We start from the raw sequence: 128,387 nt of genomic DNA, 5'->3' as shown, positions 1-128,387 counted from the left end.
CCAAAAATAAACCGTGCACCTAGAGTCAGACATACACCTCCGGCTCCAACCTGCTCCAACCCTGGACTATGTGGCGAATCAAAAATGACTTGGAAAAATCCTCTCAACCTAAAGACCAAAGCAAAAATTTGAGCACATCAAACCTTCGATACACTATGGATGCCAACAACCCCTTAGAATGCAAACCAGGTAAAAAGAAAAATGTGGACGCCACTCTACCCTAACCATCACCAAAACTGGACTCACCTTGGGACATCTGAAACCACTCATGCCAATGTTTCACCTTCAATCTTCCCCAGGTAGATGGGGACACAGAATCCAGAACCAGTGGCATCAAATGCTTGAAACAAGGCTCCATAAGTGCTCAGAACACATCCGCCTCTGGGGTAACCTCCAGAAAAAGCTGCCACTGGAAATGAGAGAGCATAAGCAATAATAATCTTCTCTTCTAAAACATGAATCGTGTGACGCCAAATTTTGGATTCCAAACGCCGAAGAACCAAAAATCGCAACAAAGACAAAACTGGTAGCGAACCGGAAGAAGACTTCTTTATGACCTGAACAACAACCACTACTTTTGTTTCTGTCCATGAAGTCCTAGCCACTGAACTCTTTGTCAGGTTCCTCAAACTATTCCCTAAAAAAATGTTGCAGTGTGGCCGGGTGCATGATCATACTGAAAGTGGCCATTGCCATGAAGTAGTGTACGTGACATGCAACAATCTCTAAGTAAGTAGTGCATGTGGAAGTAACATTCGCATGAATGCCAGGACCCAAGGTTTCCCAGCAGAACATTGCACAGAGCATAACACTGCCTCCACTGGCCTGCCTTCTTCCCATAGTGTATCCTGCTGCCATCTCTTCCCCAGATAAACTACACACATGTACCCTACCATCCACCTGATCTAAAAGAAAATGTGATTCAGCAAACCAGGAAACCTTCTACCATTGTCCCATGGTCCATTTCTGACACTCACGTCTTCATTGGAGGTGCTTTCAGTGGTGGACAGGGGTCTTCATTGGCACTCTGACCAGTCTGTGTCTACGCACCAAACGGCCATGCACTGTGTGTTCTGACATCTTTCTATCTTCACCAGCAAGGATTTTGAGCAATGTGAACTACAGTAGCCATTATCTGTGATCGGACCAGGCAGGTTACCGGTTGCTCCCTATGGGCCTTGGGTGCCCATGACCCTGACTCCGGTTCTGACTCCGGTTTATACATACACCACTTTTGGTAGGTTCTAACCAATGCATACTGGGAACACCCCACAAGACTTGCTGTTTAGGAGATGCTCTGATCTTGTCATCTTGTGATCACTATTTGGCAATTGTCGATCTTTTCGCTTGCCCATTTTTCCTGCTTCCAATGCATGAAATTCAAGAACTGATTGTTCACTTGCTGCCTAATATATATAATCCCTTGACAGGTGCCATTGTAACGATATAATTCACCTGTCAGGGAATGTTGTAGCTGATCAGTGTATAGCCAAACAAATTACTTGCACGATGGATGAGCTTGTTCGCGTGATTCGGAGTTCCATCCTTGGTGCAAAAAAAAAAAGAGATGATTGATGGGTAGGAGACAGCCATTAAATGTTGATTTTATTCACAGATTAAGAGAAAAGTGACCAATAAAGGGAAACAAAGTAGGAGCAGTAAAAAATATAAATCTATAATTAAATATTATTCATAAATACAGAAATATAACATGCAAATATAATTATATTTTTTTTAATTGCTGCTCCTCTTTTCCACTGTAGGTTACTCACTTGAGATGTAAACAATTCGTATATAATATAAATATTTATAATGTGTTTATATTTTGCAGTAGACTGATTGGCCCATTTTCACTCCATTTTGATTCATCTGAATATTTTGCATGGACGATATTAGGACAAGCCCAACCACAACATGGACGCCTAACTGGACAATCCGGAATAAATGTTATTTTCAGACAAAGTGATTCGGCTGAATCAAAGTTTTTCCACCATGCGGAAATCTAGATTTAACTAGTCCGATCGTAAGCAAAGATTATTTACCCTTCAGATAATGGAATTTATTAATGCAGAGAAGAAATGTGGAATTCATATGGTATGCTGTTATCATTGTTACTAATTGAAAACCACATTTTGATTTGTCCCAGAACAGCAGTCAGCATTCTTGGACACAGTACATAACACTAAACAGGACTATTTGATCCCGAGTACAGAAATTGGCAGACACAATAAACACAAGTTATAAATACACTGTTTGGATTAAAGATCCATTAAAAATATCTCAAAACATAACCACATGCAAAATGTTTATAGATAGTAGTGCAAGAAAGGTCAATTGGACATTGATAATAATCATTTATATCTATCTTCTAAATCTACTCTCTGATAATGGATGCAATACTTGTTATCTCCTAAACTGGGATTTGTAGAGGACTAACAAGTGAACTGAAGATTTAAGGCCACAATACCCAATTTGGAACAAAAATCTCGAGCTCTGCTATTTAGCCAGCTCAACTATTTTAAACATGTTTTTTTTTTCTTTTTACTACCACATACTAGCGGGAGAGCGTAGGTAGCAACAGCTTTATTTTGATACTAGGCATCCATATATCCCCTGCTCATTATAGGGTAATGAATGACTTGTGAACCCCTTTGGATGCAGTAATATTCGGACCAGGGGTCATTGTGTCTGCTTTTGGCCTATTTCAAAGCATGGGCATGGAGCTGGTACTCCTTTAGCCCCTATGTTAATGTGTCTCTAGCCATGTTACTGCTAGACTCGTGTACAAGCGAAAAATTTGGTCTATGTGAATAAATTAGTACTCACTTTTTTTTTTTTTTTTTTTTAATGCCCAAATCAAATGTCTATTGAGTGGTTAAATTCATCCAAATTTCATCCCATATCTTTGGTTAATTTTTGGATTCGGATATATTAAGTTATTTGTTCTCGTGCTTTTATTTTTCTGGTTTTCCTGCAGGTTAAGCAGACAAAGCAGCACCATAACCACCACTGGTCTGTAATGGTGCCAAGAAGGATTACCATTTTGCATCCTCATTTTACAGAAGGAGTCAAACTACAATGATTATATAGTGACCTCTTTGTTGCCTGCGTTCTGTTAGTTGCCATTCCCCACCTCCACTACCTCAACCAGACTGCTGCATACTCCTACTCGTACTCCTACGTAGTGCTTAGGATGCTCAGGACCTTTCCACTCTCCTGAGTTTAAACCCTGCAGTGTAGGGCTAACTCATTAGCTGAAAGTTCTGCAGTTCTGGAATTAGATATGAGAACTTCCAGCTCTCCACCGAGGAGGTGGGGAGCAACGTCAGACGGGCTCCAGGTTAGAACAAGAATTCAAACCACTGTAAAATGGCTTGACTCTTATTGAGGGGCTATCAGGGAGGGTATTTTTGCCACTACGCAGCTATTGTTTGCACCGGGAGCCAGTGACACCATGGAACTCATTCCTAGCACTACCGAAATTACAGTGGGCTCAGTCAGGCTGTAGTGGTTATGGTGCTGTGAGTATTATTTAAATTCCACGTTACATGTTATATGTACTGTAAGGTTGCATTACTTGTCGTAATGGACATGTGTGACTGAATGAAGAAAATAAAAATACACTAATACATGCACCATAACAGTTGACGTTCTAGTGCCAGGAGCAGTGCACTCCCTGACGAACCCCCAACGTAAGCAGTAGAACAGCAGTAGGTAAGCTGTTTGCTAATTGCTTGAAAAGCAACGTACCTGGGGTATGCTGGGCACCAGTCAATATCTCTGTAAGAGATGTAAGCTCTCTCTCTCAATTAATTGAGCAAATCCTGGAGGTGCAAGGCTTATATCATTAGCTGTAAATTATCATCTGTTGCTGTCACCCAATGAGCTAGCCCTGCAGAGAAGGTTTTGGCTCTGGAAAGCTAATGGAAGTTCCATGCAGAAGTGCTCAGTCTATTTACTTACCAGGGTCTCTGAGGGCACTGCTCACTTCTTCTGTTGTGTAGTGTACCACTACTACTGCACACATAGAGAAAGTGACTTGTGCCCTTCTGGTCCCTGCCAAACCATTACCAAATGATTTAATAGCTACTTACATTTGTGGGGTGCAAGAACAATCCTGGAACCATAACCACAACAGTGCCCTGTAATGGTTATGATGACCAGAGTTTTAAAAATAAAAAGTCAGTTAAATGAACCAACTAAAAATAGATAAACTTTATTGCGCAGCAGCAGTGTCTGCCTGTTGTAGTCCAGTGGTTGGCCAGGTCACAGGTCGGTCTATGTCATCTTACTCCAGTTCTGGTTGTAGTACTTTTTCATTTCCATCAGTCTTCATTAGGGATGTGCATGGGCAAAACAATTGGTCCAGTTCGGAGATTGCACATGTCTACTTTATATATCCTATATAATAATTAGCTAAGGATGTTTGTCCGATGCAGTCATGCGCAGTAGAAACTGTGCGAGACTGCATGGGACAAACATCCCATGCCAGGTGGCAAGGGAGCAAAGTACTTACTGTGCTCTTGCAACACAGCTCCCTCGCACATCCTTCAGGGTTCGCTGGCAGCAAAAGGAATTAGCTTATTGGTCAAGATTCCGGTCATCATTCACCTAATTTCCCCTCCCTCTCTCTTGTTTTGCCCCTTTTCAGAAATCTAAATCACTTCGGAGCTTCGGCACTTCCAACTACCGAACTTCGGTACTTCGGACTTTCGTAAGCATCCGAATGTCCCAATGGCATGAAATTCGTACGAATGTACATTCAGAGCTAAACGAATCGCACATGTCTAGTCTTCCTCTTCCTGCGTTTGGATAGGTCAGTGAGTGTGTATCTTTGGACTGTATGTCTCACTGGTGGTAATGGTAGTAGTTGTGGTATGTTAACTTGAATTTTATTTGTTGTGAGGAAATGTGTGTGTGTGTGTGTGTGTTGTGTATGTGTGTGAGAAATATGAATTTAAAATATTATCTTTGATGTTGTTCTATCTTAATAATCGATAACTGCTGATTTGTTGAAGAAAAAAAAAGAAAGATATTAAAATAGAAAAGAAAGTGGAAAAGGAGAGTCAATGGCAATTGAAGACCCACTCACCTGTTTCAGCCCCTGGGCAATGCCTCCTGGAGTGAAGGCTTCCCAGCTGCAGCAGCAGAGACAACAAAAATAGCAGGAGCAGTCAGGCAAGGAGAGCATCATGCTGCTGCAGAGAATGATTGAGTGGGCAATTGGTAACCATTTGTTTCACCAACAGGACACACAACCTCAGTCCTTGTTGGCAGTAGACATGCAGAGTGCACAAGCTGTGCCTTTAGCAAGTTACCTGGAAGGTAGCAGGCATTGCCACAACACCAGACTCGTCACTCGCCCTGAATGTAAGGCCCCTTAGCCCAAAATATTTTTGCCTGCACACTGCTGTATGATCACTGCTCAACTTTATCATGTGTATGAATGCCTGTGTCAGACTGTGACTGTGTGTCTGTCTTTGTGTTTGAGCCTTTCTGTGACTATATGTTTGTCCATGTCTATCTGTCTGTGCCAGTCAGTCTGTTTGTCTCTCTGTGCCTGTGTATGCCTGTCTGCGTTTGTGTGTCTAACTGTGTATGTTTTGTCTGCCTGCTCCTATGTGTGTGTGTGTCTGTAAGTAACTGTGAGGGTTACTTACAGACACACACACATGTTAAGGAGTGGAGTTTGGTGGGAGTGGGGCTTTTGTCCAAATTGGGCTTTGGGCTCAAACCCCTGGTATTCTTTTGGCCCTGTACATTGAGGCAAGGAGAAGGGTCAAAGTGACATAGAGAGAGTGAGCAATTTGCAATAGCCACCCTCTCTCTACTTTCAGCTGAAAATTTACTTTTACACCATCCACCAGCAGCAGAGTACAGTAGAGGAGTGCTGCCAGTGATTGACGTGAGCTCTGAGGATTAGTTCATTGCCTGTTACTGAAAACATACACTCACGTAGGACACTAGTTGGCAAACATGACAGGAGCTCCTGGGCAACCAGTGAGAGGGCAGGCCACACACTCTTCTTGTCATGCCAGTAGGTAAGAAGGTCAGCATTAAAGGGTAAAGGAGCTTCAGATTGGTAAACTCTGCCCAAAACACAGTTCCACCACTTAGCTGTGTTGTGGAGCTACTGCTGTCGCTGGTGCTGGGAGTTACAAACATCTCAGTCTCCTGCTGCCCTTCTACCTTAGCCAGCATTCCCATCTTCTACTGCTAGCCACACACCCTTTGAATCAGCTTGTCTCTCCAAGCTGGCAGGCTGTTCGACATGAGTGTCAGTTTCCCTTAATCTTAGGAAGTTGGCATCAGTTTGGGAAATTTATCAACTCGTTTGACCAGTGATGCCACAGCAGTATGTAGAGAGCCATCCAGAACAACCCTGTGGTTCTCAAGAATGGTAAATATCTTGCTGACCAACAGCCTAAGCCAGCTCCTCTTTGAAAACTACAACACAGTAACGATAGAGAAACGTGACTATGAAAAGTAAAGCGTGATATTGGGGAGCTTAACAGCTGCTTAAAAGGCTCCCATCCTAAGCACCCCCGAACAGCAATCAGCTGGCCAATAAGTTACATGATCTTATCGGCATGCCGTTTAGACATGGCTCTGGAGTGAAATCAACAAAAATTCTCCAGGGTGGGCCGGACATGTAATTGGAATGCTGCTGCCGACTGTCCAACCTGCCTGGGTTGTTTGCTGACACTCTCTCTAGACTCTTTAACACCCCTCTCTCTCCTGCCTAATGGTGGTACTATTGCTGGTTGTAGCTGGTGGTATTAGTAATAGTAGTAGTAGCTCTTTTGCATGCAGTACTACTCTCTGCCGTTTCCCTCAATAAACCAGCCATTTGATGTCTGCGGAAGGGACGATTCATCCCGAAACTGGTGAGTTTACCCAACACTCTCCCACTTCTTACTTCCTTTCCGCACAGTTTGCACTTTGCCAAGCGCCCATCTCCAACACTTTCAAAGTGGTCCCAAATGTTGCTTTGATGCTTCTCCCGTTCTACCTGCTGCTGGCAATGCTGCGTGTGGATTAACTCTAGCAACTCTAACTTACTAAAACACTTGGATTGCTGCTGCTAGCTCGTAGTATTAGTGGTGGTGCTGCTAATTTGTACTTTTACACTGGTGGTTTTAGTAACTGTGCCAGTGCTAGAAGTAGTGGACCTGGCTGTTGTTTTGGTAGCAAACAAAGTTCTAGCAGACTTCACAGAAATAGGTTGTTCACTACACGTTGCTGGTGGGGATTTCTCCATGACATGTCCAGACTCTCCTCTACTATCTCCTCCTTACTCTTAGGAGTAAGTAGAGCTGCAGTGCCACTGCCAGCAGAACTAGTAGTGGAGGTTGTACACTTCAGAGGGGATTTAGAAAACAGTCTCTGGAACCTAACTCCCAGTTCCAACCCAGCTGGTACACTTTGCACCAAACTTTCTCCGTTCTGCACCCTCCATTTTCCTTTCTTCCCAAGAATCAAGAGAGGAGATTATCAAAAAATCTGCAGCTAGAATGTGCTTCTTCTGACTTACTGGGCTACTATGGCTCTTTGTACTAGTTGTAGCTCTGAGGCTACCCTTAGAAGACCCTGCAATTTTCCCACAAGTCTAGTTTCTGCTGTTTTATATTATGTCCTTTACAAGATGGTAGATTAACTAAGTGTCTCTCCTAGAAACACAATGACCGAGTAATGTTTTAAAGGAACAATTCCAATAAGGAACACATAACATCTACACACTGATAACAGATACCATGTTGTATGCTCTGATGATACATACCATATTTCTACACACTGATAATCAATACCACGTTTCTATGCTCGGTTGATAGATACTGTGTGATACTGTGTTTCTGTGATCTGATAACAGATAACATCTTGCTACACTCCGAAAATAGATAACATGTTTATACTCTCTGATAATAAATACAGCATTTCTATGTTCCAATAACAGATACCATGTTTCTACACTCTGATAATATATACTATGATCCTACACGCTAACAATAGATATGATAACATTTTGCTCCAGTAACAGTCAGACAACATGTTTCTACACTGTGATAACAGATACCGTGTCTCTGTACTCTGAGAATATATACCATGTTTCTATGCTCCGATAACAGATACCATGTTTCTACACTGTGATAACAGATACCGTGTTTCTGTACTCTGAGAATATATACCATGTTTCTATGTTCCAATAACAGATACCATGTTTCTACACTGTGATAACAGATACCGTGTTTCTGTACTCTGAGAATATATACCATGTTTCTATGTTCCAATAACAGATACCATGTTTCTACACTGTGATAACAGATACCGTGTGTTTGTACTCTGAGAATATATAACATGTTTCTATGCTCCGATAATAGATACAATAATGTTTTGCTCCAATAATAGACTGCTTGTTTCTGTACTCTGAGAGAGAAAGAGTAGTGAATTCTGGAGCAAAATATAAAATAGGTTACATAATTGGTGATAACATTCCATGGAGTGATTTCTCCATATGCAGAAATTTGTATCAGAATTATTTGTATAGATAACATCTACAGATGTTTAGTGCAATAATTGGTGTTAGTTACATACATTATTAGGAATGTAAAATACTATATTCTTTTTGCAAAATATAATAATTAACAGTGAAACGCAAGATACCAAACCCTTGACTTCCACGTCCATAGGTAGTCTCTTACTCTGTCCTCCAATAATTGACAGAAAACTGACAAATTAACAACTGTTTTTAGGCCAAAATATTCAAGTTGGAAACATTCAATAAGAAAAAAAATTTCTCCAATTCTTCAAAGCTATTTTGGTTTGGATTTTAAAATGAATTTAGAATTCCTGACAATCTGCACATTTCAAAAACACTGCAGGTTTATTCAATGTGTGAATTGCTGGGAACTCAATGTGAACATCACATTTTAGGCAAGTATAGCCAAGCAAACAAAACATCTGAGTTGCATATTTTTAGCCCAGTTCTGATATCCTGGCCCAATATTTAAAATGATCTTGTCATTTCAGCACTATGTATGATAAAGAAAAACAGAAAAAGAAAGTTAAATCCAAAACCGAAATAACATTTACCTTGATCTAAACAGGATGAAGTACGAACCCCTTCTCGGCCTTCGCACACATAAAAATTAAACTAAATTAAAATAATCAAATGCTTATTACAATAAGGAAGTGAATTGCATACTAACTATTCTCTGATCTATGATTGACACAGAAGCATAAAAAATATTTGAAAACAGAGTTTACGTTCATTTAAAAAAATAAATAAATAATTATTTATTTATGGCTTTCACTTACACACAAAAACCAAAGCCACAATATAACAGTTTACAGTTACCGTCATGTAGAAGGGAATACATCATTAGGTGTATAAGACAAACAGTTCAAAAAAATTACTTTAGAGATGGCTTCACAAGTTGGTGTATTTCACCAATAATATAGACATGTCACGTTGAAGTAATATCTAAACAGTTACACAATATTAGTACATTACAGAAGTAGGCTTGCTTCCCATTTATCTGACATTCCAGGGTGATCAAAATGATGCCATGTCTATTCACCGACGTATAGCAAATAGGCACCAAGTTAATGACCAGTGTGAATCGTACTAAGATATAAACTAGTTAAAAAAAAAAAAAAATGCAGAATAGTGGGAGTAACACAAGGAAGGCCCCACTTGGATTTTCTTTAATTTTTAACTCCTTTATGAGTGAAGACTCGCAGAAGTGCTTCATAGAGTCTGCCTCTAACTCTCTAGTGCTGTAAATAAAAAACAGTAATACAATTTATCAATCGACACAATTAATACAAGTTATACTATATATTATTCTCTTATTTAAGATACACCTACATTATCTGAACATTAATTATAGAGATTATAAGCAGTTATATAATAAAGATATAAATATAGTTATGAAATATAATATAAATATAATATTATTGTTTTAATTATTAAAAATATTTGTAGTTCTGAAATGTCTCACCCAGTTTTCCAGCGCCCTCTTCTGGCAGAACATGCTCTGTGCAGGTCTGGCATTTGTAACCTGATGCCTTTCCAAGACATCAAACACTATTCCACCCCCCCCTTCTCTCCCTACTTCATTGACTGCAAACTGCCAGGACCCAGCCTCCAGAGTGAGATCAGAGTAGCCTTGCTCTCTCAAAAAAAAAAAAACAAGAAAAAAAAAAAAACAGGGGAAAGTAAAAACTATCTCTAACAGCTCAAAGGCAAAGGGAGATTAAAAATAAAGTGAAGGAGGAGAAGCAAAGCAAAATCCCAGTGACCATCATGGCATTCCCAGCAGCTCTGCAGATATGCACTATATTTCTCTATTCTTGTGCTCAGATTGCGGCTGGGCAGCAACAAACAGACAGCTTGTACATGTGGATTGATGCTCATCAAGCCAGAGTTTTAATAGGTATTTTCAGATTTTATCCTGTTTTTATTTAGAGGGACTTTGCTGGGAAAACCAGGTTTCTGATGTTGCAAAATTCAAACCTTTTTTTTATTATTATTATTATTAATAATATTATTATTTTTTTCACTTGCATTTTTATTTGAATGATTTTGCTGGAGTGGAATTTAACAGAAAAGAAAGAATTCCTCTCCCTGCCCCTTATCCCAAGCACGTGTCTGTGTTTTCATCTGTGTAACATTTTACTTGCTAGGTTTTGAAGAGGATATTTTGATTGTGTCCGAAGGGAAAATGGCTCCATTTACTCATGATTTCAGAAAAGCCCAACAGAGGATGCCAGCAATACCTGTAAATATACATTCTATGAATTTTACTTGGAAAGCAACTGGGCAGGTATGTACTAACAGACACCCTCAGCGATGTGTGAGAGTTACACAACAATACATCATATTGTCATTAGTGATTATGTTACTTTCAAGTTGTCCTTTCAGATACAGAAAAATAATTTTTTGGGGGGAGGGGGCATCATCAGCTAAATGGTGAATTTTCATTAGTTGACACCTGTTTTGCAACTTTCAGGCAAAAGTAGCTGATTTTGGAAAATATATCTCCCTAGTAAATTAAGTATTTTTTCCCCCAGTGATGCTGTTTTGGCTATTGGCTGTCACTTCATTACAAAACATTATTTAGTGGGTTAACCCCTTGGTCCATAATGCCATTTAGGAATTTTTTTTTTTTTTTTTACCCTTAGTTGTTATTTAGATATCTTAAAGACCTAAGTGATTTATGGCATGTTAATTAAAAGAGATCGAAAAAAAAAATTGCGAGAAGCATTAACTTTTGTATAGTTAGTTATTAGAAGTTGCAAGTATATAATTTGTATTTGCTGCTCCTTGGAAAATTCTTGGGGGGGGGGGGGGGAAAGCACTTAATATTACCGTTTTTTTCTTTTTAAAAAAAATAAATAAATTACTATTATGTATATAGCGCCAACATATTGTGCAGCGCTGTATAATAGGACCAACCATTCTAACAAAACATATTTGACATACAGGAACAGAAGGTGAAGAGGGCCCTGCCAAAATGAGCCTGCACGGCTGTGTTTTTAGTTAATGTTTAATGTATATATTACAAATATATAGCTGTGATTGGATAAAATTGTGTTTTTCACTTGTTATTTATGTTTACCACTGTTTTCTATTATATCATAAAACGTTGAAATACAGTAACCCCTTAATGAGAGATGACGTGAATAGAGCTGTCATTAAAAAGAGGGGTGTTTGCTTAACTCCATGACGAAGCTAAACAATCTGAATGCAATTATATTAAATGTGGACAAACATTTCATATAACACCTTTGTAGTAGATGAATTATTTTTGGATTCTCAGATAAAATGCCCAGATTTCTTCTTTTACACTACTACCTATTTTTACTGTATATAATCCCTCGACAAGTGGTAAAAGTGGTTAAATGTGATATACATTTTTGCCATAACCAACAGATTATGTCAGTTGTGCCAGAAAGTAGACAGCTTTTAAAAATCTAAGCTGGGTAAATTTAGGTCGCAGACAGACAGATGCCTAATTGCAATAACTTTAAATATATCACAGCGCTGATGATTTTCAGACATGTTAAGAGGTATTCAGAATCTATTTTTATGAAATATTTTTATCTGGAACCTTAGGTGCTTTGGAGAATTTTTCCAATTCAGCCTAAAATTAAAAATTCACTGTAACTTGGATGGGTGGAGAATCTACAAGGGAATTGCAAATTTAGGCTGAAATAGCCGTATTATAAAAATTGTTATAATTTTTTTTCTGTGCTGCTATTTAAGGCTAAAATGAGCATTTCTCTCTATGCTATCTCCGGCTTATTGACTAAATGAAAGAGATGTGTTCAGATTAGCTCCTACACCCTCCTAAAAAAAAAAAATGTCTGCAAAATGTGATGTGAATGTCGGTTAAAATACTCTCTTGCAAACATGAGAAGTTGGAACAGCTGCATGAATATGGATCAATGGCATATTCATCAAACATAATTACTGTAGCCTCTTTTTTTTTTCTACGTTTTTTTTTTTATTAATACTATCGCGTTAATTGCCTGATGTGAGCACTCTGGATTCTTTCCTAACAGAATCGAGATTATCTTTTGAAGTCAGGTTAACTGTATTTTTCCAGAATTGATCCCCAGGGATTTGCAGTAATACCTTCACAGTGGAGCGTGTCACCAAACAGAGGAAATGCCTTGTATTCTGACCTCTGTAACAGAATTTCCAAAGTGGAATGTCAGTATGTTTACGTACTGTGGGCATGGAATCGTTTTTTTTTTTTTTTTGTGTGTTTTTTTTTTCTTTCTTAGGGGTTCACATATCAAAAGTGCGGCTTCCAGCCTTTAATATTGAGATCCTGTACTGCTGTGGTATTTTGCATCCTGGTGTTGTAGACATGCCACCAGGGATCAAAGCTTAATACTGCTGAGATCCCTCTTCATTTACTAGAGCGAGCATGTGCCTGCCATCTGTTGTTTCTGATTGCAAACAGCGGTAAAAGTCTCCAACGTAGGCCAAAAAAGGCTTTAGCACTCAGAGAAGATGAGATGCGAGGCACCTTGTAAGCTACATCTGGTTTCCATAGTAGTTAAGAAAGCACAAATGTAAAATAGGCAGACTCTCTTGACCATATTAGTGCGTAAACTACCATTTATGTCAGGCAGACGAGAGAATAATCCACCGAGATTAGGTGTGGGATTACTGCGATGGTACCGATCTTTATCATCAATGTATAAGAGAATGCGGAATGGTCGATCCAAGTGTAACTAGGCAACCGTTCATCACTTACATTGTATCCGTATAATCACCCAGAATGCAAAGCAATCTATAGAATGCCACAAAGTTGACTTTGATAGATTATTTGTTTGAAATTCAAAGCATTGTATTTAAACAATATATGTTAATTACAGTGTTGAGCGTGCTCTGCTATGTGAATATATGCTTTCTTATTTATTATTAAAACCCACCAAATATTAATAGTGCTAATTATTAATATTATTATTATTTTTTAGCATTTTTATAACGCCAACTTATTCTGCTGCGGTTTACAATATTATAAAAGGGGGAAATTTAACATTAAATGAGCTAATAAGAAAAAGTTACAGGAAAATAGGTTGAGAAACCTGCTCAAACAAGCTTATAGTCTAGAGTTAAATTATATATACATTTAATTTGTATAGCATCTTTACCTAAAAGTGGACATGAAAAACTATTGTATGGCTGCATGAAACAGCCGGCCAGCAGTTATGAACGTGGAACACAGAGACAGGCTAAGCCCCTAATACAAGCCCGGCACTTACCAGGAGCCTGACCACTAAACTCACGCTGGCACCTGCAGAAGCACCGGAGGAGGTAGAGGATTCACACGGACGAGAACTCACCCTCACCCCTGCTCTCGGAACGCCTCACTACACTTTTGAACAATCCGCGATGGAGCACCTGCGAAAGCTATCCACCGTGAGGGGCTGAACTGGATGGCTCATGCAGACCCGGGTACTGCTGAGCGCCGGACGGATCCTCCACACTGTTTGCCCGCCAGCCAAAGATGTGAGTGCCCTGGCCTTTGGGTCTGAGGGGTCCCCTGAGGGCCTTGTCCCTGGTGTCGTGAGCCCTGTGGGGCGGGCTTGCACGGTCCCTCTGGCGGACCGGTGGCCGTGGGGGATGTGCACCAGCCCCAAGTATGTGGCCGGCACCGGGAGAGACATGTGGGCGCACACTTCGCAGGGACTTAAGTGAGGCCGGGGAGGTGCAGGGGGCGAACAGCCCGCGGACTCTAGGTGGGGGAGTCCAGTGGAAGATTCTGCTCCTGAGTGCCCACAGCGCCATGAGAGGCCCAACAGGCGGGCTGGGCACGGCCTGGAGAGGACAGATGGGGGCTCGGCACCCCGAGGGAGGTAATGCAGCTGAACCATGGGTGGCCCTTCTCGGACGGCTATTAAGAATTGCTTGCTTACATCTGATTGTCATGGACTGCCGGGTCTGACTGGGGTGGATAGGGGGGGGGGGGAGACCTGTTCAATAGCTGTATTACCATTCTCTTACTTTCTTCCTTTTATTATTTTACCTCAGGGTGTATTATTATGCCCGGCCGCGCGTGCACGGCACAAGGCCCATTTTGACCACTGGGATACATTCTCACTGGTGCTTAATTGGGGACTTCACGTAGGCCCTTTCTTCCCCTTTTTTATGTCTCTCCTGGTCAGGCGGGAATAATTTTGTTTTATAACATGACGTGACCGATACTATGCTTTGCACTGTTTTATATTATTACTGTTTAGCCAAATATGCTTAACTATGCTTTGAACCAGTATACAGGTAGTGATGGACTGCACTGCCCAAATAAACACAGGAAACCTGTGCCATTAATGGCTACTATAGTTTATATAATGCTTCAATATTAAACTGACGGTTATACAGACTTAGGTTAAATGTTTGGACGTTGGCCTAGACTAGGTAGGCTAGATATGCTAGATAGGCACCTTATGCAGAAATAGGCTTTCTTTTTATATGCCTAAATGTACTGTCTTATCATTAGAAACAATTATAGCCTCGCACCATAATTAAACTTTGACCTAAAGTGACAGAGTGCGACGGAACTTATAACTTCATCACAACTAGAACCACCTGACACAAATGGCATCAAATCAGTGTAATGTCTTGACACTGTTGTGATATTCAGACTTAAATTAATATAACGTTTTGACTAAACTGTGTGCTGTAGGCTTATGTTATTTTCTGTTATGTAGTTAAATAATACGCTATACCATGAAACTGTAAAGCTACATATTATCCTTGATGCACATATTTGCCTTCACTGATGTATGTAAAAATTACGCAAATAAACCTTGAATGAAAAAAAAAAAGAAAAACTATTGTATTCTTACAGGAATAAGTTAATATTTTTCAAAGTATACAGTTTTTACAGTTATTTTATATACCAGTAGTGTTATTGCTTCTTCTACTTGTTTATGTTATTTTGGCGGTGTATGTCGCTTTAATTTTTTTATAATTAAAAGCAGAACTGCCAAGACAAGTACATAGGTATGGCACGGGATGAAACATTTGTCACATGTGTTTATTGGCAGGTTATAAACAGGTATTCAGACCACCTTATCTCATACCATCTCTTTCACGTTGCCAAAATAATCCTCTATAGACAGAAAGAGAAAGCAAATGTTGAGGTAGACCCAATATTGTGACCCCATATTTTGCAACTTTGCTCTTTGGCAAAAAAAAAGAGAAACAAGAGCTTTTGGCGAAGCGAATGATACGTTAATGAGCATCAAACAGGCTGTCTGTATAAAACTGCCCGCTTCAGTGAACCCGAATGAGCAAGTGCTTCTTTCTGCATGGTTTGATGTTTTATTTTTTTTGTTAAAACTAATTTAATGGGGACAATTAATGTTAAAATAACTTTAACTCAACTATAGCGCACATTTTGGGTTTTCAGACTGTGTCTTTTTTCCCTTCTATTGCTGCACTAGATACAGTTTAATTCACTTTTTGGTGGGGTTATTTAATAAACGTGGAATCAGGGCTGCCATCAGAAATGTTGGGGCCTCTGGCACAGCCCAAGTTCTGTGCCCCTGTGCCCCACACCCGAGTCCGTGCACAGGGCCTTTCCCCGAGTCTATCCAGAAGGATGAAGTGTGTGTGTACTGAATGTGGTGTGTGTATAGTGGATGTAGTATGTGTAAAATGGATGAGGTGTGTGTGTGTCATGGATGCAGAGTGTATAGTGGATGCAGATTGGGTGTTTATTTAATGTATGTAGTGTTTGTTTGTATTAGATGCAGAGTGTATGCTTGTGTAGTGGATCTAGCGTGTGTCTATAGTGAATGCAGAGTGTGTGTTTGTGTAGTGGATGCAGTGTTTGTAGTAAATGCAGAGTGTGTGTATAGTAAATGCTTAGTGTATCTTTGTGTAGTGGATGTAGTGTGTGTATAGTGAATACAGAATGTCTCTTTGTGTAGTGGATTTAGTGTGTGTATAGTGAATGCAGTGTGTGTTTGTGTAAGGATGTAGTGTGTGTTTAGTGAATGCAGAGTGTGTGTTTGTGGATGTAGTGTGTCTACACTGAATGCAGAGTGTGTGTGTGTAAAGATGTAGTGTGTGCTTAGTGAATGCAGAGTGTGTGTGTGTAAAGATGAAGTGTGTGTGTTTAGTGAATGCAGAGTGTGTTTATGTAAGGATGTAGTGTGAGTATAGTGACTGTAGAGTGTGTGTTTGTGCAAGAATGTAGTGTGTGGTTAGTGAATGCAAAGTGTATATTTGTGTAAGGAAGTAGTATGTGTGTATAGTGATGGCAGATTATGTGTTTGAGTAATGCATGTAGTGTGTATATAGTGATGGCAGATTGTGTATTTGTGTAAGGATGAAGTGTGTGTAGTGAATTCAGAGTGTGTGTGTTTGCATTTGCTACGCACACTACATCCTTACACAAACACACACTCGGCAGTCACTACACACACTACATCCTTACACAGAGTGTGTTTGTGTAAGGATGTTGTCTGGTTTCCTGACTGCAGAATGTGCGTGTGTAAGGATGTAGGGTGTGTTTAGTTAATGCAGAGTGTCTGTGAGTGTAAGGATGTAGCGTGTTTAGTTAATGCAGCGTGTGTGTGTGTAAGGATGTAGTGTGTGTGTTTAGTTAATGAAAAGTGTGTGTGTAAAATGTAGTGGGTGTTCATACTGTGGATGGGGTGAGCATTTTTTCCCATTAATTGTAATACATTTAATTTAATTCCCCCCTCCCTGCATCTTACCTGTGGCCAGGGAGGTCACATTCCCTGGTGGTCTGGTGGCATGCTGCGGGCCCCCGGCTACCTGTACACCGCAGGGGGGGCCAGCACAATCCATCCTCACTTCTCAGCAGCTCTACTCTAAGTCTTGCGAGCCACGCAGAGCACTGCCATGGTAACCCGTGGCAACGCACTGACGACTGCGGCGCTCTCGAGACTAAGTCTGTGTAGACTGCGAGACTCAGTCTCGGGAGCGCCATGGTCGTCAGAGTGTTGCCACGGGTTACCATGGCAACGCTCCGTGCGGCTTGCAAGACTTAGAGCAGAGGAGCTGGGAAGTGAGGATGGACTGTGCTGGGCCCCCTGCGGTGTACAGGTAGCCAGGGGCCCAAAAATGCACATATATATAGCGATCTTTGCTAGGTCAAAGTAGCACCAATCAGGGTGTTTCTTCATGTGTTAAGCAACCTTATACTTTTTTATTGTGATTTGTCTTATTTTTCACTGTGCCTGTTTTTTTTTTTATTATTATTTATTTTGGATGTGCATAAAGAATACATACATGCTAGTAATGCCACGACCGCATATACCAGCAGTTCATAGTTAACAGTAGTATGGCATAGAATAAGACTGCACAGTTTTTATAATAACGAGGCTCACACAAAACAAATATCCTATCAGTGTCAGAACAGATGAAGGCATGATACAGACTGTTTGCACAAAGATTTATAACTAAAATCTGTGAGAGTTAATTGACATGCTGCTTAGAAATAGCTTAAATTAGGTACCACTGGGCTCCCCAAGCTGAAAGGTATAAGAATAATATATATAATAAAAAATTAAAATAATATATAACGAGTTAACCAATGGCCTTAGTGTCAAAATATAAACTGCTGTGTAGAAGCTGCGTTTCTGCATGTTTAGCCAATGCCGCAGTTAGGTCTTTCCAGAGAGTCCATCTCCATGCTGGGTTTGTCTCCTTCCCCTGCTCCCTGGGGGTAGCTCCAACGTCGCTGGAGTATCTGTCGGCCCATTGCAGGGCAGTATGTTTTCTTGCTAATTTGAGCCAAGATGGGGGCCAGAAACCGAATTCCAGAGATCCTCTTTCGCCATACGGCAGGATCGGTGGCCCATGGGCACTGTGCCTTTTTTTATAGAAATTTTTCAATAAGGAGAAATACATTTAATTTTGCCTTTATTCATAACTTAAGCTTATCCCATAACCCTATGCTGGACAGGTCTTTATGAGATAGGATCATAACACACTGGCCAGAATGACGGGCTCCTGATTGGTGGAACCACTTCCTGGTTCGATAATGCTTTTGCCTCTCTGTGCAGTGCAGCTGCAGGAACTTTGAAGATAAATATGTTTTTTATTTTGTCATTTTGTTTTGGTATAATTTATTGTGTAAAAATAATTGTTTTTTTTCTTTCTTATCCCTTTAAATTATTATATATTCGCAGGAATTTTGCATGTGTCTCTGCCTAGTATTTTCAAACTTTCCCATAACTTTATTCTCATTTGGGTAACCTTTTCACATGGTTCGCATTGGGTACATTTCGAAATGTTGCACACACATGAAACAATAAATCCTGGTTGTGAATCCTAGGAATGAAATAAATCTGTGTTAATCTCAGATCGCATTTGTCTTGCAGTTATTTTAGGAGATATTATTTATGGTTTCGTTTCGACAATGGCTAACTCGGGCACTTGGTTGACTAAGCATCATGGGAAATATCTTCAATGGCGAGCTAAACATCTCGGATCTCGCTTATAACAGTGCACCGTGAAGCTCTTACAAACTCTGTTACCTCCAACTTACCTTTCACCTATTGTTTTCCTCTTTCAGAATCTGTTCTTTTTTTAATTTCTGATTTATTTATCTTTAAAACATAAGACAAAATAGGGACTACTTTGCCTTGGGTATTTTTCCTCCATTTGGCAATCTTGACAAGGGTGGAGTTTAAGGCGAGCTTCACCCTTTGTTAGCTTGACAGAGAATGTGAAGCTTGCCTATAGCTCCACACTTTCGTCACAATTGTCAATTGTAGGAAAAATACATAAGACAAAGTAGTCCTTACAAGTAAACGATAGGAGAAAGGTAAGTTTGAGGTGACAGAGCCACTTTAACTAGTTTACAATCAATTTTGCGTATGTGCAGGCAACAAAAGTATGACCTCATACCTCAGTCCTGTTTATTTTTACCCAATATGAAATTTTATAAAACATTTACAATTTGTTTTATGTTGATTGGATGTCATGCTTATTCTGGGAACGTAACAGATTGCACATTATGTTGGAAACAAACTCCAAAATGCCATGAACATCGCTTTATAAATCTGTTTTGAGGCAGTGAGTAGAGGGAACAATTAGTGCTGAAATGTTAAACGAAATAGTAACTGGCAAGCAAAGAAATTGGATGAAAAAAGGAAACATATGCTGAAATGGATAAACAGAGAGGAATGAAAGTATTTTTTAAAGGGACACTATATGCACCAAGACTACTTCATCTCGTTGAAGTGGTGTAGGTGCAGTGTCCCAGTCTCCTTAACCCTGTAATGTAAAACATTGCACTGTTTACATTGCAGTGTTAAGACAGCCTCTAGTGTCTGTGTACCAGACAGCCACTAGAGGCACTTACTGCAATTTCATGGAGTTTACAGAGGATGTCCTCAACCTTTGCATGAGCACATCCATAATCTTCGATCTCCCATAGGAAAGCATTGATTGTGCGTGTGGTGCTTGCTGCGCACGCACATTAGGTCAGAGGACGATGGGAGAGGTGGCGTTGGATCCAGTGCCGAGGGACTTCGGTGCTGCAATAAAGTGAGTGTTTTAAAGGGTTCTTAACCCTTAAATTACCACCGGGGAAGGGAGCCACAAGGGGCGGGGGTGGAAAGGGCAGAGGGACACAGCTTTCTATTCCTATCACTTAAGTGTTCCTTTAGGTTTTGCCAAACGTAAAGGAACACTATACACCGGATACTGTAAATAAAGAACGTATTACTTACCTCTACTCCAGTGTCAAAACAGGCTCCTTGCTGCAGCTTGATTCACTCACTAGTGAAAATCTCCCTGGCCAACCCAGTGCTTCACAGAGAAGCATTCTGCCGCTGTGCGCATGTACAGGATTCGTCAGCAATGCTTCTCAGCAAAATCCATTTTGAGCAAACCCTCAAAGTGTGTGAGGATGAGAACCCAACCGGCCGTGTAACGTATATCCTAGAGGGTGCAATCTAGGACCTTTATAAAGGTGCTGCTCTGTTTTTTTTGGTTTTTTTTTAAACCCTAAAGCAATTCAGCAAGCGGAAGTGTTTTAGGGATTTCAAAGTGTCCCTTTAAATTAATTATTTTTAATAATGTTGTATATAAAAAGTATTGATTAAAGCAATGAAAATGTAATTCTGTTTCTTTATAGGTTAATGGTACCATCTTAAATATGCAGCGCTGTTTTGGGGAAAAAAATGTAATGGATGGCATTATGAAACTGTAAAATAAGCCTCGGCAGGTTACAAAGTTAGTAATGGAAATTGTAGATTTTTAAAATTTGTATTATGAACACTTAAAAAAAAATAAAAAATGTTTTTTTGTACTCCATTACAGAGTGTTTTAGAGTTATGATACCAGAGAAAGGTTCGCATTGTTGCATTGAACACGGTCTACTCTGAAGCAGGGTTTTATAGCAGAATGCCTCTCATGCATTGGCTGAGAGTGTCAGCTGACCGGTATCAGCCAAGGAAATAGTTGGAATTCTCTTCAAGTTGTGTTTTTGTGTTGTCTTTTGGTTCAGCAGCAGCATCACAAATATGTTAAACCTGGAATATGATTTCGTTTTTTTCAATCCATAGTACAATGCTATTCTTAATATTACTATTGCTGTATATAACATGTACATCGAGCAGCCACACCCTTTAACTACAAGAGGTTTGAGCAATGCATTTGCTCACAACGTTGGCACAAAGACTTACCGTATACGTTATCTACGTGCAATCCAAGCTATTAATATTTACTAATCACAGCTGCATTTTTACATTGAGAGGAGTCCAAATTTAAATGCAACATTCTTGCGATATTTTGTCATTATATAATCAGACGTGTTCTTTTGAATTTATTTAAGGTATACTCTTAGCACTATAACCACTGCCGTTCATTTTAGTGTCTAGGGTACAAAGAGACAGTGTTTGCCGTATCCCCAGTTGATGTCAAACCATTTCCAAAATGATGTGGCAAACACACCTATCTTTTAGAAATAAAGAGATTGCATGTAACGATATGCAGATGTCAATCAGATGTAAAATCTATGATATGTCTGCATATATGTGGAAAATGTCATCGTCTTGTATAGCAATATGTTTTGATGAATGGGTGGAAAGTGCAGTTTTGCCATTAGATCTGAATCTAGAAAATGAAATACCGATCTTGGTAGCTGTTCATGTGAAATGCATTATGGAATCAGGGTGAAAACAGATGTAAGAAACTTGACAAAAAATGTTTTATATGAACCGTTTAAAGGTGCTGTTTCACTAGCTCACTCTTAATAGACAGCATTTCAGCTACTTAAAGCATTTCCGTTCCTGGGATGATTGAACTAGGTGTTTGGGCATGCTGTATGTTCTTACACGTACTAATGTAAGCGGTACTAAGCAGTATTAGATTGTCGAGTAGTTTATTTTATGCATTCTAGTGAACAAAACTACAGGAACTATTTATTTCAGAGAAAATAAAAGAGATTTCTGTGAATGGATCACACCTGGAAACCAGCGTGACACCGCGTGTGTCTTGAAGTGTGTCCACAATTCCAGAAAAGTTATGGTGTACCTTGAGGGATGTCTCAGGGCTTAAAAGAACACTATAATCACCAGAACAACTACAGCTTATTGAATTTGTTCTGGTGAGTAGAATCATTACCTTCAGGCTTTTTGCTGTAAACACTGTCTTTTCAGAGAAAATGCAGTGTTTACATTACAGCCTAGGGATAACTTCACTGGCCACTCATCAGATGGCTGCTTGACTGCTGATCCAGAAAAACCCCACCTCCCGTTGCCCTCCGTAAATAATAACACCACACAATAGTTATGGGTAAGGGCAACGGCCACAGCTTTATTAATTTTTTACACAGACCAGCTTTCCATCCAACTGCCAGCTGTTGAGAGACTTCTCCCAACAGGCAGATACCACTTCTTTGTCCATGAGTTCATATCAGCCTGCGTACCGCCATCAGCCCTCGGCAGGCTGCGACTCCCCAAGTTGACTCATCAATTTCTTTCAATTTCCAATGCGCTGGCCAGGAACACCGCCACCGCGATGTCGACCCTGTCCAGTCCCTCCTGTCGGCATTGCGCCCCCCGCAGCCAGCGCCTAGTCCACTCCAGACTGAAGTCCCAAATTAAAAATATCAAGCCCAATACTAGTTAGACAAAAAAAGGTATAGGATCAGCGCTGAGTGATCTAGAGGGAAATAAACAAGTTGAGAGCTGCAACCTATGGGTATGAGGTTCCCTCCAACGTCCTCCAACGTTTTGGCTATTTTTATATTTAATTTTATTGTACTAATAAAGGAATATTGGCTTAATAAAGGGTATACCCCATAATTATTCTAAACATTTTAGAGATATCATCTTGTGGAATGCATGTCCAATTTTTTCATCTTTAGTGGAGCAACCATTTCACTTTAGTCTTTTTCCTTTCTTACCATTTATTTGCCATATACCTTTTATTCTATTTCATTTTATATTTCTAATTTATTTATTTATTTTTTAACCTGGTCATACGTCACTTTGGAGCTGACAATCATCCAAAGAATCCTAGGTGGGGATTATACCACCCACGCCATCATATTGAGCAGTATATCCTGCTCATTCAAATGTGAGTACGCCCTATACTTCTCAGACTTACTTTTATTAATACAGTGAGCACTATATTTGGTTCCTATTTTTCTTTCATATCGAGGAATTATCTACACCTATATCCCGACAGTGGGGGGCCAACGCCACTGAATGCTAATCACACTTGAGCAAGTACATGCTCTTGAATAGGTGAGTGAAATACCTCCCTAACATACACTTTATTCTATCTACTCAAATACAGTTTGCACTATTGGAGTCTTTCTGTTTTTTTCATTCACATGTCCGCCATTGAGTCAAGATTTCCTAAGCTATAGAAGATCCAGCCTCTCATTGACTACACTATCAAGTCTCTATTAGCCTATTGGAATCCACAAGAAGTTTACTATATATTGGGACTATTGTGCACATATTAATTTTTATTCTCTGTTTGTCTTTTTATCATATGTGAGTAAAATATATATTTTTATCTATTTATTGTAATATTTCCTGTACAGCGCGACCTATTATTGTGTTTTTGCCAATACTAGTTAGGTGGACACCATCTCTCCGCATCAAATTCCTGTTATCCCCTTCCAGTTCCATGTGGCGAACCACTATGCCCCCGAGACTTCGAACAAACCTGGCAACCGTCATGTTCAATTTTCGCAGAGCCCGCTCAATCCCGCGGGCGTGCGGCAATGCCCGCTAAACAGGGGCGCGGAACCATTTCGGACCAAATAAGCGTGATGTCTCGGAAGAGCGCCATGCATCTGGCCAAATCCTGTTTTAGCATGTAGAGGAGATCCACCGTCCTGACCCGAACCAAATCATTGCCTCCCGCGTGAACCACTAACGTAACAGGCCCAGAAACAAACCTCTGTAACTGAACACATTCTGTGAAAAACTGGAGAGACCACGAACACCTCGCCACCGAACCCTGGCCACTTCAAAGGGAAAGCCTAAGTTCCTCCCGTAGGACCTTTCCTCAGCTCTGCGTGCTGCCCAATAAATATAGGAGTGACCCAGAATCCAGACAAAACGAGGGGAACCTACAAGAAAGAAAATTACAAAAGATGCGGCCGCATATATAACTTGAAGCGACCCGACTCCCACCTGCCCAACCGCTTAATCGAGGCCTCCGAGAATCCTAACATGCCTGCTTAAGTAGCGGAAGGAGTGGGCCGAGTATCCTGAAACATCCACACCGACGGCCAATAAAGCCGCCCTAAGCCTACCTGAGAACTGATACCGAGTTAACAGGGACCCATCAGCATGTACCAATAAGGAGCCCACCCGGCCCGGACGAACTGCTAAGTACGATTCCAACAATCACACTGGGCAGAAGGGGCCACTGGCGGCACCAATTCGCACCCAGGCACTTCGACCAGCACGGTCGGTTTTCGACCGACGAACCCGCAGATCCAGGGCCGAGGTCGACAGATGCACGTCCGACAACAACATAGGAGATAACGACCGTAAGTTAGGAGCCACCAGCTCCCCCACTCTGAATGCTCCAAAAAAAACATAAGTAAAAGGCTACCCGAAAAAGTAACACCTCAAAGTCAGAAGCACATACCTTCAGAAGGTCCTTCAACAAAAGCTCCAGCAGGTCCGCTGAGATCGGCCTCTGACGATCCTTACCCTTTCACAGTCTCCAACCCTTCAATACTCGCTGAATAATGAATTCTTTGGAAAGATCCCTCCAACCCAGAAACCGAAAGAAAAAGGACAAGGCAGACATAGCACGCAACGCCACCGCACTGGACTTTCCTTGAGACTCCAAAGAGGCTAGGAGAAGCAGAGTGGCCTCAAACTGGCCCTCCTCCGATAAAACCCCTTTAGTCCTGTCAGCCAAGGACAGCCAGCTAGACCATACCCCCTGATAGGCCCGCCATGACCCCTGGGATAGCGAATCCGACAACAATTGTCTCAGGCCTCCAAAGCCAGGTCCCATAAAGATGGAGGACAGGACCGACCCACTCGGTCTGCACCGGGCGCCGCCTTTCGAAAACGGTCCCACTGCAACCGAGAGAGAGTCAGCCACCACATTCAATACCCCAGGAACATGACACGCCTTAGCCCATACATTGAAGCGTAAGCTTAACAGAACTAAGCGCCGGAGCAAGGCCAACACCGGAGGGGTGATAGCGTGAACCACGCTCATGTTGTCAGTTTGAAAAACGACAACATGACTTCGCAAATCTCCACCCCAAAGTTCCAAGGACACCACAATCGGAAAGAGCTCCAAAAAGGTGAGGTTACGCATGATATCCCTACCTTTCCAGCCCACAGGCCATGACTCTGCACACCACTGACCACGAAAGAAAGCTCCAAATCACACGGAGCCGGACGCATCCGTAAAGATGGAGCAGCCTCCGGGAGCCAACAGGAGTGGCCATTGTAGGTGCCCAGAAAGGAACTCCAGACGCGTAAATCCTCCCGCATGCGTTTTTTTACCCTGATGAAATGATGCGGTTCCTGAATACCAACCGTGGCCAACGACAGTCGACGACAGAATGCCCGACCCATGGGCAGAACCTGACACGCAAAGGTCAGGTGACCCAAAAGGACCTGCATCTGCCGCAATTGAACCTTCCTAGCTCCTTTGACCCGGTCCACTAATTCCAGAAGAACCGTGAGCTTATCCTCCAGCAACCGAAAAATCATATTAACGGTATCGATTTCGATACCGAGAAACGATAGTCACCGGGCCCACTGTCTTATTCTCGGCGACCGGAACCCCAAACTCCTTAGCTATAGCCCGAAAGGAAGCCAGCAAGTCCACACATACTTGGGAGCCCGCAGGGCCCACAGACAGGAAGTCATCCAAGTAGTGCGTAACTGAGTTCCAACCTGATTGCTGAACAGTAACCCATTCGAGAAAGGATGAAAACATTTCGAAGTAGGAGCAAGAAATCGCGCACCCCATGGGCAGGCACATGTCGTAATAATAACTACCACGAAAGACTCAATGTCTGACTTGGCTAGCAGGGAACCTGCTGCAGCTGCCCGAACCAGTTCCAAAGCCCTGTCAAAGGATGCGTATCGAACTCGACACACCTCCTTTCTGATGTCATCGTTCACAGATCCTCCAGCCGGGTAGGATAGGTGATGAATCAATCGGAAGGAGCCGGGCTCTTTTTTGGGGACTAAACCCAGCGGCGACACGCGGAGATTGTGAAAAGAAGGGAAGACAAAGGGGCCGGCCATCCGCCCCAGTTTAATCTCCCTATTCAAAATGTCCTGTAACCCAGTGTTTCCCAACCCAGTCCTCAAGGCACACCTACCAGTCTCGGATTTAAGGATTACCCAGTTTTGTCTAAGGTGTTTTTAGAAAAAAAAGAAAAAACACCTTAGACAAAACTGGGTAATCCTTAAATCCTGGACCGGTAGGTGTGCCTTGATGACTGGGTTGGGAAACACTGCTGTAACCTATCCTCCATCTCGTGGACTGATTTCAAGTTTTCCGCAGAACAAAAGGACTCAGACAAGACAAAAGGAATCCAAAATCCCTTCAAGAAGCACCGCAGGATACCGGGATACGCGGGATACCGGTCGAGCCACGGCCGCATCATTGTGACACTCACTGGAGTCCTCGCTTCTAGGTACGTCATCCCTACCTGCTCCCTTCCCCGCAGCCTCTCTCCCCTTTTTAAAGCAGCGCATAGCGGGGTGTGCTCCTCCACAATGAGAGCATTCATGTCTGAAACGACAGGAACTGAACCATTTACACTGGCTTTCATTGAACAGCCAGCAGACTCCTCTCTTGTGGCCTGCCGGCGCGCTACTGTGCACACCGGCAGGCCCAGGAAAGGGAGATGGCGATGGCCTACACGGCGTCATCAGAAGTAGCCATAAGCTACCATCCTGCATGCTGAAATCCATATCCGGGCATGCTGCCATTTTTTGCCTAAATTGTTGGTCGTAGCGAAACCAACATTGACCCCCATAAATCTTATAAGCCCCCCAGATTAAATCCAGATACCCAAATAGAGAGCTAGCCTTCTCTGGAAAACGACGGACTAGAATACTTGAATAAATATTAAACCCCTGAAGCCAGTTACCGAACGTGCAAGGAATCTGCTTAGACTTGTCGGCCTCCTGCATATCCCCCCTACGGGGCCTGTCAACAGATTTCCTGTCAGGGGGAACCAATGACAAGAAGTCAACGTACTCACCATTACATATCCTGTCCTGCGTCTCCGCAGGAATATGGACCGCCAGGGGGGATATGATAGACCCAGGCAGACACGGTCTAAACCCCCCTTGAACCCCCCTAGATACCTGCGCACTATTGCTCTGGGCCTGCGACCCCTCAGACAACTTTCCTAATACTGCATGCAGTAAGCTCAAAACCTCCCTAGAGCTACCCAGATCCCCAGGCAACTCACCCCAGACGCTCGCGCAAGTCAACTCACCCCTGGAGAGTGCTAAGGCGGCTCCTGCACTGTAGGTATGACAGCTTCTTCCTCTTCCTCTGTCCAAGAGTCTGAATCTGACTCTCCCCGAGCAGCACTGATTCTCCTTGCACTTCTGCTGTCTGCCAGCCGAGTTGAGGATCTTCTAGCATCTCTCCCTGGGCGTCTGGTACTCCTGCCTGTTTCTGGTGCTGTTTATTCGTCGTATGATCTGTAGAATGTGCAGTTACAACAGGTAAAAGAACGATTCTTCCAAACAGGTAGGAGAGATATCACAAGTCACATATAGATGTACAGCATAGAATACACTGGAACAGGAAAGGGGGAGGGGAGAATCTGAAGCGTCATGCAAACTATGGAGTGGCCCAAGAGACAAACTTAAGATGAACATTAAAGAAACAGTACATTATAATAAAACAATATCATGTAACATGACAGATGCCATAATGAAATATAGAACTACTGATGACCTAACACTAGATCTAAATTACTAGGCCCTATACTCTTGTAAAATTAGTACGTTCTCACTCCTCACTTTACTGAGAAACTGATATGGCCCCTCCTCTGCACTGCTTTATATTTAATTTTGCAACAAAGTATCCAATATAGCCACCCCCCCTTACTGCTGGCCTGCAGTCATGCCCTCCCTTCCTTTTCAGTCCAGGGAGATACTAAAGCTGCTTCCTATCTCAGTCTTTCCTAGTGTGCAACACAACATATCAGTATCTCCTCCCTCTGCATGCAGACACTGAACTTTCCTCATAGAGATTCATTGATTCAATTCATCTCTATGAGGAGATACTGATTGGCCAGGGCTGTGTTTGACTTGTGCTGGCTCTGCCCCTGATCTGCCTCTTTCACAGTCTCAGCCAATCCTATTGGGATGCATTGATATTGGCTGAGAACAACAATTACACTTGCAGTGTTATGGGTGATGGGAGTTGGCACCCAGACCACTCCAATGGGCAGAAGTGGTCTGGGTGCCTGGAGTGTCCCTTTAAGGAAATTACAGGCTGTTTTAAGCATATCAGCTGTTAGTTTGTAAAATCCTGCAGCAATATATCTGTTTCTACCCCTATTTCTAGATAGGAGGTTATTTTTGAGCATCTACCGTATGTAACCGTATGTGATTATAGTTATCCAGTATTGCGTGTAGATAAAACAGTGCAGCTAACGGCTAAATTGGACTGGGACGTCTGTATGCTAGCTACAGCCATGCAAACAGAGAGGGCAATACCAGAGCTAATGACTACATTTCATGGGAAGCCTGCTCTATTCTAATTTGTCAAGGACCAAGGATAAACCAATACCAGAGCAAGAGTACACCGCTCAGTATAGTTTATACCTGTGTATAACACCTGTCCAGAACGGGATTGTAAATACACTTGGCACAAGATTCATGTCATTGATTTATCAGCACCTGTGCTTTTAGCACAAAACTTTATAGAATGGAATGTTAATGTTTACCTCTTTGCTGTTTAATTGTATATAATAACCAGATACAGATTCATTCAGTGCATTTTTTTTATATTTACTGAGACCTAGAAGGCCCCTTTTCCTGTTGCCCTTGCCTAGAAATTCTGAAAGACCACAGAGTAATTAAGACAAGTGACGTCCAGACTTTTCTTGTTATTATAAGAGGTGATTCCCTTTTTCCTGTATTTGGGCTCATTATTATCCGAGATTTATTGTACCAAGACTCTATTCTACTCTATTCTGTATCGTATGGTTTACCCTGGTTATCCAATTTATCGAATGCAGTGGGGTTTCTGAAAACCGCCTCTGGAGTATGCTAACTTGTTTAGTCAGATATAGTGGAGAGGACCCATGAACTAATCCACTGACTACTTTTTGGGGATTTCACATTTTTGAGAAATTAACTTTTAACATTCATGCAGCTCAGTAATGTCTATTGTACATTTAAGCTGAATTATCTGGCTTTACATATATCGTTATATTTTGAACATTACCCATTGGTGCTGCCTCGGTTTGATCAGGAAATTAGGGAGGAGGACAGTTTATTAAATTGGGGGGAGGAAGTGGGGCAGCGTATTAGAGTGGTGGCAGGGGGGCAGTGTGCTAAATTGGGGTGAGGGCAGTGTAATATTTCCCAGGAATGAGGGGGGCAGTGTATTAGAGTGGTGGCAGGGGGCTGTGTGTTAAATTGGTTGGAGGGCAGTGTATTAAACTGGGGAAGGAGGGGGCAGTGTATTAAATTGTTAGAGGAAGGGCAGTGTATTACATTAGAGTGGAGAAAGGAGGGGCAGTGTATTAGATCGGGTGGAGGGGGCAGTGTCTTAGAGTGGAGGGAGAGGGGGTGATGCATTGGATTTGCTGGCAGTGTATTAGAATGGCAGGAGGGGGCAGTGTATTGAATTTGGGGGCAATGTCTTGGATTTGGTGCAGTAATTTAGATGGAGGCAGTGTAGTAGAATGGGGGAGAGGGTAGTGTGTTAGATTGGGTCTGCATGGAGGCGCTGAATGCTCCCCATGGAGATGCTGTTTGGCTGAGCAGATTTTTACCAGACATGCACAATAGCCTCCCAATGGTTTCCTATGGGAAAGCATTGGATTGGCTGAGATCATCCAGTTTGATAATTTCAGCCAAAGTGAAGAACACACTCATAGAACTTCAAAATAAACGAGATAACGTAATTTGGTTTTTACAGCCGTGCAAAAGCAATCATTCACCATTTTATTCTCATGACCAAACATTTCTTAATATGTCAAGGTAGTTGGACTGAAATATTGGTTATATGCAAATCCTTAAAATAACTTTTCTCTTTTGTTTAATTTGAAGCCCTGCGAGCGTGAGGACGTCCAGTGTCAGTTAGAGAGCTTTATTATACTGTACTTTTCAAAATAAGTCTACATTTCTAAGAAAACCAAAGCTTTTGTTTTTTTCCGGCCCACTTAAACTTAAAGGAACACTATAGGGTCAGGAACACAAACATGTATTCCTGAGCCTATAGTGTTAAAACCACCATCTAGCCCCCCTGGGCCCCTCATGCCTTCATAAATATAGCAATCAATCTTACTTGTATTCAAATATATACAAAGAAACAAATAGAATAAAGGCGCTAGTAATAAAAAGTCTAAAAACAGTAATATGCCAGAAATTATTACATACAAAAAGCTGCACCAAAAAAGTGAAAAGCTCCAGAAACCACTTACACAGTATACAACTACAAATAAGGTGCACTGTGTCTTTAAGACATACATTTCAAAAAGTGCCACAAGTGCTAAATATGATAAAGTGCAAAATAATATAAGGTGCACTCTGTGTATAGTGAAACAGTCACAACAAATATTTCATACATACATCTGAGGGTCTTCTCCAAATAACAAACCATACATGTAAGGGAGAAACACAAGAAAAAACAATAATAGTGTAAATCCGTTGCAAGTGTGCTCTCACAAAGGTATAGCAGATTGAAGCCTGCTCTAACTGTAACAGCCTCTTCAAGATATTCCCTTCTTGGGTAATAACTGCGCAGACGACAAAGATCCTCTTCAGATCTGATGAAGCCGGAAGTACGGCGAAACGCGTCATCACGCATGAACGCGTTGATCACGCATGACGCACGCTTTGGTGACCCATCGAAACCCGGAACTGTATGCTCGCGGATTTAGATCGGCAGTATTGGAATATTGGAGGCACACGAAGGGACTGGTCGACACCCCTAAGTGGTAAGGAGTCTTCCGAATTGGGACAAACGGGAATAAGGAAGAAGGGTTACCTGTACTTGTGTTGGATTGTGCAATAAATTTGTGAAGAGGATCTTTGTCGTCCCCGCAGTTATTACCCAAGAAGGGAATATTTTGAAGAGGCTGTTACAGTTAGAGCAGGCTTCAATCTGCTCTACCTTTGTGAGTGCACCTCCCCCTTTTTTAATTTTGATATTGTTTTTAAACAGATTTACACTATTATTGTTTTTTCTTGTGTTTCTCCCTTACATGTATGGTTTGTTATTTGGAGAAGACCCTCAGATGTATGTATGAAATATTTGTTGTGACTTTTTCACTATACACAGAGTGCACCTTATATTATTTTGCACTTTATCATATTTAGCACTTGTGGCACTTTTTGAAATTTATGTCTTAAAGACACAGCACACCTTATTTGTAGTTGTTTACTTGCATTCAAGCCTGAAGCTATAGCTCTGCATGCTGTTTGCCTCAGAAAAACAAGTTGTCTACTGACATCATCAGAAGTGGTAGCCTGATCCAATCACAATGCTTCTCTATAGGATTGGCTGATCAAGCACAGCCCTGGCCAATCAGCATCTCCTCATTGAGATGAATTGAATCAATGAATCTCTATGAGGAAAGTTCAGTGTCTGCATGCAGAGGGAGGAGATACTGAATGTTTGGATGCATTTTAGGCAGCCATGACCCAGGAAGGATCTCTAACAGCCATCTGAGGAGTGGCCAGTGGAGTTATCACTAGGCTGTAATGTAAACACTGCATTTTCTCTGAAAATACAGTGTTTACAGCAAAAAGCCTGAAGGTAATGATTCTACTCACCAGAACAAATTCAATAAGCTGTAGTTGTTCTGGTGACTATAGTGTCCCTTTAACCCCTTAAGGACCAAACTTCTGGAATAAAAGGGAATCATGACATGTCACACATGTCAAGTGTCCTTAAGGGGTTAAACCTTGTTTATTTGGCCTGTGTTAGCCTTTGAGTTTGACATGCTTGAGTTACACAGACTGCCTGGCAGTACAATATTTATATTAATACTGTGCTTTCTGCTTTGAGCAAAGGAGCTAACCCATTGGTTAAAACTGCCATGGTTTTAATCAGGAAAAAAAGTCATATACAGTAAGTGTGGAAACAATTTTATTTTTTCTTAGAATTCTTGCTCAGTGACATCCCTCTGGGGAAACAAATGAACTAGTATGTACCCAGGTCAAGGAGATTGAACTATACCAAACATAATATAATTATTTGCATTACTTTGTACCACATTTCGATTTTTTTAGAACGTACTCCATGATAGTATGTACTCTAAAACAGTGCTCCCCAACCTTTTTATCGCCGCGGACCGGTAAACGTTTGATAATTTTTCCGTGGCCCGCTTGTTTTGATTTAATAAGACAAAAAAAACCCAAACAGTCACATATATTAAAAAAAAACACGCAGACACATACATAGTCAGAAAATCACAAACACAGTCACATAAAGACATAGACTCAAAATTGTGTGTATGTGTGTGTGAGCGGTGCAGTGTGTATGTGAGGGTGGCAGTGTGTGTGAGAGTTGCAGTGTGTGTGTGGGGGGCAGTGTTTGTGGGGCAGTGTGTGTTGTGTGTGTATGGGGGAAATGTTTGTGGGGCAGTGTGTGCAGTGTGTGTATGGGGGCAATGTTTGTGGGGCAGTGTGTGTATGGGGGCAGTGTTTGTGGGGCAGTGTGTGTAGTGTGTGTATGGGGCAGTGTGTGTAGTGTGTGTATGGGGTAGTGTGTGTATGGGGTAGTGTGTGTATGGGGCAGTGTGTGTATGGGGCAGTGTGTGTATGGGGTAGTGTGTGTATGGGGCAGTGTGTGTATGGGGCAGTGTGTGTATGGGGCAGTGTGTGTATGGGGCAGTGTGTGTATGGGGCAATGTGTGTAGTGTGTTTATGGGGCAGTGTTTGTGGGGCAGTGTGTGCAGTCTGTGTATGGGGCAGTGTTTGTAGTGTGTGTATGGGGCAATGTGTGTAGTGTGTGTGTGGGGGCAGTGTGTGTAGTGTGTTTATGGGGCAGTGTGTGTATGGGGGGTAAGGAGGCTTTTTAAAAATTTATTTAATTAAAATTAAGATATTCATGTCCCCCCTCCCTTCTTACCTTTACTGGGAGGAGGGGGGGACATTTCTTAGTCCCTGGTGGTCCGGTGGGGATTCCCTGGTGGTCCGGTGGTGGTGAGGTGAACTCTAGCCCAGTTACAGGGCTAGAGTTCACTCTCGCGAGATTTGGAGCGTTGCCGTGGTTACCGCGGCAACGCTCCAAATCTCGCGAGAGGAGGACCCGGAGGAGCTGCAGGTAAGAGCTCCCGGGTCCTCTCTCACTCCCCTGCCGGCTGTCAGCACAGTGCCTGCAGACCGGGGAGGGAGATCTCTGATCTCCCCTCCGGTCCGCAGGCACATTGCAGGGCTGGCACTTGGGCAATGCCAGCCCTGCATTAGCCGGCAGGCTCGCACACCCCACACCCCTGGGCGGCCCGGTACCGTTTGATCCACGGACCGGTACCGGTCCGCGGCCCGGGGGTTGGGGAACACTGCTCTAAAAGGTTTTTTTGTGTTCATTCAAATTGTTGCATTGGGCATTACAATTTTGTTTTAATCATAGCGGATTTTGAGCAATTCTGTAACTCAGTCGTAGTTACAGCTTAAGTATTTTAGCTTAAATTAAACATTTCGTTTTAACTTTTTGATTCAGAGTTCAGTAAATAAAGCCCTCAATGTTTTAGTTTGTGCATTAGTTTGTAGAACGCTCGAGGCCTTGCACCGTTTACACTTAGAACATTATCTGTTTGCATAGTACAACAGCTTGTATTGCAAGCCTAGGCTTAAACAGGTTAAATGAGGCGTAAACAGCCAATAAAGGCTTAATTACCAAGGCATTTTAATTCTCTTCCATTTTAACTCTCCTGCCCTATTGATTATGCTTTCCTTAGAACATAATCAGACATTTGGTCTTTAGTGTGCTCTGGGTGTTTTATCCAAGACTTCAAAGCCATTCTGTAAGCTTAATAGCTTGAATCTTGTCCAAAATCAGTCTGCATCAGTTAGCCATGTACCTTACCTTTCATGGCTCAGATTAACCCCATTAGTGACTGAGAAGCTTTTTCTATTTACTCAGTAACTATCACTGGGAAATAAGAAAATAAATCATTTTCGGTTCAAGAGAAGTTCTGACACAAGCAAAACACATGTGAGCTAAATGGAAGACTAGACTTTAAAAATGTGCTGTTCAATATGTTATTCTGTCTCCTTCAAAATCTTCTAACAACACTGTGTCATATGGAATAAAAAGTAAATACAATCTGAACATTTTCCCAGTACTGAACCTCAGGTGATTCAGGGGCGGACTGAGAACCCTCAGGGCCCTATGGCAAAATAAATCAAGGGTCCCCTTACAGGTCCCAGCCATGTCCCGCCTCAAGCCCCACCCTTGTCCCGCCTCCATGCCCCACCTTCAGCCACACCCTACACAATCTTTAGGCACAAGGAACAAAAGTGCAATAAGTTATAAACAAGTGCAATATAATTTATGAATGCAGAAACCGAACACAGAGACACACACAGAGACAAACAGACAGACACAGAAAGACACACAGTTTCTTATAAACTCATAAATTAACATTTAAAGTTTTTCTTTATGTCCACCCAGCCTCCATACCTTTGGGAGAACTGAGTGGATCTTTCCCTGTGGTCCAGTGGGGCTGCTGTCTAATCTTCCTGCAGTTCCTCTGAGCTCCCTTGCACAATCGCTGTAGTGATGCCGGACCCGGGATTATGTCATATTCCAGCTCCTGGCATCACTAAACAGTGCGAGGAAGCATTGAGGAACTGCAGGAGGATTACTGCTCCCTAGCGCGTTGCCTCCCACACGACCCCAGGCAGGCTGGCTACAGTCGGCAGGCTGTGGGCTTGCTGGCTGGCTGTGGGCTTGCTGGCTATGGCCGGCAGGCTGTGGGCTTGCTGGGTGCGGGCTTGCTGGGTGCGGCTTGCTGGCTGGCAGGCTGTGGGCTTGCTGGCTGCGGATTGCTGGCTAGCAGGCTGTGGGCTGAATGGCTGGCAGGCTGTGGGCAGAATGGCTAGCAGGCTGTGGGCTGGATGACTGGTGGCCTGTGGCTAGATGGCTGGCGGCCTGTGGCTGGTTGGTTGTAGGCCTGTGGGCTGTTGCTGGCTGTAGGCCTGTGGGCTGTGGCTAGCTGTAGGCCTGTGGGCTGTGGCTAGGTGTAGGCCTGTGGGTTGTGGCTGGCTGTAGGCCTGTGGCTGGCTGTAGGCCTGTAGGTTGTGGATTGCTGTAAGCCTGTGGCTGGCTCTAGGCCTGTGGGCTGTGGCTGGCTGTATCTGTGGCTGGCTGTAGGCATGTGGGCTGTGGCTGGCGGCGTACGGGCTGTGGCTGGCTGGTGGCTGGCGGCCTGTGGGCTGTGGCTGGCGGCCTGTGGGCTGTGGCTGGCTGCAGGCCTGTGGGCTGGGGCTGGCTGCAGGCCTGTGGGCTGGGGCTGGCTGCAGGCCTGTGGGCTGGGGCTGGCTGCAGGCCTGTGGGCTGGGGCTGGCTGCAGGCCTGTGGGCTGTGGCTGGCTACTGGACTGTGGGCTGTGGCTGGCTGGCTACTGGCCTGTTGCTGGCTGGCCACTTTCCTCTGGGCTGTGGCTACTGGCCTGTAGGTTCTGGCTACTGGCCTGTGGGCTCTGGCTACTGGCCTGTGGGCTGTGGCTGGTTACTGTCCTGTGGGCTGTGGCTGGCTACTGGACTGTGGGCTGTGGCTGGCTACTGGACTGTGTGTTGTGGCTGGCTGGCAGTGGCTACTGACCTGTGGGCTGTGGCTGGCTGGCAGTGGCTACTGACCTGTGAGCTGTGGCTGGCTGGCTGCTGGCTGTAGGCTTGGCTGGAGCGCTGGCTCTAAAGATGGCCGACAAATGTGTGGCCCAGAATTTTGGGCTTTGTAGGCAGTGTGCAGAATCCTTCTGCACACTGTTTGCCTTAGAATGAAATCCGGCCGGCCCGTGCATGAGGCACATGTCGACATCATCACGTTGACATCACGACGTGTACAGGACGCCATGGAAACCCAGGGCCGGGCCCCTCCACCTATGCTGAGGTAAGTAGCGCCGGCCGCCGGGCCCGGATAGCCGGGGGAAATTAACTTACTCTGCATTTTGTTATATGCACGTACAGTGCACTGGTCTGGTGCGGCAGGCCCCCGTCCGGGCCCTCGGACCATGTCTGAAGTGCCCAACCGGTCAGTCCGCCCCTGGTGTGATTAACCAGTGAGCATAAAGTGTTATAATTGTACAGAATTTAGAAGTGATCCAGAAAAAGGATACGAGAGACACTCAGAGAAACAGATAAAAGTTGAAAAGCTTGACCTCTCTCTCATGACCACTAAGAGATACCACTGCCATAGATCTTGTTTTGACTAAGGGGCATCCAAAAGTTTTAGATCAGTTTTAGGGAAGACCCATGCCATTAGCATATCAGATGGACTTCACCCATAAAGTCAGTCTAGAATGCCAAGCAGGTGCCCTAACAATTGTTTCAGTGTCTCATAAGTTTTGTCAGGTAGGTAGGTTGATATCCATCTAGGAACACCTTCAGAGTACCGCATCCAGACTAGCCTTTATACTAAGAATATGCGAAGCAGACAAATAAGAAACCGGTTGTAGGGTACGCAACAACGCTCAGTGCAATGCTATAGGCACCCAGACCACTTCATCTCATTGAAGTGGTCTGGGTGCAGTGTCCCTGTTCCCTTAACACTGCAGCTCAAAACATTTCAGTTTTAGGGAAACTGCAATGTTTTCATTGCAGGGCTAGGACTGCCTCTAGTGGAAGACTCCCAGACAGCTACTAGAGGTGCTCCCTAGCCTTTCACAAAATTTTACTCTGTGAAACGACATTGGATGTCCTCAAGCTTTACATGAGGACGTCCAGTGTCTTATAAATCCCGATAAGAATGCATTCATCCAATGCTTTCCTATGGTGAAGGCTTAATGCGAACAGTGCTTGCTGCTCATGAGCATTAGGTTCCTCCTCTCAATGATGTCAGTGGAGGTGGAGCCAGTGCTGAGGGACCTCGGCACTAGAATCAGGTAAGTGTAAAAACATTTTTTTATCCCTTTGATAGTGGTGAGGGGGGAGGTGGCCATGGGGACACTAATAGTGTTAGAAATACAGCTTTGTAGCTTTGTAGTCCTAACACTATAATGTTCATTTAAAGATAACTTCGATCAGACAAGTTACCTTAATTTCTTGAGAAAACTTGTTTTCTCCGTATTTTGTTTTTAAGATCTATCAATATTCTAAAAATGTAATGCATACTGTTGGGTAAACTGTATCCTGATCATCCCTTTGAAAGTTATTCATCTAAAAAAGTATTTTTTGTCAATACGTGGACTATTTTAATTACATTTATCTGTGAAAAATAAAATTGGACCTTCATTTTTTTAATGTAAGCTGTTCTTACAAAAATTAATTCAGTGTCTGTGACCTTAAACTGTAATAGCGAATCATAAAAGTGCAATATTTAGAATTAAACTAAAACTTAAAAAAAAATTAAATAGACTGCAGTTATTTAAAATATTTACAATTATATTCTACCAGTGGTGCCTAATTGGTAAGTGTAAGCTAGTATGCAGACAGTATAAGATTGGAAAGAGATTTCAATCACTTAAAACTAAAAGAACACAAATCCATTTTAATATTTAGCTGGAATTAACATATTAATTTCACATTAATGTAAGCACAAAATGTTTTGTAATCTTTACGTTTTAAAGCCTAGCCACACCTTCCCTGGCTGTCAATCACCGAGCCTTTCTCCACACTTCCTGAAAAGATAAAGCAATGAAGACCCTTTCTTACATTTAGCTCAGCTCCAGTATATCCTTTAGGATTTGCAAAGGGCTTAGGGGCCCCTACAGCCTCCTGTGTGAAATTAAACAGGGGACTCACAAGAAGACTAAAGATAAGCCTGCAGACTTGAAATGATTTAGAACACAACATTATTCTAAATATTTGTTTTCAAATGATTTGTAAAATATCCTGTATTTAATAATTTATGGAATTTACAAATATATATATATTTAAATTTATGTGTTTTGTATAGATTCTAGGTGTGTTTGCAGTATATGTTATTTGAGTAAGTGTTCATAATATGTTATATAATGCTCTCTGAGTCCTCAATGCTTCCCGTGAAAAATATTTGATTGGACAGAGCCTAGCACAAACAAATTTTGTACGGGGCAAAAAGAGACAAATCAGTCCAACTAAAAGGGCAAGATTTTACATAGTTAGAAAGGGAATTCACATATTTTTAACTGCATTGTTCTAATGCCATAAATGTATTTTGTATCCCAGATATTATTTTTAATGGAACACCCAAAGCACCGGCACCACTAAATCCTGCTAGAATGTCAAACTCTGTTAATATGTTTTGAAAACCTACCTGGATTCCACCACCAGGCAGCCATTCTTCTTCAGCAAGGGTCTATAAAGAAAATCAAGACGTGCTAATTTTCTCAGAGCAATCGGCTGATGTTTTAATGCCATGAGCACGGTCATACATGGCCCTGCTTTGCACTATAGAAGTAATTCACCGCAGGACAACAAAGGATGCAGCCGTGGGCAGCCAAATTAGTTAAAATGAAATGCTTCCATATCTTTTCATGGGACGGCACTAAAACATTCGGGATCGGTTTTCTTTCAATATTTCATATTTATTTACCAACTTGGTTATTTTATTACTTAAAAGTTGACTCTAGATGCACGAAATAAAAATAATAGCCCAAAGCTACAGAGATGATATTTTTTTTTTTTTTACTTTTCGCAGGGCTAAAAAGGGCTGGGAAGTATTTGAGATTATTCTGTAATTGCTGTCACTAATATTGCTCTGAATGAGAGTTCTGTGCAAATTTTATTAACCTGTTATCATGGAAAGACATGGATGAAATTATTTTTCACAAATAAAGCTATTCACATCATATGTTAGTTTAGATTTGCACATGTACATATAACATACAAGAACAGCCTGGGGAGGGGGAAATAGAAGCCAACTAGATAGGCGTTAGGCTTATACCTTGAAAAATACCAAACTGCGTGAAACATGCCTACAGTGACCCTTTAATGTACCTTGCATTGTAGTATTTGTTGGCAGTGTATAAAAAAAGAATTATAATGCACATGAATTAGTACATGTCATATATAAGAGGGACCTAAACTTAGAGTAGGATTATTATATACAAGGTGTCTACAGTTTTTTTTTTTTATATATATATTAATGTATTTTCTTATATTTTATATGATTATCTACCAGAATCACAATTTTGGTTAAGTTGATCTTCATTGGACACATATATACAAAAAATAGACTGTTAATGCACAACCTTCTATTAACATAAAGTGTATGTGTCTTAGCTGAATAATAATTAAAAAGGTTGTATTTTTTGTCTAATATATACATGTTCACAATACATCCACAATAATGCTACATTTCCTGAATGACAACTGGAAATGAGCCGATGAGGTCTGAAAATAGACCGGGTAGACCCAGCATGAGACGGGCGATGTTCGGAATCCTTGTACTATACATGTCTGGTTGTACTGTTTTAATAGATTGTGCCCTTTTTCATCTCACCAATGCTGTTTGTTACAGGCAGAATATTTCTACGAGTTTCTTTCTCTGCGGTCCCTGGATAAAGGAATCATGGCAGATCCTACCGTAAACATTCCATTACTAGGAACTGTACCACACAAAACCTCAGGTTGGTCCTAGTATATTGTTTGTGTTTATAGTTCAGAATGTCTATATATATATATATATAACAATGTTTACTGAGGGAGAAACAATAATCAGCTCTTATCACCAGCAACCAACTTTGTGCCTTATGCCTTACAACTAGAGATGTCCCAAACGGTTCGCTGGCGAATAGTTCCTGGCGAACATAGCTTGTTCGCGTTCACCACGGATGGCGAACATATGCGATGTTCGGTCCGCCCCCTATTCGTCATCATTGAGTAAACTTTTACCCTGTACCTCACAGTCAGCAGACACATTCCAGCCAATCAGCAGCAGACCCTCCCTCCCAGACCCTCCCACCTCCTAGACAGCATACAATTTAGATTAATTCTGAAGCTGCATTATTTTTTTATTTAATTTTTTTGTATTATTATTTTTTTTTTTTAGACAGAAGTGTGTTATATTTGAGCATGCTAGGCTGAACGTGCGTATATCATGGCTAGTTGCACTGAGGGTATGAGTATATAGCAGCAGGCCCGTCGCTACAGGACAGGCAAACCAAGCAACTGCTTGGGGCCCCGAGCTGGCCCGGGGCCCCAAGCAGAGCTGGTGCTTCCTATAAGGCTGCAGCCGCCTGAGCGCTCTATAGAGAGCCTCAGGCAGCTGCAGCACTCCTCGTCATCACCTCCCCTTCCCTGTAGCATGGCCGAGCTCCTCTTCCTCCTCACTGTCAGTCACTCCTCACTGTCACTGAGTGCTCACTTCCTTTCAGACCGGCCAGGAACAGGAAACTGAATCTCCTGTACCGCGTGGTACCTGGCCGGACTGACAGGAGGAAGAGGAGCTCGGCCACAGCCAGAGAAGGGGAGGTGAGAAGAGCATAAGGAGGGGGGGAGGAGCCCACATAATAAGAGGGCCCGGTCGGGCGCTGTGGCCCTTTAACAGCACGACTGGGCCCCCTTGTTTTACTGCAGCAGGCTGGGAGGAAGTGACTGCCGTGAGTCACTTCCTCCCAGATAGAATGAAGCCGCATGGGATGGAGGAGGAGGAGGCCGTCAGGAGGGAGATGGAGTGCAGGAGCCTCACACTCCCAACTTCCTCAGCCTGCCACTGGACCCCAGGGAACCCATAAGGTAGGCTGGAGGGTTAGAACACAGATTTTTACCCATCCTGGTTGTATATCTGAAAGTTATAAAGTGTACATGCTAAGTAGTTTGGAGGGTGTGAAGACTTGGGCTACAAAAATCACATTGCAATGTATTGAGATTGTTTTTTGTTTTATTCATACAGTGATCTGCTTTTCTGTGTGTTTGTTAAATACAGTGCATTACATATGCATGTGATGATGGCTTTACATATGGCTTTAATGACCAATTGTTATACATATTTATAGATCGTTTACAAATGCCTGCAATATCAGGTTAATTATTGTGCCTGAATCCATTTTAAATCCAGAGGGGAATTGCTTTCATGCATGCCAATGTCCATTTTATGTTTGCATAAGGTTTTATAGATGCTCCAATAGCTTCATGTTGTAATTATTTTGCATTGCCTTCCAATGACATTATGTATTTTTATGTTATGGGTGAAATTACTGTCATTAAAACCTCCAGCTATATTTCAGCACTGCCCTGTGCCCCATTATATATATTCCTCATTTTACACAGCTGGACTGTCTGTCAGGGTTTCTGTGTGAGTATGTCACTATTTCTGTGTGTATGTCTGTCAGTGTGTCAGTATGTCTGTCAGTGTGTCTGTGTGTGAGTATGTCTGTCAAGGTGTCTGTGTGTGTGTCACTATTTCTGTCTGTCTGTGTGTGAGTATGTCTGTCAGGGTGTCAGTATGTCTGTCAAGTTGTCTGTGTGCGTGTGACAGGGTGTCTGTATGTGTGTCTTAGTATGTATGTCTGTGTGTATCAGTATATCTGTGTGTGTCTTAGTATGTGTGTTGTGTGTGTCAGTATGTGTGTCTTAGTATGTGTGTCAGTATGTCTGTCAGGGTGTTTGTGTGTGTCACTATGTCTGTGTGTCAGTATGTCTGTGTACGTGTCAGTATGTCTGTCAGGGCGTGTGTGTGTGTCTGTCTGTACGTGTCAGTATGTCTGTCTGTGCATATCAGTTTGTCTGTCAGTGTACGTGTCAGTTTGTCTGTCAGTATATCAGTGTGTCAATATGTCTGTCAGTGTGTAAAAATTTTAACTTTGCATGTGTGTCACTATGTATGTGTGTGTCTGTGTGTGTCTTAGTATGTCTGTGTTTGTCTTAGTATGTCTGTGTATGTGTGTGAGTATGTCTGTCAGGGGGTCTGTGTGTGTGTGTGTGTCACTATTTCTGTGTGTGTATCAGTATGCCTGTCTGTCAGTGTGTGTCACTATGTCAGTGTGTCAGTATGTCTGCCAGTGTGTATCTCTGTTGTCAGTATGTATATCTATGTGTGTATATCTCTGTATCTGTATTTAGTATATCTATGTTTCTCTATGTGCTCTGTGTGTATCTGTATATGTGTCAGGTTGTGTATCTGCGTATCTGTATGTGTGTCAGTTTGTGTACCTGCGTGTGTATATCTGTGTGTGCATCTGTATATAGTCAGTGTTTTTATCTGTGTATCTGCATGTGTGTCAGTATATGCATCAGTGTGTCTGAGTATCCATATGTGCCAGTGTTTGTATATATGTCTCTGTATGTGTGTCAGGTTGTGTATCTGTGTGTCTGTATGTGCTAGTGTGTGTATCTGTGTCAGTCTGTATCTGAATGTGTGTTAGTGTTAGTGTGAGTGTCAGTGTTTATATCTGTGTGTCTGCATGTGTTTCAGTGTGTGTGTGTGTGTGTATGTGTATCACAGTGTGTGTGTGTGGCAGTGTATGTGTACATGTGCATACATCTCATCATTCAAATCGCCAACACTACACTCAAGTACACCCCTGCATTCCAACTTCAACACTACATACAAACACAGTCCTGCATTGAAACGTCAACAATACATACAAACACATCTTTGTGTTAAACACCAAAAATATATATAAAAAACACATTAAAAAGCAAAAACAAAAAAAAACTACACATAGATGCATGCATGCATTCAAACACCAACAACACCTACAAACACACCCCTACATTTACACAAACATACTCCATACAAAAACATGCTTCCATTCAAACACATAAACACATCTCAGTGCTAAATACAACTCTGCAAGCATGGGAAAATGGTTCCGCTACTGCGTTGGGAAGTGGAGAGCGTGATTGCATGTCAGGGAGTTGGGGTCAGGGGGGCCCCATCAAATGCTTGCCCAGGGCCCAATCAATATTAAAGACGGCCCTGGGGGGGGAGGGGGTAAAAAGACCATAGGGAGGGGGAGGGGGGAGTAAAAAAACATAGGGAGGGGAGTGAGAAGGACACAGGGAGGGGGAGGAGGGGAGTAAGAAGAACATAGGGAGGGGGAGTAGTAAGAAGAACATGGGGGTGAAGAGTAAGAAAAATACAGGGAGAGGGGGGTGAGGAGATGAGGAAAACACAGGGAAGGGGGAGGTGCGGAGATGAGGAGAACACAGGGAGGGGGTGAGGAGAAGCAGAGATGAGGAGAACGCAGGGAAGGGGGGTGTGGAGAATACGGGGGGAGGGTGAGGAGAGACTGGCAGGGGAGGGTGGGGGGGAGAGGAAAAACCACTAAGGGGCAGGGCAGAGCTCTAAGCAGTATTTGCACTGTAAACCTTTTTTATTTATATAAAGTGTGGGTGAACTTAAACTGTATGGCTATGCTGTGGTTCCTGTAGGCTTTGCGTGCGTGTGGGGGGTGGGGAGTTGGGGGTGGGGGGGCCTCCATGTCCATTTTGCTTGGGGCCCCCAAATTCCTTCAAACGGCCCTGTATAGCAGTACATTGTTGTGAAAGATGGCTGTCATGTATAGGGTGTAGCTTGCACGTTATCAACTGTGTATTTATATCAGCAGCTCCACCACTAGTTATAAATCAAGTGTGAGTCGCCCCATGAGATGAGACTAGTGAATAACATAATACATGAACGGTTAAGGTAAAGGCATGTAAGGAACTACGACAATGAACTCTTTAGGAGGTGAAATAATGACATGTTTAAACGCTTGCTACGTTACGATTAGTTAATGTGCAGAGAGCAGTTCATGTGATCAAAGGCATGGTGTGGAGGATCGGCTATAGTGGGACATGCTTGGCAGGCTGCTGTTTACTGCTTGTGCTCATCTGATCCCTTCTGGGTGCCAGGTGCAGACCCTGGGAGTCCCTGATACCTGGAACAACAAAGGCAAGTCTCTGGCTGAGTGCCGGGTTCGCGGCTTGAGGTGGATGTAAGCTTGTTTTGTCGGGTGGTCGGATCTGTCCCGGTGGTGCTTCATGTCCGGTGCGGGATTGTGGTGGCTTAAGGTGGAGGCGAGTGCTTGACGCGGGGCAGGCTCTGCATTTCTGTTTGTGCCTCCGGTCCCATCTTCGACGCCTTTTACGTTGGTGCATTTTAATGGGGACTGCTTCGCTTAGCTGTGGTGGAGCTTGTTGGGGCTGTGATGGAGCTTGTTGGGGCTTCCTGCTTGTTATTTGCTTCCAAAATTGATTAAAGAGTCTGTCCAGCTTAGACTCAATATCCTGCCATGCTTTGCTGGTACCTGGAGGACACGCGGCTGCCGCCATATTGGGAGAGTCGCAGATGAGTATGTCAGCCTGGGCGCGTTGTGCTCTGTGCGTCCATTAGCTCCAGACAGCCTCTCAGGGGTGGACCGTGATAACCCCCACCGGTCCGAGGGGGGGGTAACAGAGCTCCTGCCGGGAAGTAGCTGCTCCTGGGCATCCCAGGATCGGGAGATCGGCCTCCTCTCCCGCCCGGTGAGCACCAGGCCACACTTGCCACGCAGAGGTAAGTAAGACTCTGTCGAGTTGCTGACCGCTATTAAGCATGTCGGGTCGGTCAGGTAGGAGCAACATTGCTAGGTCATCCCCTTCTGGGGTGAAATTCGCTTGTTGATAGCTGCTTAAAGTGAGATATTGAGGGAGCTCACACGAAGTGCGTCTTTCCTCCATGACAGCTAGGCCCCGCCCACCGGAAGCTGCATTCTAGTGAGAGGAGGGACAGTGTAACTGCTGCTGATTTAATAGAGAAATCGATAGCTAGGCTAGTGTATTCAGTGTCCACTACAGTCCTGAAGGACTCATCTGATCTCTGCTGTAAGGACAGCACCCCAAAAAGCCCTTTTTAGGGCTAGAACATTTTTTTTTCTGTGTAATCTAATTGCAGTTGCCTGCCTGTCAGCGTGTGTGTCAGGCTCACAGCGTATACTGTGCCCACTTGCCCAGTGCCACCACTCATATCTGGTGTCACAATAGCTTGCATTTAAAAAAAAACAAAAAAAAACTTTTTGACTGTAATATAATAGCAGACAGTTTCCTTCACACATGTGCGTTTCAGGGCCTGCCAGGGCACAGTGTCACACAAGTGCAACTCATATCTGGTGTAACAGTGTACATTAAAAAAAAAACAACTAGGGGGGGCGGGGCCTAACCGCCGACGGGATCAGACGCGTTGTGTCTGAGCTCCCGCTCCAAGACCCAAAAATCGGAGCAAATTGGAGGATGCTGCGACCGGCAAAACCCACCAACGTCCACACAGACCCCCAGTTACTGGGGAGAGCGGGGACACCGCATGGGAACCAGTCCGGCACCGTTAGTAACCTGGCTGGGCTCGAAGCTCGCTGGGGCTTGAGCCGGGAGGGACGGCCGCTCTCTCGGGTCTCCTGGCCGGCGGCTAGCACCCCCCTCCCCCAGACCGGGGGGGTCATCCCGGTCCGTGGAGGCACTAACCAGTGCACCAACCTGGGCCAATCAACCACCCTGGCGGGGAACATCACCCGGGCGCCAGTCCACAAGATGGCCGCCGCTATGTGCGCGGGCCGCCAGTGAGAACGAGCTGACGCCTGCTCGAAAATGAGGAATCCAACGCAGCTAATGAGAAGAGCACCCACTATTATCCCAGCAGCACATTACAAGGCAATAAAAAGTGTATGGACACTGGAGATGGGAGCATCTAATGTACCTGAATATTGTCACGCTGCCCCCGACCACAGAGAACACTGAAGAGACGCTGCAGAGACTCCCGCCGGAGCAACACGTGGAACATGAAGATGACTGCAACCTTGAATACCAGCGGCAAGCATAAAACACTGTCTAAATATAAGAGACTGCCAACATAAAGGGGGCACTTAGTAACTCAATCATTGTTACCAGCTACCAGTCAGGAATATGGGGATCTGCACTTAACAAGCTAATACTGTTGTGTCTTTATCTCAGGAGGGGGGGAGGCATACATAGTTAATCTGGGTCCAGGGAAGCGCTTGTAACTAACTGCCTAACTACTGAAGCACCACATATGGCAAGGCGCAATGTTGATGTATGGGCTGCATCTCATATTAATAGAGTTACCTGCTAAACCTAGCCTGATGCAATTAACGTTGACAGAACCTTATTACTTCGCCTCTGTTCAGTTTTTCTATGCCGGAGCCTGGTCCTAGCCTGTATTTAAATAATAAGCAACTGAATAATCGTTCTATCCTAGCCTGCAATAACAACCAGTACAGGGTATTTATGCCAATCACACTGTCATTGACACTTCCTCAGCACTGCTCTGCTAATCCTGTTATATCGCTTTAGCCAATCCTTTACCCTATTTCACTCTATTCTGCTGTACTCTATGTTACTTTACTTGTCATTTAAAAACAAAAATATGGCAGTCTTTCTTAGGAGTGTATTACAAACCATCTTGTAATCATCAACTTGTGTTACCCCAAAATACCTCCTCTTTCTATTCTGGACCCCATAACGCATATGCCATAATAAAAGAAAGAATTAAAAAAAAAAAAAAAACTAGAAATTTGACTGTGAAATAATAGCAGTCAGTTTCCTTCACACGTGTGCGTTACAGGGCCTGCCAGGGCACAGTGTCACACCAGTGCAACTCATATCTGGTGTAACAGTAGTGTACATTTAAAAAAAAAAAGAATACAGGGGGCTTGTTGTCACCTTTCGGGGACCCTTGGTGTTGTACGTGGCTGGGTGGAGGAAGAGACCTTCAATGACATCAGGACAAGGAACGGGACATGGCTAGCTTGGTATCCAACCTTGTGCAAATGGGGAGTTTGCGGTTGTGCAAATGGACTGTTTGCGGTTGTTTGCGGTGCGTTAAACGGGGAGTTTGGTCTGTCACTGTGAAGCGGGCGTAACCCTTACACTACCTGATCGATACAACATCATACCTGATGTTTTAAAGCAGGTTATTCCAAACAATTTAGGAATGTTAGGTGATTTTTGCCCTTTATGGATTAAAACCAGACTCTGCATCAACTGTGTAATTTTCCATGTGAGTTTTGCCATGGATCCCCCTCCGGCATGCCACAGTCCAGGTGTTAGTCCCCTTGAAACAACTTTTCCATTACTATTATGGCCAGAAAGAGTCCCTGTGGGTTTTAAAATTCGCCTGCCCATCAGGGGCGGACTGAGAGCCTTTGGGGCCCCCGGGCAAAATTAGATCCCAGGCCCTTTGAATGCACAAATATATGTGCATTAAATAAATGTTAAAGGATCACTATAGTGTCAGGAAAACCGCTTTGTTTTCCTGACACTATAGTGCCCTAAGGGTGCTCCCACCCTCAGGGTCCCCCTCCCGTTGCGCTGAAGGGGTTAAAACCCCTTCAGCAGCTTACCTTTAACCAGCACCGGGCCCCCTCGGCGCTGGTGACCTCTCCTCCCCCGCCGACGTCAGCTCATGAGTGGAGCGAAATGCGCATGCGCGGCAAGTGCGCTTTCAAACAGTCCATAGGAAAGCATTTCTCAATGCTTTCCTATAGACGTTCTGCACGTCAGGATGACACCCACTAGAGGTTTGATTAACCCTGCTAAGTAAACATAGCAGTTTCTCTGAAACTGCTATGTTTACATCTGAAGGGTTAAAACCTGAGGGACCTGGCACCCAGACCACTTCATTGAGCTGAAGTGGTCTGGGTGACTATAGTGTCCCTTTAAATACAACTCTCATATAATACAGCATTCCTTTGGATGTGTATATTGTGAAGACCTGTGTATTAATGCATGTTTGTATTTGAGTCTGTGCGAATGCACTTGTGCATGTCTGGATGTAGTGTCAGTGTGAATGCATATGTGACAGGTGACAGAGTGTGTGAGGGAGAGGGTGACAGGTGGCAGAGTGAGGGGGTACCTGGAGGCAGAGTCAGGGAGGGAGGGGGTGACTAGTGACAGAGTGAGGGAGGGGGTGACTGTCCCCCTTACTCTGTCACTAGTCACCACCTCCCTCCCTCACTCTGTCACCAGTCATCCCCTCACTCACTCTGTCACTAGAGTGAGGGGGTGACTACTGACAGAGTGAGGGAGGGGGTGACTAGTGACAGAGTAAGGAAGGGAAGGGGTGACTAGTGACAGTGACAGAGTGAGTGAGGGGGTGACTAGAGGGGGTGACTAGTGACAGAGTGAGTGAGGGGGTGACTAGTGACAGAGTAATGGAGGGAAGGGTTGACTAGTGACAGAGGGAGGGAGAGGGTGACTGTCACTAGTCACACCCTCCCTCTGTCCCTAGTCACCCCCTCCCTCCCTCACTCTGTCACTAGTCACCCCTCCCTCACTCTGTCACTAGTCACCCCCTCCCTCCCTCTGTCACTAGTCACCCCCTCCCTCCCTCTGTCACTAGTCACCCTATGCCTCCCTCACTCTGTCACTAGTCATCTCCTCCCTCTATCACTAGTCACACCCTCCCCCTCCCTCACTGTCACTAGAGTGAGGGGGTGACTAGTGACAGAGTGAGGGAGGGGGTGACTAGTGACAGAGTGAGGGAGGGAGGGGGTGACACAGTGACAGAGGGAGAGGTGACTAGTGACAGAGGGAGGGTGGGGGTGACACAGTGACAGAGGGAGGGGTGACTAGTGACAGAGGGAGGGATGGGGTGACTAGTGACGGAGGGAGGGGGTGACTAAGGACAGAGTGAGGGAGGGAAGGGGTGACTAATGACAGAGAGAGGGGGTGACTAGTGACAGAGGGAGGGGTGACTAATGACAGAGGGAGGGGGTGACACAATGACAGAGGGAGGGAAGGGGTGACAGAGGGTGGGGTGACTAGTGACAGAGGGAGGGTGGGGGTGACACAGTGACACAGGGAGGGAGTGATTAGTGACACAGTGACGGAGGGAGTGAGTGATTAGTGACACAGTGACGGAGGGAGTGGTGACTTGTGGCAGTGAGGGAGGGGGTGACACAGTGACAGAGAGAGGGGGTGACTAGTGACAGAGGGAGGGGTGACAGTGACAGGGGAGGGGTGACAGTGACAGGGGGAGGGGTGACAGTGACAGAGCAGGGGTGACAGTGACAGAGGGGGGGTGACAGTGACAGAGGGGGGGTGACAGTGACAGAGGGGGGGTGACAGTGACAGAGGGGGGGTGACAGTGACAGAGGGGGGGTGACAGTGACAGAGGGAGGGGTGACAGTGACAGAGGGGGGGTAACCAGTGACAGGGGTGTGACCAGTGACAGAGGGAGGGGTGACTAGTGACAGAGGGGGGTGACAGTGACAGGGGGGGTGACAGTGACAGAGGGGGGTGACTAGTGACAGAGGGAGGGGTGACAGTGACAGGAGGGTGACAGTGACAGAGCGGGGGTGACAGTGACAGAGGGGGGGTGACAGTGACAGAGGGGGGTGACAGTGAAAGGGGGGGGTGACTAGTGACAGAGGGAGGGGTGACCGTGACAGGGGGGGTGACTAGTGACAGGGGGGGGTGACCAATGACAGAGGGGGGGTGACCAGTGAAAGAGGGGGGGTGACTAGTGACAGAGGGAGGGTGACAGTGACAGGGGTGTGACCAGTGACAGAGGGAGGGGTGACTAGTGACAGAGGGGGGTGACAGTGACAGGGGGGGTGACAGTGACAGGGGGGTGACAGTGACAGAGGGAGGGGTGACAGTGACAGGGGGGTGACAGTGACAGAGCGGGGGTGACAGTGACAGAGCGGGGGTGACAGTGACAGAGGGGGGTGACAGAGGGGGGGGTGACAGTGACAGAGGGGGGTGACAGTGAAAGGGGGGGGTGACTAGTGACAGAGGGAGGGGTGACCATGACAGGGGGGGTGACTAGTGACAGGGGGGGTGACCAATGACAGAGGGGGGGTGACCAGTGAAAGAGGGGGGGTGACTAGTGACAGAGGGAGGGTGACTAGTGACAGAGGGAGGGTGACAGTGACAGGGGGGTGACTAGTGACAGAGGGAGGGTGACAGTGACAGGGGGGTGACTAGTGACAGAGGGAGGGGTGACTAGTGACAGAGGGGGGTGACAGTGACGGGGGGGTGACAGTGACAGAGCGGGGGTGACAGTGACAGAGGGAGGGGTGACAGTGACAGGGGGGTGACAGTGACAGAGCGGGGGTGACAGTGACAGAGGGGGTGACAGTGACAGAGGGGGGGTGACAGTGACAGAGGGGGGTGACAGTGAAAGGGGGGGTGACTAGTGACAGAGGGAGGGGTGACCGTGACAGGGGGGGTGACTAGTGACAGGGGGGGGTGACCAATGACAGAGGGGGGGTGACCAGTGAAAGAGGGGGGTTGACTAGTGACAGAGGGAGGGTGACTAGTGACAGAGGGAGGGTGACAGTGACAGGGGGGTGACTAGTGACAGAGGGAGGGTGACAGTGACAGGGGGGTGACTAGTGACAGAGGGAGGGTGACTAGTGACAGAGGGAGGGTGACAGTGACAGGGGGGTGACTAGTGACAGAGTGGGGGTGACTAGTGACAGGGGGGGGGGGGTGATTAGTGCCTACCTGTCTCTCTGCTCCCTCTTCTCTCCCAGGCTGCTGCTCCCTCCCCCGGTGGCTGTGATCGGGCTCTGTGTGAGAGGAGAATACAGGAAGTGATGTCACTTCCTGGCTCCGCCTCTCCCATCACACAGAGCCGCATGGGACAGGAAGGAGGAGACCTGGCAGAGAGGAGGTGAAGCTGCCAGGTCTCGGGTGAGGGTGAGAGGGGGGTGATTTAAAGAGCGGTAGGTTGCTGGGGCCCTGCGCTGCATCAGGGGCCCCAGCAACCTAATAAAGGAAAATACTTTTTTTATTTTTTTGCCGTTCCAGTTGGAGAGATCTCTGATCTCTCCAGCTGGAGCATGGCTTTGCTGCCGGGCCCCTGGCTGCCTCGGGCCCTCGGTCCATGACCGATATGCCCAAGTGGTCAGTCCGCCCCTGCTGCCCATTGAAGTCTATGGCGGTTCGCCCGGTTCGCCGGTTTGCGAACGTTTGCGGAAGTTCCCGTTCGCCGTTCGTGAACCGAAAATTTCGTGTTCGCGACATCACTATATATAAACGTTGCTGGAATCTGACATCAGTCATTTTCTCTTCCTGTTTGAAGATCGAAAGATGTCATCTGACCAAAGAATACAAAAAAGAAGGCTGTCTCTGCATAATCTTCTAGTAGGGACAGCTTCAGAGCTCCTAAAATTTACCTGTGCTTCTGTCATTTTGATTCCAGATGAACAAGGTGATCCTTAAATATATCTCTGCCAATATAGCATGCAGAGAAAGACCATAACTCTTTTACACACCATATACAGGTGATACTCGAAAAATTAGAATATCGTGCAAAAGTTCATTTAGTTCAGTAAAGCAACGTAAAAGGGGAAACTAATATATGAGATAGACGCATTACATGCAAAGCAAGATAGTTCAAGCCGTGATTTGTCATAAGTGCGATGATTATGGCTTACAGCTCATGAAAACCCCAAATCCACAATCTCAGTAAATTAGAATATTACATGCAATCAATAAAACAGGGAGTGTACATAGAACAATATCGGACCTCTGAAAATATAAGCATGCATATGGACTCAGTACTTGGTTTGGGCCCCTTTTGCAGCAATTACTGCCCCAATGCGGCGTGGCATGGAAGCTATCAGCCCGTGGCACTGCTGAGGTGTTATGGAAGACCAGGATGCTTCAATAGCAGCCTTCAGCTCTTCTGCATTGTTCGGTCTCATGTCTCTCATTTTTCTCTTGGCAATGCCCCATAGATTCTCTATGGGGTTCAGGTAAGGCGAGTTTACTGGCCTATCAAGCACAGTAATCCCAAGGTCATTGAACCAGGCTTTGGTGCTTTTGGCAGTGTGGGCAGGTGCCAAGCCCTGCTGGAAAATGAGCCAGCATCCCCATAAAGCTCGTCTGCGGAAGGAAGCATGAAGTGCTCCAAAATCTCCTGGTAGATGGCTGCATTGACCCTGGACTTAATGAAGCACAGTGGACCAACACCAGCAGATGTCATGGCTCCCAAAATCAACACAGAGTGTGGAAACGTCTTGCAGTGTGTGCCTCTCCATTCTTCCTCCAAACTCTGGGTCCTTGGTTTCCAAATGAGATGCAAAAGTTGCTCTCATCAGAAAAGAGGAATTTGGACCACTGAGCAACAGACCAGGTCTGTTTTTCTTTAGCCCAGGTAAGGTGCTTCTGACGTTGCTTGTTGTTCAGGAGCGGCTTGACAAAGGAAAACGACATCTGAAGCCCATGTTTAGGATCCGTCTGTGTGTGGTGGCTCTTGATGCACTGACTCCAGCCTCAGTCCACTCCTTGTGAAAGTCCCCAACACTTTTGAATGGCCTTTTCCTGACAATCCTCTCCAGGTTGCGGTCATCCTTGCTGCTTGTGCACCTTTTTATTCAACATAACTTTCTATTAATGTGCTTTGATACAGCACTTTGGGAACATCCAACTTCCTTCGCAATCACCTTTTGAGGCTTTCCCTCCTTATGGATGGTGTCAATGATGGTTTTCTGTACAACTGTCAGGTCAGTAGTCTTCCCCATGATTGTGATCCCTACTGAACCAGACTGAGAGACCATTTAAAGGCTCAGAAACCCTTTGCAGGTGTTATGGCTTACTTAGCTGATTAGAGTGGGACACTGTGAGCCTAGAATATTGCACCTTTTCACAATATTCTAATGAACTGAGATTGTGGATTTGGGGTTTTCAAGAGCTGTAAGCCATAATCATCGCACTTTTGACAAATCACGGCTTGAACTATCTTGCTTTGTATGTAATGCGTCTATCTCATATATTAGTTTCCCCTTTTACGTTGCATTACTGAAATAAATTAACTTTTGCAAAATATTCTAATTTTTCGAGTATCACCTGTATGACCTGCAGTCTCTTCTTCACAATTTCTTCCTCATCGCCTGTAGAATAGAATAAGAATAACTGAATGTGTGTCAATGCATGAGTGTATGTTTGTGAATGATTGACTGGCTATATATTTGTATGTGTGTTTGGTTAGTTTTGTGTGTATATGGTTAATAAGATGTGAATGGGCATTTATGAATGTGTAAGTGAGAATGTAGAGCTGGAGTGGTTGTTGGGCTATGATTGTGTGGTTAATTAGATAGTTGTGATTCTGAAAACATGTTAAAAGGTAGAGAGGTGTGTGGCTAAGATTGTGTGTTGCTTATTGACGACTCCACTCCATAATTTCGCACTAGCTCCTAAATTCCAGGTAAATTCTTAAAAACCCTTCTATTACTGTCTCCAAACATGTGTCAGTTTAAAGAACAGTCATGATGTAATAAAGACATAATCATTAGATCAGGTATTTGTTTATATATTTTCACACTTTCTAAGAGTGTTCTAAGTCTTTAATGTGTTTGTAAAAAGGAATGTTTGGAGTGCAGTTCCATGATCCGCATTCATTTTCATCAGTGACTCAAACGTCATTCCAAACTGATGCTTTGGTAAATACCTGAGAGCTTTGATAGTGTGTGTGTTTCTTTCACCCTTTGACTGATGGAGGGATTGTGGTAATATTAGCATTACGGTAATTAGAAATGAAAAAGCAAACATTCAACAGCTCCCTTCATATATTTTATCACTTATTATGAATCGAAGAAGCATGTCCTGTTGGTGGCAGTGTTTACTAATCATAGAACACGACGAGTTGGAATACTAGGGATATTTCTTATGAAGCTGGGACTCTTTTTAATGTGTTACATAGTAATATACCAGAACCAGAATGCAAACAAATGACATATAAAACATTTGAAAACCCTGCAACTGCAGCAAATCTACAGGCTTTGCTTAGCCGGGAGGTGCTCCCCAAAGCAGAAATTAACTTGGCCAATCATGACGCAAATTTAACTTTCTATTGAACTGTTAGACTTGCCTCATGGGCAGAGATGTATTGGCATAGCAAGCGTTTCTTGGTGTTTTAACTTAATTGTCACCTCTTTTTGTTGTACAAATCTAATGGTTAATTAACTTGTTTAATAAACTAATTTATTCCTCAAATTGAACCTAATGTCTTAGGGTGCCTGGTATGCCCCCTTTAAATTCACATCTGACCTGCATTTAGTGCAAATCCTCAGTCTAAACTAGTTTATACCAGTGTTAATTTTGTCGACTAAAAATTTTAAAAATATTTTTGAGATTTAATCTACTAAAACCAGGGCCGGACTGGGAATGAAAAGCAGCCATGGAAAAAAATTCTATACCAGCCCCATGTGTCCTTATAGCTCCCCCCCCCAGGCCCCATATGTCCCGTTACTTCCCCCCAGCCCCCATGTGTCCCATTAGTTCCCCCCCAGGTGTCCCATTAGTCTCCCCCCAGCCTTAATGTGTCCCATTAGTTCCCCCCCAGGCCCCCATGTGTCCCATTAGTCCCCCCCTCAGGTGTCCGATTAGTCTCCTCCCCAGCCCCCATGCATGTGTCCTATTAGTTCCCAGCACCCAGGTGTCCCATTAGTTCCCCCCCACCCCCAGGTGCCCCATTAGTTTCCCCCCCCACCCAACCCCCAGGTGTCCCATTAGTTTCAAGCCCCCAGGTGTCCCATTAGTTTCCCTCTCCCCCCACACCCCCATTAGTTTCCCCCCAGGTATCCCATTAGTCCCCAGATCCCAGGTGACCCATTAGTGCCCCCCCCCCCAGATGTCCCATTATTTCCCCCCAACTCCCCTTGCTGTAGCGTGGCCGAGCAGGCCGGTTGGAGGAGCTCCTGCTCACTTTACCCGGTCTGACAGGAAGCAGTCATGTGCTCTTTGTGAGCACTTCCTGTCAGACCAGGTAGGGGAACAGGTGCTGCTCGGTCTACCTGCTCACCCACGCTACATTCTGTGACCGTCAGGAGGGGAGCGTGTCCCCTCCTGTCGGTTACTCTGTAATTGTGCTGCACTAGGTGGCCGATAGTGTGCTGGCCCACTGGGAAATTTTCTGGTATCCCGGTGGGCCAGTCCAGCCCTGACTAAAACTAGACTAAAACTAAAACAATTCAGATGACTAAAATACAACTGAAACTAAAATGACATTTTAGTCAAAAGACTATGACTAAAACTAAATCAAAATTTGCCGCCAAAATTAACTCTGCACAGAGGGGCTGTGGAAGGGGCAAAAGAGAAAGACCAGAGCTTAGGAGATAGAGACCTGCAGGGGCTTGGAGGACACAAAGACACACAGAGGGAAAGGGGAAAAAGAGACAGATAGAGGCTTTAACTAAACCCATTAGATTTTAGTGTTGACGACTAAAGTCTACTGGAGATTTAGTCGACTAAAACTAAAATGGCTTTTAGTCAAAAGACTATGACTAAAACTAAATTGAAATGTGCCGCCAAAATTAACGCTGGTTTATACAAATATATGTCAAAATATATGTCAAACATTGACTTTTTTAGAAGTACTGCATTCTTCACTCTCATGATATGATACCTGCATTTTTGGACCATGTTTCCAAGTGCTTTACATTTAAACAGTGAGGAGCTGAATCCCAGGGTGTGTTCTTTCTTCTTCCAGTTGGAGTTGACTTGAATCCTTGTATGTGAACTTATTCCATGACAAATACAAGTCCAAACCAGAATACAAGCTGAAATATTAGTCAATCATTAATTATTAAGCTTTTCCTATTGCGCAGTGTGCTTAATTTAGAAGTTATCTCCTGCTCTGTTAATTGCTTGCAGGAGCATGTAGCAGCCTCCTGTACCTGAGTAAAGTTAAATTAACAGCCCTTTAAAAATGAAATCTTTTGGGGGCGGAGCCAAGCAACCAAGCAGCCCAGACGTGTCCAGCATAAGCTCCCACATTTGGGGACCAAAAACGGGGCACTATCCCCGAATTTCAACGCTCACAGACCGCAGAACATGGTACTCGTATCCAGTAGAGGCTGCTGCATTGAACGGTGCCTCTCTCAAGCTCCTCAACAGTCGACCTGCCACAACGAGGCCTGCGGCCTACATGAGATTGGGCCACGGAGAGATGACCGCTCTCCGGGCACATAAGCAGAGACTGGGACCCCAGTGAAACAATATCCCCCCCCCCCCCTGAACCAACGGGGGCTATCCCGGTCCACACACAGCAGCCTTACTCACCCAGCTGAGGGCGGGCCACTGAAACCGCTTACACCTGGGAAGCAACACTACCTCCCAAAATGGCAGACGCACTCTCCACACGTGGCGAGCGGCAGCAGCCAGCCAAGCAAGACGGATGTGCCCGGATCGACAGCATGCTACAACGCATAGATGAGATCTTCACCCGTTTCTGGCGACGGCTGGAGGTCGGACTAAAGCGGCGACTGGAGGAAAGCAGAGCAAGCGGAGGCGCATGGAACCACCGGTCACAACCACCCGCCACGCACCTAAGCCGCACACACGCAGCTCACCTAAGCGGAGTGTCTACAGGGACCTCCACCCACAGCGGCAGAAACGCAGACCCTGCAAGAGGCGCTCGACTAACCGGGGCTTCCACCGCCTCCCAGAGGAGAAGAAACTGGACTCGGTCGGGGAACTCCAGGTCCGGGGTACATGGCTGCCGGCCCTCAGCGAGACACGGGGCAGGCGGGATGGCGAACGCAACCCATGCCCTGAACTGCCACTGACCCACGCCCAAGCGAATCCAGTAGTTTCCAGGGACTTAACAGTCACAGCTATGCCGAGCTGAGGTATTGGCTGATGGGGCCCTAAGTTCCAGTGCACAATCCTCACCATGCCGGGCTAAGGACTGGACTGCCTGTACAAGCACATTAATGGTACAGGGTGGGGGATAGCAGTTCCTATTCTGCCAGCTGCCATACTGGACAACAGAGCGGGACTTGAGTGCTTACATTATTATTATTGCATGTCACATACCCAGCGGTACTAATGTTCCCTCCTAATTGTCTTACCTGTAGATCAGCCTGTTACTGCATAACTAGCTCTATTCCCAAGCGTGGTAGGCCAGTCAATTGATATAGCATGTTCCCTAATGCTCACTAACAGCACATACCAGGCTAAGCAAATACTAAGCATGTTTAGCAACTTTCTTACTAACCTGCCCAATATGTACTAACACTTAAACTGTACTACCTCTCACAGGGCCATCACAAGTTTTGCGAACAGTTTATTAACACTATCGACATAATAAACCTATGGAAAAAAGCATAGTTAGCAACTGTATACTAAATCTAAAATATTGTGCTATTCAATCGAATTGAAACGTTATCAAACCATAGTTGTTTCTGTTGTTCTGCTCGCTGTTTCATTGTGTATATGACTAACTCTTGCGATTGCTGTTGTGGCATCGCAGGCTGCAATGTATTTTCACGCACGACCAAAAATAAAGAATTACATTTATTTTTTTATTTTTATGAAATCTTTTTTTTCATGGAGGTTGTTAGAATCTTCAGGAGTGGTGTGGCTTGGGCTGCATAAACAAAGCGATTTAACTCATTAATAGCAGGGAGTTGATCAGTGAAACTGCAGGGGCATGCTCTATACACCAAAACCGCTTTGTTAAGCTAAAGTTGTTCTGGTGACTATAGAGCAGTGAGCAATGTGTGAAATGCTTTTGACTAGGTAATGTCTGGATCCTGGTTGGTGATCATTCTTTACACTGGCTCATTGAAAGGTGTATTGGTTTGTAGTAGACCAAGTTCTAATGGTGAATGGTGAATAATTCTCAGATAACACAAAGGTGATGGTGAATCATTATTCTGAAAGTAATTTGTATGGCTTCAACCCTTTGAGTCTCAGATCTACAGTGGATAAAATCACTTTCTGGATTTTTTACTTTTGACTTTTTTACTTAAAAAGCATATTTTTTTGCTTGAAATATTATTACATTATTGGCTTTGTTATTAACTGCCAGCATTTTGCTTTGTGAAGCTTGGTAATATGAAGAGCACGACTGCGCCCCTAGTGTCATAAACTTGAATCTTAAATCTGAATATAAAAACCTATTTTTCCTAAGAAACAAATACCCTATTTATTTCTTATCATATCCTGCTTTCAATAAGCAAGTATTTTCCTATTCAATAAGTTTTTATGTTACCTCTTCATATGTATAAAGTGTACTGGATAAGGTAAGACAGTCCTGGTTGGGATCTGTCAAATTCTGCATATGTCTAAGCCAGTGGTTCCCAAACGTTTTAGGTTCAAGGCGCCCTTAATATTTTTATATTTTTCCAAGGCGCCTCAAGTCAAAAAAGATTCTAGGTTGTATATATGTACAGTGCAGCGGCATATACTGGGTCGATGTTTAGCAGAAATGCTTGCCGTTCAAGCGCAGATCCAGAACCTAATCTTGGTAGGGGCACTGGTAGATTATTTAAAGAAATAATCCAGGCACAATAACCACTACTGTTTAAGAACAGTTTGACAACTTACCTGGGATCTGCCGGGATAGGGTCTATAGAAGGGGATAGGGGCAGTTGTGTGTGTGAGGGGTGCAATATGTGTGTGTGAGTTGTTAGGTGCGTGTGAGGGGTGAGTGTGTGAGGGGTGCATTGTGCAGTTTGCATGTGTGTGAGGGGTGCAGCGTGCATGTGTGTGAGAGGTGCAGTGTGTGTGTGTAAGGGGTGCGTGTTTGAGGGGTGCAGTATGCAGTGTGGAAGGGGTGCAGTGTGCGTGTGTGTGGGGTGCACAGTGTGTGTGTATGTGGGACAGCTTGTGCGTAATAGGTACAGTGTGTGGGGGGGGGGCAGTGTGTGTGTGGGGGCAGGTTGTATGATGAGTATAATGTGTTTGCGAGGGGTAAAGTGTGTGTAGGGGCAGGTTATGTGAGGGGTACAATGTTTGTGGGGCAGTGTGTGAGGGGTACAATGTGTGTGAAGGGTGCAGTTTGTGTGTATGGTATGGCAGTGTGTGTGTATGGGAAGGCAATGTGTGTATGGGGGGTAATTGTGTGTATGGGGGGCAGTGTATGTGTGTATGGGGGGCAGTGTATGTTTCTTTGTAAGCCATGCTATGTTTGTAAGCACGTGCACATCTTGTGATATATCCTTTAGCATCTACAAGCTGTAGCACTGATATTTATAAATATAATGACTAATTGTGCTACTACAAATGTTTGTGAACTATGTCTTACGATGTTAAGGCAGCCTGACATCTATGGTTTTATATCTGTGTGTGTGGTGTTTGCTTTTATTTTATTTATTTTTTACTTTTTTTAAACTTGCGCTGGGAATTTTGATGTTTTTCTGCTCATTTACAAAGTTATTTACTAAAGTGAGAATTGACCAGAATTCAAAGTTAATTTCAAATTGAAAGCCAAAAATATCTGAACTGGAAAAATTCTCCAAGTCAGCTGTGGTTCCAAATTATATAGACTGTTCTCATTTCCCTTTTTCTTTTGTTTGAGACACCCATTCTGTTCTGCCCTAGTTGTGCAGGTTGGATTCCCGTGCCTTGGTAATCAAGATGGAGTTGCAGCCTTCGAAGTGAATGTGATCGTCATGAATTCCGAAGGCAATGTTATCCTCCAAACACCGCAGAATGCCATATTTTTCAAAACATGTCAGCAAGGTAACTCAAACGCATACAGTTTATCGTGTGTGGGTAACCACCCTGTCTACTGTTCTGGTGCTACTATATTTAACATTTAAACTGACACTGTCACCTAACATTTTGCTCCATAAATCAATTCTAAATATTAATGCAAGTAAAGTAATATCATTTTTATACAACCCTGCAATAGTAAATTGAGCTGAAATTGGTGTTTGAAAATCTGGCCATTTTTAAAGTGGAGGTCAGGTGGCCATCTTGGAACTCATCACACAGCCTCTTGGAAAACAAAAAAAATAAAAAACTGCAGAAAACATGTAATGTCAGTAGCCAATCAAAAGAAGAGAAAACTATTCTTTGAACTCGCTGATTGTTTATATATTTATTTATTTAAATAAAAAAAAACAAAAACTGATGAATGGAATGAAAACTATTTTAACATACTATATGACGATGCATAGACTATTTCAGATACTACTTCAGCCACTTTAATGAACTCAATTCTGGTTCGTGTGATGACCAGTCGATCCAGGAGTTGACATATCAGTAATGAATAGCCAATGTTACATAGTTACATAGTTACATAGCTGAAAAGAGACTTGCGTCCATCAAGTTCAGCCTTCCTCACATATGCTTTTGCTGTTGATCCAAAAGAAGGCAAAAAAAACCCAGTCTGAAGCCCTTCCAATTTTGCCACAAACTAGGAAAGAATTCCTTCTTGACTCCAAATTGGAAGTCAGATATCTCCTTGGATCAAGCAGCTATTACCCCACTAATTATAAATGATATGCCTGTGTGTTATGTTTTTGGAAGTATTTATCCAATTGCTGTTTAAACATCTGTACGGACTCTAATAAAACCACCTCTTCAGGCAGAGAATTCCATATCCTTATTGCTCTTACTGTAAATAAAATTCTTTGCCTTAGATTAAATCTACTTTCTTCCAGCCTAAATGCGTGACCTGATTTTCACAGTGAGAATTGCAGAAGCGCCTCTAGCAGCTGTCAGTGAGACAGCCACTAGAGGCTGGATTAACCCTCAGTGAAACATAGTAGTTTCTCTGAAACTGCTGTTTTCAGCTGCAGGGTTAAAACTAGAGGGACCTGGCACCCAGACCACTTAATTGAGCTGAAGTGGTCTGCGTGCCTATAGTGGTCCTTTAAGTAGTAACTACATTGGTTTTGAAATATATATGGCGTCGAAAATCTGTTAAAGAAAAAATGCATCAGTATTCTTTAAAAATGTTAAAACCTTCTTCTGTCTAAAGCAAAATGTCCGGGTGGATGCAGGAATGGGGGATTCTGCAACGACAGGCATGTCTGCGAATGTCCTGATGGGTTTTACGGACCGCACTGTGAAAAAGGTATGGCTCTACTTCTTTCCATTTATCACCAAACTTAGTCATCAAACACTAGAGTATCGGGGTGACACATCAGGAAGCACAGTGTATAAATCTTTAATGCAAAATATAAAATACTCACAAATATGGTGAAGTTTGCAAAGCCATTGAGCAGATCAGTAGGCGCATATAGTTATTTGCATTCCAAATCTAAGATATAGAGCACTAGTGGGGCTCTGCAAACCGTGCGCAGAAGACGATTGAAAAGTCCATTGATGGTCATTAGTGAACACAAGTGTGAAGCACACCAGAAAGCAAACAAATATAAATTCACATGATTTTGTTACATAATAAAATTACTGTTTTACATATATTCTTAGCCTGTTCCATGCAATTCTCACAGTCTTGTTTTTCTAACTATAACCACATCTTCTGTTTATGGAGTTGTGGGATTTCTCTGCCTTTTTGTGTGCCAATGTGGCATGTACGATACAATCTAACAAGAACGCTGCTCTAGAACATAAAAAGAAAAAAGGGATATGATCGAATAAGTCTGTGAATCCAATACCTTCCAAGAAACTCTCTATTGCAATTACAGTGGGACCTCGGTTTACGAATTTAATGCGTTCTCCGGGACGTTTCTTATTGCGAAACATTTGTAAACCGAAACACGGTTTCCCATAGGAATGCATTGAAAACCAATTAATCCGTTCTGGAGGTCAGAAATAAGTCAAAATGAGCTGGCATGGAAACCAACCCACAATGCAGCTCCCTACCTTTCCACAGCTTGAGAAATGCACCAAAAAGTCCCAAAACAACTTCAAACAATTTCCAGAATGGCTCCAAAATGTGATGCAAAAGCCGCTCCAACACCTCCACACTTGACGCCACGTGCTACCCACAGGCTCCAGCATGCAGGGGGCGGTGCTATAAACCACCCAGGTGCAATTGTGTATTGCGAAACAAATTTGTAAACCAAAGCATTATTTTTTATGGATTTTCATTTGTAAACCGAAAATTATGTTAACCGAGGCGTTTGTAAACCGAGGTCCCACTGTACTTTGGTGACCATTGATAAATGATAGGGATTAAAGTAAAACATGATAATTAATGAATGGGCTAGCATACTATTGCCTTGTCTGAAGTGCAATGCCTGATTGTTCGCTAACGTGGATTATCCACCTAAAAGCAAGTCAATATTGAATATCAAAAGGTTTTTTTCACATTACATTATTATCCGTACAGGGGCCGTCATTCTTTAATATGAAATTATGGCTTTATGTTATCCCCAAATTACAACATTTAACCCTTTAACAATTGCAGAATTTCACTTCCTGACCTTTGGATTTTCTTTTAAGCCTATCACAAGCCAGAAAGTCTACTCAGTCAGCTGCCTATTTAGCATGGCATACAGACCATTTTACAGGGATTAAGATACAGTACTCTTAGAATCACACTCTTCTATAGTTTGAACCTCTCTATTCATTAGCGTATTGTACTGAAAACCAGTGGATTATTAGTAGTGTCCTTGAGTGACTTGCTTTTCCCATCTAGAGATAGGTCAATCTACAGCATCTGGGGTAAGTGATGAGTGATACATGGTAGGTGGGTTGATGGAAGTGCATTGCATGAGGTGCCTACACTTGCATTGCAACTGTTGTTTAGAGAGTCGTGGCTGGTGCTTACATGTTAAACAGTCACATAAATAATGAAAACCGCTCTGCTTTGTTCTCTTCCCATTGTTTCTGCTGTAGCGCTGTGCATGCCGCGGTGTATGAATGGTGGACTCTGTGTTACACCTGGATTGTGCATCTGTCCACCTGGCTATTATGGAGTCAACTGCGATAAAGGTATTGATGCCAGCAGCCGTCAGCTTGGCAGATAGGTGTTACAATGTACCTTCGGCCGCCTGTACCCAGCCTATGTTTAGAATGCAAACTATATTGCACATGCTAATGTTTTCTAGCTGTTTTAGATTTTATTTTTGTTGATGAAAGTGCCAATTCTTGATTTAAAAAAAATACACAAAAAACAAATAAACAGAAGGCATTCGAAAATATTTTCAGGGTTATTCACTAAAATTCGAATGGCTCCATACCGAATAGGGCAAAATCATCCAGCTGTGTATGGGGCCTTTTGGACTGTAAAATCTGGACATCGGTCACGCTATTCAACGGTGTCCAGATTTTGCAGTTCGGGTGCTGAATGGGCCTGAATTTGATGTGGATTTCCGCAGGACCGAATACTTCGGGACAGCTGAAATCCTGACGGAAAGTTTCAAATCCAGGCCAAAATGTTTCAAACCTGGGCCCAGATTTTAAAAAATCATGCGTATCATTCCCATTATGTAACAGGCCCCATCGCAATGGCTGCCTAGTCTCTTGTTTGAAAATTTAGAAGACATGCCCAGCAGGTGGGAGCATAGGGAGGTGAAATACCTCCCCTATAGTAATATTGGAGTCTTATTGACCCCCATAGGCTTTTTATTTATTTAATTGTTATTATTTTTATCTATTTAATGTGGTGGCTGGCTAGCAAGCAGTGGCCAACCGCAACATAATTAACCCTGGTAACACTGAGGATTTTTAACTATTTGTCCGCTAGCGCTGTCTGCGTACGAATAGTTCTTCAAATTATGAATTTACTTGCAAAATTGCAAATGAATGCTAATTTGCAAATGTGCATGCTACCGAATGCATTCTGTTCCGAATTTTATTAAAATCTGTACTTTGTACATTTTCTAAATCCTATAATTTGTATAGGATTTGGATAGGAAAGCACTGATTTTAATCCAGACACCGAGTCCATCCGAGCAACTGCTAAAAATCCAGTTGGATCAACCGAATTCTGAATTTGCTGAATTTGATCATTTTTACCTGATCTAATACATGCAGACAAAATCCAATTTATTCTATACTGTAAGGATCAAAATCATTCCAGCCACCATGAACTAATCTGTAATGAAGTCTACAGTTAATTTACAAAATGTTAAAAACCTAAAAATGACTAGCAACATCATGAAAACAGGATTCCGGTGCTGGTGGCAATTTTCTTTTAAAAGAGGTGGGTAGTATTGTAAAAAAAAAAAACAATTATTACTTTCAGATTAATCCAAATGCTTTCAGCCCATATGAATGGGACATTCCATTTCAGAATAGCACCTTTGAGTACGAGACCGGTAGGATGGCATCAAAAAGCACTAGTCATTATAATATAAACTTTTTTGTAAGCTATGAAAAAATAACTGATTTTGTATGTACCATTGACTCAGTTAAAAGTAAAAATTACAGTTTATTATTTAATAGTTAATTTTTACCAAAGTATTATACTTAAATATGATCGATATAAAAAGAAAGTATTTCATTCTAAAATATGTATTTTTATTCAGTAAACTGTACAACAACTTGTCTGAATGGCGGGACCTGCTTCTACCCAGGAAAGTGCATCTGTCCTTCTGGGTTTGAGGGCGATCAGTGCGAAAACAGTAAGTGCTTAATTTCTGTGATGTTTGCTTGAACAGAATTAATTGTGTTTAATGTAAATGATATGATCATGTGACCTTTGCCTGCGTTAAGTTAAAAAGCATGTAATTATATCCCCAGTGACTCACAAGCCTTTACTGTTTGTATTTCTGTCAAGATCAAACGAAATCGGTTTGGCATCAAAGTGTTTCAAAGATGCCACCATTAAATGGATCGGTGTTTGAAGCTAAGAAGTGCATACACGTAACAGCTGTGATGAAATTAATAATTTCACATTCACTTATCATGATATGGTCCCCATTATTTTAAACTCTTCTATTTTCAACCCAATTTAAAAATTTTAACCTTATTTAAAATCTTTAAAAAGTAATGGCAACCCTTTCACTATTAAGCTATTTTTCTTTAACCCCTTAAGGACCAAACTTCTGGAATAAAAGGGAATCATGACAGGTCACACATGTCATGTGGCCTTAAGGGGTTAAAAGAAAAAAGATCAGAGGGTCTAATTAAAACTTTTGAAACATGGTTTCACGTAGAATTAGGATACAACTTTTGATACATATTGCAGCTCATGGATACCTAAAAATATGAACATATATACACTTGTTTATTCTTTATAGTAATCTGGGTGGTTAGAATGCTTTACAGCCAATATAGTATCTCGTTTACCCTCTTCTCTGAATCTGTAAGGAGCCCGTGGCCTTTCTGGGAATACAGTTTTCCAAAAATGGTAGCATAACATAAGAATAAGGTCTCTGTATTAGACAGGACTAGGGTTGGCTGAGTGGATACCGGGCACTGAAGGGTCCTGTGTCACCGAGACATTTTTCCATTGCATGTCTCACTGACATACTTAGACTAAGGTCAAAGTTGGACTAACAGTTTTTTTCCAACGGGAAGGTAAGTTAAAGAGGTTTCATGTCATTGTCCACAAGAAGTTTGTATATAGTCTTTTAAACGTTGGAGATAAAACAAATTATTTTTAAAAAAAAATAAAACTATATAAGATGAAGTAACATATAAATGCAACCTAACCTACACATGGTAAAATAGTACAGTTGTGAAAATAAAAATCAGAAAAAAAATCATTTGTTTTGAAAACTATCATCTCAATTTTACATATCAGTTCACTAGTGACCATAACTAGTTGTTTAGTTAAAAATACCCCACTTAAAACATTTGTTTGAACAATGTGATGTAAACCCAACACATACATTTGCAACTAATCGGTTATTTAACATATATATAATTAAAGGGACACTATAGTCACCCAGACCACTTCAGCTCAATGAAGTGGTCTGGGTGCCAGGTCCCTCTGGCTTTAACCCTTCACATGTAAACATAGCAGTTTCAGAGAAAACCCCTTCAGCCACTTGCCTTTCTCCAGCACCAGGCTCCCTCTGTGCTGGGGAACTCTCCACCCACTGCCAACGTCAGATCCTAATGCGCACATTCAAACAGCCTATATAAAAGCATTACTCAATGCTTTCCTATGGACGTCCAGCGACTTCTCACTGTGATTTTCACAGTGAGAATCGCAGAAGCGCCTCTAGCAACTGTCAGTGAGACAGCCACTAGAGGTTGGATTAACCCTCAGTGAAACATAGCAGTTTCTCTGAAACTGCTGTTTTCAGAGAAACTGCTATGTTTACATACCAGGGTCAATCCAACCTCTAGTGGCTGTCTTCCTGACAGCCGCTATAGGCGCTTCTGCGACGTTTCGCATCCAACATGAAGAATGTCCATAGGAAAGCATTGAGAAATGCTTTCCTATGGACTGTTTGAATGCGCACGGGGCTCTTGACGCGCATGCGCATTCCGCTCCACTCAGGAGCTGACAGAGGAGGAGAGGTCACCAGCGCAGAGGGAGCCCAGCACTAGATTAAGGTAAGCTGCTGAAGGGGTTTTTACCTAGAGCATTTGGCACCCGGGGCGGACCCTGAGTGTGGCACACCCCCCCCCCCCACCCCCCCATAATAAAAATGTAAGAAAACACCCACATATTTTTTCTATTTTTTCAATATTTTCAATACCAGTGCTTTTGTAGAAAGGGGCTGGTGAGAACCTTCTAGAAAACTCCTGCCCTGCCCCTTTCTACAAAGCCCCTTGTCTCGCCCTTCATATAAAAACCCTGCACCCCGATCACATACATTTCATACACTCCCTACACATAAAAACCCTGCACCCCGATCACATACATTTCATTCACTCCCTACACATAAAAATCCTGCACACCCCCTTAATAAAAAACCCTGCACACCCCCTTAATAAAAAACCCTTAACAAAAAAACAAAAAGCTGCAGTGCACATCCTCCCTTAATAAATAGAATACTGCAACCCCCTTAATCAAAAAAAACCTGCACCCCCATTATTTAAACCTCCCCCTTTAATCCACAGCCCCCTTTAATTAATCCACACCCCCTTAATTAATACACCCCCCTTAATAAATCCTCACCCCCCTTAATTAATACACCCCCCTTAATTAATCCTCACTCCCCCTTAATTAATACACCCCCTTAATTAATCAACACTTCCCTTAATTAATACACCCCCTTAATTAATCCACACACCCCTTAATTAATACACCCCCTTAATTAATCCTCACTCCCCCTTAATACACCCCCCTTAATTACTCCACCACCCTTAATTAATCCACACCCCCTTAATTAATACACCCCCCTTAATTAATCCACACACCCCTTAATTATTACACCCCCTTAATTAATCCACTCACCCCTTAATTAATCCACTCACCCCTTAATTAATCCTCACTCCCCCTTAATACACCACCCTTAATTAATACTCACTCTCCCCTTAATTAATAAACCCCCATTAATTAATCCACACCCCCCCTTAATTAATACACCCCCCTTAATTAACCCACACCCCCTTAATACACCCCCCTTAATTAATACTCACTCCCCCCTTAATTAATACTCCCCCCTTAATTAATCAATACACCCCCCTTAATTAATACACCCCCTTAATTAATACACCCCCTTAATTAATACTCACTCCCCCTTAATACACCACCCTTAATTAATACTCACTCTCCCCTTAATTAATAAACCCCCCTTAATTAATCCACACACCCCTTAATTAATACACCCCCCTTAATTAACCCACACCCCCTTAATACACCCCCCTTAATCCACACCCCCCTTAATTAATACTCACTCCCCCTTAATTAATACTCCCCCCTTAATTAATCAATACACCCCCCTTAATTAATACACCCCCTTAATTAATACACCCTCTTAATTAATACACCCCCTTAATTATTACACCCCCCTTAAGTAATACACCCCCTTAATTAATACACCCCCCTTAATTAATACTCACTCCCCCCTTCATTAATACACCCCCCTTAATTAATACTCACTCCCCCCTTAATTAATACACCCCCTTCATTAATACACCCCCCTTAATTAATACTCACCCCCCCTTAATTAATACACCCCCTTAATTAATACACCCCCCTTAATTAACTCACTCCCCCCTTAATTAATACACCCCCTTAATTAATAAACCCCCTTAATTAATACTCACTCCCCCCTTAATTAATACATCCCCCTTAATTAATCCACTCACCCCTTAATTAATCCAATCACCCCTTAATTAATCCTCACTCCCCCTTAATACACCACCCTTAATTAATACTCACTCTCCCCTTAATTAATACACCCCCTTTAATTAATCCACACCCCCTTAATTAATCCACACCCCCTTAATTAATACACCCCCCTTAATTAACCCACACCCCCTTAATACACCCCCTTAATTAATCCACCCCCCCCTTAATTAATACTCACCCCCCCTTAATTAATACTCCCCCCTTAATTAATCAATACACCCCCCTTAATTAATACACCCCCCTTAATTAATACACCCCCTTAATTAATACACCCCCCTTTATTAATACTCACTCCCCCCTTAATTAATACACCCCCCTTAATTAATACTCACTCCCCCCTTAATTAATACACCCCCTTCATTAATACTCACCCCCCCTTAATTAATACACCCCCTTAATTAATACACCCCCCTTAATTAACTCACTCCCCCCTTAATTAATACACCCCCCTTAATTAATAAACCCCCTTAATTAATACTCACCCCCTTAATTAATACTCCCCCCTTAATTAATCAATACACCCCCTTAATTAATACACCCCCCTTAATTAATACACTCCCTTAATTAATACACCCCTTAATACTCACTCCCCCCTTAATTATACACCCCCCTTAATTAATACACCCCCTTAATGATTACACCCCCCTTAATTAATACACCCCCCTTAATTAAACCTCCCTCCCCTTTAATTCTTTAATCCATTATCCACCCCCCCCCCCACCTTTAATTAATTTAGCCCCATCACATAAAATTACTACTTACATTTTATTGATGCCTTGACCGACTGGGTGCCTCACCGCCCGGATCCTTCCGCTGAAGATCCGTGAAGGCGGGCTGACGGCGCTGCGCACGACGTCATCACGTTGCGCGACGCCGCGGCCCGCAACACTCCTCCCCTTCAGGTGCTGCGGCTGTGCGCAGCGTAATGATGGGGGCCGGGGGGTGACACATGACACCGGACGTCATGGCACCCCCCTAGTCAGTGGCACCCGGGGCGGACCGCCCCCCCCTTAGTACGCCACTGCCCCAGCGGGAGGGGGACCCTGATGGTGAGGGTCCGGGAGGGGGACCCGGAGGGTGATGGTCCCCCAAGGATGCTATAGTGTCAGGAAAACTAGTTTGTTTTCCTGACACTATAGTGATCCTTTAACCCCTTAAGGACACATGACATGTGTGACATGTCATGATTCCCTTTTATTCCAGAAGTTTGGTCCTTAAGGGGTTAAAAATTGGTGTACAGAATGTTATTGTTTCATTTATTTGTTCAACATTTGCAGAAATATTAAACAAGAGTACAACATATTAGTAAAATGTTGTCTTCTTGAAATACTTCACACAAGTTTTGAAAAATGTATGTATACATACAATACATAATATTGTAACATTTAGTAGTTGTGAAACAAAAATAAAATTTATCTCTCCTATGTGCAGGTATTTAAAGGGATCCTATAGTGCCAGGAAAACAAACCCGTTTTCCTGGCACTGAGCTCCTTGAGTGCCCCCCTCCTTTGCCCCTTCCCTCCCGCGGGACTGAAGGGGTTAAAACCCCTTCAGCCACTTACCTGAATGCAGTGCCGATGTCCCCGGCACTGGGTCAGGCTCCGCCCACGCTCCTCCCCCGCCGACGTCAGCCGGCGGGGGAGACCTAATGTGCATGAGCGGCAAGGGCCGTGCATGCATTGGACCTCCCCATAGTAAAACATTATTCAATGCTTTCCTATGGGGAAAATCTGGCGCTGGAGGTTTGTGAGGACGTCCAGCGTCAGATAACGGACCAAAAGTCCGTTACGAATCCGGAAACCCTCTAGTCTGGGTGCCCGGTCCCTTTTGCATTTAGTGCTGCAATGTTTAACATTGTTGCAGCACTAAGTGCAAAAGGGACACAACACCCAGACTACTTCAATGAGCTGAAGTGGTCTGCGTGCCTACAGTGTCCCTTTAATATGCTGGTATTTTTGAAATGCAGATTGACAAAATGCCAGCAAAATACAAACATATGGCATAATGGCCATAAAAGGTAAATACAGTTGCCTGGCTAAAATCAGGCATGGCTGTGTGAATACCTTCCTACCTCTCTACCCCCCAAATATAATTTAGGGATCTGCGTGCGGTGATTTGTGCATGGCTCTGTGCTGGATGGAAAAAGGTTTATTTACAATCCCCCTGCATAAGAAATTTGGTGTAATCTCAATGAGGAATATTGGTAAAGTTAATTTATTGTGATATATTTTGTATGGATTCTAAAATGACACTATTGGCATGTACACATGTAGCAGTGAAGGTGTTAGTATAATAGAACAAATTACCGTATATACTCGAATATAAGTCGACCCGAATATAAGTCGAGTCCCCTAATTTTACCCAAAAAAACTGGGACAACTTATTGACTCGAGTATAAGACTAGGGTGGGAAATGCAGCAGCTACTGGTAAATTTCTAAATAAAATTATATCCCCAAAAAATTATATGAATTGAATATTTATTTACAGTGTGTGTATATAATGAATGCAGTGTGTGTGTGTGTGTATGAATGCAGTGTGTTTGTATGAATGCGGTGTGTGTGTGTATGAATGCAGTGTGTGTATGTGATGCAGAGCCTTGGTGGGGGGGTGGGCATTTTTATTATTTTTTAATTATTATTTTAATTTTTTTTGTTATATTATTAATATTTTATTTTTATTTTATTATTATTATTTTTAATATTATTATTTTATTTTTATTTTATTATTATTTAAATTTTTCTTTATTTTTATTTGTACCCCCTCCCTGCTTGATACATGGCCAGGGAGGGGGGCTCTCATTCCCTGGTGGTCCAATGGATGGGCTGTGTAGTAGGGGGGCTGGCAGAGAGCTGTAACTTACCTTTCCTGCAGCTCCTGTCAGCTCCCTTCTCTCTCCTCCGGTCTGGTCAGCTCCCCTGTCAGCTCCACTGCAAGTCTCGCGGTGTGAGTGCCGCGCGGAGTGTTGCCATGGTAACCTGTGGAAACGCTCTGACCCCGCGGCTCTCGCGAGATTTACAGGGGAGCTGACCAGACCGGGGGAGAGAGAAGAGAGCTGACAGGAGCTGCAGGAAAAGTTAATTCACAGCTCGCTGCCAGGCCCCAACAGGACCGCCGGGCTTGAAATGAGCCCGGTGGTCCTGGTCTGTATTATGGCAATGTAAGTTTCAGGCATTATACAGACATTACGAAAAACAGATGAGCCCGGCGGTCCTGGTCTGTATTATGGCAATGTAAGTTTCAGGCATTATACAGACATTGACTCGAGTATAAGATGAGTGGGGGTTTTTCAGCACAAAAAATGTGCCGAAAAACTCGTCTTATACTCGAGTATATACGGTAATCACAATGGTGTCTCTTTTAAAATTGTCTTTTATCTTTAATACAATTTTTTTTTAATGTACCTATTACAATAATCCAGTTAAATGCACCTTTTCCATTTAAGTTGAAGTGAGTAACATGGCATTTTATATACAGAAAAAAAAAACTGAAAATTCTGTGAGATTTCGTAGATCTAATGCTATTTTCGCTTTTAAGGTTTATATTCTGCAATAATTAAAGTCGCAGAAGGGTTTAAGCATATTTTGGTCTGAAAAATGAGCATGATACATTACTGCATGTCTTGTACATGCTAAGAGTCACAGTTCAAAGGAATGAAAATAAATACTGTGAAATAAACAACAGGCTTAAAGTGGATTTTCCAATTACCTTGAAGGATAACGATGATTGCTGTTTATTTCAAAGCTTTACTAATAATTACTTTAAATGGTTACTTTGGTGACCTTACCATGACGTACAAAGGAAACTAAGAATTTAAATGTTTGTGGGTTCCTTTAGGTAAATGCCACCAACCATGCAGAAATGGGGGAAAATGCAGCGGCAGAAATAAATGCAAGTGTTCTAAGGGTTACCAAGGAGATCTGTGTTCAAAACGTAAGTATTTAAGCACATGTTGTCTGGTTATGAAAAGATTTATTCTATTGTTGAAGAACATGCTGTGATAAACAAATGGTTTCTTCCATGTTCCTCTTATCTAGCCGTATATTAATCTAACAAATGACAGATCTCAGTAACTATTAAGGTGATTTCTAAGTGGAGTTGCCCAAAAAAGAATTGGTGTATCAGTAAAGATCCATTAAAATGATATTTACTTAATGGAGTATCAGAGCTGATGAGGCAGAATATAGCCTCCAGACACAGAAAACCACTCTTAGGAAACACTAGAAACTGCACTACCATTACGCATTCAGTAGATGGCGTTGCAATTTTCTGGATGTAAAGAATCCCATTTTATGGCATAAAGTTTAGTCCTCCCCATCACTACATGCAAGGATGAAAATAATCCCTTTCAGTGTCACCGCGAACGCGAAGAGAGGATTGATGACATACTCACTTATGGGGTGCTGAAAGTGCAAATTGAAGGATCTTGATTACCGTACTTAAATCAGGTGGGGTTTTAGTGTGTGATTTAAAATATATCTGTATATATTATATTCCTATAATTGCATTGGGTTGTAAAGTTTTTTTTTTTACAACCAATTTTTTTGGGCTGAAGAAAAAAAAAAAAGTAAGATCTTTAACCAAGATATTGACGGGTAAATAGTTCATTCTTTCCTTTGCAGGGTTTTAGGTTTTTAAGGCTATGCTGTTCTACTTCAATACTCCCTCCCCAAAAAAGGGGGAGGGGTGGGGGGGGGGTGAGTATTATGGAATGTAATATTTGGGAAGTTGATAATAGGGGCCTGGTGACAACTGGCCTCTTGTGGATCTCATGGGCCCTATACATATTAATCTGGTCATTGGTGGCGTTATGGCCATAAGCAGCAAAGGTGGACAAAGCTCACCACATGTGCTATATTTGTGTCCTGCCATTTTGCTTTCTCACCAATTAAGCTAAGAATAAAACAGAGGTTGAAAATGGTGAGCTAAAATCTGAAGTCAGTCTGCGAGTCATTTTGATCTTGGATGACAAAGCATTGGTGGTGAGTTATTCCAGTGCTCCTGGGGGGGAGGGGGTTAAAACCTATAATGTGGCTGTGAAGGGACCTAGCTGTGGATGGTAGGGAGAGCCTTGGCTTTTGTCAAACTGCTACAAAACCGTTTGACAGGCAGTAGAGTATGACACCGTAAAACTCAATGCACCATAATCACTACAATTAACTGAATAGCATGTCCCTTTACAGTTAAAGAACCTATGATTTGAGGTTGACATTGGTTTTCTGTTATGGAAATATAAATTGGTAGACTTTATCTGATTGTATGAAGATTTTGAAAAAAGTGTAATGGAATTCCTCCCACTTGGTGCGGCACAAAAGAAATATAAGAATAACTAATTATTGCAGTTTACACTTTTTTTCTGTTTCTCTTTTTCTTGGAATTAATAATGCGATTGTTATTTTTTGGGGAATCATTGCATATGTAGGCTGAAATCAGAGAGTAAGAGAAACTGAGAGCAGATTGACACATTAACACATGTTCTATAGATAGTTCCCACTCACATGTCAAACACGTTTTTGCTCACATGAACAGTAACAGAGAGTCCATCCATCATATCAATGTGTAAGTGCATTTCTATTGATATAACCACTTTGTTACTTGAATGGTGAAAAGGGGTAATTATTTCACTTGCAATATATAGGTATATTTTATGATGTAAGTATGTTGACCTTTGGTTTTGTTACTTAGAGTAGTTGATTTTTTTGATAGATTATTTAAAGTGCCAGCAACCATATATATCTTTCCATACATATACAAAATTACCAATAATGTTTTGGGATATGTGGAGGTGCACTTGGACATGAAGAATAAGATATATCATAGAGATGCTTCATTTTCCCCTAAAACATTTTATTGCTTTTATTTAGAGTGGAAGAACTTGGAGGGTGTATGGGTAACATGACCAAACAGGCTAATAATAGAATGTCGAATAGAATGTTGAAAAGGAAAAACAGCAAAAACAAGGCATTAAAAGTAAACAAAACAATTAATTTATACTATGTGTTCGGTACTGAATAAAATATGTAGAAAGGAAAATATTGTCCATCCCACACTGTAATTCAACCGAAATTTGGTGTTGCCCATGGAGTGTTCACAAAGAATACCAGTTAGTAAAGTGAAACATATGGCAAGCAAGAGCTTTGCTATGTGTGTCCAGAGAGTGAATGTAGGTCTCCCAATATTTAAATACTTGGGCAACCTTGCACTCCTTATATTTGGATGCTTCGATCCACTCATATTTGAATTTATAAGCTGATTTAGCTGGCTTATCAGGTGAAATTTGGACATGAATAGTGGTCTTTCTGACAACTGCAAACCATTTAAATAAATCTACCTTGGGGTAATGTCAGGGAAAACACCAGAAATGGACATCTCCGGGGATAGCGGCACTAGGAAATGTAAGAGGGATTCAGTACAAGTTAGCACCTCTCCCCAGAATTCATTTTTTCAAAAACAGTCCCAAAATCATTGAAACAAATCAGCCCCCTCATCCACGCATTTTAGACATGTTGAGACATGTTCAGTCAGTGTTTGGAGTCGGGTTCTTGGTAAATTCATAATACGTACATGCTCCGTTTGAATGAATAATGCGACATGTTATGATGGTACAATATAAGCAATCCTGTAATATCTGTTTAATAAAATATGGTTCTGTGCAATATCCTGGTGCTTTAGAAATAAATGTGATCAGTAACACGAATTCCCTGTGTTTTAGTAAAGGCATATATACTGCTTTATTTGCAGCTGTTTGTGAACCGGCTTGTGGAGCGCATGGTACTTGCATTGAACCCAACAAATGTCAATGCAAAGAAGGATGGAGTGGAAGACATTGTAACAAAAGTAAGTATGGCCAGAAAAGTCACAGTATCATATTGCCCATGTTTTATCAGCTAGTGTCCATACTAAGACGTGCAAGAACTCAGAGTGAATGAATGATCACCTATGGTAATGGATATTGCTATTGTCTTTGAAGATACACAAATAGCTTATTAATTTAAGGAAACACGTCAAGGGTTTTCTGCCAGGGTTCACTCTATAAATTGGCATAGGCAGGTTGTACTTAATGATGCTGTTCTCTATCATAGAAAACATGTTTATAAAGAAAGATGATACACAGCCCTTAAAAAAAGTTTTTTTAAAGAGTTTAAAGAAACACAACAAAGGGGTTAACTGCATGTCCCCACTGTCTAAATTTATTTTATTTCAAGACAAATCAGCACCTTGGTCACACCTCACAGCTGTCAGACAACCAGGAGCGTTGCTTTCTTTTCTCCCTTTAAGCACTCACTCAGAGAGGAAGAAGCATTGGCTAAAACGCTGCTGTAGTGGATTTAGGGAATTGTTGTGCATGCACACTTTTCTATTAGAACCATTGGACTGGCCGGTATGTAACTAGCCACGATCTACTGGGGAAGAAAGGAGCTGTGATGACAAGACATTCTCACCGCTGGATTTGAGGTAAGCAACTTATTTATTGGCACACAGTGAAGGAGACTCTAAAGAAAAAGAAGAAAAGACTGCAATGTTATAAATAAACATTGTTCTTACATTGGAGTGTTCCTTTAACTCCCAGTAAAGTTAGGTGAGATCTGTTCGAAGAAGGCTACTCCCAAAATATTGTTGGTTGTACTTAGTTGGGTTATCTGTAGAGATGGGATATCACAGAAAGGAGGATGTGGAGTAACTGAGGACCGCTTAGTAAGGTCTTGCAAGGTAATACGGTTAGGGTGACTGTCAGCTAGGGTCAGACTGTGTGCTACAGTATTGGGAGTTTGGACATCGACCGTGTTATTTACTGAAGTCAGAACTGTCAAAGTGAGTTCCATATTTAAAGCTAAAACTGGTGAAATTTTAAATTGTTCAAGTCAGAAATGCTTCCAGTTTGGCTCTTTCAGTCTAACATTTGAGATCAACTTTACTGAATAGCGCGGTTACAGAATATTCAGAGACATCTCTCACATTCGAAGCTTGCATTAAAATCAGATGAAGAAATTCTATTCATAAACCTTTACTTGTAGGGCTCACTATAACTCTTGATATAAAAACATTCGTACCATAGCTTGAAGGCTTTGTTAATAATCAGAATGTGAATTTTAATATAGCATGAGTCAAATTAGGGACACGATTAGGATTATTTACGCTAAATATCTAGCTATATCTGATGTATTTTTAATAGTGTCAATCGTGTTACGATGGTAGATCTTATCATTCTACTATATATATATACTATTCATTCCTATATGAGTGTCATTAAAGGGTTCTCTCAGTTTTTCTACAATAATGAATTGATGAAGGGAACTAGACACAAATAACTAAAAATAATTGGAAGGGCACCTTTGTATTTCCTCTGTTTGTGGAAAATCTACGGTTTCTAAAGATTTCTTAGTCAATCTTGGTTTGCAAATTACTCTCTAGTTGACCATTATGTATGTTCCATAGACAGCATTGATGCTTTCTAACAAACAGAGATGGTAAATAGTTAGCAAATATTAGACAATTTAATTATGTTTTGTAGGAGGTGCCTGCAAATGCACAAACGCCATCTCTCAGGAAAGTCAGTTACTTTTGTAGCAGGAGATTGAGCAGAAGCTGAAAGTAATTTCTACAAATTGCTGCAGTAAAAATAATCCCCCCCCCATTTATAATATTGTAAAGCGCTACAGAATCTGTTGGCGCTATATAACTAACAATAATAATAATAATAGAATGTGCAACGCTGGGTCATTGAATAATCAACAGATAAATGCCAAATTGAAACTAGTAGCATTATATAAATTATTGTTCCCATGCATGATTGCAACCGGGAGTCTTCAATAATTAATAGTGAATTGTTGAGAATTTTCGTTTAAGGTCAAAATAGGCGTATTGAAAATATAGTGGACCTGGAGGATTGTTTCCAGTTTGGAAACTGTGGCCCAAAAAAATCAATTTCCACGAATACTTCTTGAATGCTCAACTTTAGTATATAATTCTTTGAGAGGCGATCTGTAACAACCTGTGATTTGAAGATTTTATGGTGCATTAAGATGCCATTTGTCTTTCTCCTTTAGAATATTATTCTGGTTACTCACTAAATACCAAATTGAAATCCAAATGGCAAAATATAACAAAATAGCCTCACTATAACTGAGTTGTGAATTTTTCAAAATACCTATTCGTTTAATAAATTTTGCCATTTCAAATGTAGTTTAGTGATTAAGCCAATGAGAGTCACGGTGTTCTTTTGCCCGTATTCTAACATAACGCTGGCCGGACCACCACTGAAGTTTAAGCTGGCAGAGATTGCTTGGTCACTTGCCAATACAAGCTTTTAATCAGACGATGCTGGCAGATAATGATAGATACCATTATGTAGCGAGACTGATCTTCAAATAGGTCTGTGCTTATGTAGTATTTCCCTGTGTAGAACTGTTTACTGAATCTTTAAGTATGCTGAACAAATAGTGACAGGGCATCAGAGCCATAATATACACACAGCAATACCATAACAAGGATTCCTCTAAAAACGAGCCAAAACATAGGATCTTGGGAGTACAATATTTCAGTTCAAATGCTGGCAGACTGCACTCCTCTTAAACCTGGGAATTTCAAAATAAAGGATCGCTGGAAAAAGAGAAAATATAAACGTTTATTAAGTCTGGGATTTGTCAAAGAACAGCTATTAATTATAGATGAAACACTGCGGTGCATGACTTAGCTACTGATTGTAACATTTCACAGAAGCACTTCTCATTAAGGCAATTATACGGCATTTGCATCATGGTGTCGGTAAAACTGCAGAGTATATGTAGTCCTTAATCATCAGAACAAGTGAGGGCCAGTGGTGTTATGTGCATGTGTGCGGACTGCTACTCCTATCATCCTCACAGATTAAATATTCTAGAGTGCCAAGATCTGTGACTACTAAGATATCAAGGTGTATTTAATAAGTTAATGTCATAAAATGTAAATTCATGTTGTAACGATAAAACATTGATCATGTTGCTTGTCAGGGTTTGCTTAAATATATTTGCAACAAACTGTGACACAAAGATAGTAGAATGTATATGGATATCACAATAATACTGTATCTTTAGAAAAATTAAAGGGACACTAACGTAACCCAAACCACTTCACCTCAATTAAGTAGTCTGGGTGTAATGGTCTTGTCACTGTAACCCTGCGATTTAAAACTTAAAATGTTGTAGGAACTGCAGTGTTTAAATTGCAGGATTAAATACACCTCTAGTGACTGCTTTCCTGACAGCCAATAGAGACGCTTCCCCCTCCAGTACCAAGTGAAACTGATAGCAGTCTTGGAAGAGCGCGGTGTTTGGCCACACATTCCCAGTTCCAATTCAGTGCCTCTCTATTAGAAGCAATGGATTGGAGAAGATTATGGTGATGTCAACTTGGATACTGACATCACCAGAGGCGGAGCTGGAGGCTACAGTAGAAGAGTCCTGGTGTTGGAAAGGAGGTGAGTAATCATTAGTTTACAACCTATAGTCGAGAAATAACAATTGCTATTTTATGAACTATAAGTTCCGCTTTAAAACGAAACTGCTGTGATTTCTTCCTGTTTTTTTACGCCAATTGGAATACTGGAGGTAACTTTTTTCATCTCTCGTAAAAACGGCCATCTAAAATGTCAAAACGAATGTGCTTCTACTCAGTATGACTAATGATGGTCTAAACTTCTTAATGAGCAAAAAAGAAACACCTGTTAAGCAGTTTATCCATCCCCTAAACCCAGAATGGCAGACATACTATAGATTTAATGAAAAACACTCCGTAATTGTAGAGAAACACTTTCTTATAATATATATGTCTCTTCTTTATGCTAGTTGTGTGGCTCATCTTCATGTTAATATACATATATTATAATTCTTCTGTGTGTCAGAAACATCAGTACGCATCAGACTTTTGTTTTCTTTATAACACAATGTCACTAGCGTGTCCTTTCATACACCTTTCAGATCACATTCGTATCACAGTCATTGAGTATAAGACAAGATGCAGTTACAACTTTCTGATATATTAGAATTCTTGGAAGGTTGAGGTGCTACCATTCTTACTGTTTCTTTAACTTCAAACTCACACTCTTTAAGCTAGGTATTGATATCCATATCAATTTTGCATTATAACTTTTTTAAAATAATATATATATATATATATATATAGATATAACAAGAATAAATTGATAACATTAAATAGTTTTATCAAATAAAAAATGTAAAACAATCAGATACAGATGACTTTGTAGACAACAAAATCAAGATATTGTAACTTTCAAAATAACAACTGTGTCTCACTAACATGCATTCCTAATACAGACACATATCTTTCCCTGTTTTCTTCTGAAATGAATATTTATCAATTGATATGTACGTTAGTGTTAATAATTTATCTAGTTGTTGTCTGTTAATCCTCTGTATATAATTAGCTCTGTAGAAGCTTCCATCAGAGTTTGCAGGTCAGATAAAAGTCTCTTTCCAACAGCGGATGTCCAGTTGTCTAAAGGAATGCTTTCCTAATTCATTGTCACACTTTACCAACATTAAAATCAGAACCACGTGCAGCATCAATATAATGGCTTAGATTATATTATATACCTCAAAACATTCTCATTTCTTTTTATTAAATCTACCTTCAGCTGTAGTGGTTCTGGTGACTATAGTGAATACATTTTGAATAAATCAAAATTTATACAGAGACACTAAGACTCCAGATAATATGAGGGACCCATAGTGAGTCCACATGTCAAAACAAAATCAAATGGGCATCCCTCAAAACTGGAGAAGGCTTGACTAATGGCTATTCACCAACAGTGAACACATCACACTGATGTTTTATAAGTAATTGTTACTTTCTACAGCCAGACAAAGTATATATATTTTTTTTAACTATTTATGATAAGCTTCTCTCTCTGCTTTTGACATTTTATTTAACACCGTTATTTACTAAAGTGAGAATTGTCAGGAATTGAAAGTCAATTTCAAATATTCAACCGAAATAGCTGAACTGGAAGCATAGCTGACTTAAGAGAATTTTCCCAATTCAACAATTTTGACCTTAGATTTAAAATTCACTTTGAATTGCTGGCAATTCTCACTAAAGTAAATAAACTAACTAGTGTTGAAACCCAATTTCTTGCCTACAAGCAGTGGTGTATTCTGGTTTTGTGCTGCCCTAGGCATGACAAAACTCAGGCACACCCTTCCCCCCCTCCAATATCTCTTCCTGACAGACACATGCACTCACTGATGCATACACTGACATACACTCACTTACAGATACACAGTCATTGTCACACACACTGTTTAACCAACACACACTTTCACTGAAACAAACAGATTCACAGAAATACACACGCACTCATTCACAGACACACATATTCACTAACCGACAGATATGCATTCACCCAGGGCCGTTTGAAGGAATTCGGGGGCCCCAAGCAAAATGGACATCACTGACAGATACACACTGACAAACACATATACAACACTCACTTACAGACATATATGCACTCAGTGTCAGACACACACAATGACTGACAGATACACATACATTAGCTGACAGACATACACCTTCACTGACAGACACATACTCTCAGTGACAGAGAGGCATACACTCACTGACAGACACGGATACACACACACACTGACAGACACAGATACACATGCTGAAACACGCATACATACAATGACAGATACACACACTGACAGACACACATACACACACTGACAAACACGTATACACTCTCACTGGCAAACACACATACACACTCACTGACAAACCCATATACACTCTCATTGACATACACAATCTCACTAACAGACACACACTAACACTCACTAACACACACACTCTCACTAACAGGTGCACACACTTACACTCTCACTAACAGACACACACTAACACATTCACTTACAGACACACACACACACTAACACACTCACTAACAAACACACACACACTCACAATTTACAAAAAAATTAATTAAAGTTAAATCCACCCAGCCTCCTTACCTTTAGGAGTGCTAGAGTGGATTCCTTCCGGTGGTCCAGTGGGGCTGACTGCAGCTCGGCGGGCCGATGGGCAGACAGGCATGCAGGCGCAGAGTGGAGGCACGCAGCGAGGGAGCAGTGATCTTCCCTGCTCAGCTCCCTCGCGTGCCTCTTAGTGATGCCGGAGTGACGTTATATTACGTCTCCGGCATCACTGCGGTGCGCACGAGGGAGCTGAGCAGGGAAGAGCTCAAGGGAGAGTGCTCCCTCCCACATAAGGTAGATGCCAGCCTCGGGGGCATGGGGCCTGAGGTGGGCAGCCGGACAGCTCTTGGGCCCCCCAGGACATGAGGCTGGCAAGGCATCTGCCAGGGTGTTTGGGGGGGGGGGTCTTTTTTTGCCGTCCCCCTGAAAGTGCTGCCCAAGGCAAATGCCTTGTAAGCCTTGCAGTAAATACACCCCTGCATACAAGCATTGCAATATTGTGTACAAAATAAAACTGGCACTTACACTGCATGTTAAGTTAAGTGTTAAAACAGAAAACCTCAATGGCATTAATTTCACTGTAAATCCTAAAGTGTTGGCTGTTTTTAACCTCACAATGCGGTTTCAGTGTCCACTGAAAAAAAATAAAATAAAAATTGTAATAACAGGTTAAACCAAAATCTAGAAAAATGTGTGAATTATGCTGAAAAGTCTGTTTTTACAATTTCTTTTGGATAATTTTTCAGGGTACGGAGCCAACGTCATGAATGCCCTAAAGCCAACAGGCACCAAAAACAGACAACACACTCCTTCTCCTAAAAGGACTGAAGAAAGGCACATTCCACCCGAATCCAATTATATCTGGTGAACCCGCACATCTGAAACCTTTTACATTACACAAAGTTCGCAGCCTTCATTAACCTTTCATGTGTTGGATGTTAAAGTGCTGTTCAGAACAGTTTGAGATTACTGGCCTGAATCTTATTAGCTTCATTATAAACCACTGACATAATCTTTTACTACCAAGGTTATGTGCTTAGTATTATTACATAGATTTCCTTTACTCAGTGGTTCCATCTACGTCCTATGTATTTCCAACATAAATCCATTTTTACCATTTCTTAAAAACAAATATCAGGCAGACATTAGTCATTTCAGAAGCAAGTGAAGAGTCGGTGAGAACTGTTACTAATTTACAGGAATAAAAATGGTTAAAGTGAAAATTCTATTGAGTCATAGTGTCTTATTGTTTAACCCCTTATGATATTTCATGTCCGCGTCACAACCTCTTCCAGTATGGAATGTTCTCGTTAATTACTATAGGTAGATCTACACACTTATTGGGCGAGGCATTTAATTTTGATGAAGAATATTTTATCTCATAAGGACCAAATACATTGTTTTTTCTGTTTCTAATTTCCAGCTGTCTGCTGTGTCCAACCCTGAAAATTCCAAGTACTATGACCACTACAGAGCACTGTGGTGTATTGGCACCTCTCCCAATAAAAGTAGTCAAACTACTTCCTAGTGGTTTGGCTTCTCAACTGGGGTCTGCAAGCTGCTGGTCACTTTATCTATAAGAGCTGTAAATTCTCAGCTCTGAGCTAAGTGTGCTGTAGTAGTTATGGTGTTTGAAGTTACGCAGTCAGCTAGCTTAAAAAAAAAAAAATAAAGTCCTTCGAGTTCAACCTTTAGAACACATCTTTTTATCCTGTTGATCAAACAGTAGAAAAAAAAAAGTTTGAAACGATGGCCAATTATGCCACAAAGAGGGGATTTAATCCTTTAAATGAGTGGGACATCTTAATTTAGAATAGGATCTGTAAGACTAAATTGTTATTAACGAACAAATCAGTCACTGCCATTAAAAGTTAAATAAAGCATTGCCTTTCTCAGTCTTTTGTCGAGACTGACCTCGGGAAATGTCGAGTTTTTGATCTCTCTTAGTGCTGAGCACTGCAGCAGCGAACATCAGTGATTTTTAATGTACATTTTTCATCTATTATCGTTGGTCTACCATTAGAAAATTCATCCCACCATAGCTCAAAGCTTTGCAAAGCATGTGTCTCTTTTACTGGAGAAAGGAAAGGCAGAATTTGATGACAAAAATTGTCATTTTAGCCATTAATATTCCTCTAAATTCAGACATTGCAGGCAGATAACACAAAGTGTGGTGTTTATTTCTTTGCTTTTGTGTACTTAATTCTTAAACATTTAATGTCATAATTTAATTAATTTTGTAATCCCTTGAAATCTTTATATTCATGTAAAATACAGTAAACTGCAAACTAATCAGGGCCAAGCAGCTTTGACTGCGGTCTTGATACTAGAATTAGTTAAACAAGCATTTGTTGGGACTTGGGAGTAGTAAGTGGCATACCGTGATTATGATATATTGTATATTGTTAACTGCAGAAAATGTATGGACATTTTATATTAGCTTCAAAGCAACTATAGTATAATGTCATTACAGTAAAATTTACAATATTGTGTTCAAAATTAAAATGCCACTTTGATTGTATGTTTTGGTGTTTTGTGTTTTTTGAGTTCTTGTGTGAGATTTGACTTTTTTTTCTAAAAAGTATTTTGTTAATTTTTCTGCCAAGTTTCTGCTAAGATATTTCTTTATTTTTCTTGAATTCAGATAAATGGGATTAAAACTTGAGACAGATGCAAGAAATCCGCAAGACAACCAAAAATGAGTAGGAACACGTATGAAAAATATTTGTATAATAAGGATGGAATTTAAAAAAAAAAGACTCCAGCAAGTACTGGTGTTTTATACGGATGTAGGTAGGAGGTTATATATATATATATATATATATTCTAAGTACTATATATATATATATATATATATATATTCTAAGTACTTACACACGTAAATAAAAAAACTAATTTGTTGGTTTTGCTCTTAGACATAGTTTAATAGAAAACATATAGAGGTGGTAGGATTCTAGCACTTTTAATGGGATGTAGAAGGCAGCTCAAACAAGTCCGATCCAACAAAGGGTATATGCGATAAGTGGAGGGAGTAGCACCATAAGAAGTTCTTGGGTGTTGGTAAATATGTAATGAGAAATGTGTAGACCTACCAATTAGCTCTTCTTTGATGCGCCTGGGGGGTACATTCACCACCTGGGATGTATGGGGTATCCATTGGTGGTAGGCAAAATAAGCAGAAAACAAGCTCAAATCTAGTGTAGTATGTTATGAGGTAGAATAAATAATTACATAGAAATATACTCCCAATTTCTGTGGATAAAAATAGAAATAAGAATATAGTGTTCAGTTCACTGTGCAATACAAAGAACATTAAAAATATTGGAGAAGTATTCACTGGTGCAGAGCAAAATAGTGGGTTTGCTCAATTCTCAGGTCAGGACTTAGGTGGTATGTTCCCCACCAAAGAAATAAATGTAAAGGCTCCAAAGGAAAATCAGAACGGTCCAATAATGTTGTAAAATTCACAAATTTATTGAAAATATTCATACATAAAAAAAGGATTAAAAGGGAATAAAACAAGCACAGTAATAATACGGATGACTTTCACCTGTGACACTGCAACAATTGTTCAGGAATACTTTTAGGAACATTAAAGAGTTTAAGATGTTGCCTTGGCCTCAGGATTCCACATATCTTAATCTGACTGAGCATCAGTGGGATGTGTCAGAACAACAAACCTGATCCATGGAGGCCCCACCTGGGAATTTGGAGGACTTAAAGGATCTTTTGCCAATGTCTTGGTACCAGATACCACAGGACATGTTCAGAGGTCTTATGGAGACCATGTCTCGATGCATCAGAGCTGTTTTGGCAGCACAAGTGGGACCTACATGATATTAGGCAGGTGGTACTAATGTTTTGGTTGATCAATGTATTTCTGTCCTAAAGCATGGTTAGAATATTGAATAAAACATTTTTGCCAAGAGAATGAAACCTTTGCCAAGAGAGGAACCATTGCCAAGAGATGCAATAAGAACACTTATGTCAGACATATTATGTCAGAAACTATTGATATTACTCTATTACAAACACTACAGGTCACAATGAAAAACATTTTTTATCACAGTTTTGCAACGAGAGTACATTTAAGTTTCTCTTAATTATATATTAAGGTAGTTTAGATTTATAAATGTTGGCATTTGTGCTCTTCCCAAGCAGAAAAATGAGACAGCTGAGATATAGGACAATTTGGCCACATAAATACGCCACAGCTGAATCATCGCTGTTCCTTTTGAGGCCACCATATTGACATAGGCTTACTGAGTCAATTTGACAATGTTGGAATTGCTAGTAAGGACACAACTGCACCAAACTGGCGGTGACAATTCAGCATGGCTAAACAAACCCAGTGCGCTAAAATGTCTACATTTTGACATCTCAGATTAATGTGATAGGCTTTTGGTATAAGGGGGTGTTTTGTTTTTGTCGAACGTATTACAAAAGTAACTGTGGCTTACTAGCACCATAACCACTACATTAAGGCTGTAGTGGTTATGGTTCTTAGAATGTCCCTTCAGAGTAGCAGAGATACCAATTCACCATCTGGAGCAGGCCCTTCAAACCGTGATCGCTCTCTTCAAGATGTTAAATGTATAATCTTTATATTGGTAGTAGAGATTGGCTCCTTAGTCATTTCTTTCTTTTTTTTTTTTTTTTATCTTCATTGACGGTTTTATATTTTATACAAAAAGAAGAGATATACCGTATAATGCAGTATTGCAAGGGTAAATGAGACCGAGATACATGAGGAGGAGAAAGATGAAAAAGAAAAATAAAAAAATGGGGGGAGGGGAGAGGAGAGGGTGGCGGCCAACCCGAGACCCCGGACCCACCACAGATGGAAAGGTTGTCGGTTGTCGGGACAGGAAGTCAATCCACGGAGTTCATCTCTGCAGGCAGCATTCCGTATTACCCTTCATGGAAGCTGTGAGTGTTTCCATTGCATGGATCTCTTCCACCTTCGCCATCCACTGTGTGAGGGTGGGCACCGTAGTTGAGTGCCACCTAGGTGGGGTCAGCAGTTTAGCTGCATTTAAAAAAAAAAAAAAGTTTGGTTAGCGACTTCTTAAACCTCGTGAGTGGCATTGTGGTGTGGTGGAGTATATGGAGAGGCTGGAAAGGGAGGTCTGTATACAGTATGTCTTTGATCGTTGTGTGGACCTCAGTCCAGTAAGGGATTAGTTTTCTGCAAGACCACCAAATGTGGAGATCAGAACCCACCTCCTCCTCACATCTCCAGCAGGCCTCAGAGACCCCAGGAAGCATACAATGTATTCTCTCTAGTGTTCTGTACCACCCCATCAATAATTTGTAATTGAGCTGTATGTCAAGGTGGCGGTCCGGTGACCAGGACCCAGACACTGTCTAGGTGGCGGTCGGACGACCGGGAGCCGGTATGCCTGATGTTGAAAGTAGGAGTCACAGTGTGGAAGTGGATTAGCAGGGTCTGGTGCAGGGTAACCGCACGCCCCCTGGTGTTGAGCACCAGTGTTTGTGCAGCCACATATCAGGACCCTGATGCAGCTACAGCGGATCCCAGGAACTAGGAGCTTGAAATAAGCAGACCTCCCAGGAGCTGAATAGGGAGGCTCTGCAGCAGGAATGTATCCAGTACAGAAACAAGGCAAGACTAAGATAGGCACCAAACATGAAAACAAGACAGAACTAGTAGAACCCAGAACCAGAGAAGGATAAGAAGCTAAACCCAGAACATGTACACAATACATGAGGGAAACATTAACAGAACAGAAGCAGGACAGGACAGGAGTGTACATGGACTGGGAATACAAAATAAAGCAAGACAAGATATAATAGGTGTCAGGATCCCGCGGGCGGCTGCGAGGGGAGGTCCGCGGTCCCCTTCCTGGCGTGCGCTCGGCGGGCGGCATACTCTCAGCCACGGATGCCGCCCGCGTCTTCCTCTACGTCCCCCAGCGGCAGCATGCATGACGCTGCACGCTGGGAGACCGCCCATTTTAATAAACGCCGGGGTCAGCCACCTGACCCGGCGTTAAAGGCACGGTGCCTCAATCACAGTGGGAGGTCTAGATATCTCCCACGTGTGATTGTTAATTCTGATTGGAAATTATCCAATCAGAATTAACCTATGGATTTAAATACTTACCTTTCCTGTTCCTCTCTGCCCTGTTGTGGTCTTTGCTTGCTAGTATTGCTACTGAATTGGTGTTACTCTCTGGTTACGTACTCTGGCTTGTTTATCTGACTTCGTGACTTTCTCCTACCCTTTGACCTCGGCTTGTCTCTCGTTATTCTGTCTTCTGGTTCCCCTTACTCGGCTTGTCTCCTGTCTATTCTTTGTGTGCTTAGTCCGGCCACTCTAAGGTCCGGTACTGCACCTTTTCTGTGTGTGAGCGTGTTTGGTTCCCGGAATCGTGACAATAGGCAAAACAAGAGGAGACATAACTAAGTACTATATGTGAAAAACTATGGGGATTTAGTTACATTATATGATCATACATTGCATAAGCCTGCCACAACGTCAACGTACCCCATATTAGGCAGGTCCTACTCCAACTGCCTAATGTCTGATAAATGAACAATAATAAAACACACACAACACTTACCTGCAAGAAGAGGCAGAGCACTTGAGCAACTGCCTGCAGGGACAAACTGAAACAAAAGGAATCATGGAAAAGGAACGGGTGTGGCAAAATAAAACAAACATTTAAAGAAATCCAAGAGACTGGGAATTTCGGGAAAGGAATACAGGAATGAACCCAGAAAACCCAGCATATAGAAAACCAGAAAAAACAAGAAAAACTAAACAAGAATTGTAAAAAGAGTACTGGATACCAGAAGCCATTGCCAGAATGATCCGCAGCTAGGAACAGGATGTGACAGTGTATAGTTCAGAGTTTCCCTTATAGAGGTGTGCCCGCGCCCTGCACAGTTCCTCATCTCCATTAGATTCCTGTGAAATAGGTGTCGCCTATATTGGTAAGGGTAGTAAGATTTAACTTGGAAGTAGCGAAATCTGTCCAGTCTCGTTGGAGTCATGTTTGGCTGTAGATCCGGGAGGGGCTTCAGTGCGTCCAATGTGCACCACTGGTGCATGTATGTCCAGTCCGACTCATCAAAGGCATTGATGTCTCTGTGTAAGGCCACCAGCTATCTCAGGGTTATATATGCGCGGGGTTAATGGGTCTGGTGTTGTGGATAGTATAAGCCTTGCCCTAACTGAGTTCCACACCTTCAGGGTCGCCCCTATGAATGGGTGGGTCTGTGACTGTGCACCTCTCAGTGTGCCATGCAACCACACTGCAGCTGGAAGCGTCTACTCCACAGTCCTCTCCAGTTGAATCCAAATCTTGGGTGACTTAGATACGTGCCATTCCACTACCTGTAGAAGGTGAGTGGCTCTGTGGTAGTTCTGGATGGAAGGAAGTCCCACTCCCTCTTGTGCCTTCAATAAGTGCAGTAATGCTCTCTTGATCCTAGGTGCCCGAGACTGCCATACAAACCTGGAGATGGTCGTATCCAAGAATCAGAAGAAGGTCGTAGGCAAGCTTATCGGGATCGTTTGGAATATGTAGAGCAGGCGGGGAGGATATTCATCTTAATGGCATTCATTCTGCCAAACCACGAGACGCAGAGGCTGGACCAGCGAGCCATAAAGTTTTTCAGTGTGCACAAAAGCGGGGTAAAGTTATGTGTGTACAGCTGGGTCAGGTCTACAGTAAGCCAAATACCCAGGTATTTAAGTTTGGTGGTGCACCATGTGAATGCGGACTGCGTTCGCAGATAAACTGCGTCCCCTATCGAGATGGCTAATGCCTCCGAATTCTCCATGTTCAGTTTCAGGTTTGAGATCAGACCATATTCTGTGAAAGCCCTCAGTAGATTCGGAAAGTAGACCAAGGGATTGCTGATGAACAATAGCATGTCATCCGCGTAGGCGGCTACCTTATGTGTAGACCCTTTCAGGGTAAACCCAGCTATTCCCCCATCCTACCTGACTGCCCCCAGAAATAGTTCTAGGGATAGGGCAAAGAGGAGGGGGAAAAACGGGCATCCCTATCTTGTCCCATTTCGAATTTGAAAGGGCTATGATAGAGCCCCATTAATCTGAATCCTAGCACTTGGAATCGTATACAAAGATGATCCAGGACAGCAGATGTGGGCCAAAACCCATGGCAGTCAGCGTTGCTTTCATATATTGCCAATCTACAAGGTCGAAAGCCTTCTCCGCGTCGGTGGAGAGGAGAAGGGTCTTCTGACTCGAGCGTCGGGCTGCATGGATGATGTTCAGTGCATGGATGGTGTTATCTCTCGTCTCCCTTCCGGGGATAAATCCAACCTGGTCCGGATCTACTAGCGTGGGGAGAAATCCACTGATGCGCGTTGCCAGGATCTTCGTAAAGAGCTTCAGATCCGCATTCAGTAGCGATATCGGCCTGTAGCTGGGGCTCTTTAGTCATTTCAAGTTTCTATCAAACTTTGTGATAGTTTGTATGCCTTGTTGTTAAATCCCCCCTTAACAATATTGTAAACCGCTGAAGAATAAGTCGGCGGTATCTAAATGCCAATAATAATAATAATAATAATAACTGTGGATAGAATAGTGTATGTTAGATTGGACCAGGGATTGAAATGACAACTATTCTTAGATTCAATGTGTGATGGCTTTGTGTTATTTATATAAAGAAAAATGCTACTGAGAAACTTTGCTGATTTTATAGTACAAGCAAAAAACAGGAACATATACCTACAAAAAGTAATGAAGTGTTGGATTGGAACCTCTGGATACCATGTCTACACACAAACAGCGCAGAACGTCACAGAGTGTTCTAGTGTGGTCATCACAAGAGATCTGATTATGAGAATTCGAGTAGCTATTGGGCCTGAGGGGCTTCGGAAATAGTTCTGTTTGAAAAATAATTAATACAAAATCAGCTTATTAAGCTTAAGTAGTGGGGTCTGTCTGAGCTAGTGATTGATGTGTGTAAAGTCTACAGAGTCCTGGCTGCTGCAGAGTAGTTTTCTTGTACCCGGTGAATACACTCCGAAAGATAGATTTTGTTTACCAGTTTCCTGAAAGAGGTTCATTTGTATCACATTTAGCAGTGCAAGCACTAAAGAAAAGTCAATTGTTTATAAGGAGCTTAAATGTATAAGTCACTATGTGCATGAACTCATTTATATTTGCAAATAGTACACTCAAAGCACTAAAAACAAACCATTAAAAAGGCACCTCAGTTCTTTCACTAGTTTACATACTATCAAAGTATCCAAGGACTCACTTCTACATGATTTATTTTTGTTTATTAATATTTTTTTAGTTTTTCAACATCCTGACACTGCTGTCCTAATTTGGATAGTAAAAACACACACACACAGACAGACATACTGGCGCACACAGAGACATACATACTGACACACACACACACACACACACACAGACAAACTGGCACACACACACAGGCATACTGGCTGACACACACACACACAGACAAACTGGCACACACACACAGGCATACTGGCTGACACACACACACACACACAGACAAACTGGCACACAGACATACTTGCACACACATAGACAGACATACTGGCAGACACACAGACAGACATACTGGCGCACACACACACACACAAACACACAGAGACATACTCATACACACACATACACCCAAACTTTACACTTTTAAAACCAGTAGACAGGGGCTGAGTAAGGGGACAGGGCTGTAGTGGGGGGACAGGGGCTGTAGTGGGGGGTAAATGCTGTAATTGGGGGCTTAGGAAATGTAGGGGGGGGGGAATAGGGGCTGAAGTAGGTTGATGGCTACAATTTGGGAAAGGGGCTGAGAAGGGGTGACAGGGGCTGACTAAGGGGACAGGGCTGAGGAGGGGACAGGGGCTGTCTAAGGGGACAGGGGCTGAGGAGAGGACCGGGGTTGAAACAGGGGCTGAAGATAGGAAACAGGGGCTGAAGGTAGGAAACAGGGGCTGAAGAGGGGACAGGGGCTGAGGTAGGGGACAGGGACTGAGGAAGGGAATAAAAAAAAACCTAAAGTGTATCCCCCCCCTGAGTCTTACCTTAGGCCAGGGAGGGGTGGGCAGCAGCCAGCAGGAGCAGCAACCAGCATACAGCAGTCAGTGAAGTCGGCCTCCCCTGATGATGTCAGGAGGAGGGGGCATGACTTCCTCTGCTCTTCTCCTAGATTCCCCAGCGGTCCTGGGAGAAGAGCAGTAAAAGCCACGCCCCTTCCTACTGACATCATCAGGAGAGGCCGGCCGACTCCACTGGCTGCAGGGAGAGAGGTGAGTTGAAAAATCTGAGTCCTCAGCCAGAGGCAGGGCTGGAGCCAGAGGCAGGGTCACAGCCAGAGGCAAGGCCGGAGCCAGAGGCAGGGAGAGAGCCAGAGGCAGGGCCGGAGCCATAGGCAGGGCCGGAGCCATAGGCAGGGCCGGAGCCAGAGGCAGGGCCGGAGCCAGAGGCAGGGTCACAACAAGAGGCAGGGAGAGAGCTAAAGGCAGGGCCGGAGCCAGAGGCAGGGGATTCAGATTTTTCCTTTTTTTGCTGGATGCGAGCGGCCCTGGGTTTAGGGCGGCCTGGGGGGCAGTTGCCCCCCGGTTCCCCTTCCCAGCCCACCCCTGTGCCTAGGGGACTCTCATTTCTAGTCAAACAGCACAAAATTGGTTCAATCCAAAAACAGCATATGGAGTCCATAGCAAACTAGCACCACAGCCACTAGACATAACAGGCTGTATCGGTTAGGATGCTTAAACTGTCCCTTTAAATACTGCTCTTTTGGCAATATACTTAACCCCTTAATGACGAGTGACGGACCTCGTCCGTCACCCGTTAAAATTAACCCCAGATCGCCGCAATCGCGGTGATCGCGGGGTTAATGGTGCTCCGGTCTGCCTCTGTATTAGAGGCAGACCTGGAGCACCGGATCCGGCTGTCCCAGCTCATGTGTCTGCTCTGACAGCATGTCAGAGCGGGCACATGTGCTCAGTATATTCACCTTCCGCCTCCCTGCACTTCCGGGTTCACTGTGAAGTGCTGATCCTGCCAGGGGCGTATTAGCCGCGAGGCAAACAAGGCATTTGCCTTGGGCGGCATTTTCCAGGGGGCGGCAAAAAAAGCCGCCCCCAAATGCCCAAGGCAAATGTCTTGTTAGCCTTGCGGCTAACAGACATGCTGGGCTGCCGGCGGGCTGCTGGGCTGCTGGGCTGGGTGGGCGGCATTGGTGGCTGGCGAGGGAACACTTACTCTGAGCTGTCTGCTCAGCTCCCTCGCGCGCCGCAGAGTGAGGCTGGGAGGCGGAGCCGGAATATGACGTCATATCCCGGCTCCCAGCCTAACTGTGAGGCGCGCAAGGGAGCTGAACAGACAGCTCAGAGGAAGTGCTCCCTCGCCAGCCGCCCGCCAATGCCGCCCACCCAGCAGCCACTGGACCACCAGGGAGGAAGAGACCCCCCCCCAGCATTCCCAAAGGTAAGAAGGCTGGGGGGGGGGTGTTTAAATACATTTAATGTGGGTGTGTGTGTCTGTTAGTGTGTGTCTGTTAGTGTGTGTGTGTTAGTGTTAGTGTGTGTGTCTGTTAGTGTGTGTGTGTGTGTGTGTGTGTGTGTCTGTTAGTGTGTGTGTGTGTCTGTTAGTGTGTGTGTGTGTGTTAGTGTGTGTCTGTTAGTGTGTGTGTGTGTGTTAGTGTGTGTCTGTTAGTGTGTGTGTCTGTTAGTGTGTGTGTGTGTGTCTGTCTGTTAGTGTGTGTCTGTTAGTGTGTGTGTCTGTTAGTGTGTGTGTCTGTTAGTGTGTTTCTGTTAGTGTGTTTGCCTGTGAGTGTGTGTGTCTGACTGTGTGTGTCTGTTAGTGTGTGTGTCTGACTGTGAGTGAGTGTGTGTCTGTTAGTGTGTGTCTGTTAGTGAGTGTGTTTGTCTGTTACTGAGTGTGAGTGTGTCTGTTAGTGTGTGTGTGTTTCTGTTAACAAGTGTGTGTTTCTGTTAGCTAGTGTATGCGTATCTGTCATTGAAGTGAATGTGTGTGTGTGTGTATTTAGAATGCGGGGCGGGGGGAAAGGTTGGGTGGGGGTGGCGCGGGGGGGGGGGGGCATCTGAGTTTTGTCCTGCCTAGGGCAGCACAAAACCAGGATACACCACTGGATCCTGCCCCCTGTAAAAAAAAAAGAAAGTTTAATTAAAATCCCACCCCCCTTTACCCAGTTTAATAAAAAATTAACCCCTTCCCTGCCAATTGATCACTGACTACAGTGATCAATTGGCAGGGATTTCATTTTACTATGATCTGACTTTTTTTTTAACCCCTGAGGGTTAATTCTTTTTTTTTTTTAACCCTCAGGGGTTACATTTATTTTATTAATTAATTTAAATATTTTTTAATTATAAATTTAGCTAGCTGGGGAGGGTAGAAGTTAGTGGGGAATTGGGGGATTTAGTGTTAAGCTAACTAGGGGTTAACGTTAAAAAAAAGTTTTAAAATAAGCTATAAAAAGTAAAAAAAATTAAGTTGAAAAAAAGTTTTAATAACGTTTAAGTAAAAAATACCCCCCCCCACCCCTTTACCCAGTCCAAATAAAAATTAACCCCTTCCCTGCCAGTCGATCACTGCCTACAGTGATCAAAATACAGATCACAGTATTATACTAATTTTTTTTAACCCCTGACGATTAACTTTTTTTTTTATTTTTTTAACCCTCAGGGGTTAAATTTATTTAATTAACTAATTTAAATATTGTTTAATTAAATATTTTGCTAGCTAGGGTGGGTGGGAGTTATGGGAAATGGGGAATTTACTGTTAGTGCTGCTTACAGCTAGTTAGGGGTTAACGGTAAAGAAAAAGCTTCGAAAAATGCTAAATCTGTAAAAAAAAGTTTTAAGAAAGTTTAGGAAACTTTAAAAAAATGAATAAGCAAAACAAAAGTTAAAAAAATCGTTAAAGTTTAAAAAGTTTTAAAAAGTTAAAAAATACATTTAAAAACGCTCATTACCACTACACCTGGAACAAACTAGAGAAAAAATGATCCCACGCCAAGGTTCAAAATATGCCTTTTGAATTACCCCAGGGTGTATTCTTTAATAAATAGTATGTGTTTGTGCGGAAGTTTCAATAACCAACCAACTACTCCAAATTGGAACATGGACACAGCGTAAAACTTCAAAGTTAGAAAAAAACTGAATGGCTGCGTCTCAAATGTGCCCCTTCAACATCCACATATACCTGGCAAGGGTACATACGGGGCTATTGCTGTACTCAGACCACATAGCTGAGCAACATATGAAGTATTATACAGTCGTAGCACACATAAGGTTTGCAAAATATACTGTGCAAACTCACTTTGTGTGTCAAAAAGGCAGAAAAAACGCTTATTACCACTACACTTGGTACAAGCTAGCGGAAAAATGATCCCACGCTAAGGTTCAAAATATGCCTTTTGAAATACCCTGGGGTGTCTACTTTAAGAAATGGTAGGCCTTTGTGGGGTAGTTTGAATTTAAAACCTGCGAAGATGCTTGGAAATTGCACATAGGCCCAGCGTCAAAATTCAAAGTTCGGTAAAAACTGATATGGCTTGGTCTCCTATATGGCACTGTAGCTTCACGGAATAGTGCCAAAGACAATCATTGGGGGTGTCTTTTTACTCAGAAGACTTAGCTGAGCATAATTTGGGGGTTTTGAACTTAGTGGCACATATGAAATATACAAAATGCTCAGCAAAAATGCATGTATGTAAAAAAATGCCCAAAATAATTTTTTACCACATACTTTGGTGGAAAAATGGGGGCATGCTAAGGCACACTATGCACCTAATGAGATACCCTGGAGTGTCTACTTTTACAAAGGGTAGGCCTTTGTGGGTTTTTTTTGAACAGTCAGACTGTTATAATACCCCAAATGGAAGCATAGGCTCATTAAATCTGTCTCTCAAAACTCTACTGTGAATACTGAAAAGGACAGGTCTCCTGTATGGCACTGTAGCTTCACGAAAATGCAAACCGTATGTAAAAAATGCACAAAATTATGTTTTACCACATACTTTGGCATATATTGGTAAAATAATGGGGGCATGTTAAGGCACAATATGCACCTTATGAGATACCCTGGGGTGTCTACTTTTACAAATGGTATGCCTTTGTGGGGTTTTTTGAACAGTCGAACTACTATAATACCCCAAATGGAAGCATAGGCTCATTAAATCCGTCTCTCAAAATTCGACTGTGAATACTAAAAAGGACAGGTCTCCTATATGGCACTGTAGCTTCACGAAATAGTGCCAAAGACATACAATGGGGGTACCGTTGTACTCAGCAGAAGTAACTGAACACATAATAAAACTTTGTACAGGAATAGCACACACCAACTTTACAAAATACACATGAGAAGTTATTTGTTATAAGTTTGTGTGCCAAAACCCCCCCAAAAATTTTACTCCAATATTTAGCAGAGGTTGGCGGTAAAATGGCTACGTAGAAAGTGTCAAAACAACCTTAGGTAAATAGCCTGTGGTGTCTACTTTATATAAATATATACTTTTGTGTGGCAATTTTGTTTTCTTTTATGGCTATTAAGCTTACAAGACAAACATACCAAATTCTAAAATCGCTCCACATTAAAAGTTTATTTTACTCTTTGTGCTTTGTGACCTGTAACTACGAAAAAAAACTTAAAATCCCAGACACATTATATATTCTGTAAATCAGAACAACTAAATGAATTTATTTTTAATTACTTTCCTTAACCTGCACTAATTGTGCACACATTAGTATTGCAAAAACTGTAAAAAAACTCAACATTTTTCATTTTTTTTGCATTTTTCTGTATTTTTTTATAATAAATAAGCATTTATACATATATATGTTACATCAAATTAAAGCCCTTTCTGTCCTTTAAAAAACGGTATATAATATGCATCGGTGCAATAAATTAGTAAAATGCAAATTGCAGTTGAATGCAAACAGCAAAAAATGCAAAAAATGCCGTTGTCATAAAGTAAAAGACAAGCTTCCGAAGCTCTGTCCTTAAGGGGTTAAACTGTTTTTATATTAGACCAGGGGCGGACTGACCGGTCGGGCACTTCGGACATGGTCCGAGGGCCCGGCCGGGAGGGGGGCCCGCCATCAGGGGGCCCGGCCGCCCCTTTAAATGCTGCAGCCGCCTGAGCGCTCTCTTAAGAGCCTCAGGCGGCTGCAGCTTCTCACGTGCCCGGCCGGAGTGATAGGAACCTTCCTGCACCTTCCTGTCAGTCTGGCCGGGTACAGGAAACAGAAACTCCTGTTCCGCGCGGAACAGAAGTTTCTGTTTCCTGTACCCGGCCGGACTGACAGGAAGGTGCACAGTGTGCACCTTCCTATCACTCCGGCCGGGCACCGTGGACCGGAGTGCAGCTCAGCCACGCTACAGGGGAGAGGGTAAAAAGAGATAGGGGGGGGTTAAAAGAGAGAGGGAGGGGGGTTAAAAGAGAGAGGGGGGGTTAAAAGAGAGAGGGAGGGGGTTAAAAGAGAGAGGGGGGGTTAAAAGAGAGGGGGGTTAAAAGAGAAAGGGTGGTTAAAAGAGAGAGGGGTTAAAAGAGAGGGGGGGTTAAAAGAGGGGGGTTAAAATAGAGAGGGGGGGGGTTAAAAGAGAGAGGGGGTTAAAAGAGATGGGGAGGTTAAAAGAGAGGGGGGTTAAAAGAGAGGGGGGTTAAGAGAGGGGGGTTGAAAGAGAGAGGGGGGTTAAAAGAGAGAGGGGGGGTAAAAAGAGAGGGGGTAAAAAGAGAGGGGTAAAAAGAGAGAGGGAGGGGGGTAAGAAGAGAGAGGGAGGGGGGTAAGAAGAGAGGGGGGGTAAGAAGAGAGGGGGGGGGTAAGAAGAGAGAGGAAGGGGGGTAAGAGGAGGGGGGTAAGAAAAGAGGGGGAGGGGGGTAAAAAAGAGAGGGAGGGGAGTAAGAAGAGAGAGAGGGGGGAGTAAGAAGGGAGGGGGGAGTAAGAAGGGGGTAAGAAGAGGGGGAGGGGGGAGTAAAAGGGAGTAAGAAGAGGGGGGAGGGAAGAGTAAGAAGAGGGGGGAGGGAAGAGTAAGAAAAGGGAAGAGGGGGGAGTAAGAAGAGAGGGAGGGGGAGTTAGAAGAGAGGGAGGGGGGAGTAAGAAGAGAGGGAGGGGGAGTAAGAAGAGGGGGAGGGGGGAGTAAGAAGAGGGGGAGAGTAAGAAGGGGGTAAGAAGAGAGTGGGAGTAAGAAGGGGGTAAGAAGAGGGGGAGGGGGTAAGAAGAGGGGGAGGGGGGTTAAGAAGAGGGGGAGGGGGGAGTAAGAGGAGGGCAATTGCCCCCTTCCCTGTCCGCAGGCACTGTGCGGGCAGCTGGCAGGGGAGGGAGGAAGAGAGGACCCGGGAGCTCAGCCTGCAGCTCCTCTGGGTCCTTCTTGCGCGAGCACAGATCGTTGCCGCGGTTACCACGGCAACGTTACGGCTCTTGCGAGAGTAAACTCTAGCCCTGGAGCTACGGCTAGAGTTCACTCTCAACACTGTGACCACCAGGTATTCCTGGTGGTTGCAGTGGTGAGAGTGAACTCTAGCCCAATAAACACACTGCCCCCACACACCATACACATTCACACACTGCCCCCCATACACACACACTGCCCCCACACAGACCATACACATTTACACACATTGCCTCAAACACATACATACACTGCCCACCCATACACACACAGCCCCCCATACTAACATTGCCACACACATACACAGCCCCCTCGTACACACATTGCCCCACACACCCTATACATTCACACACTACACCCCCTCACACACACTGAACCTTTCACACACACACTGCACCCCTTACACATTGCACCACTGCTCCTATACCTTACTACAGCCTCATATCCCAGCAGACCCCAGGTAAGTTGTCAAACTGTTCTTAAACGGTTTGACTACTTACTCTAGGAGGGGGGCCCGGCCCTCCTGGCACCATAACGACTACACAGAGCAGTAGTGGTTATTGTGCATGGATTATTTCTTTAAATAATCTACGAGTGCCCCAGTAGCCAGCAAGCCAGCCAGCCCACAGGCCGGCTAGCCAGCCAGCCAGCCCACAGGCTGGCCAGCCAGCCCACAGGCTGGCCAGTAGCCAGCCAGCCCACAGGCCACCAGTTAGGCTTAAAGCCAGCAAACCCACAGCCTGCCAACCGCAACCAGCAAGCCACAGCCTGCCAGCCAGCAAGCCACAGCCAGCAAGCCACAGCCTGCCAGCCGCAGCCAGCAAGCCCACAGCCTGCCGGCAGTAGCCAGCAAGCCCACAGCCTGCCAGCAAGCCCACAGCCTGCCAGCCGCAGCCAGTAAGCCCACAGCCTTCCAGCAAGCCCACAGACTGCCAGCCAGCAACAGTAATTAAGGTAAGAGGAGCCAACTTGGCCTAGGTATCAGCGAGCTATGTTGTGTTGCTATATTGTGAATAGGAACCAGAGTGTTGGAGAGACCCCCCTCCAGGCCCCATTAGACTCCATTGTAGTCTCTAATGGGACCTGGAGGAAATTCTTTCTAACACACTCTCTAAAGGACACTGAGATAGCCTCTGCTAGAATGCTCCCCCCCCTCCATGGCCCATTAGCCCTCAATTGTAGTCTCTACTGGGGCCTGGAAGGGATTATTGCACTTTTGTTCCTTGTGTCTAAAGATTGTGTAGGGTGTGGCTGGAAGCGGTGCATGGAGGCGGGACATGGGTGGCGCTTGCTGCGGAGTATGGGTGGGGCCTGTAAGGGGGCCCTTGATTTATTTTGCCCGGGGGCCCTGAGGGTTCTCAGTCCACCCCTGTATTAGACCATTTAATTGCTGCTAGGTCATAATAATATTAAAGGAACACTTTAGGGTGTTAAAAAACGCTATCTAGCCACCTTAGCCTCTCTGACCCCCTAAAAATAGTAAAATATTACCTTTATTCCAGTCAGCTGGTGCTGACTCTGCCCCTGATGTGCCTCCATGGCTGACTTTATCAGAAATGACTTCAGCCAATCACAATGCTTTCCTGTAGGAAAGCATTGGATTGGCTGAGATTGTCAATTCTGATTATCTCATCCAAGGAGGCGGAGCCAAACACAATCCTGGCCGATCAACATCTCCTCACAGAGATACATTGAATCAATGCATCTCTATGAGGAATGTTCAGTGTTGACATGCAGAGGGTGGAGACACTGAATGGCAGTGCTGCATAGTGTGCAGTACTGCAGTACCTCTAGTAGCCATCTGAGGAGTGGCCAGTGGACTTATTCCTAGGCTGTAATGTAAACACTGCATTTTCTCTGAAAAGAGAAGGTAATGATTATACTCACCAGAACAAATTCAATAAGCTGTAGTTGTTCTGGTGCCTATAGTTTCCTTTCAAATAAAGAAAGCAAAACTTTCATTTATCGACCACTAGTCAGTTTATGTGTCTTGCAGTTTTAGTGTTTAAGTCTTGTTTAAAAAAAAAAAATTTTGTTGAGATCTATCAACCAGAAAGAGGTTTAACTAATACCTTACTTATGTAGTCATTGTCTTTCATGCCAAGAATGAGCTGTAAATATGATCAGAATGGAACAGTTTTATAGATGACAAATGGTAGAACAGTTTATTAAATATTAGTCTGAAATATTCTGTTAAGCCATAATTGCCTGTTAAAGTCAGGAAAAATATTCATCATTGTAAAGGGTAGTAATGAGTATGATTTTATACGGAGCAACAGTACGCCATAAGAAGATCAATTCAAACTACATAATCCAGATGCACTAAATAACGTTTTTATTCATTCATTAAGTCATCATTAATAATGCTTAGGTTTACAATTTATTCAATCTGTTATGGATCCTGGTACACACAAAAACAAGTATATCCCAAACTGTGAAACTGCTCAAACACCAGTGAGGTATCCCCCTCACCTTCACAAATACAGTAATATTATACAACAAAATAGGTGGAGCGGTGAATAACAAATATTGTAAATACTTTCCTCTCTTCAATATTACAGCCAAAAAATAAAACTGAAACAGAAACAGAGGGAGATACAATAGTGTAAATCTGATCAAACAAAAGTATGTCACTATATCTTTAAAATGGCACACTCACAAAAATAGAGCCATAAAATAACCTGGCTCTAGTCTGGATTGCAGTAGGATCCTTAAGGGAGATCCAAATCCCACTCCAGTAGATGGAAAGGATGATGCAGGAACAATAACTGCTTCAAAATTAATACATTTATTCCAGAAATAAAAGAAAAGCGTAAAACAAAGTCCATATAATCACCAAAACGCGTTTCGCCGAATAGGCTTCCTCAGTTGGTGAGTATTCCAGGAGGAAGCCTATTCGGCGAAACGCGTTTTTGTGATTATATGGACTTTGTTTTACGCTTTTCTTTTATTTCTGGAATAAATGTATTAATTTTGAAGCAGTTATTGTTCCTGCATCATCCTTTCCATCTACTGGAGTGGGATTTGGATCTCCCTTAAGGATCCTACTGCAATCCAGACTAGAGCCAGGTTATTTTATGGCTCTATTTTTGTGAGTGTGCCATTTTAAAGATATAGTGACATACTTTTGTTTGATCAGATTTACACTATTGTATCTCCCTCTGTTTCTGTTTCAGTTGTATTTTTTGGCTGTAATATTGAAGAGAGGAAAGTATTTACAATATTTGTTATTCACCGCTCCACCTATTTTGTTGTATAATGTTATGGATCCTGCACCAGAACTGTGGATTAACCGGTGCAAGACTCCTGAATACATAGAGCTCATCTGGCCACCTCCTTCTCCAAGCCCAAATCATGCTGAGTGATCCTTCTCCCGGTCGCAAAATGGTTCCACACGCCTGGGACAGCTGCAATATCTCCATCGGGACCTGGTGGAAATTTGCAATGAAACTAACGGCTGTTCCTACTCCCTTGAAATTAACACCTAGTAGAGCGCTTTTTGGATGGGAGGTAGAGGAGGGTCAAGCCAACAGGCACATGGGAACAGGAACTCCTTAGCCCAGTCAAACTTTATTCAATGATTTTTCAGACTGGGTACATCCAATCCGGGCACTTTTTGGGCATTTTGCTGGGGGGAAAGAGACCTGTCCAGGGATGTTTAAGGAATGATTTTATATGTTTTATATTTGGCAACCCTGGTGTCTGGAAACGTAAAAAAAGTAATTGCATTTAATTCGTTTATTTTATTTGCAAATCATATTTTATTGAGATTTTTTGTTTTCAGGAGAAAATAAAGAATAATAAGAGGAACATGCAGGCTCTGAAAAGGTGTCAACATTTTAGACATATTTTTTAAGATCAGTTGGTAAATATTAAGAGTGTTTCATTTAAAGCAAACCATGCAGATCCTTTTAAAATTGAAATCAATATTGCCCCTGGTTGCTTAAGCATCGGCTGTGAGCTGCAGGATTTTGTGAAGGGGTTTCCCCGGTTCGATCAGCTCCTCTTAGGATTCACATATATTTATTATTATTGCTGGCATTTATAAAGCGCCAACATATTCCGCAGCGCTGTACAATTGGGAAAGACAACACAGTAAGAACAGACCGATACAACAGGTAGAGGGCCCTGTGCGTGAGCTTACAATCTAAAGGTTAAACTGGTGAGATGAGAGAAGAGGTAGCAGAGGGATTTGTATGTGATGGCAGAGAGAGTTAATAGTATAACTGCAGCAGCTGATAGCCTGTAAAGGTAATGAGGAGGTGATTGGCTGTGGTTCCAAACAGCTATCTATATATCTTAAATTACCCCCACTCAATGTAAGATCAGTGAGTTCGGCGTCTATAACGCTATTTATCATCCAGCCCTCTATAGTGGGTGCTTAAGCCGTGGATACCAGAGTAAGAATTCCTAGCCATTGGGTCAGTATGCACCTGCAATGTAGCCATGTGTCCCACTGCACACGTGCATTTGATCCAGGGGTGCCTATATCTACTTCTAGTTCTATGGTGGTATTCCTATCAGGGAGGGATACGGATGAAGAAGTTTAAGATAAGTCAAGGTGAAAAGGAGGAGATTTGTGAGGGTGGACACAGGAAAAGGAGAGAAAAGAATAAGAAATTGTATAGTGGTGTAGAAGTGGCAAGTTTATGTAGAAAGGGATGAGAAGTGAAGTCACCCGCCTGCGGGCCACGCCCCGGTCACTCCACTGCCTTGTAGTCCGGCAGCAGCGTTATCCCCGTCGGCCCTCATCCTGTCCGCCATATATAGAAACCATGGTTGTCATTGTTCTGCATGTTTGTCGCTCACGTTCAGCAAAGCTGCCTGGATAGCTTCTGCAGCTTAGATATCTTCCAATTGTTCCAACCATTGTTCCCTACTGGTGACTAGTCTTTGTTTCCATAGGTCTGGTATTAGTGACTTCACTGTGTTGAGAAGATGTCTAGCGATGGATTTCTTGTATGTCGAGATCGGTGTTGAAGTGAGATGTAACAAGGCTAATTCAGCTGGAAGATGTTGTGGTTCACCGAAGATGTCTGACATGGTGTCCCGCACCATATCCAAGAATGGGTGATTTTGGTGCAGCTCCACCAGATATGTTCAATCGTCTCTTCACCTAGGCCACATCTCTAGCAGAGGGGAGACACATCCGGGAAAATCCTATGTAGGATAGGAGTGTGGTACAAATACAATGAAAGTAAGTCTCCTCCCAGGGACTTGTTGTGTTGCAACGGTATCAAGGGACTCGGAATGGGAGACATGTGTTTCGCTCCACGCAGGGATCTCCAAGTCTTTAAAGTATGTTTGATAGCTGAAGTTGTTGTAATCTTTTCTAGATTACATATCCCTGAAGAAGTCCCGTATACATTATTCTGGACGAAACGCGTTGGATATATGGACTCTGATTGTTCTTAATATCTATTTTATTTTTATTGTATTTTATTATCTCCACTTGTTTTGCTACTTCGAAGTTGGAACCTGGGAATATAACCAGAGTAGAAATATTCTATATAAGAATATGGTAGAATCTAAAAAGATAAAAATATACAGATCATAGCATAACACTGTGATATGATGTAAGCAAATTAGTGATTTTGGTATTAAACTCACAAACAAAGGTGAAAATCAGGCCTCTCACCCCCTTGGGGTATGTGAAGTATGAAACTTGATAGTAGCTCCAAATATGAGATTCTGAGCATGTCTCCACTCTAAGTGGAACTCCAAGGCAGTGTGGAAAAAACAGTACAATTCCAACTTCGAAGTAGCAAAACAAGTGGAGATAATAAAATACAATAAAAATAAAATAGATATTAAGAACAATCAGAGTCCATATATCCAACGCGTTTCGTCCGGAATAATGTATAAGGGACTTCTTCAGGGATATGTAGGAGATCTTGTGAAGGATAATCTTCTTATACCCGTCGTAATTCTTCATAATGCCGATCACTGGCGGCGTGCGTTTCATCCTGGAACGCACGGACGCACTTCCCGTGACGTCCATCCGTTTGCCGAGCGCATGCGCATGTATACATATGTTGTATGCTTATTGAATGTGGTCTCCACTTTGTTGCTTCTTGTTTCACTATTTTGGGTGATTAGTGAGGTTCACCTGGGACCCTTTCAATCCAGAAGATTTATTATCTATGATTAGTTTGTATACTACTTTGTTTTCAATAAAACCTATTTGGTCTGGATGAATAAGACCAGGTAAATGCATCTGCATGCTAGTTGACAATATTTTTGTGAGTAACTTAACATCTACATTAAGGAGCGATATTGGTCGGTTACTACCGCAGGATTCTGGATCTTTATCAGGTTTTAATATTACTGTTATCATGGCGGCCAAGGCTTCCCTATGGAATTCGCCTCCATCTGGTAGCTTATTCAAGGCTTTCATTAATCTTGGTGTTAGGAGATGAGAAAACGTCTTGTAGTAGGCTATAGAGAGACTGTCTGGTCCAGGGGCTTTTCCTGTCTTGGTGGCCTTGATTGTGGCAAGGAGCTCTTCCTCCTCTAGTGGTGCGTCCAGTAAGTCGGCTGTCTCTTCGGAGATCCTACTAGGTTTGTGTTTATGGAGATATTCCTGAATGGTAGAGGAGTGGTTCTGAGAATTGGGCTGGGTCCTCCGTGGTCTTGTATAGTGTGGAATAAAATGCCTGAAACTCTTTCACGACGTCTTGCGGGAATGGAGAGACGCCCCCAGATGTTAACTTAAGCCTGTGGATCTGCATGAATTGTCTTGGTCCTTGAAGAATTTGGGCTAGATACTTCCCCCCTATATTAGCATGTGTGTAGAGAAATCCTTTAGACCTTTGAACGCCTTGGAAATGTCTGTGCGTCAGGAGTTCAGTAAGCGAGCGTCGTGCATCCAGCAGGTCCGCGTATACCGATTCCAGTCGTGATCTTTTATGCTGTGATTCTAGATCGGCTATGCGATTCAATAGAGCGACGAGCTGTGCCACTATTATATTACTTTCTGGATGGATTAAGGAGTGGGCATACCAGATGCTACAAAAAAAGAGATACTGCCTTGGACAACTGGGAATCGTTCATAACCGCGTTATACTTACAGTGCTCTGCTTCCAAGAAAGCTGTTCCTAAACACACGGAGGGCGTTCTTAACCCCTTAATGACACATGACATGTGTGACATGTCATGATTCCCTTTTATTCCAGAAGTTTGGTCCTTAACCCCTTAAGGACCAAACTTCTGGAATAAAAGGGAATCATGACGTGTCAGACATGTCATGTGTCCTTAAGGGGTTAAGGGTTAAAGTGGGGGTCCTGTCACGGTGACGGCCAAGCGTGGCCGATCCACAGGTGCCAAAAAGGGGAAATTAACTCAGGACTCTTGCTGCTTTAGTCCTGCTGTCTTGCCTCTGAGCCACACTTCAGTTCATCTTTCTGTCTGATGTCCTATCCTGCCTTGTCTGCAGCACTAGGGGGCTGGACTTGTGGCTGCTCCTGTCACCTGAGGCAGATAGCTCATTAGCAAGATAATTAAACCTGCCTCTCCATGAGAACATTGTCAGTTCTTTGATTCTGGTGATCGTGAGTTGTTCCTGTTTTGTCTCCTGATACTTGTTCTCCAGATTGACCCCGGCTCCTAACCTTGGTTTTCCTCCTTGTTTATCCAGACCTCTGGCATCCTTTGACTTTGGCTTATCCTCGACAATCCTTCTGCTTGTGTCCTTGTCTTGGTTTCCAGCCTTATCACCTTGGATTGTGTTTATCTGCAAGGGAGAGCACAAATCTCTGCCTACTGGACTCCCACCACAGGTAAGACCCTGACACCTAGGCAGCATATGGGATCTCTGGGAGCGGTGTTCTCATTTCTTGGGCGCAGCGCGCGGTGTGCTCTCACATACCCTAATGAGTCTGGTGCTTCTTCCCTGAGGATAGAACGGAACAGGTGGATAAGTAGCCTCTCAACATCTTCTTCACCGTCAGGTTCAGGTACACCCCGCATGCGTATATTACACCTGTAGCTGTCCAACTTTCCCACGCTGTGTAAAATGACACAGAGCAGTGTGATTGGATGGCTTGAAATCCATCCAATCACAGTGCTCTGTGTCATTTTACACAGCGTGGGAAAGTTAAAATTTTCCACGCTGTGTAAAATGACACAGAGCGCTGTGATTGGATGGATTTCAAGCCATCCAACAGTAGGTTCCCCCCCCCCTCATTATCTTTATGGCCCCCACCCGCCTAAAATTCGCCTGCCTACTGAAGTCTATGGCGGTTCGCCCAGTTCGCGAACATTTGCGGAAGTTCGCGTTCGCGGTTCGCGAACCGAAAATTTTATGTTCGCGACATCACTAGTAGGGACTTGTAAGCATGCACCAGAAATCTTAAATTGAGCCCACTATCTAACTGAAAGCCAATGTACGGACTGACAGAGGGGGGAGGCGTGGGAGGTGCGGGCGGGCGGACAGGAAAATTAGCCTTGCTGCCGCGTTCATAATTAATTGCAGCTGTGCAATCTGGTAACACGTAAGACCACTGAGTAGGGGATTGCAGTAGTCAAGACGAGAAAGAACAATGGCATGGACCAGCACCTTAGCCTTGTCTGGTGTTAAATATGGGCGGATTTGAGTTGTGTATTTTAGATGGAAGCAGCAGGATTAGGCGATCGACTTCACATGAGGGGTAAAGGAGAGGTCGGAGTCAAAGAGAACACCTAGGCAGAGAGCCTGCGAGGTAGAGGTGATGGTGGCGCCGATGAGTTGGAGGGAGACAGACATGGGAGTAGCAACACTTGAGGGAGACAAGACCAGAAGTTCTGTTTTGGGCAGGTTGAGTTTAAGGAAGTGAGCAGCCATCCAATTGGAAATCATGGAGAGGCAGTCAGAGACATGAGTCAAGATGGGCGGAGAGAGATCAGGAGAGGAGAGGTAGATTTGCATGTCATCTGCATATAAATGATAATGGAAGCCAAAGGAGCTGATGAGTTTACCAAGGGAGGCAGTATAGATGGAGAACAGTAGGGGGCCAGGGAATGAACCTTGGGGGACACCAACAGAGAGGGGGGAGTTGGGGAGAAGAGGCAGAGCCAGCGAAAGAAACACTGAAAAAGTGCTGAGAGAGGTAGGAGGAGCACCAGGAGAGAGCGGTATCTCATAGACCAAGATTATGGAGAATAAGAAGAAGCTGTTGATGGTCAACAGTGTCAAAGGCAGCAGAAAGATCAAGGAGAATTAGGATAGAGTAATGGGCGCGAGATTTAGAAGCGTTGGATACTTTGATCACAGCTGTTTCAACAGAGTGACAAGCGCGGAATCCAGACTGAAGCGGGTCAAGCAGTGAGTTGGATTCGAGGAAGTCTGTCAATCTCACATACACAACTCTCTCAAGGATCTTGGAGGCAAACGACAGTAGCGACATAGGCAGTAGTTGGATGGGGAGTTGGTGTCGAGGTTGGGCTTTTTGAGAATTGGTATTATGGTTGCATGCTTGAAGGGTGAAGGAAATGTGCCTGAGGAAAGGGCGAGATTCAAAATTTTAGTGAGAAGAAGAGCAAGTGAGGAAGAGTGCAGATGAGATATGAGGGAATAGGATCGAGGGAACAGGTTGGGGGGGCGGGAGGACTGGAGCAGAGTGGAAACCTTTTCTGTTGTAGTAGGTGCGAATAAGCATAGAACAGTGAAGTGAGTGGGGTTGGGTGACATATTGGAAGGGGAGGGAGAGAGATTAGAGATCTTTTCCATGATTGTAGAAATCTTCTCAGTGAAGTGAGTTGCAAAGTTTGAGGTGGACAAACCTCAAACTTTGGTAGGAGTGGTAGGAGGAGGGCGAGCAACAGGGCGAAGGAGAGCATTAAAAGTGTGAAATAGGCATTTGGGTTGGCGGGACAGCATGCTTATGAGGGTGTTGAAGTAATTTACTTTTGCAGAGGAAAGAACCAGTGTAGGAGCGCAGCATAAATTTATAGTGGATGAAGTCAGGTCCATAGTGAGACTTTCTCCAACAGCGTTCTGCAGTTCCGGAACATTTTTGGAGATATCGGGTCAGCTTGGTGTGCCAGGGTTGTAATTGGGAACGCTTGCTGCGTTTAAATGTAGGAGGTGCCATGATGTCTAGTTGAGAGGAGAGAGTGTAGAGTGAGGTTGCAGAGTTAGGGCAAGTGAGATTTGAGATGGGTAAAAGGAGAGTTTAGAGTTTGGTGGAGAAATGCTGGAGATCAAGGAAGTGGAGGTTTCTGTGAGACTGGAGAGTTGAGGGTTGTGAGATTTGGGTATGGGATATGCCGATGTCAAAGTTCAGCAGATGGTGGTCAGATAAATTAAATGGAACAATGGAGAGATTAGAGGTGGTACAGAGATTGATGAAGATGAAGTCAAGAGTGTTTCCTGCTGTATGAGTTTCAGAAGTAGACAACTGTGTGACACTGAAAGAGGAGGTTACAGAGAGCAGACGGGAGGCATCAGGGCAGTTGAGGTTGTTGATTGGGCAGGGCCGTTTGAAGGAATTTGGGGGCCCCAAGCAAAATGGACATGGAGGCCCCGCGAACCCCCTCCCCCCCACACGCACGCAAAGCCTACAGGAACCACAGTATAGCCATACAGTTTAAGTTCACCCACACTTTATATAAATAAAAAAGGGTTACAGTGCAAATACTGCTGTTGCATATAATGTGCATAACATTTTAACATTTTCAACTATTTAACATTTGCAAAAAACACCAGTGTACCATAAAATCAAATATACATTAAAAAAGTGCACAATAACTAAATCCAACATACTTAAAATACACACACATTTTTCAGTTTTCACAAACATGTGCAAATTATCTAAAACTGCTGTGCACGTAGTGTGAAAGAGCTCCCTGTCCTGCCCCTTGTCCTTTAGGGCTCTCTCTAACGTCCCTTAGAGCTCTGCCCTGCCCCTTAGTGGTCTTTCCTCCCCCGACCCCCATGTTCTCATCTCCGCTTCTCCTCACCCCCTGCCTGTGTTCTCCTCATCTCCACTTCTCCTCACCTCCCCCCTCCGTGTTCTCCTCATCTCCTCACCCCCTCTCCCTGTGTTCTTCTTACTCCTCCCCCTCCCTGTGTTTTTCTTACTCCTTCCCCCCTCCCTGTGTTCTTCTTACTCCTCCCCCTCCCTGTGTTTTTCTTACTCCTTCCCCCCTCCCTATGTTCTTCATACTGCCCCCATTTTCTTCTTACTCCTCCCCCTATGTTCTTCTTACTCCTCCCCCCTCCCCCTCCCTAAGTTCTTCTTATTACTCCTCTCTCCCCCTCCCTATGTTCTTCTTACTACTCCTCTCTCCCCCTCCCTATGTTCTTCTTACTCCCCTCCCCCATCTTGTCCTTCTTACTCCCCTCCTCCCTCCCTGTGTCCTTCTTACTCCCCTTCCCCCTCCCTGTGTCCTGCTTACTACCCTTCCCCCTCCCTGTGTCCTTCTTACTCCACTTCCCCCTCCCTGTGTTCTTTTTACTCCCCCTGTTTTTTTTACTCCCCCATCCCATGTTTTTTTACTCCCCCCTCCCCATGTTTTTTTACTTCCCCCTCCCCATGTTTTTTTACTCCCCCTCCATGTTTTTTTAATTCCTCTCCATGTTTTTTTTACTCCCCCTCCCTATGTTTTTTTTACTCCCCCCATGTTTTTTACCCCCCATGTTTTTTTACTCCCCCAATGTTTTTTTACTCCCCCCTCCCCCATCCTATGTTTTTTTTACTCCCCCTCCCTATGTTTTTTTACCCCCCCACTCCCTCTGTTCTTTTTACTACTCCCCCCCCCATGTTCTTCTCAGTTACCTCCACTTCCCTGTAGCGTGGCCGAGCTCCTCTTCCTCCTGGCTGTCAGTCCGGCCGGGTACCGCGCGGTACAGGAGATTCAGTTTCCTGTTCCCGGCCGGACTGAAAGGAAATGTGCACTTCCTGTCAGTTCGGCCAGGAACAGGAAACTGAATCTCCTGTACCGCGCGGTACCCGGCCGGACTGACAGCCAGGAGGAAGAGGAGCTCGGCCACGCTACAGGGAAGGGGAGGTGACGAGAGAGGAGTGCTGCAGCCATCTGAGCGCTCTATATAGAGCGCTCAGGCGGCTGCAGCCTTATAGGATGCACCGGCTCTGCTCGGGGCCCCGGGCCAGCTCGGGGCCCCAAGCAATTGCTTGGTTTGCCTGCCCGCTAGCGACGGGCCTGTGATTGGGAAGTTAAAGTCTCCAAGTATGAGGGAAGGAGTGCTAGAGAGAAAGTGGGGTAGCCAGGAGGAAAAGTGTTCAATGAATAGCATATGATATTATTGGTAATTAAGATAATTAGATAATAACCTTATCTGGCATATTAACGGTATTAAAGGGATATGGTGGAAATCACCTACTGCTATTTTAATGCATTAAAATATAGTGCATGTGAAAAAGGCGAAAATAATTAACTAGAAAAAATAATATAGAAAAGATTATCAACCCCAGATTATTCAGAAACAGGGCAGACCTACATCTACAGTGATTTTTTACAAAGTACTGCAGTTATAAACTCTCGGCAGGTACACGGGGTGCAGGGTACTTTCTGAACCATAACCTTTTCAATGATGCATAGTTGTCCTGGTACTTCGAGTGATCCATTAAACTTTATAGTTGCACAACTGCCATATTGTAATATGTCCAGGGTTCCAGGATTCCATTCAAATCATTAAATTACTTTTTCATGGAAAACAGTTTTATAGCTTTCAACAGTATACCAATTTTGAGGGTAAGTACTAGATGCCAACTGGTGAAATTTCAATTTCAGACATTGTCTTTAAATGCAATTAAAAATATCTTCAATGTTAAAAATAAATAATAATTTTATACTTGGCAGTCGTGTCAATTTACATGACTAGAAGATTTAAAGGCACAGGAGGAAAAAAAAAAGGACATTTTTGGCTCATCGAAGCGGCAGCGGTTCTGTATTTTCTCAGCTTACTTGTCACCGATAGTTTTAATAAATAAGTTGGCATCAGCAAAGAAAAGAAAATATGTAACAGGATGGTGGAAATAATTTTGTCAGTAGAAAAAGGAAACTTCAAAGATGTATTTGCCAGACTGTAAAAAAAATGCCTAACGCAGCAAAAATATATAAGTAACCTTTGCTTACGCCACAAGATCATAATATGAAGTATTTGAAAATACTATTTTTCATTGTTTCTGGCAGGAGAATGGCGAAGCTTGCACAACTGACTGCCTATCAAAGTCATGAAACTTAACTGTCCAATGAGATCATTCGGAGCGCACGACTTTAAGCATCTGTAAAGCATTCACTAGAAAAGTTCTGTGATCGCTCAATTACTAATACTGGTTTTCCCGTAAGCATTCATTTTAACATTGTATAAGATAAATTTAGCCAAAATTCCACACAAATTAGTTTTCATGAAATTAATATAATACATTTAATTGAATGTTATAGTTAAATCGTTGGATGGGATGAGAATAGGGAAGGTGTGCTTTAAATTTAATGTTTTTTTTTTCTCCAAGGATACAATGCAGTTGCCATAAATAATGACTTATTTACCTTAAAGGAATGCTCCAACACAGCACATTATTTTGCTGAAGTGCTTTATGTGTGAAGAACATGCCCCTTTTTTCATTTTACAAAAAGTTTACATTTCCCCAAAAATTGGAACATTTCTAAATTAACATTGTTACGCTGCCCAGGCTGTCAATCAGAAAACAAGTCCTGTTACTTCCTGGTTGTTTAGCTCAGTGGAGCTAAACTCTTAAGCCAGTAATTGCCCAGAGCACCTGCCTTCTCATTGAGCTGCATTGGGACGTCTGTGATTGGACAGCCACAGAAAGTCTGGGCGGGGTTAGAAGAGGAGGCCTTGCAAAGGCAACATACAAGAAATCTGCAGTTTTTGCAAGCTGTTTTCAGATATACCCCAATGAAAAAAATGAATAATTAAATGCATGCATGTTTTCATCGGGGGTATAACTACGGAATAGTGATTTAAAAAAAACAAACAAACCTATTTTCTGTATTTGGTCAGTGGCGTGTCCCTTTAATTTTTTTGTTGCTCCAGCTGTGCACAAATGAGCCTGCCCAACTCAACACATAAGCAGCAAAATGTATAATTGAGGTACAGAGCACCAGGAAATATATATGTATATATATGTATATATATATATATATATATATATCTTTCAGCAGTTTAAAATGTCACCTTTATTCCATAACAACAGTTAAAATCTGGCAGCCATTACTACTTCATGTGTTGCATGGCTTAGAGTCACTTAGTCAAAACCCAGACTGAGTCGTTATGTCATTCATCCCATTTCCTCTGCCACGAGGAATCTCCACATCTCTTCTGGGTAAGGTCTTTCCCTCTAACCGCTGGACTGCTACGTGCTGTCCCCCTGCTCTATCCTTCTTCGAGGCAAGTATTTTTCTCTCTCCATAGGTATCTGCTGGCACCATCTTTACATAGACGTCGTGAGTAGCCCATTCGGTGGTAAGAATTAAACACAAATTGCCATTTCTTGTAGGATAAAGCATTCTCGCACGGACCTACTTTTTAAACTCAAAGGGTAAAAGGTATTTGGTCTATTGGGGCAGAGTTGGTAGGGTAAAGTTTAGCAACCCTAATGATTATCTAGGAATGGTAGTATTTTCTTTATTTGCGATCTAACAGCTTAGCTGTCTGACACTTAGTAAAGCTGATGATAAATATTGGCCAATGTCTGGGCACGGCTGTCTACTATTTATATTTTTATTTTATTTGGCTGTGTTACCTCTTTCTAATTAAGGAAAAAAATCGAAATAAAATAAAGTACTTGTTCTTCCTAAAACAGGCATACAGAAACTTCTAATGCTAAGTACACCATTACAAACCCACCTATCCACAAATATCTTTCGTGACCCAAACTGACCCAAACTGACCTTTTTCTTGCTATCAGTATTACTTAGTAGATCTTATCTGTGCTTGTATTGCATTCTCTCATTATCTCATATTCACCAACAATGCACCCATCAGTCTGACCACCTCTTAATATCCATCTAAATCCATTATCGATTGCTTTTTGTTTAATACCCTCAATGAGGCATACAAAGCATTCTCAATAACGATAAGACATTTTTTTTTCCATAACTCATGCACATGAAGATAATTATGATGGATTATTTTAGGATGTTTCATATGTTTTTGAAAAAAAAACCCATATAAAATAAGCTCCTTACTACGATAAACTGCTGTTTGGAAAAAAAAAATATTGAAATAAATTATGTAGTATTTTGGCATTAAAAAGTAGACATGCTGTGAAATAAAGGAATAACATCATAAAATGTTAAGTGTGGTATGAGCTTCCAGAGAGATTTGACACATACTCCTCCAGAGTCATAAATGTAACACAGAGTGCACAGTCATTAAGACTGCTGGAAATGCTAGCTGTTGGATAATGTCTTGGGATGGTGGCAGTGCGCATTTATATGTTTTTGACAACACCGAGGGTGCTGGCATTGTAATAACTGGAGAGGCCTTGGCTGAACTAAGAATTGTGAAGATAACATTCCAACATTCTGACAGTAGATTCAGACAAGAGGTCGAGGCTTATCATCAAGATTTAGGATAGAGGCTAGCAGGTTACACTTCCAGATGTTAGCAGATGTTCTGTGGCTTGATATGACATTTTCAGTGACTGATGATGTTTTTTGTGGTAGAACTTGGCCATGTTTTGAAAGCTGTGTGAACAAAAAGCTGTTACGAAAAGGAAAGGAAGGAAACCATACAATGTAACAGCAACATACATCTATTTTATTGTAGGCCAACTATAATGTATTGGCCTTATTCATAACTGACAGGGGTTCTCATTTAGGGCTCCCCGCGAACCCTCTTACAACCTCTAATCTAATAATAATAAGAAGAATCTAATTCACATGAATCGCAAAACAATCAAGGTATTTCCCTGCTTGTCTTTACAGCTCTATCCAACATGTCGCCACAGCCATATTTCCACCCCTCCCAGCGCCATTCTCCCCACATTCATTTTTACTTCAGTCCACTACCACAGACACATTTTCTCTCTCTACTACCACAGTCCTGTTCCAAATTAAAAAAATTATTGGACATTTTCAGATATAGCAAAGGTTACACAGCCATATATATAGAAATAACACATGCTTTTTGATAAACATTTAATAGATATGTACAAAGAACAAGCTTCTGTTTTTCTACTATTTAACATATATTGACACTTTGACTATGAAAAGAAAGGGATAGGAAAGGCGTGGGATGGTTGACCCATGGGGGCTTCTGGACCCACTTGCTTGGTTTGCTTAATCCGTTAATCCATTTCTTCAAAATTCTTAGTTCTTTCTAGTAATTCTATTGGTGGAGTAGTAGTAGTTTTCTAATGACTGGCTAAGTTATTTTCAGCCGCTAGTGAGATATGTAATATGTAAGATCTATCAGGTTTCAGGATATAGGGAGGGATCATATCTAGTAAGATGATTTGAAGTTGATAAAGGAGATGATGTCCTGTGATATCCACAATCAGCTGGTGGATCTTCTTCCAGTATGGTTAAATTAGTTTGCAATACCAGTGTGGGAAAGGTTTCCTAATTCTTCCTCGCATCTCTAGCATGTGGATGCTACATTTGGGTAGATGTGGGCCAATCTGCTGGGAACCAGATACCAGCAAAACAGGAGCTAATGATTCATTTCTCAGTATGCTAGACATCTCGAAACACCTTTTGATGTTTGCTTTTTGTCATTGAGGACTAGAGAATGTAGTGTTGAGTTTAGTTTCCCATTGATTAGCATGTATGGGCTTTTTCTGTGAGGTTTCTATGATGATTGATTGGCAACAGGAAGATAGAGATGTTATATGGACATGGGGCAAAGGCAAAGTCTTTGAAAGTATAGGGTTGCTGGAGGTGGAGGTTGAATTTTATTCTTTTGTTGGATGTGCTCTAGGCTAAGTATAAGAAGGTTTCTCCTATGAATATTAAGTCGGTTTTCAGTGGAGTAGGTAAGCTCAGTATGCCATTGAAGGAGAAAAGTTTTTATACTCTGGTCAGTCATACCGCAACCCACCTATGGGTAGTCAGATCTGGAGTCAGCAGCTGCAGCGAATCCATAGGGACGAAGTATAGACTTGCCAAATCTGGTAGGAATTTGTTTCTCCATATATTAAAAATTCACAAAGCATGTTTTGTAGTCATCAGAATTTTTTTTAGTCGGAAGTTATCCACAATAGTTGACCTTTATCGTAGGGAGAAAGGTAAGAGTTTTCAAGGCACAGCCAAGGTGGTTGCTAAATTAAGCTGAGAGCATCTATGCATTGTGTTGAAGTGTATGTATAATAGTATAATCTTATATCCGGGACCCCCAGACCTCCCTTGTAAGTTGACAGATGGAGATGTTTTGTGAGATAGTCTCGGTGGATGTTTCTTTTAGATATAGAAATATATTATAGATTTAAAGTTGCACAGTATCTTTGTAGACAATGAAATCGGAAGGGTGCGGAAAGAGTACTAGCAGCAAAATGGATATTTTCATTGTGTATACGCCCCACCCAGGAGATGTCAAGCTGTCTCCATTTGGTCAATTCATGCATGCCATTATTTTGAGATGACTTTCTTTTATGAGAGTGGCCCTCTAGCTGTGAGTTTGAGTTTAACTCCCAAATGCAAAATCAAGGTAATCTTACACTTAAAGTTGAATACCATTTGAAGAGCTCCTGCCATAGCTGGTGTGGGAGTGCCTGGGTCTTCCAGACATTGTTATAGAGAGACATATTGCTGGAGAAGGTTCAACAAGGCAGGGATCAGGTACTCCAGGAGCGACAGAGGCAATAAAACATTGTCTGCATATAAGGATATCTTTTGAGGGCCAATTAGTGATAGGATACCTTAAGATAAAAAAAACTTTAAAAGGGGTGTGGTCTGAACATTGATTGGGTAAGACACCAGTGATTTCAGGTCCTCATCCCTCGGCCGCTTAAGCCCGATAAAACCAGCTTTAAAAGCTGAAAATGGGGAGAACAAATCACCCGTCAGTCCCAGGTACCTCCTACGCTGCCTCACCGAGAGGTTACTCTGGCCCCATAGATGAATTTCTGGCTACACCGGACGGCATCAGGAGCTCCCACCAGCCAGACAAGATGGTGCCCACGTCGCCCGGCTCTGAAAGCATGGCGGAGTCCCTGCAGGGGTTGTCGCATGAGGAGACCCTGCACAGAATATTCACATAGCTGGCTGCTATAGCTGCAAAAATGCTCACCAAAGCTGACTAGAAGCTCATCGTCACGGAACTAAGGATGGTAATCGGGGAGGAGGTTGCAGATGTGAGGCAAGACCTGACTGCGGTGGAGCAAGGGGTTGAGGCTCTTGAGGCTGAAGCCAGGCAGGCCATGCGGCACCAACAGGCGACTGATCTAGCCACCTCTCGACAGGGAAATGTGGAGCTCAGGAGGTAAGTTGAAGACCTGGAGAACAGCAGCAGGTACAATAACATCAGGATTCAGGGCCTGCCCTAAATGGCTTCTGGGTAAAATGTATTTAGGTTTTTAGATCACATTTCTAAAGTTTTGTCAAGTATAATACATAATACCGTGAATGCCTTGCTTTACTATAAAAATAATGCATGTGGAAGAATTAATGCTCTGTTTCAGTTATCAAAAAAATAAAATAGAAACATTGGTTTTAATAGAGAGGCAGCTAAAGAAAAAGAAAGCGGGTAAGATTTGGCTTATGTGATTGAACAAATAACTAGGATCACACCAGTTCTGATGAGTTGTTGGCAAGAAATTTCTCCAAAAACGCAATGACCTGTTTATATACTTCATTCACTAAATGGATATGAAAAAGTGTAACAGATAAGCTGAAACCATGTCAGAATTAAAATACTAAATACTATCCATATACTCTTGTCGTCATGTTTTAACTAACCTTTTGTTATCGTAGAATTTACCGAATGCATGATTATTAAAGTAAAAGGATGAGGAAATTCACTCATGGAGTTATGCACAGCTAGGTTTCGGTTCCAGAACACAGGAAGGCAAATTGACATACGTTCTGATCTATTTGAAGATTCAATCTGTTTTGAGGAAGGAGTGAACTTTGTCCAAATGCTTTGTAAATTAAGGCAGAATTTTATGTTTCAAAAGTTTGGACACAACGCTTGTTGCTTTGGTATTTGTGAGGAAAGAAGGGAGGACAGGACCTGTTTTCCAAGCAAACACCAAAAGACAGTAAACAGAACACTCACTATTTAAAGGAACACTTGCCATAAACATTTTTAAATATCTTAACACAATCTTTACATTATAACATACCATATCATTTTTTTTAAATACATGAAATGTTTGAAGAAAACCTGTGAATACCTTTCCCTCTACCCCTTTCTGACAAATCTTTATGTACTTTAGTCAAATTGCTAGTTATCTGACCCAAAACTTACTATTTAGCAGCCATTTATTGCTTTTCTTTGGAACTGTAAGTATTTGGTGAGATAACTAACAATCTGACAAAAGGTGCATACAGATGGTATAAAGAATGGGGATTTAGAAGTGATTTCTTCAAAAATTTCAGTATTTATTGTATCCAGTAAATATTGTAACATATTTTATTGAGATTTTTTTTTTAAATGATGATAGTGTAAATTTCCTATTGTTTTATTATATTTTTCTCCTCAAATGCATGACATTATACACAAAAACTGGCACATTCTACAATTGGACAGACAGGTAAGGCATCTATTTAAAGAACCACCACTATTTGCCTACAAGAGAGGCCGTACCATAAGGGATTTAGTGGTAAAGGCTGATAGCTTAATCCCAAACAAACAGCGGTTCTTATCTACACCGGTCTTTTGTACTTACCCCTGTCTCTGCTGTAATCACTGCAGCGGAATCATAAAAGGTGAATTCTGTGCACGTCTCCGAACATGACCGCAGATTTAACTGAAAGGTTTCTTTAATTGTCAATCTGACTTTGTGGTCTATCTCCTGAAGTGTCCATGCGGCTTGGGCTATGTGGGAAAAAACATTTGTGCTTTTAAAGATCGGGTCTCTCAACACGAAACCTCCATTCGTAATGCAAATGCAGACACTCCAGTCGCACGTCACTTTCGGGAGATGAGACACAATGTATCACAGCTCCAGTACCAGATTCTTGAGAGGGTTAAACTACCCCCTAAGGGTAGTGATAGAGAAAGGAGATTATAGCAGAGGGAAGTTCGCTGGATGCATGTACTGGACACAGTGTCACCTCATGGTCTTAATGAGAAGCATGAGTAGCACTGGTTCCTCTAGATTCTCGATATGATACCCACTGGAAGGTGAGTCTTTTTTGAATGATATCTTTTTGAATTATATCTTTATGCATACTAGTGTCTTGGTATGACTGTTTTCTATGTGCTTATAGATATTGGTTTTGGATTAAATTTTCTCTTTATTCCTGTCAGATATTCCCCTCCTTATGGATGGGACCTCTAGGTCCTCCTTCTTGTTCCCTCCTCTTTGCAGGGGTTTGAGGGACCTTGTAGATTTTTTGTATATATTTTATATTTATATTTACACTCTAACACTTGGTTTGATGTATGGCCTCCAAGACTAACCCCTACCTCACATACCTGTCTCTTGCCCTCTCCTAAAGGGCAGCCCACCTTATTTGATTGCAAATTCCTGTCCTAATGTGTTTTACACCCCACTTCCTATAGAATGTAAGCTCGATTGAGCAGGGTCCTCTTCAACCTATTGTTCCTGTAAGTTTATTTGTAATTGTCCTATTTATAGTTAAATCCCCTCTCATAATATTGTAAAGCGCTACGGAATCTGCTGGCGCTATATAAATGCCAATAATAATAATAATAATAATAATTTGTGGAATAGAAGCTCTCATCTGGGTGTTCTTCTATGATGTGTCTGGTTGCGTAAAGCCCCTTATAATTACCTCTGCTAGCAACACTGCAGTTTAAACCATTTTTTGGTACTTTATATTTATGAGGCCTCTGTACCTAGCTTACTCAGTCTGTTTGCTACTAGTTTTGTTTTGTTTATCTCCTAGCAACAGGACAGAGCGTCATGTGAGCCAGTATCCAAGATGGCGGAGGGTTGTCGGGAGGGGCTGCTTTACTCAATTATACAAGAGAGGTGTTGGGAATTATGGTTTGTCCTGTCTATTTGGGTCATGTATTAAATAGTGAGTGCACTCTGTTTTTGTAAGGACATGCATTGATAAAGGGGATAACCCGAAACGTTTGTACCGTATGTCCTTGAAAATTTATATTTTTGTAGCACTTGGTTTGCACATTTGCAATTGTTTGCACTGACCTCATTTTTTCTATTTTTGTGGATTACTTTTCCCTGCTTGGAGCTGCAGAGGGAGGTGTCAGCAGCACAATAGGAAACGTTTGTATTTTGATTTTCTCTGGGTACTGCAGTAGCCCTTATTTTAGTTATATACTGGTCTTATTATATGTACCATTAAATTGCAACAGCGTTGCTTTGCTAATCCACATTTTATCCTACATCATAAAGCCATCCCAAGTCTACCATGGATTGCAGTAAATGAGAGGGTGGCCCATCCTAGCTGACAGTAAGCGACGATCTGCAGGAATCAAGGTTACAGGAACAGATCACTCTCTGATAAAATATAAGTTCAAACAGTGCAGATAATGCTGTATTCTTCCAAGACAGAGTTATGTGCTATTTTATGGAACTTTTGATGTTAACATCCATACAGAATACATGTATTTGATTCACTAGCAGGGTGTAACAAATGTAATAATAAATGGCTTTACCATATGTTCAGAAGAGTTTAATGATCTAAGTTATTCAAAAATACAGCTAAACTGAAAAGTTAAAAACAAAAAAAATCCCTGGAAATTTAAAGAGGTTTAAATAGATCAATTTATCCATAAGATTATCCAGAAGCAAGAGGTAGTTATTAAAATGCCCTCAACATTCTGCAGGGTGTTGGTAGATTTTTGTGTACAGAACATTCCACCATCCATTTAAGATCAAAAACAACAAACTCATGGACAACCTTACGGCACTGACAAGACCTCCTAAAGGGACATTATAGGCACCAGACCACTTTATCTCATAAAATGGTCTTGATGCCATCACATTTTTTCTTTTCTTTTAGCATGGTAATTTGCAGCTGTGACTCTGATTTGAGGAATATTTCCTCTCCTTTGTATAATGTTTGACCTTAAATAATTGAGATTTTTTTCTAAAAAGTTAGAATCTTGAATTTCATTCAGATAGATAAAAAAAAAAATAATCGGATACTTATTTTTATTTTTAGATCTTGGCCAGTGTAATCAGTAGGGTGCAATATTTATATATGTTCAAAAACAGATAGTATGCAAACTAACAGCACCTAATATAATGGCTTAATGTTGAAATGTGGAGCCTTAATGCCGCATCCTGAACTATAAACACTAACAGTTAGGTTAACGTTTCTGTGAATGAGGAACTGCAGGCATGATATTAGCCTAACCCAATAAAACATTTTGGGACATGATTTAATTATATTTGGCTTGATCAATCAGGTTGTGAACAAATGCAATAAAAATAAAATGCAATAAAATCAGAAAATATTCCATATTATTACAGTAACATATGAACCATATGGGTTTAAATAAGAACAGTGGAAGCAGATTCAGCAAATATTAATACTGCGTTGAATGTTCTTGGTAACTAAAGCAAGTTAAAGTACCAATGCAGGCACCATAGCATCTTCATTGTTATTATAGCGCAAAAAGGTCCTTGGCACCATCTTACCAGAAGCAACTAAACTGTTAATGAGCAGTTTAGCCCAAAAGTCTACAAGCCAGCACCCAATCGCTCTGCCCCTGTACTTCCTCTGAATGTCTAGAGCTTCAATCAGGAATCCTAGGACCGGGCACCCCTGATAGGCTGAGAGTTTTAACTGACACAATCAGCCTGTCATTAGCTCCCCCTTTAGAAAAGTGAATGAGGAAGGTATGTACCCTTTTTATTCACTTTTCTGAATGAGGAGCTGCTGCTTTAACCTATGAGCAGGGTCTGCTCCGAGACTTCCTGATTGAAGACTCGGGCAGAGCTAATGGGCGCTGGCTTCCAGACTTTGGTAACCATTTGGAAACTACTCGTTTATGATTTAACCCCTTCTAAGATGGCTCTGGGGATCTTCTCACACCATAATAACGTTATTGTGATTAAGTGGTTTACATTTTCTTCAGCATAGACAGCAGTGTTCATTTTTTTTTTAATTTTTTATTGTTTTATCACATCGTATCAACAAAACAGATAGATTGTATCCATTCAAAAAAGTGTCATTATAATAAATTATTGTACCAAAAATATAATACAATACAATACAGTACAATACAATACAATACAATACATTAATCGCTGAGATTAACCCTGGTAATAACTTAGTCGATCTCAGGGAGTAATTTTAGTTTAAACCTATGGAGTAACCTACTGTGCACTAAAACTCCTCTTACAGTTACAGCATAATACCCAGCGAACCACATAACGTTTCCCATGCCGACGGGATTACTGGGATAGCCAGTTCCTTAACTTTAATTTTTCGTGGGTATTTTTTTTTTTTATATTATATGCATGAAAAACCCTCGGAAATAGGTTAATTCATGCATACTTGTACACTCAAGTTCCGCCTAACCCTCTCCTTTAATTCTCTCCAACCAGAAGGCATTATATACCTTCTTTGGATCTCTTCCTTGAACCCTGTCCAACTGACCTTCCATTCCAAGTTGAAACCTGACTTGGGAAATCACCCTGTCCAAGGAAATTGGAGAAGAGCTCTTCCAGTTGCGTGCTATACTTAATTTGGCCGCTATCATGAAGTGAATATAGATTGCCTTTTCTTTTTGCTTTAGTGAATCGATATTAAGGTGGAGTAAGGCATTCTCAGGTAGCTTTGGAATGGACACGCATAAAAGGTTCTTTAAATAATTAAATAATTCCTGCCACAACTTGCCTACGATCTCACATTCCCACCAGATATGCAGGAAGGTACCCAAGTCCCTTTTGCATCTCCAACATATCGGTGAGCTTGAACTATACATGCTAGCTATTCTTGTGGGCACGAGGTACCATCTGTTAATAACTTTAAACAGAGTTTCTAATAAATTCAGACAGTGTATAGTTTCACAAGCGCGGGGTAGTATTGCACACCACAGTTCTTTGTTTATTATTATGTTTAAATCTTTCTCCCACTTTTGTTTTGCGATGATAACCTGAGGAGCCTCTAATTTCAGTATAGCATTCATTGCCTTGGAGGAAACTTTCTCTATTTGTTTATAGTTTAAAAGTGAGCAGATCAATTTGGTTCCTTCTTGGGGGTGTCTTATAATGTTTTGGGTTAAATAGTTTTTCACTCTCAAAAATGTAAATAGTTCCTTATTTGACAGTTGAAATTCTTGCATTAATTGTGAGAAGGTTTTCATTTTTTCGTTGTTATACAAATTATCTATTTGAGTTATCCCTTTTTGGATCCAACTTTTTATACTTAAATCTTTAATATAATATGGGAGTAGTTCCACTTTAAGATTGTTTGTCATTTTATTCTCCATATTAGCTTTTCTTTTTATTACTTTCCAGAATTCTAATATTGAATCTATACACAAGTTAGATTGCCTAATAGCCCGTAGTTTCGGGTCTGTATACCTATACCAAAGAATAGCGCTCAATTCCTTTACTTGGCAGCTCTCACTTTCTAAGATATACCATCCTTCCCTTGTTACACTATTCAATTGAGTTCTGTATATATGAAAAAAATAGTTTGCTAGATAAATATCAATAATACTTGGAAAGCCCACGCCTCCATCTTTAATTTTTTGAGCCAATAGAGTTTTGTTAATTCTCGGTCTCTTATTCTTCCAGATGAAGTTATTAATCTTATTTTGAATCATATCCAACCATGGTCTGGGGATTTTTAAGGGGATCATTCGAAACATGTATGCCCATTTGGGTAAAAGGTAGGCTTTTATAAGGTTCATTCTTCCCCACCATGTAATTTCAATTTTTTTCCATTTATTCAGTGCATTCATCATGTTTCTAAGACAACTTAGAAAGTTAACCTGCACTAGGTCTGAGGCTTTCTTTGTCAGCAATATACCTAAATATGGAGTGCTGGTATTAACCCAATTAAAGTTATAGTTGTCCTTTATATGATTTCTGCTTGCTGTATCTAGGTTAATATCTAGAATTATAGATTTATTTTCATTTAATTTATAGTTCGAAACTTCGCTAAATCTCTTGACAGTTTTCATAAAAGCAGTAATAGATGTAACTGGCTTAGTTAGGGTAAGTATCAGATCATCTGCATATAGTTTTAATTTCAGCTCTCTTTGTTTCGTGGTGATTCCACTTATTAGATTGTTTGATCTTATATTTATCGCCAAAATCTCCATGGTTATTATATACAAGATTGGAGAGAGCGGGCATCCCTGTCTTGTCCCGTTATGGAGATTAAACCAGTCAGCACATATATTAGGGCCTACTGTCCTAGCCGAGGGACCAGAATACAGGGACATTATGGCTCTATGTATCCAACCCTGGTAGCCGAATTTCAGCAAGGATTTACTCATGAATTCCCAGTCGACCCTGTCAAAAGCTTTTTCTGCGTCGACAGTTAGAATTGTCATAGGTGTTTCTGTTCTATTAGCTAGATCTATAATATCTGTTATACATCTTGTATTATCTGAAGAAATTCTTCCCGGAACAAATCCTATTTGGTCAGGGTCGATAATATTGACTAAGGTCGGTTTTATTCTGTTTGCTATTATTGCGGAAAAAATCTTCACATCGGTATTTATAAGGGAAATTGGCCTGTAGTTTTCCACCTCTCCCGGGTCTTTATTCTGTTTCGGAATGGGTAATATATTTGCCCTCAGCATTTCCTTTGGGAATTGTCCCCTATCGACAATCTTATTAAATAAATCTGCTAGATGTTTTATAAGTAAATCTCCGAAAGTTTTATTAAATAGATTTGAAAATCCATCTGGGCCTGGGGTTTTATTGTTGTCCAGCTTTTTGATGACCTCTTCCACCTCTTGTGCCGTTATTAAGTTATTAAGACTTGTTTTTTGATTCTCTAATATTATTGGAGTATTAATACCATCTAAATAATTGTCTATCTCCTTATCCTGAGTTGCTAGAGAATATAGTTCGCTGTAATATGAGTTAAAGCATTGGCCTATGGATTTGGGGGAGATGTGTTCCTCTTCGTTCCTCTTTATTCTAGTTATTTTATTGGAGGCGATTTTTCCTCTCAGCTTCTTAGTTAACAGTTTATCTGCTCTATTACCTGTGCTGTATTCTTTCAGCTTCAGTTTCCCCATTATCTTTATATTTTTCTCAATTTTGATTTGATTAATTTGATTTTTGATCTCAGCAATCGCCTCCGAGTTCTCTCTTGAGGGTGTTTGTTTGTTCTCTTTAGATTTTTTCTCTAATTTATCTAATAGGGGAGCTAATTCTTCTCTTTTGGACTTTTTAAGGTACGATTCTATACTTATTAAACTACCTCTTATTGTGGCTTTAAAGGTACACCAGTTGTTAGGATGTGAAGTTTCGTCGGGTTGATTATCTATAAAAAATCTTTCTATCTGGAATCTAAGAGCCTCTTGGTTTTTTTTCCTTATGGAGTATATAATCATTAATTCTCCATGTCGTACTATTTTTAGTGCTCCACTGATCTTTCATAATCCATATGTTGATACTATGGTCCGACCATGTATTGTTCCTGATATCACTTTTCACTAAGTTTTCTAGTGCGTTTATATCCCCCCAAACCATATCAATGCGCGAATATGAGTAATGGACTCTAGAGAAAAAAGTGTATTCCAGTTTCTCTGGATATGAAGATCTCCATAGGTCAAAACAATCAAACTCGTTCTTTATATTTCTAAGATTTTTTGCCATTTTAACTATTGCTCTGTTCACTTGAGTATTGAGGCTAAGTTTCTTGTCTAAAACCGGATCCAACACGCAGTTGAAATCACCTGCCATCAAATATACTCCTGTCTTGATCGTTTCTGCCTGTTCCAAAATCCTTCTCAGTGTAACCACAGGAAAAGCATTTGGCAGGTAGATGTTGACTAGAGTATATTTAATTTCGTTTAGTTTACAAATAATAATTAAAAATCTACCTTCCCTATCCACGTACTGGTAGATTAATTCGAATTTCACTGTATTTGCCACTAACAAAAAGGGGGTTCCCTTTTCTTACTATCGCTAAGCGAAGCCTGGAACACGTGTGGAAATCTACCCCCCCCCCCCCCATTTTACATTATCCCTCAGTCTCCAGTGCGTCTCTTGCAAAAAACCAACATCTATCTTTTGGTTGACCAAAAAATCATATACTAATGCTTTTTTAGAAGGAGAGTTCAGGCCCTGAGTGTTAACTGATATCATTTTAACCATATTCCCCGCAGAAGTCTCCCATCATCCCCGACGGCATGTTCAACACTAACAACAAAACAAAACAAATACTAAAACATTCATACCCTTCCTTTCTAGTTGTACACCAGATAGGAAAGAATGGCCTCTCACCCGTCAAAAAGGGTGGAGCCATTTTTTCGATAGGTGAATTTGGAATTTTCACCTTATCGGTTGTTGTGTCTCAACCACGGACACATGGCTGGGAACAAAAAGAGAATGCCCTTAAGTGAGAGATACAGTTATTAGTTATATACCTGAGTGAGTTAACGTATTTTCTTACAGAGAGAGGAGGAAGAAGAGGAGGAAAAAATAAAAAAATAAAAATTACCTGTTTTCTGTCTAATCATACAACATCATATCTATATTATCCTACGTTTTGTTACCTCTTATACCTTAAGTTTTGCTTACTCTCCTTTCCCCTCTTTTTTTTTTCTTTAAATATCCAAAAGCCTGTTTATATCTCTTATCGATTTTGTGAATAGTGCACCTTTTACCCAGAAATTTCTTAGAGGAGAAGAAAAAAAAAAAGCAGTGTTAATTTTTTTGACTAACAATTTTTGTTGGATTTAGTCGACTAAAATTTTGGATAATTAGTTTAAACCTAAAACAATTATGGCTTTTTAGTCAAAAGACTATAACTAAAACTAAATTTAAATTTGCCGCCAAAATTAACACTGACGGGTAAGACACAATGGGGAGAGAAGACAGGAAATGATGCACACGGGGGACTGAGGGAATGAGACACATTGGCGACTGAGGGATTGATACACACAGGGGACTGCAGAATCCTTTTTGTAGAGCTGAACTTTTCAATTCTAAGGTGCCCCTTTAACTCAAAATTAATCTCTGCCGGTTCCTGAGATATTCCTGACAATGGTCTTTTCTGTTTTTTTTGCCTCCAAGACTGCAGGAATGCTATGATTTAGGTTGTATTTTGTAGTTCTAACCTTTTTTATATTGGCCTTGACTTGTTGGACTATTGTATGATATGCTGCATATACCAATGGTTTGTTGTATATGCTGGCGTCTGGTCCCCTAACGTATATAAACAGTCAGGGCACCATAACCACTTTATCTCAGTTAAGGGGTTATGGTGTCTGGAGTCTCCTGGTGCCTTCTTACCTTCTGGTGTAAAAAACATTTTCCAACAGTTTAACACAGATGTAATGACCCCTTCAATCTTCCTAAGTTTTGTTGGTCTTATTCAGTCTGATTGGAGAGACCTTTCGTTGCTTTCCACTATTATAAGGATTGATAATATTCATCTGTCCATTTACTGTTTGGTCCAGTATGTAGCGTTCTAACTTACATTGTGTAAATCAGATTCCCCCTGCTTTACGAGGCGTGGCAGCTGTTCATTCAGATTTGAAAAACACAAGGATGTTTTGAGATGCATTGAATACGGTATCTTTCAAACTGAGTTTTTTTCACTTCAAAGACATCCAACTATTCGATTTAACCACTTAAACGTGTTACGTTACATATTAAACATCTGGCTTGCGTTCAACTTCCACAGCCCTGCTATATCTCAATTCTTGATAAGTTAATTCACAGTACAAATATTTGTCAGTACGTACCAAGTTTTTATTGTACTTTAAAGAATGCTTATAGCATTCCATTGCGATTTGTTTTTCTACACTTTTTTCCTTCACATCACAGGATATGATGCTTTCTTAACTAATGACTATTTATTTAATGAATTTATTTTAATGAATATTTATGAACTAATCCTCGAGGACAAATTAACAAACTTAAACATGTTTGCTTTATATGCAGAAGTCCTACTTTATGGTGATACATCTTTGTTAGTAAGCTGGCAAGAATTTTAGGGTCCTGACACGTGCAAATAAATTGCAAAAGAATGGTTTAACTGCTTCAAACCAATGCTTTATACCTATTCTGATATGTTTCTAATTTAAATATGTCTCCGTTCCCATTTTTCCTATTAGTATCTGAATCATTATTATACAGACAGAATGCTTTTTTCTTTTATTTTTATCTTTATTCTGCCAAACTGCTCTTTTAGGCTTTCCAGCATAGTAAATTCTAGAATTTTACCTCAATCTACAACAGGTGTCCGGCAGCCTGAGCAATCATGGCTTCTGCTGTGTACTCAGTAGAGTATTTAGGCTAAACTCCCAGAATAAAGTACATTTTGTTCGTAATGGGTAAATGTCTATTCCATTTGTTTCTTTTCCATGTACAGCTGAGTCTCATGAAATACATTTCATCTAAGTTGGTGGCAGAACTCAAATTAAATACAGTGTATGGACACAGAAAATAAACTCAAATTTGTATAGGATGAATTCACTATTTATTTTGGTAAAATTTCGTATATATCACCTGTAGAACTTCCAAGTTTTTTTTTTCCCGACTAGAGTAGCAAATGGTTTAAATCTCTCTACACAGTTCCAGAAAATGCTATGTAAGAATCACTGCTATATCAGTCATGTATTTACAGGACTTTTATATTTGTTAACTAATATAAATTTACGGGGTTATTCACTAAACATTGGCTTTAGTTCGGACAAACAAAATCTGAGGAAAATGGCTGATTTCCGACAGCATTGTCAATTCTCTATTTACTAAAACCAAATTTGGTTTGCTTGAGTTAATCTACAGCAATCTTCTAGAATAGATTAAAATTGGTGCATTCACATCCAAATCCCATACAAAGACCGAATGCATCTGGCAATTTGCACGTTTGCAAATTAATGTTCACTTGCTTTCATGCAAGAGAATGAAAATTGAAAATACTATTTGCCTCCTGTCAAGCGGACAGGAAGCAAATAGTTAAAAACGCTTGGCGATGCGAGGGTTAATTCGATACGTTTCCCAAAAAAATGAATTAATCTGTTGGGGTTTAGTAAGACCCTCATATTACTTGAAAGGAGGTATGGGTATGTCTACTAAATATTTAAACCTAGTGACTGGGCAGACATTGCTAGAAAGTCCTCATCCCATGGGAATGTGGCCTGTAAAATAATAGTGGGAACACGTCCCACTGTGGGCAAGGATGGTTTATAGAGTACTGTCCATCCCCCATCCCCACTCATGGCAGCAGGTAATACCATGTAATAAAATAAAGACAGGTAAGTCTTGAGAGATGAATCACTTGTCTCGAGACTTGTCTGTCAGAGAGCTCTGATTGGTTGAATTACTAGAAAACCAATCAAAGCAAGCTTACTCATATTGCATAGCTATCAGAGCTCAGGTTGTGTGGAGGTGAATATGAATTCATTTTATCGCGCCAAATTTTTAATTTTGTCTTCTTTGTTAATCAGGTTTTTTTATTTTAATTGGTAAAGTCCAGAATTATTGATTTTTATTTGGCCTTTTTGTGGTTGAAGAACAGAAGAATTCAGATTGGTATGTTTAATTTTTAAAGGTACTATATGTATTGCCCCTCCCTACTAATATTAGAGTGAGGAGGATTAGGTAGGTCAACTTATTTCTTATGGGGGATGACTAGGGTAGTGGGACGGGGGGGGGGGGGGTAATTGA

General features: G+C 42.2%; 1 protein-coding gene across 2 annotated transcripts; it reads left to right on the top strand.

The window, feature by feature from the left end:
• Positions 1-10,156: 10,156 nt before the first annotated feature.
• On the top strand, positions 10,157-83,630 carry WIF1 (WNT inhibitory factor 1). Of its 2 annotated transcripts, XR_010090424.1 has the most exons (11): positions 10,157-10,436; positions 10,687-10,826; positions 39,830-39,938; positions 59,566-59,706; positions 60,953-61,048; positions 62,779-62,874; positions 64,413-64,508; positions 71,976-72,071; positions 74,880-74,975; positions 81,856-82,593; positions 82,668-83,630. XR_010090424.1 is itself a non-coding variant. In XM_063447070.1 (10 exons), the coding sequence occupies exons 1-10, from the start codon at positions 10,307-10,309 to the stop codon at positions 81,975-81,977; spliced, it is 1,122 nt and encodes a 373-aa protein (XP_063303140.1). In that variant the 5' UTR covers positions 10,157-10,306; the 3' UTR covers positions 81,978-83,630. The 2 variants fall into 2 exon arrangements, 1 of the variants encoding a protein (XP_063303140.1); XM_063447070.1 differs by having other exon boundaries at positions 81,856-83,630.
• The last annotated feature ends 44,757 nt before the right edge of the window (positions 83,631-128,387 follow it).

This window comes from Pelobates fuscus, chromosome 3 (genome assembly GCF_036172605.1).
Source record: "Pelobates fuscus isolate aPelFus1 chromosome 3, aPelFus1.pri, whole genome shotgun sequence".
Taxonomy (NCBI): domain Eukaryota; kingdom Metazoa; phylum Chordata; class Amphibia; order Anura; family Pelobatidae; genus Pelobates; species Pelobates fuscus.
This window is presented reverse-complemented; position numbering and strand designations above follow the sequence as displayed.

What these genes read in the sequence shown, in the direction of transcription:
- WIF1 (XM_063447070.1), top strand. Translation starts at nt 10,307, where the DNA reads ATGGCATTCCCAGCAGCTCTGCAGATATGCACTATATTTCTCTATTCT. An exon ending in TGTACCACACAAAACCTCAG is followed by an intron (nt 39,939 to 59,565) that starts GTTGGTCCTAGT and finishes GTTCTGCCCTAG; the next exon opens with TTGTGCAGGTTGGATTCCCG. An exon ending in CGGACCGCACTGTGAAAAAG is followed by an intron (nt 61,049 to 62,778) that starts GTATGGCTCTAC and finishes TTTCTGCTGTAG; the next exon opens with CGCTGTGCATGCCGCGGTGT.